Source organism: Zosterops lateralis (genome assembly GCF_965231275.1).
Source record: "Zosterops lateralis genome assembly, chromosome: 4".
Taxonomy (NCBI): domain Eukaryota; kingdom Metazoa; phylum Chordata; class Aves; order Passeriformes; family Zosteropidae; genus Zosterops; species Zosterops lateralis.
Genome location: NC_139765.1, coordinates 18426274 through 18564859, shown reverse-complemented (window position 1 = coordinate 18564859; position 138586 = coordinate 18426274). Strand labels below are relative to the sequence as shown.

General features: G+C 36.7%; 4 protein-coding genes across 9 annotated transcripts; 3 read left to right on the top strand and 1 right to left on the bottom strand.

Annotated features, from left to right (window-relative positions):
* Positions 1–55249: 55249 nt before the first annotated feature.
* On the top strand, positions 55250–56462 carry PMCH (pro-melanin concentrating hormone; the record flags this gene model as incomplete). Its single annotated transcript, XM_083860700.1, has 3 exons — positions 55250–55501; positions 55992–56193; positions 56413–56462. The coding sequence occupies 3 exons, from the start codon at positions 55250–55252 to the stop codon at positions 56460–56462; spliced, it is 504 nt and encodes a 167-aa protein (XP_083716826.1).
* Positions 56463–56817: 355 nt separating this feature from the next.
* PARPBP (PARP1 binding protein) lies at positions 56818–95946 on the bottom strand (the record flags this gene model as incomplete). The annotated part of the gene is given in 13 exon segments (XM_083860461.1): positions 56818–57146; positions 57781–57922; positions 66868–66949; positions 68182–68339; positions 68341–68361; positions 72090–72273; positions 83865–83904; positions 83907–84018; positions 85558–85728; positions 87158–87262; positions 88137–88289; positions 88293–88364; positions 95724–95946. Coding segments are annotated over 13 exon segments (1719 nt in total). The 5' UTR covers positions 95874–95946.
* A 1179-nt stretch (positions 95947–97125) lies between these two features.
* On the top strand, positions 97126–118366 carry NUP37 (nucleoporin 37). 2 transcript variants are annotated; one of them, XM_083860436.1, is made up of 10 exons: positions 97126–97193; positions 98713–98932; positions 100537–100661; positions 101649–101721; positions 105286–105380; positions 113244–113334; positions 115513–115694; positions 116581–116631; positions 117042–117135; positions 118030–118366. In XM_083860436.1, exons 2-10 carry the CDS (start codon positions 98777–98779, stop codon positions 118141–118143), a joined length of 981 nt encoding a protein of 326 aa, XP_083716562.1. In that variant the 5' UTR covers positions 97126–97193; positions 98713–98776; the 3' UTR covers positions 118144–118366. The 2 variants fall into 2 exon arrangements, with proteins under 2 accessions (XP_083716562.1, XP_083716563.1); XM_083860437.1 differs by lacking the exon at positions 116581–116631.
* Positions 118367–122415: 4049 nt separating this feature from the next.
* WASHC3 (WASH complex subunit 3) lies at positions 122416–137865 on the top strand. 5 transcript variants are annotated; one of them, XM_083859891.1, is made up of 7 exons: positions 122416–122536; positions 124039–124137; positions 126376–126441; positions 127670–127798; positions 129351–129458; positions 132745–132809; positions 137202–137865. In XM_083859891.1, exons 1-7 carry the CDS (start codon positions 122486–122488, stop codon positions 137284–137286), a joined length of 603 nt encoding a protein of 200 aa, XP_083716017.1. In that variant the 5' UTR covers positions 122416–122485; the 3' UTR covers positions 137287–137865. The 5 variants fall into 5 exon arrangements, with proteins under 5 accessions (XP_083716017.1, XP_083716016.1, XP_083716020.1 ...); XM_083859890.1 differs by having other exon boundaries at positions 129348–129458; XM_083859894.1 differs by lacking the exon at positions 127670–127798.
* The last annotated feature ends 721 nt before the right edge of the window (positions 137866–138586 follow it).

Genomic DNA, 138586 nt, shown 5'->3' with positions numbered 1-138586 from the left:
AAGAAATTAAACAGATGTGGAAACTAACCTAAATTATTTACCACCAATTTCAATAAACAGAGTTAGCAATTCTGATACCCGTCACAGCTCCTACAGGCCATTTTTTGGCAGGGGGGATGGAGAGGGAAGGACTTTTACTTTAATGGCTGTAAGAATTCTGCAACGCATCTAAGAACAAGCCATTATTTTGATGTCATGGACATAATACATATTTCCATTTCATGCCCCATGACCCTTTCTGTCTCCTGTCTCTTCTGAAGTTCTAAGGGGAAGAGGGAAGAAAGGTGTGAGTGTAAAAAGAAATTTGCAGATATCTGTGGCAGCAAGTTTCTTTGCAGGTAACTTTATTTACTGGTGCACTTTTAACTGAATAACTGTATATAATTTTGAATTAATTCCTGTAAATTAATTCAAATTTTTGGTCTTCTCTTGGTATTCACACACTCACATCCATACCACCATATTTCTCCTGTTGAAAAACCATAATTACAAAACGTCACTCAGAGATAGCAATATTTATCACAATTTGACAACTATCTAAGCAAATGAGAACCATTCTTGAAAGCAACTAAAATAAATACTGAATAGCTGCAAACTTCAAAGGCAACACTTTGCTTTACTAGAGAATAAATGATATCACAAAATGGAAGGTAGTTCCAGCCCCACCGAGGTGAGAAATGCATGGGTGGGGAATGCATTTTGTATAAGGAATCTCCAGTCATATAACAGGGAGCACATGATAAACCAGTTAGTGTGAAAGATAGAGGGCTGCATTAGCTTAATAGTCGCAATAAATCCACTACTTTAAGGAGTTGAAGTGTGAGCCAAAGCATCTCCCTCCCAAAAGGACAAAGCAGTCTGTCGCAAAAAATTTCTAATTAGAGAAATTGAAAGGCTCAGATGGATTTTTAAAAGCACTCCAGATATTTAGGAACAGGGCTCCCACTGGATGCTATTGATTCTCATAAATCACTGAAATGGTAAAGAAAAGCCCATTTCTCATCCTTCCCCATCATGTAAGTCACATGATAGAGATCAGAGATCTTTGCTTTCTAGAATAGACTTAAAACTCCAACTATTACACAGAATATCATTGAAATGCATAATTAAAAATTGAATTAAGCCTCATTATTTTCAGTAAGTCCAAAAAACACTGCAAATCTAAACCCACTGAATTAGTAACTCTCTTTCATCAATTTAACAAAATTTAAGTCTCGTTTCCATAGTAAATATAATTAGTCATTAAGTGTTTAAATGGAAAAATAATAAATTCTTTATCCTGCTCAAAATGTAGATATAAACCCACACTTCTGTTTCCATGAAGGACTTGTACAAGCTCATTTGCATCATTCAGCCAAGAGAGAAGAAAACCAAACCCTGTGATATTGCATCCAGTCCTGATAGGTACATGAAAATAGACTCCCTTTTTTCCCCAAGGCAGCTTACCATGATGATTCCTTCAATGAAACTGAAGGGTGAATTAGTGGTAAGCTTTATTTACAGAAGTGAATTCCATACACAACTAGGAGCCATGCTCAGTGGCCCCCTGAGCTCCTTGTTCTCTCAGTACCAATGGTTAAAGCTGATTAAGGAAGACTTTAGGCTAACCACTGTGTCTTGGCTCTTCATTCAACAAGCAAGTACATGATGTGACAAGATCAGGAAAGTGTATTTGCATATTTGCTTTACCTGTTACTGATTTGGCCAACAGTGCCAAAGTGGTGCTATTCTTTTGTTTAAGAAAGTACTTGACTAAAATATAAAAGAAAGCATAAATATTTTTTTAATGTGTGAAAAGGATGATTACATAGGTATGGTTATTAAAATAGAAATAAAACTAGCCATAACTTTTCAACTTTTTGTCGCTCAAAAAGCAGCAAAGAAAACTTGTATCAATACAGGTGGGGCAGGAATAAGAATCAAAATGTCACAAAAAATTCATAGACTTTAAATGAAATTCTGAATCTTTACTCCAAGTCAGCAATTCAGATGAAGAAAACTGTTAGAAGTCAGGGCACTAAAAGCTTTGATATGACTGAAAGCCTTTCAGATCATGCAAGTCCTATATCATATCAGAGATTTTTAAGCCACATTCTAGTATGAAATCAGTGTAGAATTTGGCTTGGTCAGTGGCATATTATGATCAAGATTTTCATACATTTTTAGTTTTGCCTGATTACTTTCTCACTCATGGCACATAATCCAAAACTTAATGTTCTTAAAACTCCCCAAAAGACACAAGCACAACTGAATTTAACACAGAATAAAAAAAATTAGTCCTAACAGGTTATTGTTGGGATTTTTTAATTCTCACCAGTTCCAAATTGTGAGAAAAAGTTGAAATATATGGCTAAGAGTCTGTGAATTATTTTTCTTTATTACTTTACAGGGTCACTATGAACATCCTTTTGTGCAAAATTTCACATTTCATTTTTTTGTTTTGAAATTATGCTAAATTAAGCCCAAAAATAGATTATTGGAACCTGTAGGCCAGATGGAATACTTATTTTGTTCTGATAATCAATATATTTAAAATGTTTTATTTTTAGTTTGAAAAGGAATAGTAATAATTTACTGGGGGGAATCTACTTATACTGGTCCCTCTTTTTAGGATACTGGTCATTGGAAATTAGTCTTCCAAACACCCAACTTCTAATCAAAACCAACATTTCATCCTCCCTCTTGTTCCTCCCAGCAAACTTAGTTAAAGCACTATTTCAAGATAATTTTATTGGTTGTCTGTTTTTTTGGGAGGGTTATTTTGCTTTGACTCACTTTGTTTTGTTTCTGGGGGCAAGGGTTAAGGAGGAGGAGATGAGGCTCTTGAGTGATATTTTTTCTCTTGGGTACAATCCACATAAAATAAAGAATTTTTCTTAATGAGATTCCTAATTACCCAATTCATGTGTGGAAGTAGCATTCAGTAAAGCAACTAGATTAAATGTGTCTTGAAAAAAGAAAGAATTCAACACAAAGTTGTTACCCATTCTACTCCTACACTAAACATTTTGCTACAGACAGTGTTGGAATATTCTACTGGATTATAAATGCCCAAACACACAGTATCTGATATACAGAAATCATCATCTTCTTCTTTTTTTTTTTTTTTTTTTTTTTTTTTTTTTTTTTTTTTTTTCACAGAGGGTGTTATGGGATTGTCTTAAATTTGATTACATGCCACCAGTATAGAGATACTATTCTGGCAGAGGCCAAAATAGGAAGGACCTCCCTGATGGTTACATTAGGAAATCTTACACTAGTCGCACAAAGGGTGTAGCTGTGAATATATATACACATATATAGACACATGTACATATATATGTGTATATATAGACAATGCTACAGTGTGCGCAAGCCTATGTGCATGTGTGTGTGCATGTGTATATTACGCTTTTCTTTTTCCTGTCAACTAAAATTTGAAATGCTTGCTTTTTTCTCTTCAGATCTTATGGATTATATTCAGTAATCCAAATGGAATCTAATTTTAGAAGAACATTGTGTAATATAGATGTCACAATTTAGAACCTGTCTTTGTTTTTCATACCTAAAGAAATTACCACATATTTAAACCACAAGACATCTCTTCATTGTCATCAGGCAAATATATTTATCTGTCTAGATACAGACATAAAATACTAACTCTGAGGGTCATGTTATAAAAATCTTTATTAAAATTGTATCTTTTATTTCATTTTTCTCCATAAAACTCCTATTAAGTGTAATTTTTTTAAGTGCAAGCATCTCTTCAAAGTAAGAACAATGGGTAATATAAACAGAGCAGAATGATAATTTCTGTCATCACCTCAACTATTAATTTGTCATTTATATATTTTTGTAAAAATAATTCATCCCTCTCTACAGCACCCTTAACAATATCAGAAGTGGAAAAGGCTTAGCAAATTTGTGTATCCCAAGTTATTTATAATAATTCTTGATTTCTCTGTGTTCTTCAGTAGCTTTTTATTTTGCCAGCTTGGCTCACAAAAGTCATAAAAAGCACCAATGTGATACTTCTGCTGCTAAACTTTCTTTCCCATGAGTATTTTACATACTAAAATACCTACATATTCACACTTCAACTTTATTGAAGTTCTTAAGAAATGAAACAAAGTTGAGAGATAATTTTTCCCACCATTTTTAACTCAATCAAAGGCACTTCATTTTATTGTATTTTCCATTCATTACGGAAATTTTATTCCTCAAAAGCAGGAACAAAATACCTGCAGATCAAAAAGGACTCTATCCTGACAAATAAGATCATGCCACACGTACTCGTGTTAAAGAAAAAGGTTTAGCCAGATAACTACATAAACGACTGATTAAATGAAACTCACATTTTGTAGTGAAATATTTAGCTTCATAAATTTAAAAATCAAATATATGTTCCACTCCTCCTGGTTTACTGGCATTAACCTTACTTATGGTGTGAGAAAACTTTCGCTTTATCAATGATCAAAGACAAATTATCCAAAACCAAAAGACTAAAATGTTATCAATAAAGAGGCAAAATGTCCTTATTTTGTGCACAGCAATGAATTCTATCCTAGTGTTGTTTTTTTTTTACATTAGAACTTCAAATGCAATTGATATAAATACTGCATAAGAATTATGGTTCTCTTCATTATTTCTACTTAGAGATAAGTTTGAATATAGTACAGCACATGCAAGTGACAGTACATGTTACAGTGTATAAATAATATATTTTCATTTATTACCATCTCTAAGGAATTAGTCCAACCAAATTCTATAGAAATCTTGAGCAAGGTGAAAAAATAATTCTCAAAAATATATAATGATAATAGTTGCCTGATGAAATTAAGCCTTATCAGACATGAATCATAAAACACTCAACTGAAAGCACACTGGTATTCATAATGTTCTGAACAGCTTCACCTGTAGTCTGACACCTTTCGCTGCTTTTAACAAAATACGATGGTTCTGTTTCACAGTTGCTTAATCCTTGGAGTCTTAGGGTTGAATATTAAACATGTTTATCAAGACTAAGGATTTCAGGAAAAAAATGAAAGTAGAAGAAGCAGCACCTGCTGCTCATAACCAAATCATGTATAAGCTTTCTTTTCTTCCAAATTACTGCAAAGCCACCCAGAATACTAAACAAAGAGATTAATAGCACTTGGTTTTCAGGACAGCCTTTTCATAAGGAGTAACTGTCCGCTCTTTCTTCAGTGTTGAACCTCAATTGATATCCTGACTAAAACTGGGGTTTCCATGATGCAAAGCATGAATGTGGATACATGAGTTTCTGATTTCACTACTGAATAGTCCTACTATTAACATTTCAATTCATTATAACCAAACAGTGAAAAGTGTTAAGTGTTCATTTACTAGAAACCATTTAAATATCTATTAAAGTTCGAACTGGATTCATTCTTTTTTATTTTCTTGTGCTTACTCATAATACAATGTCACTACTTGATGACAAATAATATTTCATACTGTGTATGTAACATCATTGTGTTGCAGAATCCCCCAAATACCTCAACAATGTCTTTGTTGCGCTATTTGCCCCATTTAGCACTTATAAGCTTTTATAGTAACAACCAATAAATCGAAAAATGGAGCTCTTGATATGTACAAATATTAAAAAAATTCAAGAAATTTTGCTAGTTTGCAGTTCATGTAATGACATCGTGACCATCCTCTTCCCTTTTCTCTATGAGCTGTCTAGAACAGTAAACTTTGCTCCATAAATAATAGTGTATTCATGCTTTTAAAAGCTTTTATTTGCATTTATGGTAGGTAAAGGTTGGAAGAAGTAGTTGACTGGTTTTCACTTTTATCTACTTTGATTTCAGTAAAGGGCTTTGTCACTCTGTATACATAAAGGCTAATGCACCCTTTGGTTTGTAGAATGTACTGAAATGTTTGCAACCCTCTTGGTATCAGGTCCAAAATGTGAAGCATTACTGTTAAGAGGGTATCTTTCTAATGTATTTGTATGTATAGTTTACACCTCTGTGAGGTCTAATAAAGGATTATGGTTAATAAAAAATGTGTTGAAAATTCATCATCCATGCAGATTTTGCTACAATTTGCATTATTCCTCTCTCTTCTCTGGCATATACATCTCAATTTTCTCGGAATACACCAAAATCAGGACATACCTTAGCAGGGTGATCAGGCTCCATTCATCCTAAAATAGAACTGGCATGGAAAGTGGCTCAAGAGCCTAGATGAAAGGAAGTGTCAGCAGATGAAATTATGGAACCTATAGATAAAATTGATAGCAGTGAATGACCAGGAACTGACTGTGTTAACGCACAGAGGAACATGACTAAACTCTGATATACAGAAGTCTCTCAAAAGCTCCTCACTACAACTGAACTAAGTGGTAGCCAGTCTCTGGCTTGTATCTCTATCACTTCTCTTCTTAGCAGAAACTGTGGGTAGGTGAATAAATACTATATGATAAATATGGTATCTTGCAGGAAAAGGAAGATGGTTGTTGTGAAGATAAGCTTCTGAAATCTATTGGGAGTTCTTCTTAGAAAAAAAGGCCAAGAGTCTAGTTAAGGAAAAAGTGAGTGGTCTGGTATTTCATAAATGTCTGTAAATTAGGTCCCTCATCCAAAGTTCTTTAAAAGACTTAAAGTGTAATGGAAAGAGAGGAAAGTTCTTCATACCTGCACACTGCTGATTAAAAAGCAGAAGAGAGGCATCAGCAAGAATGGCCAGTTGATAGTGGAGTGGCATTATATGTAAAACCTTGCTGCAATCTGTTCCAGCACCTCCAGCGTTCAACCTTTCCCTAAACAAGCAAGAGAAGGGGTAGACAGTAAGAACACAAAGTTTATAGGTAGTATTAAGGCAATCAGACTGATCAGGCATGATGATGGTAAATCTATGCAGACTGTTGTTAGTTGTCAACTTGTCCTTCATGTGCATCTCCACAGATTAAGGCCATCTCAGGTGGAAGCAGTATTTGCCTTTTTCAGTCACTAAACTCACATACTTTCCTTAATATCTCTAATGTGATAGAGAACAGCCTCACAACACAGCTCCCTCACCACCTTCCTATGTATCCCATGGGGTCCCAAACACTTATGTATCTCCATTTGGCTGAAATGCTTCATATTTCCATCTAATTTAGTTGTGGGAAATGCTCCTCTCTGCCAGTGAACTCTGGTGCTGGAAGGCCTGAGGACAGCCTTACCATGGCAAAAACTGACAAAAAAAATGCCTCTGGCCCAAGAAGTCCCAAAATTGTGAATCTGTGGAGAGTAGGTGTTTCACCTCATGTTGTTGTCTTGTTCTAATATTATTCACTAGATATTGATTTTTGCTAAAGGGCAAAATAGCTTCCTGGATTGGTTACCCCACTTTATTTTTTACTCTGGCTCCTTGTGTTTTTATCTTGCTGCCATAGCAGACATCATTGATTCTAAATGCACAATCTTAAAGTGCACAGTCCCTGAAGTAATATTACCTCCTCTGTATCTAAACATTTACAGGAAATAATGCTTAAACCTACACTGTCTTATCCTAATACTTGAGCAATTTAGAGAGATTTTGGGTTAAAAATAATCAATCAACAATATTCAACTTATTTTCATTCTTACATTCTCATGACAAGATGCAATCGACAGAAACCCCAGCTGGAAGGTTTGGCAATGCAGCCAAGGATAAGTTTAAAAATCCATTATTTGTAATCTTAATCACAGTTTTTTAAAGTTGTTAATCATATGTATTATATTGCCACAAGTTTTTAATCTTCCATAAACAGCTTGTTAATAAATATAACTGGATGGTAAGCTATGCTAACACAAGCAAAATAGGAACACAGAGATTGAAGAAATGCACAAGAAGTTACTAACAGTTCAGAAAAAATAAAAAACTTCTGTGTTCAGTGTCTTTCTTCAATAGCGTGCTTCCTCAGATACAGAGAATTTAGTTTCTAGGAATTTTGATCTAAGTGTTGCTGCATATTAACCAAATCTGGATATTGACTTACTTGGAAATCATCTTATTTATTGCCCTAACTTGAAACAGTTTTTGGATCACAACTAAAGAAAAAAAAAATCAGTCTATAAATCCATTGCTACATGAAGGCTAGCAGGCCTTGTGAAACCTTAGTGAAAATTAGGACTATTAACAACAGTAGTTAATAATGTCACAGAAGACATTCTTATTTTATTAGTGCAAAGTTTACACTGAATATGGAGAACTAAACTGATTTTTTTTTAATACATGGGTAAGTTCACTAAGCTACATGTGATTTTGTCCTGTATTTTCATATTGCTTTACACATGGTTAAAAATACCCTTTATTCTCACATTATTGCCCAAATTTTGGCTCTTTCAACTTTTATCTAAAAAGAGTGTACAAGGGGTATAACAAATAAAAATATGAAGTCGATTAGCAGTAGTTTTAAGCCAATGTTTCATCTCTGTGAAAAGGAGTTACCTCTGAGAAGTGTTTCCCCAAGCAAGAGGGTGACAGAGCTATTAACATTCCCCATGGTTTGCACGTTGCTCGATGCATCAGGCGTACACAGATTTTCTGCTGGCTTTCTGCAAATAAGAAATTTGTCATCTTTGTATTTTGACGACCATAACACTGAGAAGAAATCAAACAGATCAGGAAGAAAAGTGTTAGTCAAACTAAGATAAAACAAAGATTAAAGTGGGATTTTCAGATTACTACTGGGCTGGTTTTGTTTGTTTGGGGAGTGCTTGGACCCAATCTTTAATAAAACAACCATTTTGATTAAAATGCATTATCTTTGTATCAGACTCCAAGCTCTCCAGGACTTGTTTCTCAACATGTGCTCTCTCCACTAAGTAATGTTTTCACTCTTTTTGTTTGCTTTTTCCTTCTGTTCCATAAACCATCTATTCTTGCTACATGGTGATCCGATGCATTGAAAAAGTGGCAAATGTCTTCCCAGTTCTTGTAATAAAAATAAGCTGGTAAGTCTACTGATTTGGGCATGCTGAGAGATAAAGGCTTGAATGCCATCAGGCTGAACATGGAATGAAATCAGATCTTCCACTGATGCTGCACATATCCAAAATAGCTTAAAATTTGGTGGGGAGCAGGGAGGAAAAGCCACAATGCCAAAATTTTTGGGGTGCCCGGTGCTACATCTTTAAGCATGTCCCTCAGCCTCTCATGGCACTCAACACAACTATGATCACTTGAAGATATTTTGGGTTCAAAAGTACATAGAGCAGGGAAAACCAGTTACTTCCACCATTAACAGACCACAGAGAAACTGCCAATTTTTTTTTTTAAGTTTTTGTCTAGGCTTTAGTATTTCAGATATATTTTTCTGTAATTATTTAAGTTTCTGGCACACGTATTATTCTTATTCTAATTCAAATTACAGAGAATCAGTCTGTTACCTGTGTTTGTATTCATACAGTTTTTACTAAAACTACCTGCCTGCAGAATCCCTACCAGAATTAGTATTCATACTTGCAAGGGGAAGAGTTTTCTTCATTTTGCATTATTTAAACCCTTACTTTCCAAATTATGCTTTATATTGCCTTTCTTGCAGATCTTCATCTGGACATTGTTATCATTTTTGATACTTCCCAGCTTCAAATATTTTTTATATGCATAACTCCTACAGCCAAATCAGTCAATAAATTTCTCAGTAATTTACATTCTAAAAATGATCCTGTGCTGCTTTAAGCACATCCTGTTGTTGTTTCAGTAATCAATAAATAAGCAATTGACTTCAGACAAAACACTTCAAGTAGCCTTTTATGCAAATAAATCTTACTATTAAACACATTTCCCGCTGTTCTTGTTTTGTTTAAACAGCATTTCTCCTTTTTTTTTACCCATCTTTTAATCTTCATTCAAATATTACTTTTTCTCTGCTATGCCAACCAGAACCGCTCCACCAGTTAATATTAAAACATGCCTTCCAGTATTTAATCTCACTTTTTGCTCTACCTATGTCAGCATCCATACTGTTCTGAATCTAATAGTCAAGACCACTTAATGGCTGAACTTGCAGCATGCTTACCCTATTCAAGGCCTCCAATGAGTCAAGGAATTTCACCAGCATCTCACACACTTAGATATCACATTCAAATATAGATGCTTCTACTGCCCTCAGAGGTAACCACTGACATGTAGGGTTTTCTTTTATATCAAGTTTATACCTTGTGTTTTTGTGCCCTGTAGAATGCTGGTGGCCAGCAAGTCTGGATCTGAATACTTCTGTAATTTTGAGGATAAAGTCAACCTTCTTTCTAACCATTCTATTCTAAGACAGACTGTCCTGGGTTGCAGTGTAGGATGTACACAAAGTATTTATTCTATCACCATCTTCATGAACTGTTGAAACCAGGTGGGCTAGTGTTTTCCCAAGCCCCCTGCCTCTTCCGCTAATGGCCTTTGGAGTGTCTTCTGCTAATGGCCCATTAACGCCTTTGGGGTGTCTTCTGCTAATGGTCCATTAACGCCTGGCCCATGAGTCACAGGTAACTCCCTCCAGGGGTTATCTCTGTTTAATGGGCCATCAAGAACCCACTTCACACTCCTCATCCTATTGTGAGATGCTCCGCCCAGGGAGAAGAGCCAAGCATTCTCACCTGGATATAAGCTGGTATGTGGGACAGTGCAATGGGCACTTACCCACTGGATTCCCAGAGGACCAGAGCTCCCAGACCTTTCTACAGGATCACTGCTTCAAGAAAGAGCACTTCACCTGGACTGCTTCCACCATCCTGCTCAAGTTGTATTCTCTGTCAGTGATCTTTTGTGTTATTGCATTTATTTTATTTTTATCTTTTTACCTTTCTTCTTATTAAATTATTTCTCTGACTTGGAGCCTCTCATTCGTTTTGCTTTCAAACCACAACATTTTTTGAGCCCAATACGGGGCAGAGGCACTGAAAAAAGTCAGAACTACAGTTTTGTATTTGAGAAGACACCTGTTTGCTATGATGCTCAACATGCTTACATGTGTCTTATACCTATCTCTCTATATTTTTCCACACATGGGGCACTATCTGCCGGTCTTAATGCTCCTGCGTAGACCAGGGTATATTACTAAAATTGCCTTATTGGTCTATTATGTCCATTGCTTAATAAACTCTGAGGCAATGAACAGCATTCAAAATACATACCCAGTTTTGGATTCGTTTTCTGGTCTAAGATGCTACATCTGGGGCCTCAACAATCTTACCCAGCCCCTGTGGGGAGGAGTAAAGAATGATTTTTTCCAGCTTTTCAGGCATAACACAGCAGTTTTTGAAAATATTGAGTACCCTCTTGATACCAAAGACAGTATGATGTTGTTGTTAGTCCTGCTTTGTCTTCTCTGCACAGCCCGTACCATGCTTAGGATCAAAACACTACCTAGTGTGATACAGCGTGTTCTTAAAGAAGAGGAAGAGAGAAAGAGAAGCAAAACAACAGCATCAGCATCTACACGGACCATCACAAAGAAAAAGAGAACCAAAGGCAAGACAACAGTGTCCTCATCTACACAGACCACTGCAGAGGAGAAAGAAGCCAAAAGTGAATCAACAGTGTCCACATCTACGCAGACTGTCACAGAGGAGAAAGAAACCAAAGGTGCTGTCAGCATCTCCACACAAACCATCACTGAACTGGAATCACCTAAACCAGTAGCAGTTGCCACCACTCAGAAGAAAAAGTCAAGGAGCAAATCAGTCCGCGTAGTGACTGACGAGGATGCAGCAGGACCTTCACAGCCAGCAGAAGAGACAGAGATAGAAATCATCACTCGCTCTCTATCCCTGGGTGAGCTGCGTGACCTGCAAAGGAAATTCACCCGCCAGACCAACGAGCCCATCCTGACCTGGCTGCTCCGCATCTGAGACGCTGCAGCCAATGACACCATTCTGGATAGAATTGCCAAGCAACTAGGATCATTGTCCCAGGATGTGGTCATTGACCAGGAGATTGAGAAAACCCAAGAACCTTTCAGCCTCTGGCAGTGACTGCTAACAAGTGTGAAAGACAAATACCTTTGTAAAGAAGACCTCCAAGTGCACCAAGGCAAATGGAGCACAATAGAACAAAGTATCCAACGCCTGAGGAAATTGGCTGTGCTGGAGATCATTTTTTCAGAAAACGAGAGATTTCCTAAAAGCCCAGATGATGTCCAGTGCACATCACGGGTGTAGTTGAGAATTGCATGGTTTGGACCAGAGATGCACTCACGTTACCTGGCAACACTGCAATGGAAGGAAAGTGAGGACAAAGTGGGTGTCTTGGCTAATAAATTAAGAATTTATGAGGACACTGTCACCACCCCAGTTCGCACCCATATCTCATCTGTGAAAACAAGACTGGCTGAGCAAGTCCAGAGCTTGATTGAAGAAGGCCATCAGAAATTAAAAAAACTTTAAAAAGAAATTTACCATATCTCACCAGAGCCGACGAGAGTCTCTGCCATTAGGAGCAGGTGTCCCCCAGCCAGGGAGAGAGGATACACACCACGGGGTAACCTCCGGTCTTTTCTTCAAGAGCATGGAGAAGACATGAAGAAGTGGGATGGAAAACCCACTTCCTCCTTAGCAGCCCGGGTACGTGAACCGAAAAGAAGAACACCTACCACAAAAAACCCATCTAGAATCAAGGTTGCCCCAGTCTCTCAGAACTCCAGATGGTACAGGAATGATGATATGACTGATCCTCTGGAAGGGACCTCAGAAACATACGTACAGGAAGAGAACAATGTATGCCATGATGAGGAATAGGGGGGCCCTGCCTCTAGCCAAGAAGAGGAAAGGGACAATTGAATCTACTAGACTGTGTGGATCCGATGGCCTGGCACTTCTGACCCACAAAAATATACAGTGTTGGTTGACACTGAGGCCCAATGTACCATGATGCCATCAAGGTATGTAAGAACAGAATCCATTTCTATTTCTGAGGTGACAGGAGAGTCCCAAGAACTGACTGTATTAGAGGCTGAAGTGAGTTTAACTGGGAATGAGTGGCAAAAACACCCCATCGCAACTGGTCCAGAGACCCCATGCATTCTCGGCATAGACTATCTCAGGAATGGATATTTCAAAGACCCGAAAGGATATCGTTGGGCTTTTGGGATAGCCGCAGTTGAGAAAGAAAACATCAGACAGTTGAATACTTTGCCTGGTCTCTCAGATGACCCCTCTGCTGTGGGACTGCTGAGAATCGAAGAAAAACAGGTACCAACTGCCACAACAACAGTACACCGCCACCAATACCGCACTGACAGAGACTCTGTGATTCCCATACATGAAATAATTCGTAAACTGGAGAGCCAAGGGGTGGTCAGTAAGACTCATTCACCTTTCAACAGCCCAATATAGCCCGTGCGTAAGTCCGGTGGAGAATGGAGACTTACGGTGGATTACTGTGCTCTGAATGAAGTCACGCCACCACTGAGCACTGCCGTACCAGACATGTTAGAGATTCAATATGAGCTGGAGTCCAAGGCAGCAAAATGGTATGCGACCATTGATATTGCCAATGCCTTCTTCTCCATCCCTTTGGCAGCACAGTGCAGGCCCCAGTTTGCTTTCACCTGGAGGGGCGTGCAGTACACCTGGAACCGACTGCCCCAGGGGTGGAAACACAGCCCCACCATCTGCCATGGGCTGATTCAGGCTGCACTGGAGAAAGGTGAGGCTCCAGAACATCTGCAGTACATCGACGATATCATCGTATGGGGAAATGCCCCAGGAGAGGTCTTTGAGAAAGGAGAGAAGATTATCCAAATTCTGTTGAAAGCTGGTTTTGCCATTAAACAAAGTAAAGTTAAAAGACCAGCTCAAGAAATCCAGTTCCTGGGAGTCAAGTGGCAAGATAGACGTCACCAAATCCCCACAAAGATAATAAACAAGATCACTGCCATGTCCCCACCTACCAACAAGAAGGAAACACAAGCTTTCCTAGGTGCCATAGGCTTCTGGAGGATGCACATTCCTGAGTACAGTCAGACTGTGAGCCCTCTCTATCTAGTTACCCGCAAGAAGAACGATTTCCTCTGGGGCCCTGAACAGCAACAAGCCTTTGTTCAGATCAAACAAGAGATTGCTCATGCAGTAGCCCTTGGCCCAGTCAGGACGGGACCAGATGTGAAGAATGTGCTTTACTCTGCAGACAACAGTCTGTCCTGGAGCCTGTGGCAGAAGGTGCCTGGGGAGACTCGAGGGCGACCATTGGGATTCTGGAGCTGAAGTTACAGAAACTCCGAAGCCAACTACACTCCCACAGAAAAGGAGATCTTGGCTGCCTATGAAGAAGTTCAAACTGCCTCAGAAGTGATTGACACTGAAACACAGCTGCTTCTGGCACCCCGATTACCAGTACTGGAGTAGATGTTTAAGGGAAAGGTTCCCTCCACACATCACGCCACTGATACCACATGGAGCAAATGGATTGCTCTCATCACACAGCGCGCCCGTATTGGAAACCCAAATCGCCCTGGGATTCTGGAAGTTATAACAAACTGGCCAGAAGGTGAGAATTTTGGATTATCGTCTGATGAAAAAGAAAAACAAGTAACACGTGCTGAGGAAACCCCAACATATAATGAGCTACCGGAGACTGAAAGACAATACGCTCTCTTCACTGATGGCTCCTGTCAAATTGTAGGTGCTAACCAGAAATGGAAAGCTGCAGTTTGGAGCTCCACACAACAAGTTGCACAGGCTACCGAGGGACAAAGTGAGTCGAGTCAGGTTGCAGAGCTTAAAGTCGTCCAGCTGGCTTTAGATATTGCTGAACAAGAGAAATGGCCGAGGCTCTATCTCTACACTGACTCATGGATAGTAGCTAATGCTCTGCGGGGATGGCTGAATCGCTGGAAAAAGGCCAACTGGCAGTGCAGAGGAAAACCCATCTGGGCCGCTAACATTTGGCAGAACATCGCTGCCTGAGTAGAGAAACTGACCGTGAAAGTTCAACACATCGACGCACACATACCCAAGAGCCGGGCTAATGAGGAGCATCACAACAACGAGCAGGTGGACAAACCTGCCAAAGTGAAAGTATCACAGGTGGATCTGGACTGGCAGCACAAGGGAGAACTGTTCTTAGCTCATTGGGCCCATGATGCCTCTGGTCATCAAGGAAGAGATGCGACATACCGATGGGCCCATGACTGAGGGGTGGACCTTACTACAAACAGCATCTCACAGGTCATCCACAACTGTAAGACCTGTGCTGCAATCAAACAGGCCAAGCAAATGAAGCCTCTGTAGTATAGTGGACAATGGCTGAAGTACAAGTATGGGGAAGCCTGGCAAATCAACTACATCACCCTTCCCCAAACCCGCCAAGAAAAGTGCTACGTGCTGACCATGGTAGAAGCCACCACTGAATGGCTGGAAACCTATCCTGTGCCTCATGCCACTGCCCAGAACACCATCCTGGGCCTAGAAAAACAAGTCCTGTGGAGACACAGCACCCCTGAGAGAATTGAGTCAGACAATGGGACCCATTTCAAAAACAGCCTTATAAACACTTGAGCCAGAGAACATAGTATTGAATGGATATATCACATTCCTTATCACGCACCAGCTGCCAGAAATGTTGAACAGTGCAATAGACTACTAAAGACTACCCTGAAGGCACTTGGCGGGAGGACCTTCAAAAATTAAGAAATAAACTTAGCCAAAGCTACCTGGATGGTCAACACCCAAGGGTCTATTAATCAAGGTGGTCCTGCCCAATCTGAACCCTTGCACACAGTGGATAGAAATAAAGTCCTTGCAGTGCATTTGAAAGGCATTTTAGGGAAAACTGTTTGGATTAATCCTGCCTCAAGAAAAAGCAGACCCATCCGTGGGATTGTCTTTGCTCAAGGACCTAGTCACACTTGGTGAGTAAAGCAGAAAGATGGAAAAACCCATTGTGTACCACAGGGAGACTTAATTTTAAGTGAGAACAGTGTGTAACATTTTATTCTCTATGTGTATGCATATCTTTGTAAGAATGTATTGATTTGGATATGATGTAGATGGTAATAGAATAAGGGGTGGATTATGTCCTGGGTTGCAGTGTAGGATGTACACAAAGTATTTATTCTATCACCATCTTCATGAACTGTTGAAACCAGGTGGGCTAGTGTTTTCCCAAGCCCCCTGCCTCTTCCGCTAATGGCCTATTAACGCCTGGCCCATGAGTCACAGGTAACTCCCTCCAGGGGTTATCTCTGTTTAATGGGCCATCAAGAACCCACTTCACACTCCTCATCCTATTGTGAGATGCTCCGCCCAGGGAGAAGAGCCAAGCATTCTCACCTGGATATAAGCTGGTATGTGGGACAGTGCAATGGGCACTTACCCACTGGATTCCCAGAGGACCAGAGCTCCCAGACCTTTCTACAGGATCACTGCTTCAAGAAAGAGCACTTCACCTGGACTGCTTCCACCATCCTGCTCAGGTTGTATTCTGACTCTGTCAGTGATCCTTTGTGTTATTGCATTTATTGTATTTTATTTTTACCTTTTTACCTTTCTTCTTATTAAATTATTTCTCTGACTTGGAGCCTCTCATTCATTTTGCTTTCAAACCACAACACAGACTGGAACTTTCCTGGGCACTAAATAAAGAAAATCTCTGGTTTGAATGACTTCTCTTTTAGTCTTTCTGCATTTCTATTTCCTTTCTAAAGGGAAACAGATTGGTTCTTTAAATTTACTTATTCTAAGCTCCAGTGCAGTAACAGAATTACCAGGATGAAACACCATTCAAGTCTTTGCCTAAGACTCAGTAAGGTATTTTAATCAATACACAAATATATACCATAAGTAGGTCCATTTTCAAAAAGTCTCTCTAGATAATGAAAGTGATACTGATACAGTTATTAAAATTCTTACTCCAGAAATATTTTTCCCTGTAAGTTTATTAATATAGATATATTATACTTTTTCTTTATGAGCTCATGATATGCCTCTTGCTACTTCCACAGAAGGCTTTGCAATGAGTTTTTTTCTTTTAAAATTTCTCTCTTCTTTTTTCTTCCTTCACTGATGTTCTTCAAAAATATTTAATACATGGTACATGTAAACTGTATTTCATTTAAGGATTTTAAATTACTATATGTCTTTTAGATAAATTAGAAACTTCAGGCTTTCTATATTTCATTTAGCTCAAGTTTTTCCCTGCCAGAGTAAAAGTTCCTTGACTAGATTTTGTCTGGCTAGTTTCCATTTATGCTGTCTTACTTTTCTCCATTCCTTTACTTTCTTCTATCCTTTCCTTGTCAAAGGCAAAAAAGAACAAAAACCAACCAACCAACCAAAAAAAAAAAAAAACAACACACCCAAATCAGCATTTTTTTTTTATTATTTTTGAAAGACCCTTCTCAAAGACTAAGGTTATTCACTGACTCCTAGCAACACACAGATTTTTGATTTCCTTACACCCTCTGTTCTGTTTTCCTTATGCAAGTGGATCTTCACTTTTCAGGTAACATTGTTGACTGAGGAACTACCAGCACCATTTGTTGAAGTCAGCTTTCTAGAGAGTGTATATAATCACATTAAGCTAATACAATATAGAATCATACAACATTCTGAATTGAAAGGGTCAAAGTCTAGCTCCTGGCCCTGTACAGGACACCACCAAGAATCACATCATGTACCTGACAGCATTGCCCAAATGTTTTTGAACTCCAATGACCACTCCCCTGGGGAGGCTGTTTCAGTGCTCACCACCCTCTGGGTGATAAAACTTTTCCTGATATCCAGCCTAAACGTGCCGTAGTAGAACTTCATGGAGTTCCATAGGCCCTGTCACTGGAGAGATCAGTGCCTGCCCCTCCTCTTCTCCTCATGAGGAAGCTGTAGATTGTAAGAAAAAAAGCATTCTCTAAATGTGTGTTTGAATTTTTATCTGAAAGTCATTTTCTAGTACCTTGACAAACTATTGCTTCAGAATATTATAATTATTATATACCTTGTTCTAAAACTATCCTTGCTGGCATTATCTTTAGCATACATCAGTACTCAAAGCACGTTTTTTTTACTCTCTGCTTCTTTTTCAACTTTTGTGTTCTGTGTGAATAAGTTTCTTTGTACAAAAAATATCAGTGCTAAACATTCTTTCCCATCACTCATATTCTAATTATCATCCATCCAGAGAATCACTCAATTTTTCACACTATATACCTTCTTGTGTGAGAGTAAATCTAAAGCATGTGCAGGAAACTTTGTATTTCTCCTTGCAGTGCTTTCTATTTCTTCAAGCTTCCGAACAGCAAACACAATAATTTATTTACATAAAGCTGAAAATTTCCAAAGAATATTTTTAAAACCTCCTTCATATGTCTCTTACATCCCTAAATGTGAGAAATTAATCACACTGTTTTTATTTTATTATGGATTGGACAGAATAACTTCCCAATATCATTCAGCACAATGGTGTCAGATAGGTAAATTGTCCCTGGGACCTTGATTAAAAAAAAATAAAAACCAGAATTTAACCAATGACAAAACAGTGTTTCTCCAGTATCTTGTGATTTCTTTAAGAAACATTAGTTTCTTAAACTCTCTCAAGCACCAGAAAAAGCAAGAAATATTAGATGTATGCAACACATGCTTGTGTACATGAGAGATTCTTCAGCTGCACAAAAAGCTGACTTAATGTGCAATATACAAATTGAAAGGGGTTATCAATCTATCAGTGCAAACAGTGGAACAAACAAATGAAATTTTTATTTGGAATGTCTCTTCCATTCTAGAAAATTTTGTTCAATATTTGGCTAAAAGGAATCCATGATAATTTATAATATATAAATATATCAATTTATAATTTATAATATAATGAATTCTTTCCTATCCAGCTTGCCCCCTTACCCAGACATGTTTGTTATCAGCCCAATTTCAGAATATTCATACAATTACAGATACTGTTCAGGAAGAGAATAAATCTACAAAATTTTAACCTAAAAAGTTTCAGGAAACCGAAAGGCCACATGCAAGACTCTCAGTTTAGAAAAGTGTCGTGTGGTACCTCAGATTACTGAAGCCTGAACACATTATCACATTATGATATGCCATATAATTTGAACATAACAAAAAAGTTGACAGTAACTAGTACAGATAATTATGTTATGAGATCATGGAAGAATAATTCTTTCTACTTCTGGAACATATCACAGTGGTTTTCAGCAGAATTATCTTCTTTTTGCATAAAACAACAGAGAAAGAATGAATTCTAGCTAATTTGCTAAAAACCAGATAATTCACAACAAAACCAAGAACAGGAATCAAGAATTCCAACAGTGTTTTTATATTCACTGTTAAAACCAAATACTTTGCTGCAGCCATTCTATTATTCTAGAATTGGGAAATAGAGCAGCAAGTGTAGGATACATAAGAAAGGTACTGACATCAAGAGGAAGTGCTGTCAAGGTGTTTGACATTTATATGATGTCCTTACCCAGTTACAAAGAGATTTTCTATTTTTATAGGTCATGGGACAATGCCAATTCACTCAATTAAATTTGTTGTTTCTATCTTTAATTTTTCCTTTAGTCATTGATAATCGCTGTCCTAAATTCTTTATTTGCTGATGAAAATAATCTGTGTGCTCAAACACATAAAGTCAACCCAGACTTTTCAGAGTAACTTAAAAAAAATAAAATTAAGCTATTGCATTCATTTGAACATAGTGTTAGATAACCATGTCAGGGGTGTGTGTGTGTGTGTGTATATATATATATATATATATGGAATATATTTATCTCATTTGTAACATCCTACAAGTTAGAGTTTGGAATCTACCAGACTGCAAATTCAGAAGGTGAAGGTCAGTAAGCTGCTATCCTCACATCAGCCTAGAAATCATACTGAAAACACCACTTAGTACCATCTTCAGATATCACAAAGTCCTTCTGAATAAGCCTCTAAACTAAAACAGATAGTTTTCTACAATCATTGCAAACACTTACTATGCACTAGTTTCAATTGCAATCTGAACTAAATCCCTACCAATAACAGGCTTATTTTTATTATTCTTCTGTCAAAACAGAAGTCTCAAAACAGAGTCTCATTGGTCTCCTGAAAAAACATAGACAGAAATTCCACTACCAAGAGAAATGGTAAGGGGACTTTGTCTCTCTCTAATAATCACTTGAGAAATCTATGTCTAGATGGAATCAAAACAGGAACTTAATCCATGAAAGTAATCAAGTGATATTGAACTAGGAGAAATCAGAAATGGCTACATATTTCTCAACCCTTTTTTATCAGTAGGGTTGCACAAGAGAGATTATGTTGTCAAAATGGCAAAAACCTCAAGAGACAAAAATCCTGAGATAGATCAAGAAAATAAACAAATACTTTTTGAATTGCTAACAGAGACTCCTCTTCTGAGCACTATCTGGCCAGTAAGATTTAAGAATCTTGTATTATAAGGGAACCAAGATCTCCAGACAAGCAAGCCGTAACAAGTACACTCTAATTTACCAACTAATTAAAGTTTTCAGCTTCAATTGAGAAAGGCTTAAATAAAATTGTATTGTGCCTATAATTCCTTCAGTTTCCAGAGAATAAAACCTTACTCTTATAAGAGGAAAAACTAACATGTAATTTAAAAATGACTTATGAAAACCAAATGGAGACAACAAAAATGTGAATATTCATGAATATTCCTAATGGCATTCACAGAGGGTTTTTATATTTAATCAAATTAAATTTGGGCAGTTTTTGAAAACAGAAAAGTCAATACATTAAATTCACATAATTATTGGTCATGGTCTCTTGCTCAGAAGAGGACCAAGATTTTGCTCATTTTAAAGGCTTAGTAAAGACATCTGTTTACATACTGGGTCAAGACAAAGCAGTAAGAGTATGGAAGCATATAATTATTGATTGAAGAGAAATATTCACAGAATCACTAAATGCTTTGAGTTGGAAGGGATCTCATAAATCATCTAGTCCCAACCCCCCCTGCCATGAGCAGGGACACCTTCCATTAGATCAGGATGCTCAAAACATCTTCCACTCTGGCCTTGAACATTTTCAAGGACAGGGCATCCACAGTTTCTCTGGGCAACCTGTGCCAGTGCCTCACCACCCGCACAGGAAAGAATTTCTTCTTGAAATCTAATCTGAATCCACCCTCTTTCATTTTAGGGCCATTCATCCCACCTTAAATTCAAAATCCGAAGAAGATCAAATTTATAACTAAGAAATTATAGTCCCAGTTTTCAGATGACTGCCTCAAACTTATACTTGAAAAATATGCTACGGAATATTTCAAGAATTTAAACCTGTCATTGAAAAAAATATTTTGATATAGAAGACCAAGTGTGACATTTATGTATTAACAAAGCAGCATTTCAAGGAGGAAACATTGCTTTCAATCTCCTCATTTCATTATTCTAGAGGATGCAAAGGAGTTCACCCAGGGCGGAAACTTGAAAAAAGTTCAGCTAGCTGACCCAGTTACACATTTAGGGTGAAACAGCTAAATTAGGTTATCAGTATAAACAAATACACACACCTATCTCTCTAGAATTTTAGACATCATGAACCACTGAGCAAGTGATTTCTGTTAACTTTAGTTTTCAACTTTAGCTTAGCATCTGTTTGATCCACTATAGAAAAAAATTAAGAGAAATTTCTTTCTCCACTGTGCATTTGCACTCATTCACCACAACTACGTGTAACTCCTGAAAATTAAAATTTTCAGGCCTGGCTCTTAGGCAGTAGAGAAAAATGTCCTCTGTATCATAAATCTATCCTGCCATAGATATGATGAGCTATTTAAAATATCAATGCTTCACCTCCTTATTAGCACAAAATCTTGGGCTGAGAAATCATAACAAGTTTTCTCATATAGCAATTTAGGACACCTTATCACTCAAGTAACATCAACATCATGCTATAGATTCAAAATTGCAATCCCCCAGTGATAAATTTGTCACATCCTAATACAAAATCACCACAGTAAAGAAAAAAATGAAAAAGGCTGTTATATTTTGCACAAAAAAATCATTAAGCATGGAGAAATACTCTCCATCTTTAACTATTTATTTTGTTCCCAATGGAGCCAATTCATAGTAAAATGCATATTCAAAACTAGAGGAGGAGGAATAGAAAATGGAAAGAAAATATAGCAACTTCAGAAGCACTAAGGCTTCCACTGGAATGCTGTACTCAGTTTTTGCATCTAACTCCATATATGATCTTGAATAGAAAGTACCAAAGGGATGCAAAAACAACTAGTAGTCTAGGAAACATGGCATACAAGAAAACATGAAAAGTTTGGGTTCTTTCAGTCTTGAAAAGAGATGGCAGAGTAAATGAAACACATAAAAAGACTGTTGCCTTCCATTAACTGCATTGTCTGAAAGGCAAGAGATATCTTAATCTATACAGCATACATGAAATATTAAACATTTAGCAGAATATTACAGATATGCATAAACTTGAGTTCAAAATTCAGATTCCACACATTTCTTTTTAATTCTTCAAGGAAGATGTTGAAATCTGTTTTTAGTGTAAATTTTTTAATCCTTTCTACACACAGAATTAAGCAATGTACTTTAATAGAAATTAGAAATAATCTACCTATAAATTTTCATAAGTGTTCCTCTGAATTGTAAATGTATGTGACACAGAAAGCTTTATTTTACATCTGACCAAAAAGAAACTATTTCATTTGTGCAAAACCAATAGTTGAAATTTGAAGAAGGTTATAGATTTTGGATTCACGCAGTATCCTTTCTATGGCTATATTATTTTAGGTTATGTCACTTGAGCAAATTCTCAGCAGAGACTCAGGGCTATGCATGGTCTGCAAAATGTTTGGGTCTCTAAAATAATTTTTTTTAAATGCATATTTTTGACTTATCTTTCAATAACACAAAAATGAAGGCAAGTTTCCTACCTCCATAGCAATGGAAATCCTACAAATTTATACACATTTATTACAGTGGCAGTGTGAAGATATTTACAGCTATTAGGGCATTTCACTATTATATTGTTGTTTATTAGGAAAAAAAAAAAAAAAGAAATCTGAATTCTCTCCTTGGAATTCCACAGGAAGTAAAGCAGCCAAAAGCAAAAATTTTTGCATAATACAGAATTAAGGAAAACTAGACAGGAAAGGAAAATCAAATACACGTAGTGGAAACCTACAAATGAGAAAGCTTCAGCATGTTCTGAGCAAGAAAGAGGAGCAGTGACACCTAGGAAAAAACAACCTGAGAAACTGAGGCATAGGGAAAATTTTCCAGGGATGACTGACCAGGCTCTCTCTAAGGAAGCTTAGGGAGTTCACATTTGGTTTCTCTGCCCCTTGATTCTTACAAATTCTTTTTCCCTTGCTTGCTTTTCAGCCGTGCCTTTTTTATTCCCCTTCTAGCTAACACCACCCCTGTTTGCTCCTTAGCTTTACTTCTCCAACTTCTTGCAGCAATTTTAGCCTCAGTATATTCAGTGAGCTTCTTTGAATTTGGCACTCACTTGATGACTTAATGTGACAGACACAGAACCTTAAGATTTGGAGAGAAGCTGAAGTTCCCTGATTTGAGTGTAGCTGAGTGTATGACAGTTCAAATGTGATGTAATTCTGACTATTGTAATAATACCACTCATATGTTATATGCAGTAGATGACAGCAGCTTGGAATATTTCAATTATACATCCCTTATATTAAAAAACTAAAGGCTGTATGCCTGCCTAAAAGCCCCATCCAAAATAAAGTATGATCAGTTGAAATGTCTCACATTAGTGGAACCAAAGAATGATTTTAGGTTGACTGGTATTTGGTTTTGTTTGTTATACTAGAAAGACATAGAGCATGACTATTCTGTAAAGCAAATATTTTTACAGTCCATCAACCTTGTAACAGATAAGTAAAAACACAAGTTGGGGAAAAAACATCTACAGTCCTTGTGAATGTATTCATGGCATTCAATTCAGAGAGGAAATCAAGCTTTTCAGCTTTGATATCTTCTTTTGAGACTGTTTAATTGAATACATATTGAACACAGTGGCTCTCTGTACAATACCAGCTATAGGTTTAACTTCTACTTATAACAGCTGGTGAAGGCACTGTCACAAGAAAAACCTGAGTCTGTGCACAAGAATAAACTGGAAACTCATCCTTCCCAACATAATGAAAAACACACTCATGATATGGCACTGAGTTTTAGAGTGCTAACATTCCAAAGCTCATGCACCAGGCAACATTCCTGTCAGCCAATTTTACATGCCAGATGTCTTGGAGGAAATGAGATCCTGGAAGAGAGAAACCAATCAAAAAGAACACTAGATTTATTTCATGAAAATATTATCAAGTTCTTCTAGTACAGAGAAAACTACAGACTAAATTCTGAAGGTCTTAAACTGAGCAAAAACCCCACTACAGTCAAGAAATTTAAGATTATAAATCCTAGATTTTGGCTCTATATGACTGGTGCAAGACCTGTAGCATCATGCAGTTAATGAAAACATTATATGGATAACATACCATTTCCCGCAATCACTAAGCTCATAAACACATAGGGAATGGGAAAAGGGAAGGGGGGCAAAAAAGAATTTTAGGATTTTAACCATTATCTTAAGTGGGTGTCTAAGTGAAGCTATATTTGAGAAATGAAAATGTTACATAAAAGTAAATAAGAAGAGCACATGGGACCAGCCAATAAGACAGAAGCCACCCCCACCCCACCCCCCACCCCCTTTCCATATCTAATCCTAGAATGGTTTGGGTTGGAGGGCACCTTAAAGATGATCTCATTCCTGTCCAAGGGCAGAGACGTGTTCCACTAAATGAGGTAGATCAGGGCTCAATCCAGCCTAGCTTTGAACCCTTCCAGGGATGGATATCCAGAACTTCTATGGATAATCTGTTCCACCGCCTCACCACCCTCACAGTGAAGAATTTCTTCTTAACATCTAAATGACATTCATATTTCTTCATTTTCAAATCAATCCGAAAAAACAGCCAGGATGCTGTATCCCTCATCCTGAGTACTTGATCAATACCTTGATATATTTCAGAGTAAGGTGTTTTATTACTTATTTTTATATCCTGCTATTTGTACAGCAGGATATATATGTATAACATATATATATGAAACTGATTTTTGTAAGTCATACTTCAACGGGGAAAAAAGTGTTCTACTGTTGATTTTTTGCTGTTTTCATTTGTGCGTGTGAGATTTTTCAAGAAAGACTCAAAGCCTTCCACATAGTTCTGCAGAATGAGATTCTAAGATGCTTGTCTAGAGTGAGTGCCTCCAAATAAGAAAGAACCCAAAACATTTAGCACTTGTTACTCTATGTAAGCCCCATGAAAAATTTGCCTGAACTGTTTCATTTGAAGTCACACATATCTTGTCTCTCACTAACCTTTATCTATTGAAAGATAGTGCATAGAAAAGAATAGATACAAGTGCAAATCTGCAACTGGAAAACATTTATCCTTAGAGGTTACCAACTAATTCAGGGGAAAGAATTTTTGAAGAAGGAAGGCTAATTAGGAACCTGGTAAGTGTTACTGAAAAAAGAAGTTAGGAAAACCATAGGTTATCTACTGTCAGTGGTTTTGCAGTTCAGAAAGGTTAGATTGGAGATTTTTTGTTATTTATCTTCCAAGGAAATGCAGACATGCTGGAAAAGGCAGAGAGAAAATGCTTTCCGGCCATTTGGAGGGAGGGAATAACAGTCTATCAACCAAAAAGAAATTATGTATGAGCAGGGTGAGACAAGATAAGGGTTTTCTAGTGCTGGTTATGTGAAAGGCAACATACCTCCTAATGGCAGAAATCAAAATACCTTTGAAATAAATGCACTTTAGTATTCCACAGAATTAATTACAACCACTGCACCTTAAACATTACACAACTGCAGATACTTCTGTAATTTTTTCATTTTTTTAAACTGTAATGAGAGATATTTGATCATTATACATACTTTACACACTAAAATGACATGCAGAGGTCCTACGAGATATTTTACAAGGGAAGGGGAAAGAATGTGATGGTTTTAGGATCAGCATATCTATAGAAACATTATAAGGAATAAAAAAAATACATTAATAAGGAAGTTGGGATGAACTTTAGAATTGTATTTAAAATATGGTTTCCTCACCTAAATAAAAATAACTTCCAATTTCTGACATAAGAGGAAAGAGTGAGAGAGCTAGGATCATTTAGCCATGAGAAGAAAGATTCAGGGGAGAATGTGTATAAATCTCAGATGCAAGGTAATACAGAAGATCAAGCCAGGCAATTTTCAGTAGTAACCACTGAAAGTTAAAGAGACAACATAAAAGAAAGAAAATTGCTGTCATATGTAACAAAATCCCTTTTTTAATGTCAGAGAATTGAATATCAAAACAAGTTGCCCAGAGAAGTTGTAAAGTCTCAGCCTTGGAGATGTTCAAGCCGCCTGCAAATGGGCTTTACCCCCAAAACAACGTGCTGTAATTGCTTCTGCTTTCAAGCAAGGATGTTAATCCCTTCCCACCTCAATGAGTCTGTGTTTTTGTAACAACAGAATAAAATAAATTAAGTTCCTTTAAAAATTATAGTAGGTAATTAATGTCTTGAATTCATAATTATGAGATGAAGTGCAATAAAATTATAGATACTTTAAAAAGAAGTGGATAGGAGGACAAATCCCAACAGCAAAGTTTGCTGAGTCTCTTTCCAAAATGACCAGCCTCAGTCATTCTAAGGAACTATGAAAGCAAGAATTATTTTTAATTTCTAGGTCTAAACATATAGCACAGCTATGTCATCTTATAGTATGTTCAAAGTACTTTTACTATATTTGATGGTGCTGTTCAACACTATCTGCAATGGGTTTCCCTTAGCTAAACTAAAAATATGACAGAGCACTGAGATAGTCTAATATTCCTCTGTCCAATAAGGTCTCTATTACAGTTTCTCATCTATTTTAAAGAATTGGCTGTTTACCATTTTGTATCTGAATTTCCCCAAGTTTATGCTGGATTATTATTAAAAAGAGGTTGCTGATCAGCTAAGAAGGCAACTGCCTCTTCATGATAAATATCTTGATAGCCTTGCCATAAAAATGGAATCCCACTTTCATGTAAAAACAAATAAGCAAAGGAAATGCCAACAGCATGATGCCTTCTTAATGGAAACATCCACATCTTTTTGGTTTTACAGTCAAACTTCACAGAAGTGAAATGTAGATTGATAGGTATCAATTAAGCACAATTTGTAAATGTTCAACATTCCAGAAGAATTATAGGTAGCTAAAATGTGCCAAGATGTCTCTTTAAGGAATATTTACTTGTGTTAGAGCCATGTAACTCTCCAGAGTGAAGTGTATCAAATGTAGATATTTTATGTCAACACAAAGATTTAAAGGGACCAATATTATTTCTGATATCCTAGCAAAATAAAAGGTAATTATAAAGAAGAAAATTAAAACTATCAAAATAATGGAGAATCATCAAAATTACAAGAAGAATATTCCATTGCTTCCAAGAGGATGTTTCATATTTGGATTAACACACACATTCCCACTGTGGATGAGCATTCCCCAATATTTTTTAACATCTTACTTGACCTACATTTAAAACCAACATTGAAATATTTATATTCCTGTGTCTGCAAATTAATAAAATTCTCCTAGAAGTTTCTAGCCCAATGTCCTTGAAAGCACTTTGATGATGAAGAAAGCAGTAACCAGCTGCTGCTTCACAGATGCTGAAAAAGCATGGAACAAATGATACTGATTGTAATGATATGTTTCAAAAGCAATAGCAGTGGAGCACTTCTGTTGAAGACAGCCTTCCTGTTCAACAGAAGACCAAGCACAGACTCCTCTTCTTGTTCTGTATAATATGACTGCTACACATTGCAAATCTCTTAAAAAGCCAACAGGATTTCTGATTAAATTGAAAAGAAATTAGAAGAAATCCAGCTAAGGGCCAAACAATATGAGCTGAGACTCCAGTGTTAGTGGAAATTATATAAAGCTTTCAGTTAGCTAGCAGGAAATGGGAATTGCAATCAGATAACATCCACGTACAGTTTCTTAAATTTAAGTTGATTTACTGAGGTTATTTTATTTTCTTTAACTTTTGCTTGAGACTCATTTCTACTGACAGCTACAAATCTTTCTTACTTTCCTGTGTTCTAAAAGATATATTAACTTTTCTTAAAACATTAAAACATGCAAGGATATTTGATTGCAAACTGGAGGTTTTCTGCTGCCCAGAAATTGACAACTTAAAAAAGAAACCAACCCAAAAAACAAACCAATCAAAAAAAAAAAAAAAAAAACCAAAAAAAAAAAAAAAAAAAAAAAAAAACAAACCAAAAAAACCCCAAAAACCCCCCCAAAAAAAAAAAAAAAAAAAAAAAAAAAAAACAAACAAAAAAAAAACCATAACACCCACAACCAAAAAATTACCATACCTAAAACCCCAGGAAAATAAAAATCCAGGTAAGAACAATATAAATACCAATTAAGAATTAATCACACAGGATTTCTGTTTTCCAGTAGAGAAAAAAGTGTTTTTACAGAGTGTTAGTTGGCACAGACTAAAACCATAATTTGACATGGTCAGAATGAAGTCATACTAAGATCTTGGAGGAAATACAAGATGTTAGCCATTTTAAGAGAAATAAATAAATTAATCTCTTTGCCAAATTTTACACACTTAGAAATACTGACACTGACAATAACACTTAACATCTTTAAAAAAACATTATTTACACTGAAGTAAACTCCTTTGCGAAGCCTTTCAAAATTTATTCCATTTGTACAATGAAGGTACATTTGCAAAGAGTTACAACCATTGATGCTGTAAGTGACAGTTCTCTGAAGAAATATATAACTCATAAATTGGGAATGGTAAATTGTTCACAAACACAGATCTTACATTCTGTACAAAGGAAAATGAAGTTACAGAATTGAGTAGGTAGTTAAATAGTTTTATAGAAAAGAAATTCACATTCCTTGGTGAGAGATGATTACCAAGTTTGGACCATCTCTGAATAGTCAAGGCTAACCTACAAAAGCACATTTAATAACAAAAAGGGAGGGCAAAAAGTAGGAATACATGAACACTTGTTTCAGACTAACTCAAATACCAAGAATAAAATCATGTCACCAATGGCACGTAAAGAATTAATCTTCCTAACTCTTGGGCTTCAGAACCCTAATACAAACTACAATCGGAATTTTTCATTTCTGAACGTATATTTAATGCAGGTGATAACGCACAAACCTGATGGAATCAGCTGCATGACTGAGCAACATCCTCACTTGGTTTACCCTTTTTAAGGGGAATAAAACTGATAAGAGGGGAAGAGCAACATTTTTGAGATTAGTGACAAACCTGACAGGTAGTCTTTTTAAAGCTCATTGGAGCCCAAGATGCAGTTACTATAATAGTTGAATGTCAAATCAAGAAAAGAACTCTTAAAGCTTGGTGTGACTGAGTTATGTCACAGCTGGGGCAGTTTCAATGTCTTAACACTCAATTCACTGACTCTAATAACAGGTAAAGATCAGGGATCCTTTGGGGTGAAACTGTACTGTTTATCCCTGAGAGAAATATCACCTCTTTGCTGTCAGTGCTTGTTTTGGAAAGGTCCATATTATATGAACTTCCCAAAATTAGATCAGTTTTGGTAGGTGTGCAGGCAAACCATTACCACCACAGCCAAAGGTGCTATCAGACTTTATACAGATCTTGACAGCAGCAGGTAGAAACTGCAGCTTGATTTAAATTCTTTAAACTTTCTTTTGCCTCTTAGTTGTAAGGATTGTACTTGGCCATCATACCGAACTAGATACTCTTTGATAGGCTCACTTGACCTTATATTCCTCTGTTCCTGGCGATCTTTTTTTCCATTTGCTGATTGTATACGAGATGTAATAAAACTTCAGTGACATTAAATAATTCTGCTTCACTCAGGAAAAGTCCACCTTGGTAGCTACATATACTCACCATCTGAAGGGCTCCAAAGCAGGAGATCCTTCTTGGTTCTTGTGGTGTGCATTTTGGGGTTTTCTAAAGTTCTGTATATTTTTATAATTTGTTTATAATGGTTTGTTCTGACACCCCCATCCCTAAACCCCCCAGTGGTCTTTCCCTGGTGATAGACCTTGTCAATTACCTTGTAAGATCTGGAAGATTCTGGGGAAAAAGCCCTAGGACTCGGCAAAGTACTCTGGTACTACCTTTCTTCATTGTTCTGTTAAGTTTCCCTGTTCTGGGCCACACTCCCACACCTCTTCGATTGGTTCTTGGTTCTCCCCTACTTGGGGTACATCCCCGGGTACTTAAGGCAAGAACAGAGGGCCAGAGCTCACTCTTGCATGTGGGCAGCTCCCTGGATGGAATAAAGCCTGGTGAAACCCACATAAGATTCCACTCTTTTCTTCCACGCCGTCGACTACATGCCAGCCTGAGGTTCAGACCCACCAAACCTTCCTTATATGTTGGTCAGAGAGCTAGCCAGTAAAGCAGCTCAGAACACCAATATACTTGCTAACTTAGTTGTTCACAGGGGGCCTTCTTCCTAAATTCTAAAAAAAAAAAAACCAAAAAAACCAAACAAAAAAAACCTGGTTGAAAACATGAACTCTGTTTTTCAAACCTGTTACCTGCTTTCCATTATTGAATTGGTATTTCCACAGGATTCTCTTACATGTATTATAACTGCAGAGCCTGCCTCCTGCCTGGGGACCCAAATCCCTGTGCTGCCGTCCAAAATCAGATCATGCAGTAGAAGCAGGTGGCTCTCAGCAGAAACAAAGAATTACTCTTACAAAATTCTACAAAGTAACTCTAAAAGAGAAACTGTCAAAGGTAGTTTTTTGTCTTATTGATGGTTAATTTTAAAATGCTTTAAAATATTTCCCCAACTGCAAGTTTCTTACTGCATTTTCATAAAAGTCAAGATTTTAATTTAAAAAATTCATTCTTTTTATATATATATATATACACACACAATTAATTCTTACTGCATAATGAATTGTTTGCTGCTTTAATCAATTCTTTAAATTTTAAGACATTTGCTTAGCAAAGGTTATTGTGGGCAGACAAGACAAACTTCTAATGCCTGCATCCAAAATTTAAAAAAGGGAGGACATAATGAGTCAGAATTATGAAACAATGCAAGAAACTTAATCTAGTAGTTGGGTCTACATTCCAACTAGGGTTATTTGAATTATTTTTTACACAAAGTATGGTTAAATATATTATTTATTAATTGTCATAACTATGCATTCATCTGGAAAAGAGGTATTAATGTCTCTGGCACAAAAATTCAAAATCTAAGACAATCCTTCCCCCATAATCCTTTTCAGTGTTTTTCCATCACACAGAAATCCACATTACTGCAAGAAAACAAAATACATTATTCCAAGTACAAAATAGCTATAATCAGTGCAAATGTAAGCTCTTCTGACTAGTTCTTTGTTGTTAAATAGGAAAAAGTTTTGATTTCAACAAAAGGGAAAGAAAACAAACTTCTTACTTTCGATTGCCAAATTAAATAAATTTTTCATCATCATTAAATAAATAAAATGCCTAACTTTTTTGCTATCAAAATACTACCATGACAAACCTAAGTGATAGGAAGCAAAAAAACAGTCCATGAAGAAAATTAGTTTCGTTGCCCGGATCAAGTAGTCTCAGAGTCATAAATCATACATAGAATTTACAAAAATCTGGTGTGGATTTTCTGTTTAGGCAGCTATTAATCTGAAAAACTCAGTATTTTAGGAATACCTTTTTCTTTCTTAGACTTCTAGTAACTTTATAGATTTTTGACAGTCATCCAAATTCACCACTACATAGCAGCAAGTAGCTACAGAGACATTAATATCCCTTCTTGTAAAAGTAATATATTTAAAAGTCATAGTAACTTCAATAGGAGTAATTATTTATGCTTCCAAGTACTGTGAGTTTAATCAAGTTCCAAAGACATTTTTGGACTATATTTGAGCATTTTTATACAAGATTTAGAGCCCAGTTTTGATCCAGTCTAGATATAGTTTTAAGCAGCTCTGGCCTACCCAAGCTACACTGATCCAGGCTTACGCAGTAAAGGTTGGGTTTCTGGGGATTTGGTTACAATTTTTGTTTTCATGTTTCACAAATTCAAATTGTTTTTAAAATAAGCCAGCACATCAGCATATTGTAAGAGATGTTATGATAGTATAACTTCTTGCATTTTAAGTGTCTAGGCTAAACTAAAAAGGCTGATATATTTCTTATTTCATGCTCTATATGGCTGCAAGCACAAGAAGTGTCCAGGAAAAAAGAGAACTAACCATGATAGTGTTACGAACACTGAGCAGAATAAGAGTTTGTGAAGTTTGGAGTAGAATGGAGAGGTTAAAATTGGTGTGGGGAATATCGTCCTAGTTTTTCACAAGACGTGAATCTAAAACATATTCATATGCAACAGCTTTCAGTAAACAAAACTCTAGATGCAACTTGATCTTGATTCAAGATCCTGAACTATCAGCCACTAAATCAGGTTCACATCTATTTATACTGAATATTCCCTATTTAGAAAAAAATCATAATATATGGTGTTGTTGCATCAATCGTAGTGTAGGATAATCAAAACTTCTAACTTTGCCAAAAGAATTTGTTTTATCGGTATTTGGCTAAAGTATTGTAACTTACTCAATTTACAGAAATGATACTTCCATGGAATGGACCCTAATTTTTTTTTTTTTTGCTCCTTATAAATGAAATCACAGTCTCTTTCACTTCTTCACTTCCAAATTAATGCTTGCTTTCTTTTAAATAATCTTATTTGAAAAACTATATACATAGTGAATTCTAGGAAAACATCTGTGTGTATGAGAAAGCAATAGAGGTTACACTTCTCATATTCCCAGTTAAGGCTGCCTAAAAGAGAAAACAGTAAATCAGAGATAGAGGTATGCCCAGTTTCCTTAAAATGTTACCTTGTCACATAAATGAACTCAGGGTTAATTGAGCACTAACTTTATTTAACCACCTGTCGATACTGCCAGCATGATTATACCAGTCCATTTAGCACATTAAAGCAACATAAAATGGAAAAGTGAACCCCAACACAGCAGCAGTAGAGGTACCACTTTATCCTATTGACCATGGGAACACATGACAACTTCAACTTGCAATCCAACCCAGACATTGATGTGCATTTATCACCAACCTAAAGTCATGTTCAAGGTACAGGGCTGAACTGTGGGGGGAAGGTCACAGTTCTGCTGCTTGTGCTGTGTCTGTTCAAGGACAGAGGAAAAGTTTCGGAACTGAGTCAGTACCTTTTACCAGCACTAAACTCATGTTTGGAAAAACAAAACATAAAAAGGCAATGATTATAATATACTAAATGAGAGGCAGTACCCTAGGCCAACTATTATTATTTTTGCCTTCAGGCTAGGATTCTTTATGCCACTAATCTCTCGGTGACTCACACCACCATATTGTACCAACAATGCTCTCAAAATGCAAATTACTAATGACTTCTTTTAGCCCAATACAAACCTAGGAAAAAAAAGCAATTCAATGCAGTATTTCCAGAAGTGTCAAACATCTTTGCACATAAGTTTAAACTAATGGCACTCAAAGTCTTATCTTATGCCTAAAGCTATTGTCATACCAAATAGCTGTGATATAATATTTGGAAAAGAGTAACATTCTTGCATATGGCACACTGCTTCAGAGTGATCATACTTTTTTTATACTTGACTCAGTATCAGTAGAATATCCCCTTTTAAAATATATTTCTATTACAACTACCATTTTAAAGTACTTGCCTCATTGTGAGCAACAATTTCTGGGAAATCAGCCTGTACATTGATACATGTTGAATTGGGAATAAACACGAGGAGTTAAGAGATCTGTGTGCAGTTGCAGTTCCATGACATTGTTACGTTCATGGAGACATGGTATGATGGCTCATACATCCACAGTGTTGAAACAGATGGAAGCAGCCTCTCTGCAAAGGACAAGCCATGAAGACGAGGTAGTGGAGGCAACTGAGAGCATTAAGGAGAAGGCCAGTGTGGATGACCTATTGGATGTCCTCTAAGCTACCTGGCAAGGGAAAACAGGCACATGAGACCTTCTGCAAACAGCTAGAACAGGAGCTCTGATCAGGGGTACTATTTTCACTCAGTGAAAAGTAAAAGATGCTCCAACAAAACTAAACAGCTTGCAGGTTACCTGACTCTTAGGCCACAAGTAGAAGATTAGCATCACATTAATTTTGTGTCTTTTTCCCACTATTTTCAGATCAGACAACATCAGGTAACAAATTCAGTTTCTATTCAGATACAATGTTAGCCACAAGTACGTTTCTCAGTGAATAATCTACAGGTGAATAAATTACTTAGGCCTAGTGAGGCACATGTAAAATATGCAGCATAAAAGTGCTCACATCTCATCAGTTTTTGGAGCTACTCTACTCAAACAAGAAAAAAAAATACATAAGCATTCTTCTGCAAATAGGACATAGCATATGAACAGCTTGAAAGGGAAAAAGCTACATTTACTCCACAGTAGCAGGACCTACAAGCCTCTCTAAATCACGAACTAATTTTACAAGCTCCTGACTTGATGCTTTCACTCAGCACCAGCTGGGAGAAGTGATCTTCTAGGCCTTCCCTTTGGAAGCCTCCAAGCACATGTGTTCTTGTGCCCAGAGTACTGAACATAACCCTTTCCTACAAACCAGACTGCTCACATTTACCATCAACACTTACACACTTATCTGTTATCTTACTCATGGCTTTAAAAAGTAGCCAGCTGTCTCCAAGATCCAGTATTGCCAGACACCCAAAGGGGATACAAGATTACAATTTATTACTGACCTTTGACTGCATTATCTACCTTTTGATGCCCTTTGTCAACACTAATATGCTCAGCATTTGGGGATTCTAATAATTGCTGTTATTAATTTTATAAATTACATGGCAGTTCTCCATGTGAATTTCCCCACAAATACTCTGAGTCTAGCCTGAGTTCTATTCAGTCATATGCCAACAACATTTGCTTATTAAGCCTGTGACATTTTAACATGTAAGATGATATATTTAATTGTCTGGCTAAAAATCTCAATGAGACTAGTTTTTCAGTCCCAGAATACTCAAAGAAAAGTAATGCTACTATGCTTTTTAATATGTGCACTTGGACACAGATGGTTTTACTTTAATGAAAAGTTATTGCTGGTCAGTACGAGAAGTATTTTGGATTTATATTCATTTTCTACCTATGAGGTCTTTTGGACTACTACTAATTAAATATCCTGTCAGGTTTTTTGAGCAAGGAATGGAAGAAAGAGGCATTCAGACCTTTTAATTCTTAAAACAGTTGTTCTATAGCAGATGGTATATAGGAAATGCATTCAACGATCCCACTTATATACGTCACAGATTTGACATTTGTGAGACCCTGAGACCTCAGCCTCCAACATATGAAATTTCTATATGAAGGAGACCCTCTATGTTTGCAAATTATTGTAAATCTTGGCACATACACACAGATTACAAAAGACTGCATTTTCATTTGCAGACTTAATTCAGTATTTATCATACTTTTCAAAATAAACCATGAACTACATCATCCACATAAACTTCTTATATTAGTATTTTAAACTATAATTCACAATTACTTGAACATTGATAAGCCCTACTATTTCTCTACCTTTTCACTATTCTAGTTTAATATCTGATGGTCAAATTCTACTGTTTCCTAGAACAGGTATGTATCTAGGTCTAATTGTAAGTTTAACTTCAGTAATCTCTTCTGGTTGTTAAAATGCTTACTGATTTGACAAGTTCATCTCTAAATTATTATAAGAAGAAACAAGTTAGTGTTTAAAATTGGAAGGAAATGTTATTCTGCCTCTCTTGATAATTAAAACCAATTTTTCATTAAGCACTACAGCTCTCACAAAAATATGTAAAGTTAATGACAATACTTAGTAAAATGTAGAGCTTGATTATTTCTAATGAAAAATTATGCAAAGAACTGTAATTAAGTCATCGGAAGCATGATTTTGCATAATGATCATGTGGAAAATACTGCAGGGATGATCTTGCTCAATATAATCGATGTCATATGTAACTGTTTAGCTTTTGTACCCATGATAATGCTGATGATAAACAATTTCCTTACCATTCTAGAAATGTTTGCCTGTTTATGAAAGAAAATTCAACAGGAAAAAAATCTAGATGATTGCAATTGACATTTTCCTAATATAAAAACACTGTTGGTTTTTGGGATTATCTGTGACTTCATCTACAAAAATAGTCAAGAGATTATGTCATCAGAAATAATAGTGCAAGGAGAGTGCCAAAAGAGGATTAATTGTGCTTAAGCAGCAGCTTACTATCAAAGTATCATAATGTTTAGAAACCGTTTTTTCTCTTTCAACTTGCATATGCAAGGAGGAGGCAAATAAAACAGCTTGCCATTTAACCTGGACATTTTCATATCTTACCACAGTTCTTAACATACTACTCCACAACTCTAAGAAAAAAATTATTCACTTTATAGACCGTGTTATAGTATTATACATAAATTAGAAATAAAGTCAAATTCAGAAGTCAATTATGGCATATTCTTTGCTCAAAATTGCTCAGAAGCACAGAACTATACCACATGAATTAAATTCTCTTTATTTTCTTCAACTTCTGTTTCTATTCATGCTCAACAATTCCATGGAATGTAATAAATATGAACATGTTGCACATTCATTAAATACGAAAAAAAAAAAAAAAAGCTCTTCACCACTTTCTACCAATGACTATATGGCTAAATATGTGGCACTTCATAATTTCATCATCATATTACACTAGTCAAAAGTCTTATGTTTTCTGGAATGCTCTATGGCTTTATTAAATACAGGAATAAAATACGTTAAAATGAAATTACTTTTTAAAATAAACATCATGATAAATGTGTATTAATTAGAACCCACAAATATAAATACTGAGAAAAGTTCTTAATGGTTAAAACTGTTCATGCAGAAATTGGTGATATTGCAAGACAGATTTTTTTATTTGCAAGACAGTACAAGTTTATCACTTCAGGTTAAAAATACTTATGCTAAATGTTAAACTCAGACATTTATTCATTAAGTGAACTAGAATAATTTTCTCTACAAGATTAGAAATAAAACCAATTAATTCTGACCACTTACAGATAATGTTATTAAACTTGTTTCTACTCACTTTTACACCCCAAAGAAAGTGTTTTTGTTGAATATTACAAATTATTTGCTGGATGAACTAATAAATCAGATAGACATTGCAGGTTAAATATGTATCTGCTGAAACAGGAGATATAAATGAAAGTGAAACAAATGGCATACTAATATTTAGGAAAACTGAAATTTAGCAAACATATTGCCCTGTGGTATAAAAGCGAATTTAGCAATTCTGGACCCCTCTTCTCTCCAGGACTATCACATGGGTTTGTCCCAAGCAGAACTCTAACCAGAGCAAAGTTCATTTCTCTGAAATTCAAAGTTGTGATCTTATCTGCCCCATTCTTTTCTTCCTGAACACCATCATTTTATGGTCGCTGCAGACAAAGCTAAGACAATCTTCATACCCAGTTCCTAATTATTGGCACCAAATCCATTAGACTGCTTTGCCTCATCAGGCCTTAAATCAGCCTGTGTCAAGAAGACATCATCAGCGTACTCCAGATATCTCCTGGAATGCGTGTGACTTGCTTGACTCTTCTTGCAGTAGGAAGGAATTTATGGATTTTATCATAAAATCCAATTATAAAACTTGTTCCTTGCTAGAAATGTCCTAACATGTCTATTTAAAATTAATGTTTCCAATTGCAGATGGCGACTCTGAACAAACAGGTAGTGGTCACCAAACTTGATCATGACTGCATAGTAGTAACATCTTAGAAACTGTAAACTAATTCAACTGAATCCAATCTTAGCAATTCGGAAAAGTAGGTAAGAGCTGAAGACTCAATAAACACTAAGATTCATGAATTCACAAAATCTATTAAATTATTAGTAGCTCAAGTTTACAAATATTTTTACTTTGTCATGGGTAAGCAATGGGTAAATGTAACCTCTGCCTCACATTTTGGTTAAGAAAAACATTTGTCAAAAACACACATGAGATTTCAAGATTGTACCTACATAATATACTCCTACATAATTAAGACTGGTGGGATTTTTTTTCCCCTCAATAATCCCATTATTTTGAAGGACTAGCTGGTTTCCAGTGTGATATTGTAAACAAGGATTCAATATGTGGTAAGGAACATTCAGATCCTAAGTACAATGACACTGGCCAATCATAATACATCCAGAAAGAACTACTATCCATGCAACATCACAATACGTCTTCTGGCTGAAGCTGTAATCCTCGTTGGCTCTATTCTTTGCATACATGTAGCACTTCTACTTATAAACATCATGATCTTGCACAGAACTGTAAGTGCTCAGCTGCCTCATACCAATAAGTAAAGCATAAAGGGCAGGAGCCTTTGCTCACTTTGCTCACTTAAAAATCACCTACAACTCGATGTCCACAGCAGGCTGTGCCAGCAGAAATGAAAACAGAGTATGATATTGTTGCCCGATCCCGAGAGAAAACACAAACCAACAGAGTGTCAGTTTATGCGGTGCTTTATTCAAGGGCCCTGGGGACCTGAGGACTAGTGTCTCAAAGTCAGTGTCCCAAGTCGGTTACAAAGATGCTCATCTTTTATACCTTTGTTACAAGTCTTACTTCATCAGCCTACCTGCAGTTTCCTACATATTTCACTTCAAACATTCACATTCATCTTCTAGATAACCCTTCCAACGGTTATAAATTTTGCATGCTTGCTTTAGCTAAAATAAAGGTTAATTTTCTAGGCTTAACTCCCACCATAGAAAACATTTTATTGGTAACAATGTAATCATATTTCACAAGTAATCTGTATATCTGTATGTACTACATGCTCTACTAAGTCTTTTAAACATTGTTCCTTGCATCCGCAGATTCTCAGGCCTCATTTCTCAGGCTTGGTTCCCATGGGTCTGCATCAGGAACCAACTCCTTAGCCTAACTACTGCTAACGGAGGCCTTATGGCAACAACTCCCCCCTTTTGAGCATTCTTCAACCAGTTGCAAGGATGCTCAATTTTCTTCTTCATGCAACAGTCTCTATATAAGATGGTGGTGGAGTAATTCTTGTCATGACTTCATTTTGGGTTATGGTCTTCATGACTTTTCTTGTATGCATTCTTTCTCTAAAGATTATTCCTAAGAAACAACGATATGCTACAAAAATAATCACAACCAAGATTATAATCATTATTACATATTGAATAACAGAGGATATCCAACCAGAAACCTGGATCGCTAAGGAGCTAAATATTGCTCCAATCCAATTGTGTTCAGCATCTTCTTTGGTTTCCTATATCTTAGACTCTATATCGTCCAATTGACTTATGTCTTTTTCTACTTCCTTTGTAACGTTTGGGATATGGATAGAGCAATGATCTGTTTTATCATGTAAGTACCCGCAGACACCATGTTCCTTTAATAACAACATATCCAATGCCATTTGATTCTGTATAGTCATTCTACTAGTTGCTTGCAGCTGCAAATTCAAATCCTTAAACCTCTTTTTAGTGGCTGATGCTAATCTCTCAGTTTGTCTCAAAAGCCGGTAGGGCATTTCCCTATTTCTATAGGTCGATATGGGAACAAATAATGATTTTAACATCTAACTTAATTTGACCCCTCCTGATGGTTCATGCCACTCATCTTCTGGATTTATTTCTTCCATGACCTCTCTTTTATTTTTCCTTCCTCTGTCCAAATCTGTCAATCTTGATTGTTTCCAGAATGGGCATAATGTGGGCCCTCCCAACGTTTTTTGGGTCACCAATCCCTCTATAGGTATATGTGTGGTCTACATTCCATGTCCCATGACTCATACTAAATTCTTTGGACTCCTTATGGTAGTAGTTTTGCAATTCACCTGCTTTTGCCCTTTTAATTCTCCTTTTATAGAGTGGTTGTATCCTCTACATTCACATCTCCATTTCAGCAAAATTTTCACCGGTACCAGCCCTATCTGCTCTCCTGGTGTATCACACGTAATTACCCTTGTGCAATTCCATGACTCTACTTTCTCTGTCATTTTCCTATGACTTGTTTCTGCTGTCAGAACATGGGCGTGTGTCTGGTTCTTTTCACCAGTCCATTGTATACACCATCCAATTTTCCTTAGATAACTATGTTTCCAGCAAGCTTGGCCCCCAAATTGCTTGCCATGTAGTCCACTCTTCCTTGCCATCCTGGCAAATCACTTAATAGTAATATTTTGTAGCGGGCATTTTATGCGATTGTACCTCATCATATTCACACCATCCTACATTTTTGAATCGTCCAATCGTGATAAATTTGGAATTGGTTAAGGCTTCACAATCCCCTCTGCTTCCAGGTGATGACCACTGTTTACAGAGAATCGTTATTTTAACTGTTCACTCAGTACGATTATGCAACTCTTTCCTACATTCTTTTGTCCCATTTCTGGTGATCGGGGGCATTTCAGTGATAGGAATAATTCCCCAGGGTATAGGAACTCTTGCTGCATGGGGTAAAGGTAGACAAGCAGTTATGGATGATACATTCTGAGTTTTTCCAAAGTCTTGTATCAATCCTACTACCAGATTTTCTTGTTTAGAGTTTCTTGGTAAAACTACCTCATTATCTACCTGCCGAGTCACTCTCATCTCACCTAGGTACATCGTCATTCTTGTATGTGCCCACCAATCATCCTGTGCTATCCAACACCAGTAAATGCCTTCATCTTTTCCTGGCTGCACATTTCTTACTATCAGGATAATCGATTCTCCAAATCTTCTATCTGATACTTTCCTCCAGATGTTAAATTTTTCCCAAACCACCATCCATACTCGGAAAAATGCTGGCCTTCTTTAACTTCACAAGTAAGAATCACATCCTTCCCTTTGGTTACCCGGTATTCTCCATGTTGGGCCTTAATTTCAGAGCCTAAGTGGGCCCTTGCCTCCACCTTTCGTAACCCAAAATTCCCTTTCCCTCCACAAGACACTATGCACAAGTATATACTTTCTGTCTCTCCTATTTTTGGATCAGTATAATTCAGCCACCCTTTCCCATAAGTTCCCAGAGTCCACCAACTTATATTCTTCAATTGTCTTTCCCATTGCTGATGTATATTCTGTTTCTACCATTTGACTTGGATATCTTGATAACATTTCTTTTCCAATTTGAAGATACAATTTATTCTCAAAGGAGGTCCGTCCCACATATCTACCTGAGTTGAGACTGGAGTTACATTTACAATTACAGTTTCTTTACTTATTTTCTCAGAATCCCATGGTAAAACCTTCAATTTGAAATTCCTATAATCAAAACTTTTTCTTATCCAGACTACGCAACGATAAACGTTGCTGTCATTTATCATGACATTGGATAGTTGCAGGGTGGTATTTCCTTTTTGCTCATCCTTATCCCAAACCATAGTTGTACCTGTATGAATTTGTTCTGCCCCCTGTTTTCTCCACTTTACATGGACTTCCTTGGATCCAGCTTTCTGGTTGTCTGTAAACAGACAGGTCATAGACACATTCATTCCTTCCATCATCACTATCTTGGGTTCGAGTTCTGTAATAACTAAAAATTCATTGGTTAAAGGTGATAAGCAGATCAGCAAGAGCCCAACTGTCAGAATTTGACCTTGGGCTGGAACACCATTCGAGTGAGGGTTAATGGTTGAACTTCCCAACGGGTCGGCACCTTCTTGACTCGGGTGTAATGTATCCAATTGTCGATCCCCTCGACTTCGACTGCGGTGAAGGTGGTCATGATCACTCGTTGCAGGCCTTCCCATGTTTCTTTCAGGGGGTCTGTGTTCCAATTTTTCACATAGACCTGGTCTCCCGGCTGGATGTCATGGACAGGATTTTCCAGCGGCAGGGGTCTGTTCCATTGCAGAGCTCCTTTTAGGGCAGTGAGTACCTTATTCAGAGACAACACATAATTAAAGAGCACATCATTCCCTACTACATGAGGGTCTCCCTTTAATACTGTAGCATGATATGGTCTGCCATACAGTATCTCGTATGGACTTACTCCTATCCTCTCCCGGGGTTTAATCCTAATTCTTAACAAGGCTAATGACAGGGCCTGAGGCTACTGGATTTTGGCCTCCTGACAGATTTTCTTAATCTGTCCTTTCAGGGTTTGATTCATCCTCTCTACTTGCCCGCTGGATTGAGGCCTCCATGGGGTATTCAAATTCCAGGTAACATCTAACAGTCGTGCGACTGTCTGTACCACTCCTGCCACAAAATGAGGTCCCCTGTCAGAAGAGATTCCCAATGGAACCCCAATTCTCTGAATGATTTCTCTCATTAATGATTTCACTACTTCTTTGGCCTGATTAGTTCTGCAAGGGAAAGCCTCTGGCCATCCCAAGAATGTGCAGACATACACCAGCAGATACCTGTATCCTTGTGATCGGAGCAATTCGGAAAAATCTATTTGCCAATAATCTCCTGGCTCTGCTCCTACCTGTAATTTCCCTAGTTGTATCTGCTTCCTCACTACTGGATTATTTTTAAGGCACACTGGGCACATGGCATTCACTCATTTAGCCATTGTTAACATCTGGTTAGAGATAATTTCCCTCTTCAGAAATTTTACCAATACCTCTGCTCCCCAGTGGCACTTATTATGCTCAGTTTCTAAAATCACCTTCATCAATTTGGTAGGGACCACTACTTGGCCAGTCACATACCATCCCATTGCATTCTTCTGGGCCTGGACCAGCTGTGCCAATTTCTCATCCTCAGCGGAATAACTGGGTTTTTGTCCCATATAAGGTTGTACCGGTCCTACCTTCGTTGGAATCAGCGCCATTTCAGTCCAGACCTCTCTGGCAGGTTTTGGTGCTGTTAAGTCAGCCAGCTGATTCCCTCGAAAAATCTTTCCCTTATCTCTCTGGTGTCCTTTCACAATGCATCACAGCCACTTCCACTGGCTTATACACAGCTTCCAGTAGCAGCAGGATCTCATTCCGATGTTGAATGGATGTCCCCTGCGAACTTAACAGTCCTCTCTCTTTCCATAAAGCCCCATGGACGTGCAGAACTCCAAATGCATATTTTGAATCTGTCCATATATTTACCTTTTTCCCATTGCTCAGGACCAGCTCTGGTTAATGCTATAATTTCAGCCTTCTGTGCAGATGTTCCTGGGGTGAGGGCCTTAGCTTCCACCACCTGCGTGAGGGTCACCACCGCATACCCGGCATACCTGGTTCCATTCTCTACGAAGCTGGATCCATCGGTATACAGTTCCCAGTCTGGCACCTCCAGGGGCACATCTCTCAGATCCGGTCGGCTAACGTATACCTGTTCGATGGTTTCCACACAGTCATGTGTTAATTCGCCCTCATTCTGCTCACTGCAGAGGAACTGCTGGATTGATGCAATTAGTCACTTTGAGCTCAACATCATCCTGTTCTCTGAGCAATGCATGGTATTGTAACAATCTGCTAGAGGACAACCAATGCCCCCCTTTTTGTTCCAAAACTGCCAGTACCATATGGGGCACAAACACCTCCATCTTTCTCCCCAGAGTCAATTTTCGGGCCTCCTGGATCAGTATTACTGTGGCTGACACTGCCCGCAAGCATGCCGGCCATCCTGCGCTCACAGTGTCCAGTTGTTTAGAGAAATACCCAACAGGCCTCTTCCACGATCCGAGGGTTTGGGTTAGTACACCCAGGGCTAGTCGCTGCCTCTCATTGACGTATAGCTGAAAGTCTTTATTTAAGTCTGGTAAACCGAGTGCAGGTGCCTCTTTCAAGGCCCGTTTCAGATCTAGGAAGGCCTTCTCTTGTGGTTTGCTCCACTGCAGTTGAGACTCCTTTAAAGCCTCATAAAGGGGTTTGGCCATTAGTCCAAAGTTTGGTATCCAGAGTGTACACCAACCCACTATTCCTAAAAAGGATCTTAATTCTTGGTAGTTTCGGGGTGTGGGTATTGCACAGATAGCTTCAACTTTATTGATTCCCAATTTCCTTACCCCCTTTGAGATTTCACAGCCTAGGTATATCACACTCTCTTGGACTAATTGGGCCTTTTCCTTTGAAACCCGATATCCTCCTTGTCCCAGCATATTCAGTAGTTCTATGGTTAAGATTAAACAGACTTCCTGTTGTTCTGTAGCCAAAAAGATGTCGCCCACATACTGGAGGAGAACGTAAGAGAAGGGTGATTCTCTTACCTGAGTCATCTTCCATTCCTCTAGCTCTTTGGCTAATTGGTTTCCAAAAATTGTAGGAGAATTCTTAAATCCTTGGGGAAGTCGTGTCCAAGTGAGCTGCCTTTTTCATCCGGTATCCGGATTTTCCCATTCAAAGGCAAAATATTTCCTACTTTCTAATGCCAGTGGGATGCAGAAGAAGGCATCTTTTAAATCGATAACTGTAAACCATTGGAATTTCTCTGACACAGATGTTAACAAAATGTATGGATTGGCCACCACCGGGTGAATGTCTTTGACAATGTTATTTATTGCCCTTAAATCCTGCACTAGTCTATACTTACCATTTGTATATTTCTTTCACTGATGCTAGCAATGTATAAGGATTAGCAACTACTAGATGAATGTCTTTTTAGTTATCTCATTTATGCCCCTTAAATCTTGTACAAGTCTATACTCACCATTAGATTTCTTTACTGGGAATATTGCAGTATTGTATTTTAATTCACAGTCTTCTAGAATTTGGTACTTTAGGAATTTATCAATGGTCTTTATTATTCCCTGTCGTGCTTCTGCTTTGATAGGATATTATTTAATTTGCATGGCACTTGCCCCTTCCTTCAATTCTACCTGAACTGGCTGTGCCAATTTAGATTTCCTTAGTATATCCGTTTCCCACACAGAGGGAATCACTACTTCTTCTACTTTTTAGGAATATTGGGAGTTGGTTTCTCTTTTACCGTTAAAATCTTTCCTGGTTTAGACTCGGGTATCCTCATTACAAGCTCACCATTCTCAAAAGTAATCACTGCCTCTAGAGCTGCCAGAAAATCACATCCTAAGAGCAGAGCTGAACACCCAGGCATACATAAAAATTCATGTGTTAAAGTTTTATTTCCAAAGCTCAGATCTAGAGGTTGCAGGAATGGCCAGATCTCCTCCTTCCTTGTGGCTCCAATAATTACAGTCAATTTCTCCCTAATCTGCTCTTTTACATAATTTAATATGGAATATCTACAAGAAAAGTGACATCTTTCCCTTCTAAGCGCAGAGTGACCATCTGTTCCTTTGATCTTGGCTTCCCCTCACAGATCCATGACTCTGGCTATGCTATCCAACTGAGGCTGAACATACTGACTAAACCTGTTTGGGCACTCTCGCTTTCAATGTCCTTCTGATTTATTTATTCTTAATACTCCACAGCCTCTGCCAAAACCATTTCTATTACTGTCCCGACCGGTTCTGCCACTACGTCTTTGCCACCTCTAAAAGCTTGTCCAAACTTCTTAACTTTCCGCTTTCCAGTTTCTGTAACTTTTCTTAATGTCCTCCTGTGATTGGTCTAGAAAAATAAAGGCGAGCTGAATCCTTGCTTGCTCACTATCTATCTGAAGACCAGTATATTTCCTGGCTGCATCTGAGCTATCCTCTCCACTATCACTGCTTTCTGTTCTGTCCCTTCTGCATCTCCCTCCTCTTCATCCCCGCCCCACAGTCAAATCCTGATCGTTGTCAGGGATAGAAGCAGTGGGCAACTCTGGCAGAGGAGGACTGGGGATAGGGGACAGGAGCCGATGACATAGGCGTAGGTGGGAGAGGAGGGTCAGTAGAGGGATAAATCTTTGAGCAAGTGTCAGCAGAGAAGGGGGATAGCCAGGAGAAGCATTTTGGATAGGCGCATGCAGGGGAGACTAAACAGAATCAGGTGGGTGAGAGTAAGTGGAGTAAAACTTAATGCTGAGGGAACGTTGGTAGGGGCAGTGGGTCCTACAAATAAATCAGCTTCCAAATCATCTCCTCCCTTTTTTTTTCCAAAACCAGGTGTTTTACAACATTTATCTTGGACGCAAGCCAAACTGATTATTTTCTAAGATCAGTGCTTGTATTCCACATTCCACCAACCATGCCGGTTTCTCTTTTAAATAAAAGAAAAGATCTATGTATGGCAATTCATCAAGTTTTGATTCTCGTTTACAATGTGTCATCAGTTGTGATATAAGTTCCGACTGTAAAGACCCATTTTCCGGCCATCTCTGGTTTGTTTTTGAGAGCATAAAACAAATCAAGATAAGGTATCTCATCCCATTTCTCATTATTCTGTAAAAAGCACATCAAGGGGGTTATAACATCAGGGTTAACAGATTCATTCAAAGGCCATTCTGGGCCACCAGTTTCATATTGTGGCCACCAATGATTACAATAATCAACTATTTTACCTTTATGTAACTCTTGGTGGAATTCTTCCCTTTTCCACCTTCCCAGTAGAGATCCCAAAGGGGAATTCCCGGGGATTTTATCATTGGATTGTACCAAAGCTTTAAAGGTTTTAAACAGCATCATATTTCACTCCTTCTAGTTGCTTACACACACTAACACACACACACACACACTAAATATAGATAGACCCAAACACCAATATTAATATTAATACCAGTGCCAATATCAATACCAATACCAATCTTGCCACTTCTCGTCGCCGCGAGGGGCAAGTGCCGATCCTGCGAGACTTTCGCCTCGTCTGACGGTCGGCGTCTAGGCTTTCCAGACCATAGATGTCTTTTGCCCAACCCTGCGGGGATCGCCGCCCCGTCTTATTAGGCAGGCACCCAAACCTAAAGAATAAAGCACCTTTGGGCCTACCTTTCCACAGTTGTCCATCAGGCGCGGGGCCGGGCGCGGGTAGATGACTCCCCAGAAATCACCTGGTGCCGGCGTGGAGTTGATCAGCTCGCAAACCGCCCCAGCCACCTCCGGAGGTCCTGCTGCAGTCGCCAGAAAACTGTTGCCCGATCCCGAGAGAAAACACAAACCAACAGAGTGTCAGTTTATGCGGTGCTTTATTCAAGGGCCCTGGGGACCTGAGGACTAGTGTCTCAAAGTCAGTGTCCCAAGTCGGTTACAAAGATGCTCATCTTTTATACCTTTGTTACAAGTCTTACTTCATCAGCCTACCTGCAGTTTCCTACATATTTCACTTCAAACATTCACATTCATCTTCTAGATAACCCTTCCAACGGTTATAAATTTTGCATGCTTGCTTTAGCTAAAATAAAGGTTAATTTTCTAAGCTTAACTCCCACCATAGAAAACATTTTATTGGTAACAATGTAATCATATTTCACAAGTAATCTGTATATCTGTATGTACTACATGCTCTACTAAGTCTTTTAAACATTGTTCCTTGCATCCGCAGATTCTCAGGCCTCATTTCTCAGGCTTGGTTCCCATGGGTCTGCATCAGGAACCAATTCCTTAGCCTAACTACTGCTAACGGAGGCCTTATGGCAACAATATGGGAAGTGTGCTGATAGCATCTCAGAGGATCAGACACGCTGTTAGCAAATGATTATTCTTTGAACATGAGTCAATGTGGACACAACGATGAATGGCAGACAGCATCCTCCAAAATGGTGAGATAGAATAATTTCAGCTGCAAATAATATTTTCTAACCAAAACCTGGCTACTAAATCAATGACGAAGTTGAATTTATAACGTGTGGCAAAGGTTATTGCAGCAGTAGATTTATCAAAGAACCTTGTTGATTCCCTTTGGGAAAATGACACTTAATGTTCAAAATATAAGTTCTGAGCATATGGATATCCTAAGCTCACTATTTTAATTTTTTGTTTGGAAATAACTGAGTCTTATAAACTGAGTCTTACCTTACCTCTGGCTAAGGTAAACCTTTCACAATGCTATATCAACGCAAATGATGATTGATATTTCATTGACAGTAGTGCCATCTTCCATAAAAGACATCTCTGATTAAAACAGCACTATACCATAGCTAGAATAAGACAATTTAAAGCAGGTTGATTTTGTTTCTAAATAAAAAACATCTGGTGTAATTCTTAACCTTGTGGCATTGTTCTTTGTAGACCTTGATGCTCGTCTGTCCAGTGGACTTCTGCCATTGTTAAAAGTCTTGGCGTCAGTGTATATAGACTTGTTCAAAGCCTGCAGAAAGCACTGGATAAGAACAATCCACCCATCTGGATTGTCAACACTAAAGAAGCAGACATCTGCCAGAGTAATTTGGCTGACTCTGACAGGCCCTCATTTATGGCAATTACCAGGCATGCTGGCATAGAGGAATGTGGTTCGTCCAGAAACTTAGTTGATTTCTCCAGGATAGCTTCCATCAGAATCTCCAGTGTGACTGCCATTCTGTGCAGGAACTCTTGAGAGCTTTTATAAGTATCTGGCTGTACTTTTGAGTATCAATGGTAGTATAGTCTCTTCTAGAAACAAAGGTAACACACAGTAGAAACTGTGTGATTAACAGCCTGCAATTTCTCTTCCTCAGAGTCTGTGAGACAGATGTTTCAATCATACACAAAGTTCACATACTTGGGATGAAAAAGACCTGACTGGAATTGATATAACAGAAGCAGGTACAGTTTGGTTAGATTGCTGGCACAGATAATAAAGAAAATACGTTCAAGGATATAAGAGTCACTAAATCATAATGTCATTCCTAGTCCTTGGATAACAATCACAAGCATTGCAATAATTAAGAGAACACATATTGTAACATTCTGTACGCCATTGTGCTAATACCATAGAGTAGCAGGAGTAGCATCACAGAATGGTTCAGGATGGAAAAGACTTTAAAGACTATCTGGTTCCAACCCCTTGTTGCTAGAGCAACAGCAGAACACCCAAAATCACAAACTGGTATGGCAAACCAGAGAGAATACCTGGTGGGTGCTTTGTAGGTTTTAAATTTTACTTCATAATAATAGAATTAGAAGATAACTGATCCTTTTTCCAGAATGCGTGAGGAGAAACCCAGACCCACACCTTAGGTATGTGGCTCACTGAAGAGGTGTCTTGTCTCTGCCTCAGCTAGCCCTGACAGCTCGACAGTAAAGGGTACGGCTCGGTAGCAGGATGAACCTCACTGACCCCTGTGAGTTCCTGTTTGCCCGAAGGAGTGCAGCAACGACAGCAGGAAAAAAAGAGGAGCTGTTAACTGCTGGCTTTATTCATCAGGGTATCTGCCCCAGCAGACATCCTTCAACAGAAGCAGCGGAGAAGAAAGGCAAGGGAAAAAAAGTGGGAACCCCCCAATGCAACACCTTTTATTTGGGGGAGGAACTCAGGGATGCGTTTAACTGGGGACAAATCAGGGGCCAAGGGGGTATGGCTCTCTAGGTAAATGACATACATTGTAACAAATCAATAACTCGGGTGGGGAGACAGCTGAAGTCTTGTCCAATCACTTGGGGTTCTTACTGGAACTTTCCAGACTTTCGGGAGAGACCCCAAAGTGACAGACAAGACCCAGGGGCTGTATAACTTATGACTGACATATAACTGGGGTTGGGGTAAAACCAAAAACGGTGGAACATGGGTGGCATGGGGCAAACCATTACAACTTATAAAAAGTAATATAAAACAAGGAACAAATACATACATAAAACTGATAAAACCAAAAACACACCACTACAGCTCACCTTACCATGTGAAAACTATATTAGAGTATTTCTATGTGTAAACACCTCTGACTTCTGTGTTTATTTAAAGAGTAACTTAAAGATAGGGGATCTCAGAAAGGCACCTGACATCCAAAAGAGTGTAAAAATATTTAATGGACTCATAATGCAACATTATTGTTCCATAACTACCAAGACTGCCAAACACTGAGGCTTATACTCTGTCATAAGAAAAAAGCATCAGTAGAAACAATTCACTTGAAAATGCAATTGTGATTAAAAGAGACTAAAGTGTAAAAAATAAAGAAAAAACCCCCAAAACCAAACCAACCAAACAAAATAAAAATTGACATTCTTGGTAAAAAACCCAGGTGACAAACAGTAAATTATTCATATTTTGATGACAAGCCAATTAACTGAACACTTGCTCTGCTAAAAAGAAATCGGATAGAGTTGGGTTCATTCTTCTATCTCCACAAGAGCAGCATCTTATCATGCAAATTGACAGAATATCCAGCTCATTAAGAGAACCTGGACTGCTGTGTGGGACACAACTACATCATCAATAGGATCCATGGATAATATCAACAATATTGAGAACAACATTCCTTTACCTTATCCAGATCCCTTCCACATAATAGCAAAGAGGAAAACAGCTGCTCCTCTCAAATGCCAGCTCTGGTCAGTCTTACAATCATTGTGCACCATCAAGAGCATTCACTGCCCTTTAGGAGGGTAATCCACCAATGTTTCCAGCACCATTGGTAAAAAACTGTCAAAAATCAATATTCCTAAAAAAGTTCTCTTGCCCTCATGTTAGTTATGCAAAACAAGTTACTCACCACAGCACTATCAAAACCATTTGAACAGTAAATGGTGGAGAGTAGAAATCACAGGAATTTTAGCAGGCTCGCACTGGATAGTCAGGTTCAAAGCCTCTCCCAGACATTGTGCTCAAATGAAGCTGAAAATAGCAGTTGCACCTTCTGCTTTCTCCAGTATTTTTTCTTGGCCGAAATCCTATCATCTGCCTGCAAGGCAAAAGGGCCTAGTCTTTCTTATCCACTTTATTGTTCTCACAAGGAAGTTCCTGCTGTTGGCTGGTTATGAAATAATTGACTGTGCCTTGTCCACAACAGTTTTGTCATCTTCTCTCAGAAATGCAGATTTTTACATGAAAACAGAATATTTCACTATCACTGAATTATTTAAAAACTATGGATATTGATCTAATACCAATATCCAACTATGACGGACAAAGACTCTCTAACAGTTTAAAGTTAGAAAGTGTATGTTTATTACGACACCAGGCAGCGTGCGGGATCGCTCCCAAAAACACACACGCAATTTACAGATGATCACAGGGTCTTTTATGTACAGGACTATTGAATACCCAAAACACAAATGCATATTCATAACTCTGGTACATCCCATTCCCCACTTCGTATGGTAATTAGCCCAAAAAGCCATCAAGCATGCGTAGTTTGTTCTTTAAAATGGGTCGGTGGTCTTTTTTATAGGGTGGGGTCCCAAAATGATGAAGTAAGATGGGTCTTCCTCTCTTTGACCTTTTAATCTTTAGTGTTAGTGACAGCTGAATCCTGTTTTTTTTTCAGGACTGTTTGATTTATGATTGTATTGTATTCATGGGATCTATTGATTATTCAGGATTCAAAAGCCTAGTTTGACAGCTTCCATGATTTATCAGTTCCTTCCATGATTTATCAGTTCCTTCAGTCTGGCTTCTGTTAACAAAAAGGGAAGTCTAGCAACATTACCTCAGCACTATCTATTTTGACTAAAGTCTTTAATTCTTCTAAATCAATGCTTCATCACCACTGTTTGGTTTTTTTTTTTTTTTTTTGGTTTTTTTTTTTTTAATTAAGAAGCTACTATGGCTTGAGGAAACTTGCTTCCTCTTTTCCTCTTTCCACTTCATTGATTAAATTGAGCATCCTTAAAAGACTTAGACATGGACTGTTTTGCAAAGGGTCCTTCGGAAGAAGAAACTTAGTTGTTGGAGGGAGATATCTTTTAGGAAGGATTAATTTGTTTTTAAACAGTGAATCAGTTAATTTTAAATATAGTGTATTAGCAAATTATTCCTACAAGAACAGACCATTTTATATGATAGAAAAAATTCTGAAGAAGGACAGACACAGTGACCAATACACTTATCACTAACTTTGCTAGAAGAAACTATACATAAATTGTTCTTAGCTGCTGCTGCACAATTCCTTGAGAAATATTTGCATTTTTATGCACTTCCTCCAAATGAAATTCTGAAATGCCTTTCAAAACAAACAGCAGAAAATACTGCAAAGTCTTCCCGACAGCAAAATTAATTTGTAACACAAAAAAATGTAACATTTCCTTTCATAAATACACAAACTATAATTCAAAGGAGGACTGAAATGGATTGCTTGGATCCTGGGCAGAAATTTGGTAAGTCACCTAGCTTGTGGGGTTTCACCCCCCACTTTTCTTGCACATTCTCCTGATGCATTTATAGAGGATGACTTAAGCTCTCCAAACATTTAGAGCTGTGCTCCTGCACAAGTCCAGAGCTGTCCTGTTATGTGCAGCATTGTGCCTATTTCATGCTAAATCAATTTACTGATTTGAGGTGACTATCAATTCAGCAGGAGGAACAACAAAACAGTGCTAGGCAAGAGTCTTAACTTCCTCTAGTCAATAGCAAAGTGTGGTAATTACCTTTTATCTGCCGCGTGAATTGCTGACACATTCTTTGCATTACTAGCACAGAATCTCCACTTTAACACCTGCTTGTTGGGTTTGGTGGGAGGGGTTTGGAACTAAAACACTGAGGTATTTAGACAGACCAATACAGAAGAAGGCATCAATATTTCCACAACTCAGACTTAAACACAGCTGTTTGTATAAAATGTACAATATCCCAACTAAAAATAAACAAACAAGCCAAATACACCTTTTAAAACCAATAGTAAGCCACTGGGCAAATTAACACTGACCAAATATTTTTCTGCTATTTTAATATTCACTAAAGTGATTTATTAAGGTTGCTTAAACAGTTTCCCTTACATTGTGATTTTTTTTCAATTCTGATACTAGAAAATAGTTGATTTCATACAATACATACCTGCTTTATTTATTCTTCAGTCAGTACTAGGCATTAGGTTCAAGCCTCTGTACATGGCAGTTACAGTAGTTACAAGACCAAATGAAACTATTACAGTTGTTTTGTAACCCATTCCTAGAAAAATTCAAAATGACTACAGAGAAATTCCAGGCATGTTATCACCTAGATTTAATTTTCTTCCATATACCACATGAGATTTCAGATTTTAAGAGTTCATATTTTGTTGTAACTAGATGCAAAGTAGAAGCAAGAAGAATTTATCAAAATAATTATTATTGTTCTGAAAGCACCACTGGGTTAATATATGCTATTTAAGATACTTTTTTTTAAAATCCCAAATAATAGGAAAATATAGAAGCTGATGTTTTAAAACATTTTACATTTTTACTAATATTGAAAGTTGCTGGATAAAGAAATAAAAGTGTAGACATCAGAGTACTAGGATTCCCAAAGGCGTTAGGAAGAGCTGTACACAGAATACACATTGCAAATCTGCAGGTGTACAAATTTTTTCTGTCTATTCAGAGCAGTTGATAAGTCATTGAATTTTCAGACATGTGCCCTGGATTTCTAAACAGTCAAATTAGAAGCTTGTATTCCTTATCACTAGAATCACCTTGGATCTTCAACAAACCTTAAAAATTAACAACTACTTCAAGAAGCAGTAGAAGATTCTGGGGCAAGTACCATAAATTTGCCCTGACTTCATATTCTTTCACAGGCATCTGCTTGTGTCTCATGGTAGACTAGACAGACACTGTAGACAGACTTTCTGAATGATCCAGGTCAGTTGTACTCATTGTAGCTGTGCTTTGTATTAAAAGACAGAAGCATCTGAAAGCAAGCCTTGTGTGAGGTGCTGCACAGCTCTGGATGCCAGAGCTTCAGAGGAGCAGAAGCTCCTGCCACCTACCCAGTTACTGGGTTGATAGCTTGTTTTACAACTCTTAAATGATGGACCAACACAAAGAACAGCTTGCTGCCAACACAGCTCCAAAGCACTCCTGTTCTGCCTGCCAAGGCTGAGATAAATGAAAAGTACCTGCAACAGAGCACGCGTGGCTTTTGCTTTATTAATTGAACAGAACTGTAAAAACATTTAATGTGAGGGAAAAACACAAATTAGCAAAGAAAGATTGCATGAGAAGTATTAAACCTTCCACATACAATCAACTATCAAATTTGTCTCCTCTGTAGCCAGGCAATTAAAGTCAAAGGAAAGAAAACAATTCATAGCCCAAAGGCTATGAAGGCTCTACAGGCTCTACAGCAAGGAAATGAAAACAAAGGGAAGCTATAATTCTGTTTGTGAGAGATGCTTTGCCCAGAAAAGATTAGATGCACTTTTCGTCTTTTGGAGAAAAAGAGGGTGCACCAAAAATGTTTCTCAGTCTAAATCTGCTTAGTCTGGCATGACATTTTCCTAAGAAATATCTTACCAAGAAGTTACTCTGGCAAGTCAGGTGCTTTTCCAGGAAGTTTAGCAGGGAACAGTGGCCAATTTCCTAGTGCTTTGCCTTGAATAGCAGCATGTTTGGTTCTGTGCACTAAGCTAAAGGATAAACCACAAAGTACTAGCTAAGAGACACACAGCTACTAAATGTGTGGTTTGTATCATTGGCATTAAGAGATTAGCTAAATTTCAGCTGGCCCTATTTGCTTTCCAGATAAGGCAAAAAACCCCAAACAAAAAAAAAACCAACAACAAACCAGCCTCCACCAACAAAAAAACTCAATGGCCCCCACAACAAGAACAAAACAGTATGCACAAACTTCTACATTTCTTTCCACAGCATAATTGATACATTTCAAAGGCATTTTAAATGAAAAACCAAAGTTTAATTTGATTGTTATATTTGCAGCAGAGAAAGGTCCACTTCCAGTAAGAAAACACAAACAGTCAATAGGGTACTAATAAGTATTTCTAGCCATTAACTCTGTATAATGCAACCTGACATAACAGACATCAAAATACAAATTAATTATTTCAGCTTTAACATGGCAGCAGTCTAAGCTATCATCAAATTTCAAGAATTTCATCTGTTTAGTTTGATCACAAGCTATGATGCATTACACTTTTACAACAGTCCTGCTTACTTATGTAGATTATTTCCTCTTATTAAATTGCCTTAGCCAGAGGTAAGGCTTTATAAACAACACAAATGGACATCACTTTTTCTGTGAACTTTGTTATACTGATCCACCAAAAGGAACTAATCTGTTCTAAAAATATGAAGAAACAAATTAGGTATGACAAAGAAATGTGTTAGTTCTAAACAGGTGGGATTAGAAGGATTATAGAAAAGGTTCTCCTTAATATGAGTCATTTTAAAAGAATGAATTCATCAGCCATTAAAGTAGTTTCCATTGAACCTGTAAAATATATAAACTGTGCCATTCCAGAAATGGAGAACAATTAGTTACCACTGGAAAAGCTTTTTTAGAATTTGAGAAGTGCTGAACCTCTATTCAAGTGTTAAATAACTAAAAAATGTGCATCTCATCATATATCCTAATTCTCTCCCTTCTCTCTCTTTTTTCTCAAGGTTTTCTACTTTCAGTTTCAAAATCTCTGCAAGAGGTAGAAGATGAAAATATGTTGCTAGCCACATTAAATCTAGGAAAAACTCTACAAAATGGAGACAAAACTATGAACAGGGGAGCTATACCTTTGCTGAAGCACTACAAGACTGAAGACAGCAGTGTTTTCAATGATAAGAATGCTGGAAACATGAAGTTTTCGGTGAGTTCAATTTTAAATTTTGGCTTAATTGTAAAATTAAAATTCATTTATACTGCTTTAGAACACAAATACAACAATTTAAATCAATAAATATAGTAAATATACAAAAATATCAGTTTAACAAAACAGTCAAGAAAAAAAAAATCAACTCTTTATCTAATGCCAAGATTCTAAATGTGTAACTTGGAGAGTTGAATTAAATCTGATTTTTAGACAGTAGCCAAAACTTGGAGAATGGAGAGGGGTAGAAACCTATATTTATATTTGAGGCATGTCCCTATATGCAGCAACAGGTTCTTGACTTTGCCAAACAAGACTCATTATTTAATTATGACCATTAAACCATTTTGGCCAAAGATGTAATGCAGGTCATTATTTTTAAGATATGATGTTGAAAGATAAAATAACTGTACTGTTGAAGTATAAAGTACAAAATGTGAACACAACTGATTTTAAATAAAGATAAACCTCTTGTCTTCCCTCAAAACAGGACAGAGGTTACAGACATGATTTCTTCAATTATGTTATGCCAATCAATTTTGGTAGAAAGCAACTACTTTATCCTGCACTGAAGGGAGCCATGGCTTTTCCAGCTGACACTGAAATTCAAAATATTGACTCAATACAGGAGAGAGAGACCACAGATGAAGAAAACGCAGCTAAATTCCCTATAGGAAGAAGAGATTTTGACAGTAAATATATTTTATTTTTATACAAAAAATTATTTCATACTGGTAAAGTACACTGCAGTGTCAATACATCAATTTGCTAAAGGTTCATTTAGAGATTCTATGACTGTTATGATTTGGTGCACAGGGGAGGGAGCATTTGTTAAATTAGTATTTCCAGAAGCCATAACAATTCTGGTTGTTTAATTTAAACTTTCAGGCTCTTTCTTTTCCCTCCTGCAGTCCTCAGGTGTATGTTGGGAAGAGTCTATCGACCTTGTTGGCAAGTGTGAAAACTACTCATCTCCACCGCCTTCTTTGAAGATTAAACATTTTATTCTGAACTTAATGTGATTTGAAGTTACTGAGTGTTAGTGGAGCTGTACATACACATCTAAGAATGATTTCCCATTGCATCGTAGAGGAATACATAATTCATTACCAAAAATAACAGTGTAATTATTAAGAATGTATTGTTATTAAAAAATAAAATATTTCAGCATAATCCAGACTTGTAAGCAGTTGTCTAATATAATACACAACCAATTTTCAATTATTTATGTATGAAAGAAATTAACTCATGAATTTCACCTGTTTTCTTGCAAACTTTTACAACTGTCAACATACCATGTATGTGAAAACAAAAACTTAGAGTTGGAAAAAGCGAGTTAGTTTTGCCTGACCAGCAATCAATTTACTTGTGGTTTTGGTCTGTTTTCTTTTTCCACCAATTTTGCTGTCCAATTCCTTCTTAGAGCTGCTTGAAGTCTTAAGTCTTTTAGTATTTTTTTGCAAAGATGGTTCACTTTCCTTGTCACAGATTATTTTGTTGTTATTCAAATCCATCTGTTCATTCTCAAAGTTCTTGTTCCTTGGCTGACAACTCAGCTTTCCCATTTCTGTATAAATTCTAGTCTGGTGAACATTTTCAGAAACAGTGCCAAGCCCTGGTACATCAAGACATGAATTTGTACCTTCTGTCATGCAAAAATATCAAAAACATATGTGAGGAAATAAAAAGTTACCTGGGAAACTACATCCTTTTTCTATAAGGATTGCCATGTTATTTTTTTTTTTAATCAAAAGTAATGTATTATCAATAAAACAGAGCTATGCTGGTCACTGCTATTACATTTGCTATGTGTTCGTAAGTGCATTGCCAATTTAAAATTACATTGCTCAAAAACGTAATAATTAACTTAGGGGAGTAGATTTATAACTTTAAGATATTGAAAGGGAGGGTTAAAGGGCATAGAAATTTTATACACTATATAGTTTGCAGTAAAAAAAAATTCCCCCCTTTTGATGGCAAAAACATAAGTTTCATTTGGCTTACTTTTGTAGAATAAGAACAAATATGTCATACATGCAGCATATATCACTTTTTTTACCTTAAGATAGCATCAGCACATTTTTCAAACACTTATATTTTCAAAGCATTGGCATTACAGTTTTATTGCAAAAAGATTTAACTGACATATAAGACACTGAAAACCATGAGATATTTTTGTTCTTTTTCTTGAAAATATTTATTTTGAGTTCTACTGAAGATAATAGAATTTAAAGTATTACCCATCACATTTATTTATTCAATCCTACCACAGAGCTTACCTGTGAGCTCTCCAGGTTTCAAATGTTGCTTTGGTACAGGATGTTTGTAGGTTGGAATTGCATGGGAATGCTGACCACTGATTTCACTCAAATCATTTTCATATGTCCAGGCAAACTGAAATTTAATTGAAGATTGCTTCATCTGCAAATACCAATCTACAATTAGCTTTAATTATTTACAAAAGTGAAAGACAACACCTGCAAGACTTGTAAAATAATGAGCTTTCCCATTCTTTTCATATAAAATACCAGAAAAATGGATACGCTCACATTAAAAAAGAAAAATAGATATTTATTTACAAAGCATAAGGTCTTTCAAGAATAATCATTTATCATTCTAATAAAAGTACTAAAATAATTCAAAAATCTTTTTTTCAGCTCTTTCAGAAAGGTATACATTAATTTTTTGAGCTTCAAAATAAAGTTTTCTGTCTTTAGTTAGCCCCATCTTCTGATAGACACCACTGTTTTGAATAGATGTGGTACCTACTACAGTCAATTTTCATACTTCTGTGGCTCATCAGCTATACTTATATGTGAAAGGGGAATATCAAGTACTATGTACAGATTTCCCACTTATTCACAAAACAAAGCCATTTTACCAATGAATGCCAATGTCTAACTCCACATTTGACAAAACTTACTCATTTAGTTCAAGTACAGGTAAAATTTCCTCACCTTATTCTTAAGTTACAGCTTTGCATCAGCTGAGAATTTCAGGTCAAGCTTTATATTTTTGGTACAATTGGTCATAAATGCTATTGGTTTTGCAAGACAAATTCTGCCCTCACTCCCATTTCAAAGTGCACTTGATTATACAAATTATATTGAGAGACGTAGCACAGAGCAGGTAACTACAATACATCTGGATTTTTAGCTAATAATTCTATCACAACAGCATGGGCAAATTTAAACCAATTTGAGCTGAACAGATGCTACAGTAAAAACATCAGAGAAAAGAGCAAGTAATAAACACTGTTACAAAATAAATATTACTACATAAATAGATAGCAGGAGTGATTTGTTGAATAAGAGGTTTACAGATACTTTTCTGATTAAAAGGTTGGCATTATGCAAGTCTACTTTTCTTCTTAGCACAAGCAAGATTGAACCTTACAGTTCAGATTTGAGCCTTAGAGATATAAATTTTTTCTAACTCAAATTCTCAGATTTAGACAGAAGGAAAGAATAATGTTCCCAGAAACCGCCTTTCACAGAGGACTGCATGCACAAAATTCAGTCACAACTGATATCACTTTAATCAGATCTTGCTTTCATACATATAGGGTAACAGACTCAAGCCTATCACTGAGATGTAACCTAGATATCTCTTCATGGTACTGCTGTTGGCCAAGTGAATACATTGAGTATTTAGAAAAAAACATTCATTTACAGAAACACAGTTTTTCTTTCTGGTTTAATACACCTAGACGTATACAGGTTTACTTTAATCCTCAGTGTTCCCTTCAAGGGTCAAAAAGACCAAGTTTTCCCTATTGTCTATCACTCCCAAACTGCAATTCATTTGGGCCAGATAACAGACTGGGAAAGAAAAGGAGATTTTACAGGCAAACTAGTAAGCCTGACTCTCAACAACTCAAATCTCTTCCTAGTATTAATCTAATTTGTACTTTAAAATATTTACCACAAAATAAGACTACATACATAGACATTTACAAGGTTTGTTTGCTTCAAGATTATGCCTCAGCTCACTGACTAAGTAGAATTATAGGATATGCTGCATTGGAAGGGACCCAACAAGGACCATCAAGCCCAGCTCCTAGCTCTGCACAGGACACCCCAAGAATCACACCACAGGCCAAAGAGCATTGTTCAAACACTTCTTGAATTTTGTCAGGTTTGATAGTGTGACAGTTGTCCTGGGGAGTCTGTTCCAATGCCCAATCAACATTCAGGTGAACATCGTTTTCCTAATATCCAACCTATCCCACTCAAAATCTTCATGCCATTCCCTTGTGTCCTACTGTTTGGCCACTTGAGAGAAGAGATCGGAGTCTGCACCTCTTCTTCCCCTTGTGAGGAAGCTGTAGACTGCATATGTCATTATACACTTCACAAAATATTTTGAAGGGTAGAGCAGCTGTCTAGTTTAAATTTAATACACATCATATTGTACAAGTACAATATTAAGAAGATAAGGGGCTAGTATTTCCTTTAAGCTTCAGGTTACTGTAATATTAATGGAAAACATTTTCCAGTATTTGATAAGTTTCTGAAAAATTTCATCTTAATCCTTTGCAAATCCCTCAATGCTCAATTATTGTTCAGTAAATGACACACATCAAAAATTATGCAACGATAACTTGAACAGCTTTTTATCACATTCGCATTACAAGAGGCAAATAAGCTACAATTTTGCAAAGTTGATGAATCTATAATAAATATAGCATGAAGAACACAAAATTTGAGCAAGAAAGCCTGATAGTTACCATTCTATAACCAACAATATACGCAGTTATTTTTTATAAACATTATTTCTTTTTACCACTTCCATCTGACACTTCACTAATCCAGTTTGTAGGGATAGAATATGTGGAGTCGAAGGACAGAATTCAGGCTCAAATACTAAAAAACTCACAACAGACCCATTTGTGTTTCAACTTCACTGCAGCTGGATTGCATCACATACCACTCAGGCATTTGCAAACAGCACACAAAGCTCTACCAAATCAGACTCTGGATGCTAGAACTAATCTACAGGGTGTATATATAATGTAAGACAACTTGTTGAAGCAGTTGAACTTTTCAACTAGTCTAGGAATGTATATTCACTAGTACAAAGAATTGTATTACAGTTCCGTACAAAACTGTACTACATTGGATGAAGTAGCAATAAGCAAATTTTAACAGCCTGAAGGGAGCACAAAGGAGCACATGTCTAGTGCTGAATTAGAAAGTAGAGCTTCACTGGAATGTTTTTAAGAAAAAAGATCAACTAAAATTTACTTGAAGCACACAATGAAGCCTGTCAACAGCTTGAAAAAAACTCTCAGAAAGAAAGCCCTTAGAGTTTTTACATTAAATTCCATAAAATTCACTGCTTTAAGAGCAACACACCAATGACCCACAGCTCTGGGAGAGAAAAAATGTTGGGAGATGAGTGCAGCTAACTGAGTAGCTGCACACAAACGGCACACAATGAAGTTAGCCTTACTATTCCTTCTCTTCACAAGCAAGTCAGATGTTGCTCTTATCCCCATACAAAGAAAGGAATTCTGCTGCATTTCAGAAAAAAGAGGTTCACTGTTAGCACTCTTCAGCTGGGAGAAAGCAGGATAGAATTTACAACTGTTTCAGCGCAAGTAGGTCGATTAGAAGTCCTAATAAGCAGATAAAGCAGTACGTTCTCCCACCTTGACATCTGTATCTAGAGAAATGTTTCAGTTATTCAAGATGCCCATATTAAACAATCACTTTTATGTGAAATATTAATGGTGCATGCTCTATTTATTTCTAAAAGTTAGAATATAATCTGTTCCAGATCGCCTTCCAGCATCTGCATACAGACAGTACTGCCAATATTTAGTCACTAAAAATGTTGTGATTTGGTTTTTATACACTGGAATGGCAGAATAGAATTTGAAAACATACATCAGTAACAACAAACACATGTTTCTATTTTCTAGCCAAACAACTAGAGTACTATTTGGAAGAGAAAAGGAGATAAAATTTATTTCTCCATCCTTACCCTTGTCCTTTGAGAAAAAAATAATATTCAAGGTAAGTTGAAAGAGGAAGTTGAAAAAGGGAAAGGAGTACAAAGGGAAGAGTAACAAAACAATAAAATGATTATCTTTGCCAAACCAAGGCATGTTATTTAAAAAATATCCTGGATAGCTCAGATAGTAGCAAGGTTTTATTGAATTGAAACTACCAATTTTATTTTTTTTACCATGATATTGTACCAGCCTTTTGCTCTCCCAAAATAACCTGCTACTGTTTTGAGAACATAAACCTCAAATCACCTTGTTATTGGCTTCCAAACAAAACTCACAGCTATGGATACTAAATAAAATGTATGAGTCTTGTAGAAATAAAAATGGTATTTTATACACAAATGTGGTTTATCAACTGACACCAACTCTTTCCTCAGATTTTGTGCTGAACATATAACCTTTTCATTCCCTTCACTTCTCTCCTCTACTAAACTTTTGGTGTCCTCCATAATTATATTCCACTTCAGAAATAAATATTTCTTGCAACAATAGATGACACTACTACCTGAAGAAGATTTTTTTCTCTGTTACTATGACTTTTGTTCACAACTGACATACAGTGAGCATACGAGAAAATTCTTGATAAGTTCCTGTAGAGAATTTTCCAAGTCACAGTTTATTTGTACTGGAATCACAAATAGGCAGACCAATTCTCTCAAGTAACAGCATTTAGAGAACCAAGCAATGAAAAATAACAGCAGTGCATGAAGCTAGATATTAAGTCATTTTATAGAGACATGAAAAGGTCACATGAGAAAGGTAGACCAGGATTTTTACTTTGTGGAGCTTTTTCCTTGGAAGAATCTCTATATACAGTAGAATTACAATGAATTTCAAGCATGCCAAGTTTTGTTAGAGTTGTTAAGCCACAAATTCTTCTTAAAACTAGAACTGCAGCTATGTTCCCAACTGGAGGGAAATAGTGCCTCATAAAGGAAAGGTTTTCTTAGTGTAACTGGAGACGAAACCACACCAAACTACTGAAAGTCCTTGCAGCTGTTTCAGGGTAAGTCTGCTAACAATGCAGCAGGATTTCTAAAACAATATACCAAAAGGCCAAAACAATCTTAATTTTACAAAAAAAAATCTGTTAAATTTTGATATATTGCATGCTTACAGCCTAATAATTTTGGTTCTTCCCTTCTTAACTCCTAAAGATCTCCGTTTCACTCAATTACATTAGTTCAGGAAAAGTATTACACCTACGCCTTGAAAGTCTCATTAATATTTTGCAGTGCAGAACAAAGATGAAAATCTTACTATGCAACATTTTTTTGTCCTAAGTTGCTCCTCAGCCTAAACAAAGCAGGTTATTGTAACAACCTGTTCATTCCCTTCTCACAGCACCAAACAAGGCTTTAATAACCCATTGAAATCAACAAAATAACTACTCAACAACAGGGTATCTATCATATCTATTCATTTCACATAAATAGAAACACAATGCAAAAAAGAAGACATAAGGCTGGATGAGCCCTTTTCAGATAAAGTAACTCCCTCTTGTCCAATTAAGCTTCTTATGTATTCCTAGAAAGCAGAAAGGAGTGGTAAGGACCGCTGACAAGAGACATAACTCAATGCATATTCCACAGACCTTTCTGAATTAAAGACTCCTTCTACAAAATACCATTCACCAGAAGACACGTCACTTAAACAATAGATTAACTTGAAACTGAATTGTCTCCAAAAAGAAAACCAAGTTTCTTATTCTTACCTACTTCTGCTAGAGGAAATGAAACAATGCAATGCACTTGTTCCCTAGATTTCTTTCTTAACAAGCAATAAGAGCAACAGCTTTGCTTCCAAACAAATGCCAATATAGTTAGATGATCTTTCTGTGTTTCTTCGAGTATTTAATGAGGATTGAAGGACAAAAAATATTTCTTTGTCATTCATTGTTGCCAGGAATTTGTTTTGGCACAATGGAAATATCCACAAGGTTTATTTTATTTCTGAACACCAATTCCAGTTTAGAGCTACCTTTTTATTTTATCGACTGTCCTTATTTTTAGATACTAAAACACGTTCTGATGATGTGCCCTAGGTCTAAATATTATCAATCTGCATTCCTCCACATAATTCCCAAGAAGCTGAGAAATCAGTTCCTCTTAAGGAAAGAGAGGACAACAGGTTTTTATCTCTTTTTAATTTTTTTTTATTTAGGTGGTTTTCTTTTTTCTCTCTAAATTTTCCTAAATTTCGTTGTTTAGATATAGGGATTCAGCATACAACCAAACTTATCACCACTACTGTGCTTTTCTTCCCTTCTCAAATATCATGGAAAAGGTAACTTTTATGGGAAAAGTCCTAATACGACATCCTTAATTTATACTATATACTAACTACCTAACAGCTATCAGAGGCAGCATGGTAAAAAAGCCCTTAAGGCAATCTTTCGGAACTGAAGCTACCATCAAACACAGCAAAAGAAACTTCTCTGAAGGATCACAGATATTGACAAGAAACATATTGCTATTTCCTTATTCAAAACACAAATATCTGATATCTGTTGTGAATTAATTGCTAACATGAGTGCACTATGCGTAACAAAATTTGTAACTGAATTTTACATGGAACCTGTGGGGATTCATGAGAGTAAGAAAAACTTAATTAGCATATCTAGTCTGGTGACTAGGATGCCCTGGAAAGAACAAACAGAACTTTGAGCTCATGAGAAGATGGGATTAGAAATCTGCTCAAGAGAAGAAGATTCAATCAACCCCCTACATGGATATGTTGAAAAATGTATGAGTTGTTTGTATGATCTTTTAACCTAATTATTGTAGTAGAAATTATTAACCTTACTGAAATGGTATATAAGTTCTTGGAAAACCTGAGTAAAATCAGATTCTGATCATGGTCAGTCTCTATACACATTTCATGATGGTTGCATGGAATAATAATGGACACTTGACACTCAGTGTAAGAAGGTGGTAAACATTACTACAGCACTTGAGATCTATAGCCATGGACAAGGAATTCTTTGTGCTATGTGCTGCACATTAAGGACAGAACAAAATTTATTTCTGCCAAGAGACATTACAATCCTAGACAAGAAATATATGGATTCACAGAGAAAGGAACTGAAATAAGTCACTGTAGTGGGCATTTATCTCAACAAAAAAACACTACTAAGATTTAGGGATAAGTTGATTTAAAGGTACTGAAAAAGCTTCAAAAAAAGTATAATGACTTCTGCAGATACCTATAAGAAATCCCTTCCGGCATAAGAAAGAATATAAAAGGGTTCGCCTGAAAATTAACAAATGAACAACAAAGACTGATGTTGCAGGCTGAATATAAGGACAGAAAAAAGCAGAAATCAAATAATCAATGGATTCAGACAGGCTAAAACATGTAGTTTATATGAACCAGAACTTAAAGGAACAGACTGATATACAAAAACAGTAGGATGGCATCTAGCATCTAACCACTTTGATAACAATTTTTTGAACACCAATCTTAGTGAAGGAATGTAGGAGAAAGTCGCAACTATCAAGTCCAAGAAAAACACAAAGCAGGACATCACAAAGTAAAATGAACACCTGATAAATTACACTTGAGTAGACAGAGATAGAGAAAAATATTCCAGAAGTGTCATGTAGTGAAAATATAACATGTACTTCTTCTGTATTATATAAATATACCATGAAAGACAGACCTACCACCCCAAAATCAAGAGCTAGGTATCCACAGGATAGTGTAGAATTAACAGAAGATATCAATTTTGACAAAAGGGACATTTAGGTCACTCCAGATCTGTGAATTGTTGATAGCTGAAGTTCTGTTTGTTGATGTATGCAGTTACAAAGAAGGTATAGAAAGAGAAAATTAGAGAAAGATAGGTACTTAAACATCTTCATAAAAAAAAGAGAAAGAATATGGAGGAGTAGAAACATGCAAAAGAAGCTAGAAATTGTTAGAGAGGTAGAGGAAAAAACAGAAATAAAATGAAAGATTGACATTTTAAGAAAGAAGTAGGATTTTATGTGAGAGGGCAGAAATCAAATATGAATGGCAGAGAACTGAGTCAATTATAAAAGTCAGTTGTTCAGCAACAACCATTTTAGTTGACTCATTTTTGCTTGTTTCTGTCAAAAATGTGTCAAACCAGCAAATGTCTCAAACGTGACAGGTAATTACTTTTAGATAATTTTCGTACTTTGATACTGAACACAACTGTTTGTGCATCCAATTACAAAAAGTTCATTAAGAGAATGATGTATTTCAACATTTTATGGAAACATCATGACACATTTTTGCTATTTGATGAGTAAAGCTGCAATTTAAATTTGTTTACATAAAATAAAGAAGATCCTTTATCAGTTTTTCATAATTTGCCTACGAGTTTTAAACTAAATTTCACCCTAATTAGTGTATGGATCCAAAATGCTTGTCATTGACCCACTCCACAAAAAAGGACTCAGAATGAAGTTGGAGAATATTTTAAATACATGCTGGAAATACTGACCATGCTTTTCATTTTGATACCTTTCTACTTCTTAGACATGCACTATGTGTTCAAGTTTATCTAATGTCCAGTGAAGGTATTTTCCATTGTGCTGTTCTAGAACCAGTTCTGATGGCTTAGAACACCTCTTCCTTACATAACAATTAGATTTGTGTTTTGACATATTGCCAGGACTAAGTCTTTAAAAAATTATGCCACTACTTTTATTTAGCTTTCTGTTGAAATACTGCAGAAGACAAGCTCTGCCTCCATCCATACTCCCAACATTCAAGTTTTCCAATTTTAATGAAAAATACTATATAAAATGCAGTACACTGAAAAAGAGCAATTTTCAGAAATATTGTCCTTTTGAATAGAGCCCCTCACAATACCAACATGCTCTTGTGAAGTTAATTTCATCTACAAAAAGCAAACATTAGCAACTTTATTTTATTGTTCATAAAGCAACATTATAGAAATGTCCTCAGATTGGTACAAGTAAGAAGCATCAAAATAAAAAAAGCAATAAAACGGTCATTATTAAACCTTTTCAATATCTATTTTATCAGAAATAAAATCAGTTTTATCTCTGTTTTCAGATAGCTAGGTTTATTTCTATAGTCTTGAAATACAGATTGTTAAATGAACTGAGAGAGTAATGCAGTACACCTTCACTACAAACTCTTCATTAGGAAGTACTTTTAAGTTTTAAAGGCTCTCTCTTCTAGTGTTTTAGATTTTTCTACTGTCTGCTCTAGTTGGGCCAATTACCGCAAGTTAATCACAATTACAGTTGTGGGATGACAATCTCAAATACCTGACTGAAATGTAACACTGTTACTTTTATTTTATCACTATTATTACAATGCCTCTAGTTGCATAGCAATTCCTACAGAGTACCTTAATTACTTTTTCATCAATCGATTTCAGAATACATTGTCTAAGAGGTTTTGGAGAAGATCCATTGGATTGCGCTGGAGATCTGTATTAAAAAGAGAAGAATTTAGAATATGTAAAAGCAATTCATTAATAAAAATTGTTGCCATATCAAGTTCCTCAGAAACAGAAAGGCAAGTACCTTTACTCTCCAAACTTCATGTTATTTTCTACCTTCCTAAGGAACCACATGTACTGTGACAACTGAAGAGAGCATAAAGAAACCATACCTACAGTTCTAATTTCTGGTACTCATTTTGTATTTTCCAACACTGTAGCTCTGCAGACACAGTATTATTATTATTTGTAATGCTAGTGATCTTCTAAGCCACTGTTCTACTTGCACCCTCCTGAATAGCATCTGGTAGATATTCAGTATAATTTTCCACATATTTGCAGATTTCTCAATGGAAGTATCCATACAAAATGTTTCCACTCACACATCATTATGTAACCAGTTATGTACATCAATGAAAAAAATTGATGCCTATAATGAAAAAAAATAATGATGCATATAAAGGAGATTTATTTGTTCTTGAAATACGAACTAATCTATGCATTTGTAAGTAATTACTTCTGTTTAAGATCATGGCAGATCAATGTGCATATGAGGACAGGTTTTTCAACAAAAATCCATTATTTATTTAGCTCAGTTTATCCAATTTTGTAATAAATAAAATTTCATTTATTTAGCTTGTTCTTTATTTTATTTATTTTTAGCTGTCTGTGGTGCAAAATTTCTTCCAGCCTGGCAATGGTTCTCCTATTTTAATTGCCAAAATACATAGCTTCAAAAGAGCTTCACCATGTTACTGTCTACACTATCGTTCTGGTTCATGCATCCTCTTTGTAATCAACAATGTCAAAATTCTCAGCATCCTGTTTTTTTCAACAGCTGATGACTCCTCAGGAACAGTGACCAAATAAATCATCACTGCTTCTTCAGTGCATGGACAGGTGAGTCTCCTTGTGGGTGCCCACAGAAATGTATTTTTGAGTGTCCTTCATAGAGTTTGTGCAGCCCAGAAATGTGCTATCTCAAAAAATCCATGCTACAAAAGTGTCTTGAAAATACAGAAAATGCAAATGAAGACTTGGAAAACTTTTGAAAACTCAAAACTGTTCTAAAATTGCTTTTCCTTTACACCTAAATTCACAGCAGACTGCACACTGGTTATTTGATGCCATTTGTGTAAATAGTATCAATGCTTTGTTAGACTCTCAGATCCTTTAAAAAAATCCAAAGTAACACAACAAAAGCAACCTCCCAATACTCACCTGAAGAGTGTCAAAACAGAGGTGATGCCACACAAATTTAAGCTTTCATTGTCACACAACAGGTCTGCTTTGTTCTGGGTAGGAGGATTGACAGCTTCTTCATCCAGAAGAACTAGCAAGACCTTTACAGTATCTCTGCCACAATATGCAGTGCCATTGGTTTATGGAATGCAATTTTGGCTGAGAGTAAATAGAAAAGGAACATAAAACAGCAAAGTTCAACAAGCCAGACCAACAGCTCGCCTCCAAAATGAATCCACATCAGCACAAGGTGTGAGATCCCCCCTCCTTCCCTTTTGCAGTAAGCATTTATGAGGAATTTCTCCACTGGAAAGTTTAATGGAGTTCAGATCACTGACAGCTACATGTGTATACTGATGAGAAAGTCACACAGAAAAATATATAAATCTATGTTGAAACTGTGCAGAAAAATGAACATTCTATTTTCTGGTAAAGTTCAACCACTCTGACTAACAATCTGCTAAAGCAGTTAAAAGTGAGATTTCCATCAAGATTTGACAACAGAGGTACTTGGCACAATATCCTGTTGTTTAGGTGAATTCCTCACAATCTTCCACAAGAATAAAGAATTCCTTAAAAAAACCAAAACAATGCGTATCTGGAAGTGCTCAATGCAACAGTCAGAGTACAGAATGAGAAGTCTACAGCCACTGTGGGACTTAAATTGAAAGGTACCAGGACTTCCACAGAGAAATTTAGGATTTAATACACAGTGGTAGTTTTTTAAAAAGTATAGCATCTCTCATTTACTAATACACAGAAACACTGAATACTCTGACTTTATTCTGAAGGGCAAGACAAGCAATTTATCTAATTAGTTAACTGCTTTTAAACACAGTGTTGGAGAGATAAAATTCTATTTTTCTCTCTATTTGATTACATCAATTAGTATATGTAGCTTTCAAGAAACCATAGCAACACATGTCAGTCAGTCACTATAAGTTATAATCAATAGCTAGAAATAGCAATTACAGAAATAGTTGTTACTTAGCTTTACAGAATTGGCCTATTTCAGTGCCATTTAATTTCCTCAAATTTTATTCTGAACCTCTTCAGTCATTATATCACCATAACACAGATTTTCATTAAATGTCATGTGTGTTATTGTGAATTTGTCTTAATGCAAAGAGTACAAATTTGGCATCATCTTGACTGATGATACACAAAGAGAAAAAAATCTTTAGAAATAACTTCCAGAAATGTCAAGTACTACAACACCAGACAACCTGTGTACTAGCCATGAACAAAAGCCCAAGGCAAAATAAGAATTCTACGTAAGACAACAAAAAGATCTCAGTTTTAAAAAAATCTTGTTTATAAATAAGCTTAATGATGAATCAAATTATTTTTTAAAATAAAATAGTTGCCTACTTTTTCAAGGGTAGTGACCATTAGCTACTCCAGACTATCCTGGTTAGTTCCATCCAGAAACACCAGCCAGACTCCATTTACAGTAGTAATTTTCTTAGGAAGAAATAAATCATAATTCCTATTAGTCACTCGTGCAGGCTTCAACACCAACTAGTGCTTCCTGCTGCGTAAAGTAATAACTTTTCCTGGACCTCTAGATTCTTATAAACCAGGTATTTGCAGGAAAACTGAGCAATAACGGAAGAAACCTGCCACTGCAGGAGAAAAGCAAATATTTTTCTAATGAAGCTATGCTTTTCAGGTATATTTTATGAGGAAGCAGCTCTACCAGGAGGTAGTGGAGGTATAATTTTCACCTCTATACCTAAGATAATATTTTAAATTTGCATTTTAAAAAAATCATTCAATGTCTTGCATAGAAAAGAAACCTTAACATCCTATCACACCAGACCTTAATCTGAATATAGACTTTTTTCTGAAGAGTTATAACATCAGGAGGTTTCCTTATTAAGTAAAATCAAAACATAACCCCCAAGCTCTATGTAAGAATCAAAACAAAGCATTAATGCTGTCCTGAGATCTTAACAGAACAATACAGATGTTCTAATTTCTAACAGAGCTTGAATTAATTTGGAAAACTTACTCGTCTTTTTCAATCTTGCCTTCTTTTTCCATTATAAAAGGCAACCTATCCCTCCATATGTTTAGTAAAACACTTCTCCACACCAAGTTCCACTAAAATACGCCATTAGATATCACTATCTTAATATTTGTCTAAGCTCCCTATTCCACTCAGCTCTCTGAATCATATGCTTAAGGATAATTGTTAAAATAGACATTCATCATAATCTTCACTGACTTCACTTACATCAGCAAAAAGAATTCCCCACACCAAAATAACAAGCACAACACTGACAAAGGCAAACAATTTACACATTCTATCCCTCACCCCTCCACAATTACAAAAAAAAAAAAACATTTCCCCACACTTAGTCTGTTCTTTACCAATGTTCAGTCCACATCTTGCCCATTATGTCTCTCAACCACTGTCCTTATCTCTAAAGCCTCAGGCCCCACAAAGGACTGTGCTGGCTGACCCTGGTTAGCTGCCAGGTACTTGCCAAGCTGCTCCATCTTTCCTCCTCCTAAACAGAACAGGAAGTGAAAAAATCTTGAAAAAGCTCATGGGAGTAAGATGAAGACAGGTTGGTCACTTACAAATCATACACTATAGATTTGACTATGAAATTATTGACATGTATTGACATTTAATCATAATGGGACCCCTTCCTTCTTCCCAGACTCAACGTCACTCTTAACTTTTCTACCTCCTTCTGTCAAATGGCACAGGAGGATGAGGAATGAGAATTGCAGCCAGTTCCTAACACTTTGTCCCTTCTGCTTCTTCTTCATTACACTCCTCTAAGTGGAATATTACCCTTCATGAAATCTCCATTGCAGGTCCTCCCCACATCATCAGGATACAACCATCTTTGCTATCTTCTGCCACAAGAAGGATACTGATAAATGTTTCTACAGACTCAAACTACAAACTTCTGGCCCCAGTAGGGTCTGGCTGGTTTTAGCTGTCTTAAACAAAAAGGTTCTGGAAGGTTTGATTAAAGTTTGTTAATAATCTTTTGCTACCATGGCATAAATCCAATGATTTCACAAAACAAGAATCCTAACAATTCTTAACACATTTAAGGTGTCTAATTTTTTTTTTAAATTTGCTAGAAAAGCAAATGACACTAGATATCTTATACATCTACCATGTAAAATAAAGTAATTGAAATTGGTTGATTTTTTCATCACAAAAAGATTATAATTTAAACCTGAGTAGATTCATAGTACATGAATCACAAATAGAAATCTGCTATTATGCCCTCAGCACCTGACTTACAGAATTTTAAATATCCTTATTCCTTCCATGAAAACAGTCATTATTAGTTTCATTAGTGTCTTGAAACACTGAAAGAGAAATTCTTTCACGTGAATGTTTGGGGCTTTAATTCTCTTTCTACTTCACATTTTACCATGTTTTAGATTTCTTACACATTTAACCTTACTTTGAATGCCTTACTCTTTGAAATAGTTGATGCTGTACTAATTAAAACCTGTGTATTTGAATAAAATATTAAAAATACACGTTCTCAAATCTTAATTCTACTCTCATGAGGATCTTTTGTTTGGAAATTTGTTATAGATTTACTACATTGAAATTAATGGCAAATCTGACACTTCAAGTATCTACATTTATAATAACTACACAACCAAATTAAGCTTTGAAGAGTATTTCATTTGCAATTTTAAGGTAAGAAATTTAGTTTATGTAAATCAGCTGTTCAATATCCACAGTGTAATCCTCAAGTCTTTCAACATGTTTAAAATCACAGTGTAGAGGAAATGACTACTTTTATATAGTTAGGAAGAAGATTATAGTCTTACACAAAGCAGGCAAAAGATATTTGCTTTCTTATACAGCTAAAGAGTAAAAAGAACAAAAGTCCCATCACCCATGCTGGACTGACTCCAGTAGTGCTAGCAGTCAAGGTTTCCTGTTGTGAATCGATAATATTTTTAATCTTCAAATCCGAATCTTCTACAACTTCCCCTACTGCCTGACAGAAAGGATCCCCATTGCTTCGGCCTTTTATCAAATGCATCTTCACTGTTGACAGAATTCGCCCCCCTGCAATTCTGAAAATAGGCACAGGGTCATCTCCACATTAATCTTGGCCACATTTTAGTATACCTATTAATGCTGAACATAGTCAGCCTTCACTGTTCATCAGAAAGAACAGCTTTAATCTTTTAAATCAAACAGCAGCGTACATGTATTGTCCAACACAATAGTTTGCTAAAAAAAAAAAAAAGATAAGGAAAGGTAATGAATTTAGCACTTAGTAATACTCTAAGCTGCAATATAAAACTAACTTCTCCTTAGTACTTTTCTTTGAACTTTTCTTTAAATCTACATTTATGGTTTTGCTCATAAACTGTTAAGTGTGCACAAAATTTTTCACTCAAACATATATTCCTACTTAATACCTTTTTAGATTTGAGTCTTTTGTGGTTTGTGAAGGTGCTTCAAAATCCCAGTCTTCTTTCAATTTTATTTAAATAGATAGTAATTAGACCACACAAACATCACTATTAGCTATAAAGGCACGCTCCATTAATCTCCTTCAGCAAATATGTCTGACTATTTTAATTAAGATTTTTTGAAAGAGAGAATAAGTTCCTTGAGTTAAAAGTTTAACTCTTCCCAGTACCTAAATAAAACAGTAAATGGTTTTACCTTCGCTTGAGCTTGGACAAAGGAAATAAAGCATCACAAGAGCCACTCAGCCCTCCTATAAAATAATAATGCTCCTCTTACCAAAAACTTTTCCTAAATTAGGTTTACAGTCCACATCAAAGAAGACATGCAACATCCTGAGCTGCTATTGGCACCTACAATAGAATTTTTAGATACATTCATGATGCTGCAAATGACATAGCAAAGTTCTGTCAAAACCCCAAAGCAATGGCTTCATTACTCTTGGTCACATGGCCAAGAGTGACATAATGACTCAGTTTTCAACTTCCTGCTTTACTGCTTTCCTTCATGTTCCTGCACGCTTGCCCTAAATGGATATCTCACAAATACAAATAAAGATGTAATTTGTACACAGTAAATTCTGAATACAAATTTTAGAATTCCAGCTGGGAGAACCTTCACCAAATGAAACTCTGTATATCGACACTCAAAAAAAATATAAAATAGTTGGGCAGAACTAGGTAAGAATAGGAATGAGTCAGAGGAAAAACAGTTTGTTTATATTGTTTCCACTTAAAATATACAGAGGGAACTGGGCCAGAGACGTTCCTGTTTTGGCTTATTCTGGCTATAAAACACTTGAAAAACCTGACATTAACATGAAACTTTGAGAGGGGGTTGTTGTTTTGGTTTTTAGCAAGAAAAACGCAAATATTTCCACACAATTCTCAACTTCAACTTCTACAGACTAAAGATTATACAATTCCCATTAGATTTTCAGGGCTCGTTAAACAGAAAAACTTTTGCTTTGAAGAAATTTAAGCACAGCATATGCATTTGGCCAAAAGAAAAATTACCATGTCAAGTCCTTCTTTAGACAGGTCAAGACCCATCCAGATCTTGGAAAAGACAGTTTAAAAAAATTTTAAAACTATTGTACCACTTCTCCAAATCCCACAATTCAATCTAACCACAAAAGAATGAAAAGATCAAAGGGAGGAAAAAAAAAATCCACTCCAAGTTGTCAAGAGGTAAGGGGAGAGCACTGTTGAAGAAGAGTTCTGTTTCAGAGATGCATATAGAAATTGTAGCCAAGTCTCCTGATTATTCTTGCCAGACTGATCTGTTCTCCTCAACTCCAAATTTTCATTTTCCAAAATCATATCCTCAAAGGAGAAAAGTATTGTACTAAATGAGAACTGAACCTACAACTTCAAGATAAATAAGCAGGTGAAGGGATTGACTGAAATTCCCTGTGAAAACCAGGTTCAGTTATTCCTGCCTAAAGACACGTTGAACTTATTTATAAATAAGTAATAAAAGTATCATTTCTGCACATTTAACATATATACCCATATATATGCTGGAAGAAAAAAATATTATACAACTAGTACTGGGCACTAGCACAGTTAATTAACATGAGCATGCCCTTAATTTAAATGCATTGCTCTGCATGTAACTCAATTATAGATTCATAGATTTTCAATGGGGAAAAAATAAACCTTTCACAAAAACATTTTCTATGTTCATTTTTTGCTTCTATTGCCCAACGGCAAGTAAAGATATTTGCTAATAGAAATAAAGTTCATTTGCTCTCTTTTTCTCTCCTTATTCCTTCTCCTTTTCCAGGAGAAAGTCCCAGTCTCCTATCAGACATACAGAATACTAATTAGGGCAAGAAAAAGAAAAAGTTTATTTACACTTCAATTAAAATTTATGTCAACAGGTCAAGACATAAAATGCTGATTCAATGTGTGTGGATTAGCACAGAAATACCCTGCCACAACTTATACGATTTTATACCAGAACATAACATAAAATAAGTTCATCATTTACATATATATTTTTTCATATATATAAATAAAATGTTGAATATAGTTATTGGATCCATTCCTAGTGAGGTTCAAAAAGATTAACTAAAAGCATGATGATAAAAGGAAAATGTGGTAAAGTATCTGAGATGTTTGGGGGTTTGTTTTGTTTTTTACAAAGATGACACCCTATTACTGATTGCTCTGATGTTACTCCTCTATAGATTTATATTACTCAGAAGATCAGTTGAACTTGAACAAACTTCGAAATATCCGATACTGCACTAAAAAAATTACAGGAATAAAATAAAGTTGAAAACTGTTATCCACTTTGCAGCCCCTAACAGCCAGAAGGGCCAAAAAGGTTTGTTTCAAATATGAAATTACATGAAATTTCAAATATGAAATTACATTCTCTTATAATTTTTACAGCAGCAGAAGTTAAGAATTTTTGTTCTTTTTAATTCTGAAAGAGGAGCAAAAAACCTAGTTGAATTCAAGAATGAACTTGATACGTTAAACAGAGCAATGCCACTTGTCTAAGGCAATTGGAAAGACCTTATCCCTTCTAGACAGTGCTTCTGCTAAAAAGCTTTCTGTGATGTTCCATTCAGATCACAGGCTACTAATATAAGGTACTCTAGGATAAAGTGCTTCAGTATCACATCCATAGTCTTTTAAATTGTTTTGAAGGAGGACTCTTACCAAATCCAGTCAGCACATATAGTCATCACTTGCCACTATGGCAGAGGTGGTAAAATAGCATTTTTTTTAAAGCTAGTAATATGATTCTGTTCAGAGTCACATGCAACATTTCTCTCTCCAAAAGCTACAAACAGAAAGAACTTAAGTAGAAAACCAAATTCTATCTTTTTCTTTGACAGAAATAACCAAAGGAAATTCAGTGTAATTATAAATGCAAGAAAAACCCCAACACTTTAGGAACAACCACCTTCCACCATCCAACAGAATGTTTAAATACAGATGCCTGAAGTCAGTAGTTGTCCTGGGTTGCAGTGTAGGCTGTACACAAAGTATTTATTCTATCACCATCTTCATGAACTGTTGAAACCAGGTGGGCTAGTGTCTTCCCAAGCCCCCTGCCTTTTCTGCTAATGGCCCATTAACGCCTTTGGGGTGTTTTCTGCTAATGACTTTTGGGGTGTCTTCTGCTAAAGACCCATGAGTCACAGGTAACTCCCTCCAGGGGTTATCTCTGTTAATGGGCCATCAAGGACCCATTTCACACTTCTCATGCTATTGTGAGATGCTCTGCCCAGGGGGAGGAGCCAAGCATTCTCACCTGGATATAAGCTGGGATTTGGAACAGTGCAAGCAGCACTTACCCACTGGATTCCCAGAGGACCAGAGCTCCCAGACCTTTCTACAGGATCACTGCTTCAGGAAGAGCACTTCACCTGGACTGCTTCCACCATCCTGCTCAGGTTGTATTCTGACCCTGTCAGTGATTCTTTGTGTTATTGCATTTATTTTATTTTATTTTTACCTTTTTACCTTTCTTCTCATTAAATTATATCTCTGACTTGGAGCCTCTCACTCATTTTGCTTTCAAACCACAACAGTAGTACAGTGGCAATCCTCCAATGAATGGATCCAGTCAAATCCAAACATGACCATCAGCATGAAAAATCACAAATATTTTAGACCAACTGACAGAAGGAGTGGCTTACCTTCTTCAGCTTTAACCAGCACTAAAACAGTAGACAGTTCAAGCAGGAATTAGCCCACCTGCCTCATAGCTACAGAAAAACAAATCTCTACATATAGATAAAATAATTAATATGTTAAAAATGCATTGTTCTTCTAAAATGCTTCTAAAGAGAGTATAGAAAAAAATAGTGCAATGTAAAACTCCACCTGTTACCCAAGTACTGGACAAATCTGATCTTCTGTCACTGGTTCTGTTGCCATAAGGCCTCCGTTAGCAGTAGTTAGGCTAAGGAGTTGGTTCCTGTGCAGGCCCATGGGAACCAAACCTCAGAAATGAGGCCTGAGAATCTGCAGATACAAGGAACAATGTTTAAAAGACTTAGTAGAGCATGTAGTACATATAGGTATACAAATTACTTGTGAAATATGATTACATGGTTACCAATAAAATGTTTTCTATGATGGGAGTTAAGCTTAGAAAATTAACCTTAATTTTAGCTAAAGCAAGCGTGCAAAATTTATAGCCGTTAGAAAGGTTACCTGGAAGATGAATGTGAATGTTTGGAGTGAAGTATGTAGGAAATTGCACGTAGGCTGATGAAGTAAGACTTGTAACAAAGGTATAAAAGATGAGTATCTTTTGTAACCAACTTGGGACACTGACTTTGAGACACTAGTCCTCAGGTCCCCAGGGCCCTGAATAAAGCACCGCATAAACTGACACTCTGTTGGTTTGTGTTTTCTCTCGGGATCGGGCAGCAGTTCCTTCTACTAAAAATATTCACATATCTTGTGCCCACTTGAACCCTTTTTGCCTTACATCATCTGAGTCCCAGCCTTACCATTTTCTATCTCATTTTCCTTATCAAACCATCTTTTCTTATGTAGATGTAACTACTTTATAAGAAACTAATAGCACACTTTGTCTATTTTGTTCCTACTGAGACTGTCACATAAACAAGCTCCTATGCTTACTAAAAATCTAAATGACATCAGCCAGAGCTCTTCCTTCAGAACTCAGGCCTTAGTGTGAAGAGTGAATATGATGCAGGAGCACTTTTATTTATTTTCTGGAAATATGTCTTTTTTGGAAAAGACTAAAATAGCATAAACAAGAAAAAAACGTTGAGGATATGGACAATATTCAAAACCTGATAATAAGCAGAACAGAGTCCTGAAGTCTATTCCAAGAACAGAAAATAATATATCAAAATTCTATTACACTAAGGTCAACATTTTTCATTCATTCATTTTAACTTCAACAGAGGTAAAAAACGATGACAAATGTATAGCTATCTGACCTAGGCAGTGGGAACAGGTGTCTTAAAAGAAACCACATACACCCAGGGATCACAGGGTGGGAGGAAATCACAACCTTTTTTCCTTGTTATGGATTTCTAAGATGCTTTAGAACTTTACAGCAACTGATCAGTTATCCGATTTTTTTTTTAATTTAGAGCTATAGGAAGAGAGCAGCAGTAATCCCATTCTCAAACACAAAGCAGCAAGATGTCAACTAGAGCTCAATCTACCTGGGTAGAAGAGCAGGACAAAATTTATCTAGGAAGCAATACAATACAAATGCTTCTAACAGAGCAGGAACCATGCTTTTAAAGCAAATCTAAAGATCTATTACTTTTGTTATAGGCATTAATTTTTTAAAAAATTAGCAGCTCATGTTCATTTAGATTTCAAAATTTCAACAATAAAATCATATCAATGAACTTATCTAGATTTTAAATATGTCGTAAAAGAAAAAACTATATCAAAGCACTCATAGTACCCAAAAATTCTACCTCCAGCAATGAAAGTATGATTTTTAATCTAATTTTCTAACAGATATCAAAATTAAGTGAATATTCTTCCTTAGACCCTTTGGAGTTGCAGAGATTATTATATCCATAACAGAAACACAGCAAAAAAAGAAACCTGTGTATTTTTCCATCTTGTTTCTGCTGCTTTTGCTTTATTGGCTAAAATTTCTCTTTCAGCTTGGTGGAAGAAACTAGAGTGACTCTTCATATTCTCCATCCCAAGCTTTGCTACCCAAGTCTGATGACAAAGTTACTATAAAAGTAAGCAAGTATTCTTCCCAGAATGAGTCTTGATAAGCAGCCATTAAATTCCCTGTGAGAAAGTTCTAAAAGGCAAAGGCACTCAGACAAGCTGCTATTAATTATAATAACATAAATTACATTATACTACAATAATATTATGAGCACAGGACCATTCCATCACAATACTTAGGAAAATGTGCAGAAATATCAGCAGACTAGCTTGGCTAAACAGTGAACTGATGACAGAGCTTGAATGCAAAAGAGCTACACACAGAATGGAGAAGAAGGGACAGATTACAAACGATCTAGAAACATCACCCGAGCATTTAGGGATGTTATCAGGAAAACCAAAGCTCAGCTTTGGAGCTGAGAATTACAAGGAATGTAAAGGAGCCTTACCTGCTGAACAAAAAGAAAAAAGAGGGACCTTTGCTGAAAAGCAGATTTTGCAACAGTGGGGGCACATAAAACAGAAGTACTCTGTGCCCTCTTTGCCTCAGTCTGTATCAACATTCTGATTAGAGAAATCTTTCAGAAAAAAACTTTATCCATTGCCAGCAGTGGATAAAGATCAAATCAGGCTCCACTTGACAGTACTGAGGATGTTCAAGAACACTGAACCAAATGGATTGCATCCAAGAGCCTTAAAAGAACTGGCAAATGCCCTCATGAGATAACTTTATCATCTTTGAAAAGTCATGGTGACCAGGTGAGGTCCCCAACAAATGGAGAAAAGCAAATCATTGCCCAAAAAAAAAAAAAAAAAAAAAACCAAAAACCAAAAAAAAAAAAAAAAAAAAAAAACAAAAAAAAAACACCCCACCCTAAAAACCCCAAAAGGACCCCACAAGTTCATCAGCCTCACTTTGTTCCTTGAGAAAATAATGCAAAGTCTTCTAGGAACATATATTTGGGCATATGAAGGATTAGGTGGTAGCTGGTGACTATAAACATGTAGTTATCAAATATAAACTATGGCTGACCAATCTGTTTTTCATCTATAATAAAAAGACTCAATTTGCAGACCAGAGGAGAACAGTGGGTGCTATTTCACCTGATTGTAGCAAGGCTTATCAACACTGTCAGAGAATACTCTCAACATAGGAATATTGATGTTACAGTCTGGATGGATGGACAATTAGAAGAGTTAACAACCAGTTGGCCCATCATGCTCAGAAGGCAGCAAACATGTTGTAACAATGGAGTAACATAGGAGCCTATCCTGAAATCTGCTGAGTTTTTTTTCTCATTATTTTTGGCAGTGACTCTGTAAAGTTACATACTCATCAAGTTTGCAGATTACACCAAATTGGATGGAACAGTCAATACACTTGAGGGCAAAGCTGTCATGCAAAGACACCCAAACAGACAAGAGGAATGGGCTGACAGGAACCATATGAAATTCAACAAGACATGCAAAGTCTTGGAAAGGAATAACTCCTTACAATGATACAGGCTGAAGAGCAACTCTGTGTGAAAAACCTTGGTGCATGTTCAGCAAGCAAGCCGCCGGCCAGGAGCATGCCTTGGCAGCAAAGAAGTTCTACAGTATCCTTGGCTGCATCAACAGTAGCGTAGCCAGTAGTCTGAGGAATGTGATTTTCCCTCTCTAATCAGCACTTGTTGGACCAAATTTAGAATACTGTGTCCAGTTCTGGGCCCCTAGTCCAGGAAAGACACTGATAAACTGGAGCAAGTTCAGCAGAATGCTGCCAAGCTGGTCCGGGAGACATGCCCTGTGAAAAGCAGCTATGGGAACAGCTTGTTCAGGCTGCAGGAGAGGCAGCTTCAGGCTTACTAACAGCTTTCCAATACCTACAGGGTGGTAACCAAGAAGATGGAGCCAGACTCCTCATGTTGACAGACATTGTGAAAAAAGACAATAGGCATAAACTGAAACAAGAGAGGTCCAACTCAATACAAGAAAAAAAACCCCACAACTCTTCACTGTGAGGACAAAAGCAGTGGAAACAAGCTGCCAAGAGTGAGATTAAAAACCTCCAAGGATGGAGACTGTACAAACCTTGTCTGGATAAAGCCCTGATTAACCTGAGCTGACTCCGTAATTGACCCTGCCTTGAGCGGGATGTTGGACCAAAAACTTTCTGATGTTCCTTCCAAACTCAATTATTCTATAATCCTAAATTTAAGCAATCCTACATACAATGTTTTGCATGTGCTTGCACAACTTTCCAGCAGCTTTAGACCAAAAACCTCCAGGGTTGTATGAACACTGTTCAATTAATTCAAACAGCGAACACAAGCCTAGGTAGAGTCCAACGTGCTTTCTCTCCCCAAATACTACTGCGCTTCGAGATGCAGTCACGGCTTCCCAAAGGAAGCACATAAGAAACAGCATTTTCCCTGTCGAGAGGAAGCAGAGAGCACTAATCCACATGGTGAAGACAAGCTGTGTGATGCTCCAGCGGGCTGCGGAGTCTGTAGGGGCCCGCGATGCAGACAGAGCCGCTCCAGAGAGCGGCGCTCTCTCCGGCGGGGCTAGCGGGACACGGTGAGCGCGACCCAGCTTCGGCGTGAGCTGGGCGACGGTGACCCCCAGTGGCCGCTGCCTGAGCCGAAGCCAGCGCCCAACTGAGGGCAAAGCATGCTGCCAACCTCCCAGCTCTGCTACTCTACAAAATTAGTGGGGATTTTTAAAGTGTATGTATATGTACACACACTCCACACATCCCCCCATATTACACTCTAGCACAGTTAGCAACAGGACAAATTACCTTCTGTCCTTTAGTTTTAAGTCACACTTTCTTAAACTTGGGAAGAGTCATTTCAGGAGTTCTTCAGGCCAGAATGAGGGATTAGACCTGCAGCATTTCATTTATACCAACAGGAAAGGCTAGTAATTTACCAAGAGATAAATTACACCTAAGGTGTATAATAATCATCCATTTCACTGACAAATACAACATTGATATGCTCCTTGTCAAGAAACAGGTGTAAAAGAGTAAAACATCCAAGTTCTCACTTACTGTATCAATATTGTCAAAGTCTTATAAGTACAAATCTATAAATAGTTTTAGCATTACAAGTTTTACAGCACCTCCAAATGTTAACAAATATTCATGCTACTGATTATTGAAAGATTAATGATGTCTTCCAATATGAGACATCTAGAGAATGGGGGGAGGCAAATAATTCCAACATGCTAGAGATTTGTAGGAATGTTCAAGTCTTCAGTGAAAAACATCTCAAAACTACCAAATTCCACTTTGTTTTTCCATTTCTCCTGCTATAAGTACCAGATTTGAACCAAACCATCATAGTTTCATTAAACTTCCACTTGGTTTGACAGATTTCCCTTTGTTCATCTAATCTACTGTTCACTTTCCTAGCTGAATGATGGGGAGATGAGAAACACATTTTTGTTTTTCTCCATAGGTTAGTAGATATTTAGTTGTGCAATATCTCCTACTAAGTTCAAAATATTCTTAAGCACTTCCCACCACTGTCCAAGATCTTCAATCTGGTTTCTAGATTCCCAAAGCAAAGGAATCAGGCAGATGAAGAAAAACTCTTTTTAACATGTGTCCTACAGTAACCCATCATTTATTTGGCTACTTTGTATTTTGTGCAATTACAAGTTTAAGATCTCCATTGTAATAAAATTAAACCAAAATAGCAGATATACAATCATTAAGTAAAAAAAAAGATCATTTTCCTTGTGGCATAGCAAGTACAGAGACCTGGTTAATGCAGGTTGCTAATCTCCTTATCAGAGAAACAGCAATGCTGCAGACAGACATTCATTGACAGGTTGTCTAGTTTGCCCTTAGATTTCTCAGCAGGCTTCTACAGATGAACTAACTCAGGATTCTGCTGCATTGCTGCCTTTTCCTCCTCTGGTCTTTATTTTGCAGCAGTAACAGAACTAGAGAAAAAAAATTTGCATAGAACTGGATCCTCTGGAACTCCCAACAACTGCTACATGACAGGCAGGAGACAGTCCTCATCCATGTGACATACCAAACACTTGAAAACATCTACAGATACATAGATAAAAACACTTTACACTGCAAGGGTATAAAGCCCACATGGCGTATGAGAGGTACTACAAACGACACAGTACAGCCACCTTCCACTCCTGGTTAGCAAGATAAACAGCAGTACTTACATGTGCACAGCCAACTTAATGTGCATGCCAAAACCTGACATTAACAAGATTTATATCCCAAAATAAATGACACAGCAGGTGCAGCAGGGAAAACTACACAGTAAATAACTGAATGCTAAAAAGCATTTCCAGACTCTAGAGAATTCACCCAAGTGAGAATCTGATAACTCACAGCAATTATCCCACTCTGATTTTTCTCACATTTAAACATTTTCTTTTAAACAGAGGAGTAATTAACAAGATACAGCATTTTATATTGTGCTTTTCTGAACTGTATTTGCCCAAAAAAGTATTTTCATCCTAAGAAGTTCATGCCCATAAATAGTTTTTTCATTTCTTTTTTTTATGAATATACAGTGCCAGATATGATTTAAACAAAGAAAAATAGCATATACATATGTTGAACTAATAGTTCTCTTTAATCACCAGCACAGACAGTATGTCTCTGGCATCCAGGATGTTGAAATGGAAGATCAAAGAAGCAGAATAAAAAAGACAAAACTGCAAAACAACTTTAGAAATACTTCCCACATCCAGCTTCAATGGAAACTGAACATTAACTTAAATAAAGCTTACTTATAACATTTTGTTTTCCACTGTGAGGATTAGACTCAATTCAAACTTAAAAAGAGAGATTCTTTAGTATCAAGGACAGCACTATTATAGCTGATTGGTCAAAGTTTTGTATGGAAAAATTACTGATTATAAATGAAAAAATTACGAATTTCTATGAAACTTAAGAAAATAGCTCTTCTCTCTGTAATAATGCCAGCACTCACCAATTCAAACCCCTGTGTTACATTTACACTTCTCTAATTAATCACACGTTCATAAGCCTGCCCAAAAGACTAACTTCAATTCCTCAAACACATTCAAAATCAGCAACTCCACCAGAGCATCCCTAAGAAATAATTCTTATGCCTCAGTTATACAGTTAAAATGAAAGGAAGCAAAGGCTAAATAACCAACATTGTCATTTGTCAGCAGCAATAAGGACTCCTTTACATAAGGGTAAACAGAATTAAATAACCAACAGGAAGGAATTAACTAGCAAGAAATAGAGCACATATACACTTACCAGACTCACAAGATGGAAATCTTTGCAACTTCATTTATAGCTAGGGAAGTAACCAAACCACCATACATACATAGATTTGATTAAAATTTAATACAAAAACCCCTTCAAGAATTCATAAGCTTACCCCAATTGTTTTTCAATTATATTTTCAAATAAGGTTTAATTTTTAAACACTTACTCTGAATTCTCAAGTACATTATTTGATTATCTTTTGTTCTTTTTGTTCAAGCACAAGAAAAGGGGGTGCTCACCAAGACAAAAATCTAACAGAAAAATCTATTACCTTGTATTTAAGATTTCACCAACAATTTCTTGCAGCTTGTAATAAAACTAACAAAGCTGGAAAGCCCCTTTACATGGGCTCTTAAAGGATCATACAAAGAAGATGCAGAATCTCTTCCTCCAAGTTCCATGGTCCGGATAAAAGATGTTGCCATCTATTAGGAGAAATAGTTAGAAATATCAAGCTGTAGACAAACATGGGCTGTACATATGCTGAAGCAAGCCTTTCCTACAGGTCTGCAAATTGTGTAACAGCTGGCTGATAGCATAAATAACTTACCTGAAATCAAACAATGGCTCTTAATTGCGAGCTTTGTACATCTCACCATAAATATTTGCAAGATCAATACTTAAATAGTACAGTAGCATTCAAAAAAAGAAAACACAAGCCAAAATAAAAATAAACCAGCTAATTTGATATTTGCATCAACTTTTTGAAAGCTTAGGACAAAAAACTTATTAAAACTTGGCACAGAACTCTCTTGTTATTGTGGCTGTTTAAATGCTCCTGCTGGCCTCACAAAAACTACTCATATTTAGAGTGTTCTCTATGACCCAAGGACAATTTTAACATAAGCATGTAAAAGTTGACTTCAGCTTATATCAATTTTCAGAGATGCAAATAATGTATACTCAAATATTATCAAAAATAATGGCAGCTAAGGCTTCTGTCATTCTGAAGGTGCCCATATATTTTTATATGCTGTAAGACAATGAAAAGATGTGCCAAAAGCACACCTTAAAGTACAATCCCTAAAGTTTTAAGGCAATAGTAAGAACAAAAACCCTAGCAGTTGTCCAGGAAGGTGAAAGCAAGGATAACAATCCAATGCACTTGATACAGATGCAGTAATGTTAATTCTACACATAAATTTTTATTTCAGAGTACAGAGCTAAATAATAAAGCTCTTTGGATTGGAAAGAGAAAAACTGAAATTACTCTATCACAGGAAGTAAACTTGCCAGTATTCCTGTCTTTGTGCTAAAGATTTCCTATGGATCAAGTACACAGTTCATAGGACCTTGCCTTCCTAATGGAAAATTACTTTTCAAGATTTCTACAAGACACAGATGCCAGAAAAGGTGACTTCTTTACACAGTAGAGAAGTTTCCTCTCTGGCAACTGTGAAGATGCGGTAAATCCAGTCCAAAAACATACAGTTCTTTATACAATGTTAACTGAGCATTAGGAGCAAAAATAATAAAACCTGGAACTGAGATTTCACAAACTTTCCATATTTATTCAACCATAAAAGTTTAAGAATGCAGCTGCTTCAGTGACTACATACCCATACTGTTTATAACTCAGACTACTGTTGTTCATACTGAGGTTGCACTGCATGTAAAATTTAATTACTATTTTGAGTATGAGGGACTTCAGTGGTTCTTTGAATTCTTATTTACCTAATTTCAACTATTTTTGAGACAGCTCTGTGCCAATAACTACTGCAAGATCCTATTCTAGAACTCTTGAGATAAACACAAACTGTTTTTCTGTCCATTTTGAGATCCCATGACCAAATAAGTACCCATTTCTCCCCACAGAATCTATTATTTTAGCTTTAAAATCATGTTCATGGTGGTATTTGACTCAGCTTACAAACATCAATGTTGCATATTAGATTTAAGCCACATTCTCTATTTAGAGATTTACTTCACTGACCCTGACCTCCAGATTCATTTAACACACATACCAGGAAAATGGACATTTTTCTCTCCTGTGAGGCATGTTTCAGGTTAGTGAAGGCTTCTCTACCAAGCCCTCTGTCAGAAACATTTAGAACATGAGCCAATGACAGATCATCCTTAGAATTCACCAAAAGGCTTAAATATGAACAGACAGACTTCTTTGCCAGGATTGTCACCTGCATGAGAAAACATCACACAAATTGGTCATCCCACTGCTAAATTTTGTTCCCTTTTATTTTAAAGTTAATTAGATATGTAGTGATGTAATTTTTGGAAGAATAAGAATTCACCTGCATCATTTCAAAATAGTACTTTATGCATGAGGATTCTGGAAGCCTTGAGGAAAACAATCATGGTAAATAAGTTAGAATTGAATATTCACAAGATTTTTGAGGGTTATTAAAATTGGTTATAAATTTCTGTTTAGAAACATCCTCACAGACATCCCTTTCCTATTTCAAGGCAAACACTAGAACCATTAAACCATGTAAGAATTTGTCATTAACTTCAAAAAGACTAAGATTTTAAAACTACTTGCCAGCTCTGTCACAGATTCAGTAATTTTTTCTCTTGGCTTCCAGGGGATTTCAATCAAAGAAACTCCACTGACTCAGTTTGGATACAAATTGTGACCCAGTCCCTCCCACATCACAATATATAACATTGTGGTTGCTAATATTGCAGCTCTATTCTGGACTATGCAAAAACAACAGCCCCAGAACAGAAAAATTCGCAGTTTTGTCGCAAGCAAAGGAAAAAACAATAATCGAAACAAAGGTCATAAACAGAAGAACATATAACAAAAAATTATATCTGCTACAGAATATCTTCTCATACCTCAGTACGTATACAACAAAATACAGTTACAAAACCAAATGTGTCCATGTTAGAGTCTGCAAAGCCAGTCCTTAGAGGAGGCAAAAAGAGCAAAGAATATTTTTACTGCACAAGTCAGACCAGTAAGAAAGCCACTGTGGTAATGATAGGAGTGCTGTTTAGGGGAGAACCCCAGTTCAGAAAATATTTTCTTGTTCAGAAATATTTTGAGTTATAACTAAATATTGATTTGATATTGCCATTTATTATGAGAAAAGCAAGTTTGCAAACGACTAAAGCTCCAGCATTTCAAACACTGCTAGAAAGTACTCAGAGATTCTTATTTTGATAGTTGAAAGGGTAACGGGAGAGTCCTCAAGTCCTCTATTGGGACAGCCAAACCTTGTTTGCTTTGCTACAGCCATCACTACAGCGGATATTCAGATTTCTTCCATATGTAAGGGAGTACAAGCTAATAAAATGAAATCAAAGGAGATTACCTCATTTATTTAATGCCCAGTCAAGACAACATTTAAGTGACAGTGTATTTGCAGAAAAATTCATTCTACATCAAGTGCCTGCCATTCTGGACTGTATTCCGGAATATAAATTTCAGCATATAGCCCCATACATACCTACAATATACTCAAGTGATACAGAGTTTGGATACACAGATTTTATTTTTTTTAACCCAGCTACATTTGAATAACAATAACTGGAAAACAAAACTATGTTATGTTTCATCTTTTCAATAAATACAGGACATTACAAGAGAAAAATAATTTTTACCTTCATATGCTCCTGGCCCTGTCTGTTGATTTGTGTAGGAGAAGAAAGAACAGAATCATTTTCTTGTGCATTCATTACACCAGAAATAAATTCCAACAGTTGAACCTTTAATAAAAACATCAGAATACACTTAAATATGAAGATAACTAGAAAGCAAGAGTAGTTTTAAAACCTGGTGTAAACCTATCTGTCACTTTGCTAATGTTTAAGGTTAGCACTGCCCTTACAACCTATTTTTAGTTTTAGTCCTTAGAAGTGCAGCTGTTCTAGTAGAGAAATGAAGTGTAAGATTAAAATTAACTTAGAAAATATCTCAAACAGTTATGTTACACACTTGCCTGAAATCCATTGCTTGCATTTTAGATAAAATGTAATATGTTATGCCAGGTTTAGGACAAGCTCACTAAGCCATACAAATTCTCTACCTTCCTCACAAAAAGTGGGAGGAAAAGAAAAACACATTAAAACCCCCAAACAAACAAAAGACCTGCAATAAACTACAATGAAGCTGTGACTGAGTGGCTGAAGTGGAACTCCTGGAAAAAAAAAAAACTGAATAATACATGTATTTGCATGTTAGAAGTTTTATTTAAAGACCATAGTGTTTTCAAATTGGTAATCATTAAAAATACTTTAACTGCACATCAACACACAACAAAAACTCCATGACACGTTAATTACTAAGCTTTGCTTCAGTTTTATCAAATCTCTACAGTTTATTTCTCAGTCCAATTTATAGCAAGGAGGCAATTATTCATACAAGAGTTGTAGGACTTCACAATCCAACAGGACAAGAGAGAAATAATTTTTGAGTAAATTTAAAATCTCTTTACAAAATTTAGTAATTTAAACTTAAATTCTTACCCCAAGTTGTGAATAATCCAGAGCTCCTGTGCATAATTTTAAATGTCATAAATCCACAACCGGAACCAAAAATATGTCAAAACAACACAAGAGGTCAAACAAACATAATACTTACAGGGGATATGCTTTCATCTTCAGCTAAAAGTCCAAGACCATAGCACTTCCCATATATGTCTATTAAATCTAACATATTGCTTCTTGCTAAGAAGGCATGATAGGCTTTTTTCACATCAGCACAATTTTCAGGTTCTTTCATGTTTTTACATAATCACAGTTTGTCATGTAACAAGTAGTTCCATGTTTTCAACACATCACTAAGTGATACTGTGAAGTCTCCACAGTGCTAACAGAACCAAAAAGAGCAAAAAGGTATGTTTCATATTCAGCATAGTTTGAAAATAAATTTAAAACAAGCTGCAAATATATAATTAACAAATATATATTTGAAAGCCTATTAAAATTTAAATTGATTGGAAACAAAGTCTTACTTATAGTTGAGGTTCTCCCATCACCTGGCATTTACAGTTGAATTTTGTTATATTCTGTCAGTATTTGTTCCTGATCTTTAAAATACCAGGCATGTATATCAAATGTTATTAATGAGAAAATACGGTGAATGTTGCAGGACTAGTTCTTGCATAAAAGTTCTTTATTTGCAAAAATAGTTTTCAGCATGGCAAGCATTTACTTCCCAAAGGAAGTAAATACAGCTCCCCTGGTTTGTTTCAAGCAGTAAACTGGGAAAATATATGTCAATCTAAAAAAGGAGCTTTTCTTTCTTGTGTTAATACAGTTATGCTCTATCATAACATTGACAGTATTGCTATACAGTTCTAATAAATACATTAAAGCCATGCACACTCCTCTGTTACTACTACTACTATAATTAAGATTAACTCTACAGTATAGACTACATTCCTCCTGTCATAATTTTTGGATGATGTCCCACATGCCCTTCTACCTTCTCCATCAACTACTTGCTCTTACCATCTTCTCTTTCACAACTTGTCCTCATTTTTATCCACACCTTGCTCTTTAAACTGAGTACCAGTCCCCAACTCCTGCTGGTGAACTGTTATCACACTACTGGTATCTAAAGCATTCTTCAATATATGGCATCAAGAAAAAAGGTGTTTTTTACTATGTAACATGAGATAAAATGCCCTGTGACCAAGTAACAAACCTTGCTTTCCACTGTCAATAATAGCAAATGGCTCTTGTCTAGAGCAAATGTTTAAATCTATTTCATGACATTTCTATATAAGGCAAATTAATTATTTATAAACACTATTAGCAATAGAACACATGAAATAAGAAAACAAGAGAAATTCTAATAATTTAAGTTGTTCCGGCCCAAATGATGCCTCCTTTAGGTTCTAACATATTTGGCAATACTTTCTCAATAGACCTCATTAAATACACAATTCGAAAATCCTTAAAGTCAACTACTTTGATATTGTCTAGGTGAAGAACTAGAAGTGAAAATTAAAGAACATTCATACATATTAGCTTCAGAGCACTTTTCTGCCTTCTAATTCGTGCATGGGTTATGACAAATCAGCACTATGAACTTACATATTATTCCACACATCACCAGAATATTAAAACAGCATATTTGTTTTCTGAAAAGCACATGATTTTCATTTCAGCCCCTCCCAAAAATTAAACATGTTTACATATTATAACACAACTTAAACAGATCAAAGCAGCAGTGGATGAGGAAAAAAAAAAGTTATTTTCTCACTTTATTTTAAATCAAAATCTTTCAGGAGTACCAAGTTAAATTATAACTTCATAAGGCATCTAATAAATCAAAAACTTTCCTCACCAGATCAAGGGCCTGCAGAGATTAGAAGAGTTTATGTTAGTGCTGCAAAAATATTTTAAATCCAAATATTGCATTCCAGATATTAACCTTAGTGATCCAGCATTCACTGTGGTGGCATTCTCCATTACTTACACAGTTTTTCAAGTCTCTGGTTTTAAAATTCATTTTAAAAATACTGTGGTGTTTTGCAGTAAGCATTTATCAACTGGCTAGTAGCTTGAGGAAGTTCAAAAAGTCCCATGTTTTCATTCTATTATAGACAAAGCAAGTATTTCATTTCATAGGAATAGAACCAACAAGGTATTATAAAGCATCTTCACTTCCTGGTAGTGCAGCATATTAAGTTACCTTGGCACTCTTGTTTTAGAATGCCTGAAATTCAGTAGAGACATTTCATGCTTTAAGACACCATTTTTTACTGTTTTGTAGACATTGTAAGTTTTCTACTGCTAACTACATATCAAATCAATTTCTATTTTGACAGCAAATTGTTTTAAAACCCAGAAAGTTATGCATTTCAACATCAAAATGTTGGCTTCCACATTCCCTAAACAAAGGCTCACCAACCCTTTCAGGAATACATATGTAAAAGACTACTGTGTGAACCACCACCTCTGTGTAGGGTTTATTCTTTCCAGACATACTCCTAGACTGCAGCACTGTTTTCCAGCTTTGTCCTTGAGTCATCCAATTCTGCACTCTTGTCACCTCTAGTCCTGCTCAGCTTTCCTTGCTTCCTCATACTCTTATGCAGCAGAGGAGTTCCCAAAGTGTGGTCCATAAAGCACATTAAGTAGGATAAAGCAACATTTTTAATAAGCTTCTCATCATGCTGATAGTATTGTGCACAGACTGAAAAACTGGTTCATGTGAATATAAGCACATGGACATCTGACAATTGATAGGTTGCAAAGTGCAGAAGCAGTGAAGTTACAGGTCGACAGACCAAGCTTAGAGAAATGACAATATTATAAAACAATAAATAAAATTACAATGGCATGGATACTCAACACCTTTTTCTTTGTGTGGGTGAAGAGGCAGTGTTGAGGGAAAAAGTACCAGGGCACAAGAGAATAGAGGTAAGCTCTGTTAAAGGAAGACTACAGAGATATTGGATGTATGGGTTGGTAGAATAGCAGAATCACGGAATAGGAAAAGCAAAAATTGTACTCACCCAAACAACAAACTAGCACTTTCTAAAGCCACCACTATCAATTATAGTGGTAATAAAAACACAAGATTGAAAATTTAGAACCCTGCTCATTAAAAAAAAATACCCCCACACATCCTTGCTTCCTCTTCTACCCCTCAAAACAGACACATATAGTATACATATAGAGAGAGGGGTAGGAGGCAGAAGAAAAGGTCCTATTGGTAAGCTAGGGAAGTTGCATCAAGACTTAAGCAGCAAGAGTTTTAACACAGTTAAACCCAGTTGTTAAGCAAAACAAAAATATATGAAACTAACTTAGAGTTACAATTTGATTACACAGGGTATGGGAAATACAGTAGAACAGCCTCAATATATAACTTCCTTTAAAATAAAATCCAGGGAAATATTTATTACTCCAAATTCTTTTCCAAAGAAGAGCCTGTCCCTTGTAGAGAAGGTGAGACCACATTTAAGTACTATGTCTAGTTCTGGGCTCTTCAGTATGAGGGAGACAGAGACACACTGGAGAGAAGTCCAACAAAGTTCACATATCATCTACAGACATCATTAAGGGACAGGAGCACCTCACATGAGGACAGACTGAGAAAGCTGGGGCTGTTTAGTCTGGAGTAAAGAATACTCAGGGAAGATCTCGTCAATGAATACAAATAACTGAAAGGAGGGTGGAAAAAGGATGGAGCCAGGCTCTTTCCTAAAGTGCCCAGTGGTAGGAGCAGAGGCAATGGGCACAAACTGAAACATGCACAGAAGGTTCCCTCTGAACATCAGGAAACACTTTTTTTACTTCAAGGATGCCTGAGTACAGGTTGTTCAGGGAGGTTATGGAGGCTTCATCCTCAGAGACAATTTGAAAGACACCTGGACATAGTCCTGGACAATTGGCACTGCCAGGCTGCCCCGTTTGAGGGAGGCTGGATAAGATGACCTCCAGAGCTCCCTTCCAAGTTCAACCCTTCTGTGAAAAATTAATCATGCTGAAGAATAGCCAAGACAACCTCTCTTAGTAGCATCATTACAACATAATACAATCAACATATCCTATAACATTGCTACAAAGTTAAATGTAAGTTTGTAGCAATGCACTCCAATCTACAAAGTTAGTTAGGAGTATCTCATTACCAAAAGGGAGACAGAAAGGTTTAAGGGAGTAACACTCCCCGCATTTTTCTTCATTTGTCAACATGGAAACAGGACAATTTGGGAAATCATTTCAAGAAATACAAGACACTAAAAAGAACATAATATTCTTCAGTCAGCATAGAAAATGCACTCATGGAAGCACAGAATAGAACTAAACCACACACCAAAATTGCTTTTATACGAAAACAGAAATATACAAACAAATCTCTAGTGGGAAGATATATTTGTAAAATCAACAATGAAGCAGTTTTTCCTCCAGTATCAAAGCTCTCATTCTAGAGGAGATTTACAACACATTTATGTCTGACAACTTAAACTCACAGATTCTGGAAAAATAATTGTTTCATACACTTCAGTTTCCCATCCCACCAGCTAAAACAACCATAGCCTGAAAATGACAGGTGATTATTTGACCTAATAACTCACCTTCTACAACTTCTGATCCACAGGTTGAAACAGTCAACTTAAAGCCATTGTTCGCAGCTGAGCTTCATCTTGAAAACTGTTATTACTATTTCAAATCTTGAGGAAGGTTCTTCTCCTTGAAAATGTTCATAGATTTTAGAGCTGTACTAATCAATCTAGGGGAAAGGTATTTGTTCCCACCACAGACCTCATGCCACTTGTCTTTATGCCACATGGCTGCAACTGTGCTACAAACCAAAGTATTTTCAGAGGGATAAAGAGCATAGATTTTTTTTTTTCTCTTTCATCCCTGCTATTTGATCAGGGTTCACCAAACTTTTTCTTACCTTTATTCTGGTGAAATTTAAAAAGCTTCATAATCTATTAATCTTAAACTTTTTTAGAGTTCTCCAAAAAGCTTTTTTATTTTTCATTTCCACTGCAGATACAGGTACCAGTTAAAATACCAAACCCATTAAAATTGTTCAGGCTCGTAAAGGAAGAGAAATCTATTTTGGTTGTCTGCGATAGCTTGAACGTGTTGTATTTTTCCTCAATACAACCACTCAACAGCCTGTTAACATTATTTTCATTGCAGTAATTGACTTTTTCAAAATATATTTCCATTCTACAGGTGCTAAAATTCAAAACTATTGTATTTAAATCAGAAACCTAACAAGGGACATGCCTACAACTGTAACGCTCTGCATCTTGTTTTGAAGTTTCAGTGCTGAGCAAAATAAACCAGATATCTTTTGCTTTAAGAGAGTGAATTTCAAAATGGATACCATCTAAAGAAATTGTGGTTCAGAGGCGGCACACGCAAATGCTAAAATAGTTTTAATCCATATATGCAAGCCAAGGTTTGTCTTATTAGACCAACTAGTATAACCAGAAAAAACAAATCAGGTTTTTGAAAACTGGTTCTTCCTTCAGATCTGAAGAAGCTAAGCATTTCAAAATTTAATCAGTTGAAAATAACTGCTACAATTTTTGTTAGATCATCTCTCAAAGAAAAGATATTTTTGGAAGAGAGGAATATTATCTGGAAAAGGGGAAAAAAGGAGAAAGTAGAATAAAATAATTACCTCTAGTGGAAGGAAAAAAGTTATTGTAAGGAAAACAGGGAGCAATAAGCCATAACTTTTTCATGTCTAAGTTTTGGCATAAAACAGAACAACACATTTTAGTTCCCAGAGCTGGCTTTGGAAAATTTTGCAGTTTTCCCTTGATAATCACAACAAATATGACAAACAGTGATCACCTCCATATGTAGTCTTGTATTAATTTTATCAGTTTTCCAAAGTTAATTTTGATGCACACTAATTTTCTCATTTTAACCTTCACAGGTATTGTGAGGACACCAGGCTCCTAGCTAGAATATATTACATTCCAAGGAGTATAAATGTAGTATCTTGGCATTCTAGTATCCTTACTGTAATGTTTCTAACAGTGGGAGATGACTAAACCAGTTTTATACTTAATATACAAGAAATATCCTCAGTCTGCACACTATAGACTACAAATTTTTTTCTGATGCACATACTGAAGCAGGTTTTCTGTTTGTTTGGGTTTTTTACTGGCTTAGGGATTTCACTTTGATGTAGTTCTGTTGTTTCTGGTATCTTTGTTGATTTGGTATGTTTTTGGTTTTTTTAAACTAAAGCTTTGTACTACACTTTTGACTTACTATGCAACACTTTAGTAAGTCTTCTAACAATAGTCAGTATTGTTTTCATTAATAATTAGGTTAATTGACCTTAAAAGGTATCTCTAGGTTATTAAAACAAGTATTACAATAGTTCTCCTTAGATGAGACACAGGCAAAGGCCTGATTGTATATTGCAACTGCTTCTGGTATGTTTCAGACATCCTCCAGCTCTGACAAGCCTTAGCACTTCTACCAGAGACACTTTAGGGTTATACCTCCTCTTCACCATTTGACAGACGCTTCATATACACATACAAAAAAAGCCATATAACTCATAATTCTTACTGGTACTGGGTACACATTCACAACTTACAGCTAGATACAGCTAGCTAGCTACAGCTAGCTAGCTAGCTGCAGATCTTCACCTGATGAGTGTCAGGAAAAGCAGCAGCCAAGAATGGACTGTGGCAAGTACAACTCATGCAAACTATACTGTGGCAGTGGGTTGATGAGCACTGATGGTTATCCTTTGCCAATATGTTATGTGTTTAAGTTGAATAGTTCATGCCTTGTTACCCCTTATTCTTCCTATTCTTAAGACCAAATGGCAGTTACCTGTCAATCTTATTGTTTACATGGCACCTGCTCCTGCCAGTCAACCAGAGACCTCTCCCAGTGTCTGGAAGATTCTAAGAAAAGTCCTGAGTGATTGGCTGGAGCCAGGGTTTCCCCCTCCTACAAGTTAAATTATGTACCCTGAATTCCTGTCATTGGTCCCCATGCTCTGCTGTCCCACGTGTTCTTTTTCCCCCTTTAAAAACCAAATCCTTCAAGTGCTCGAGGTCTCTCCGTGTCTCCATCTCTCCTACTTTCCATCTTGGAGCCTCGGCCCTGGAGTTGGAATAAAACTTCAGTTGCTGTTTCATCGGAAAGTCCCGTCTCTCATTTCATCTGCGCCTTAGCAGTGGCTCTGTTTCACTGACTCAAAGACCCCCAAGTTGCGGTGGTGCCAGGGCTGGCCGGAGCCAGCGACACCGGGTTACCACAGCACTATACCAAATAAATTTTATACTCATGTTCTTCACATGTCATTCAAAAATGCTTTTGGAGCACTCAGGAAAAAAATGCACCCCAAATGCCATAGTTCTCCCAGCTTGATCTATATATAGCACAAAATAAATATTGGATGGAGATAAACAGAAGTTACATGGTCAGCAGAAATACATTAATGTTTAAAGTTTGGAGCTCAAATATACATATAAAGCACTTCCATCCTCCCATCTCTCTTGCAGTTCCTTTTTCTAAACCCTGCTTCAATAGTGCATTTAGTCATATTAATTTTCTTGCCTTGCAGTATGTGGCCCTCAGACACACATTGTTTCTACAAACAGCAACAAAGTGACCAAAAAAGTCATTTCAAGTTGGTGCCTAAGCACTAAATGCAGCAAGGGAACCAAGTCTGAGGTGTACCACGTACCAAGAACATACCGAAAAGAATGCTAACCTGTTTATTGACTTCAGCCATGGACAGTTGTAACGCCATCAACATGCAGTCTGCTCCACATACAGTAGTCCTTTCAGAGTTAGAAAATAAAGGCCATTGCTTTCTGAAACATTTGACTAAGTGTAAAATTTTTTGCTGGAAAGTAACCATTGTCCAGAGTAGAAGATATAAATAATCAAGAGAAAAATGAACACCACTATGCCAGAGGCATATGCAGGTCTTCACCTCCCAACAAGCTGCAACAAACTCTGTCGTATCTTCTTAAAGACCAAGTTCCTAGAATAAACTCTTCGACTAAACCTAACTTGCCTTACTGTGACAGAGCAACTGTGAAGATAAGGGGTTAAAAGTGTATGTCACGCCTTCATGAAGCCTTTACTTTCCTTGTACATTATGCCAACATAAAGGAATGTTATTACAAATACGACAGCCTTTGTCTCCAAAAGCAGCCTCAGAGTGTCTTCAGTACTTTCTGCATTCGCTGTACATTCAGATGAGTGTCTACGAGGATGTTCTAAACCTGTAAAAAAGGATTTAATATTTCTAAGACTTATTAACACAGACAACTCTAAACAATTTTGTTACCAATATAATCTCTTTTTTTTATTTTTAATTTGGGGTTTTTTAATTCTATAAGCCACTATCTTTTCTAGCAATAATTGGACTAGTTCAAGATTTGCTCTCACCTCCTGGCATTTGGAGGTGAGAGACAAGGTACATGGCAACGTAGTGCAAATTTGCCTTTAAACTTGTTCTTTTCTGAAACAAAGTTTCCTAATACCTCAGTGACAGCGAAGTTTCAATATACATTCCATTTATTTCCAGAAGACAACACTCAATCTTTAACCTTTTTCCATACAGCTGAAGCAGAGCCCACAGCGCGTTTGTTTTTCGGTTATTGGCACGACTGTAAAATGTGAGGAGGTGTGGGCAAGGAGAACAGAAGACACCGGGAAACAAACACTACTGCAACAACAACTTCACACTCTCCAAAACGATTGAGGGGGACAACCCAATTTCTAATGTGAACGTCACATCGGAATCAAAGAGGATGAAACAGGTAGGCTGCAAGTCAGCGTGGGGCAGAGTAAAACCTCTCCGGAGGCTCATTTTTCTCCTCACCCGGCGAGCTTTCCGAGGGACCGTACCTGTCGCGCCCAGGGAAAGAGCCCGAACAAGCCAAAACCCCTGCGAAGCCACCTCTAACTCCCAGTAGGCAGAATCGGCATTACCATTGCCGCCAAGCGCTCCCGGCTGCGGCCACCCAGTGGCCCCGCCGCCGTGCCCTCAGCACGGTCCCGGAGCGCCGCCGCTGTGGCTAGGCCAGGGCGCGGCGGCCGCGTTCAAATCCGCCGCGCGGCCCAATGGGCGCGGGGCCGCTGCCCCGGAAGCAGCCGCGCCGCTCCCGCCGCCCGAGGGCGGGCGCTACCAGGGAACGCCGGGGCCGGTGCGGGAGCTGGGGCTGCGGAGGTGCGTGTGAAGCGGGTCTGGGCCGGGCTGCTCCCGGCCCAGGGGAATTGGGGCAGCCTGACTGGGGAGCAGCAGCTAGGCCCTGAACGGAAAAAGAGGGAGTAGGAGGGCAAAGGATGCGCATGGATGAAGGGAGGTAACGCGCACGCACTGGGCTTAGTTGCCCTAATCGCGTTTCCTATAGAAATAAAGATAATAATACTCTTGGTATTTTTAGTCTGGTCCGGTGACCGATAATGCAGGCTGGGAAAGTTGGCGTTGTTCAGCCTGGAGGTGAGAAGCCCGCGTGAGGAGCTCATAGCGCCTTCCAGCATCTTAAGTGGCACTACAAGGAAGCCGGAGAGGGACTTTGTCAGGAACTGTAGTGAGAGGACGAGATACGATGGATACAAACTGAAAGAGGGGAAACTTTAGTTACATATGAGGAAGAAATTCTTTACGATGAGGATGGTTAGCCACAGTAACAGGTTGCCCGAGGAGGATGTGGCTGCCCCAACCCTGGCAGTGTTAAAAGCCAGGTTGAATGAGGCATTGGCAACCTGGTCTAGTGGGAGATGTTCCTGCCTATGGCAGTGGGGTTTGGAACTAGAGGATCTTTAAGGTTCGTTCCAACCCTTTAACATTCTGTGATTCTATAATGGCTTGTGTTCATGGGAAGCCTAAGAGGAAGAAAACTATGGATAGGGTTAAAACTTGCAATTGGTTTTAGGAGCAAAGCTATGCAAGTTGTATGGCTAAAGTATTTATGGTAATGTCTGTATGAATTAAAAATAAACACACAGCTATGAGAGCCTCTCTGTGTTCGAGTGATGCCTCTGTCAGACCTGGCTGGCTCCCAAGGAAAACGTTTAGTCTTGGATGCTGACACCTTCAGATCGTTTACACACCAAAATCTGTCAAAGGTCTGAGATTTCAAGCTAGTTTTCCACATGGTCTGTAGTTAAAGATCTGATTTCCCAAAAAGACATAAACTAATGTCAAATCTGTACTGGGACTAGAAGGAATTGATTCTAAATCAATGGTATATCTTGGCCTCTTGTGTTCTAGCACAGAAACCTTACTTTCATGAAAACTAGTTGGATGCACAACAGTGTTTTCATTTACAGTTTTGCAGTTAACTTGGTTCTTAGTTAGACACACTATCTGTAAAGAGGTAGACAAGTAAAGAGAATTTGAAGGTAGCAATGTATTGTTCCTTGTCGTTTGGTTGAAAACGTTAAAATGCTGTCTGACTCTTCTGGTGTGTGCAGTTACTTGGTTTTTTGTGTTGACATTAGGTTGCCAAGGGTAGCATAAAATCTGCAGTTATTGCTGAAGTCTGTAAGAGACAGTTTTGAATGTATGTTAGTTTAGTAAATATTTTGATTGATGAAACAGGCTACATCTAATAAGCTTAAGTGCAGCTTTTGTGTTCTTGAATGTGTTGTAGGATTTCTTTATTTGCTTTGCCACAAATAAATTTGTGCCACATTTATTTGTGCAAATGAGTCATGTATGCTTTTTTTAAATTTTTGTGTAGGAATGTAGATTTTCATCCTGGAGAAGACATCACTTCTGTGATACTTTGACTTAGTTCACTGAAAATGAAGCAAGATTCTACTAGAAACACTTCTTACACTGTGGATTGCGAAGATTATGTGCACGTGGTAAAATTCAATCCATTTGACAGTGGAGATTCATGTTCCCTCATTGCTTATGGTGGCAACAATTATGTAGTTGTTGGGACTTGCAGATTTCAGGTTAGTCTGTGTTATTGTTGTTTTTGTTAGATGCTCCTGAAACTGATCTTGCCAGCACCACTACTTGGGGAAGACTCTGGTCACTTTCCTGTTTCCTCCTCTCCTTGTGGTAAACAAGGGAGAATTTTACTTGTTTATTACACTAACAAGTTTAGAATACTTGTTCTTCAGGAAGATATAAATATATATATATGTAAAATACACACTGATACATCTATGCGAATTTATAGGTATTTCTTTTTAGAGATGAACTGTAGAAATACTTACCTAAATTTTTTTATCCCAAGATTTTTTACTAGATCTCCCTTACAGACTGTTGGAAACAGTAACATTTCTTACCATGAAATTATTTAGAGTTTTATGTGAAAATTTTAAAAATGTAAAACACTGAGTATTGTATTTTTTTATACTGGAAAAGTGTTTTTCATTAGATGGGATTTTTTGCCTGGATGTTTGACAATCAAATGGAGACAATTGCTTGGAATTTTTAAGTTTTTTTCCTTCATCTTGCTTCTTTATTATACAATATTATTTTTGTAACTTGTCTGTTATGAATAATAGCATAGCTGATATTATTATTATTACTATTATAATTGTTATGTTATTGTTATTATTGTTATTCCCCATGGTCTTACTGTTGGAAATTTTCTGAGGAGTACCTAGTGCTAACCACAAAAACATACTGACATTTGTGTTGCTCTCTACCTTGTTTCTGGGGTATGCCTTGAAAAGGAAGTAATTAAAATTTTGACAACCACTGGCACAAGGTTTTTTTTCTATGATTTTCATATCCTCCCTTGACTTCTACATGTGGAGTCTATGAGTATTTCAGAGTAGGAGAGGTAAATGTTATTCTTTCTTCTTGCTGAGAAGCATTGAAAAACTGTGGGTGATTTCATGCATTCTCTGCTTGGCCTCTACATTATATAGAGGGCATACAGAGAGGCTCCTTGTCTTAAAGCAGAGTTGTGACATAGAGAAAATTGTGTAGGAATATCCTTTGAGCTGCTCCATTGTATGTTCTGAAAACCTTTAAAAGCTTTTTAGAGGTCAGCTTATTGATGGGAGTCCACAATCCCACCTCTTGTTTTATTTTCCTGTTAGTTTGTAATTAGGATTAGATGACACAGGGCACCTTTTTATCTCCTGCTCTTTGAGAAGCAATGCTCTGGAAATGACAGCATTTTTCCATGGTGTAAAAACAACTCAGAGAGCAGACACCTTAAATTACATGCTTGCTTTTGTTCCCATTGCTTCTTCTCACTGCAGTGTGTGCTAAATAGCCATGCTGTTTTAAGTGGCTTTAGTTGTATCTGTGAAGATACTACTTGTACAGAGAACGATCTCAGCATCTTCGTAGCTCAGTTCTGATTTTTCTGCTCTTCATTGGCCTCTGACTTGAGACTGCAATCATTTAATGTATTTCTAAGTATTTAAATATTTCAATGTTTTCTGTATGTTCCAGGTTTTCACTTTAAAGGTGTTATGATCTGAAAAGTTCTCAGTATGTGTAATTTTGAAAGCCTTTTCATTAAATAGCCATTTGATCTGTCAAAAGTCACCAAGACATTATTCTGAATCAGCTAACTGCAATATTTCTGTAGGAGGAGGATGCAGAAGTGGAAGGCATGCAATATAAGACACTAAGAACATTTCACCATGGAATCAGAGTTGATGCCATAGCATGGAGTCCTGAAACTAGACTTGATGCTATACCTCCCCAAATAAGGTACTTAACAATAAACAACTATAGTGAATCCTTGTCTCTTACCTGTTTTCCCTAAGTCCTTAATATTGGACTGTTCAAAGCTTATGAGTGAAGCTCCTTAGAATTCACTGATGAAGTTTCTGAATTCTTCAGTAGAACATTTTTATTCTTATAGTCTTTTTTCTGTTGTTCATTTGCTTGTTCTTTGTTCTACTCCTTGTGCCCCTTGACTCTCTCCCCAGTGAACAAGCAGTAAGTAACTTTTTTTTTTCATTATTTTTATGGACCTCTGACATAGTTTCTTTCTTTGTACATCTGTGAAGAAGCATTTCTTTTAAGAGCTTTAGTAAATGTGGAATCACTTGAATGGACTCCTTTATAAAGCTATTTGTAGTAATTTGCATAGTAAGTGCTGTGTTTCAGAGTAGATTAGATACTATTTGTGAGATCCTTTGAGGTGTATATCTAGAAAATCTAGGAAGATAGTTAGCTGTTAAATATGGACTTCTGAATTAAAATGTACTCAGTAGTTTGTATGATTCTTCAAAATTACCGTAGTTGCTTACTGCTCCATTTTTGTATAGTCTTTTGGATTAAAATATGTTGAATAGAAATTGGTTTATGAATTTTATATTTCAGTATTTTAAAACACTGATAATGAGGGTTGTTTTTTGGGTCCTACCACTAAACTTCTTCCAAGGAAAGTTTCAGCAGCATTTATGAGATATTTCAGATAATTGGTAATTGATCCAGATTTAGCTTTGTAAAATGTCTTGCATTTCTTTCTATGAATAAGTATTCTTGGCACTTGATGCACACTGTTTTACAGATAAGCTCCAGTTACAACTCTTCTTGTTGCCAAAGCAGAAAAGATAGATGCTTTTGGTTATTTTTTCAAAATCTGTTTTTTTCTTTGCATTTTTAAAATGAAAGAAAACTGATAAAAAATCAACTATTGCAAGGTTGTTTGACTGAAGGGCCTGGGTTTTTTTTGTCTGTTGGGTGTAGGTTTTGTACTGCGGCTTCTGATAGGAAGTTAAGGCTCTTTACTTCCGACTTAGAGGACAAGAATGAATTTAAGGTAAGGGCAGCTAATGTGGTTTTTAAAAGATTATTTAGTTTTTAGTGAAGTCTAATCTTCAACTATCCTTCTGCACCATTTGTGACAGAGCCTAGATCCATCATCTCTAGGGATAATCATTGTATTGTAAATACTTTTCTGTCTTTCAAGTGGGAATAACTGTAATTATCACCTATATGATTTTCTTATTTTCCTTCAAAATTCTTCCTTTGAAGCAATGTCCCAGTCCAAGTACTACTGTTAATGAGATATTTGTGCTATCCAGTTTGAAGTTTTTTTGGTGAGGTCTTAGCTAACAATAAGCAAAGATAATTAACAAAAAAAACCCCAAAAACTGGGGGAGAGTCCTCCTTGGCTTTTACTGCTTTAGAATATGATAATGCCTGTTTTGATGATAGTGGCTTATTGGGTATCAAGGAGAAAAAAATAGGCTTTTATTTTTGGCATGTAATTTGTTTTAGTAAGACAATGAGATTTGTCATACAGAAATTAGGTGAATTGTGGCTGTCATCTATGTGGCCATACTGATAACAGGATGAATAAAGGCAGGGCATAAGAAGTAGAGAAAGATGCTACTAAATGTCTTTAAAAAAATGCTTTTTGTGTTGCTTCATACATGCACATACTTTTAATTTCCTCCTTTCAGTGTTGGTCATCTTATGTGATTTTGCCACTAAGTAGTAGGATAACTGACATAGTTAGTCAGCTTGGTGGGATTTATGACAAAATAGTTATGAAAGTTCTTTATGGTCTTTGCTTGTGAGTTGATGTCTGTCATTGCATATTAAAGTTATCTACTTATGTAATATGTGCCAGTTCTGTGAATTTCAGACAACAGCTTTTAATGTTGAGCTGTGAATTAAATCTTTTAACTCAGTAGAATGTAAAGTTTCTTTAACATTAGCTAATAGATTGATAATTATTTGAAACAATGAAACAATGGGATAAATTTGGTGCTACAGACTCTAGTGAGCTAATTTAACATCTAAGTTCTAACTTTCTAATTTATTTTGGATTAATAAGGCCACAAGAAAAAGTGTGGTCAGCAGGAGTAAGGAAGTGTTTGCCCCTCTGTCCCTGGAACCTTGAATCCTCTGTTCAGTTTTGTGCCACTCAGGGCAAGGAAGACATTGAGGCACTGGAGCATGTCTAGAGAAGGCAGTGGAGCTGGTGAGGGGTCTGGAGCAAAAGTTCCATGAGGAGCAGCTGAAGGAACTGGGTTTGTTCAGCCTGGGAAAAAGGAGGCTCGGGAGGGACCTTATCGCTCTCTACAACCGTCTGAAAGGAGGTTGTAGCCAGGTGGGGGTCAGTCTCCCAGCCAACAAGTGATAGGACAAGAGGAAATGGCCTCAAGTTGTGCCAGAGAAGGTTCAGATTGGATATTAGGAAAAAATTATTTTGTAAAAGGGTGGTCTAGTATTGGAACAGACTGCCCAGGGAAGCATTGTGTTCAAAAACCTTATAGATGTGGTACTTAGGGATGGACCTGGCAATGCTAAATTAGTGTTTGGACTCAGTCATCTCAGAGGTCTTTTCCAACCATAACGATTCTATGATTGTTTGGTACGTATGCAATACAAATAAGAAGTATTGGCCTGAATTTAACAGTAAAACTATTAGCTTTGTTTATGCCAGCTCCACCACTGAAATTAGCTGTCCAAGAACTTTATTAAGGATGTACTCTGGCTGAGGAAAAGTAAAATACATATTGTTACTGAGTCGGGCTTGGTCTAATGTTAAAAATAATCAGAAAACAGCTACAAATAGATCTTATTACCTATTAGTGAGGAACTCATTAACAAAAAGAAACAATGTGGACTAGTGTGTTTTATGTCAGTAAAAGCTGTCTTTGAGACTGTCTTCTGGGGTTTTCTGATAGAAAGTGTGGAAAACCCTTTCTGGCAATCAGTTTAATTTCTTATATCTGAACAATCATTGTACTCTAGATTTCTTGTCAAGAAAATCAACACCTAACTCTGATTTAAAGCATGTGCAAAGTCCCAGATGTTCACAAATTCTCGGTGAGCTATGCTGGTCTGGCTTTCAACAAATTGTGATACAGTGGCTTCTTATTAACAGTTAACTGAAACCTCAGAAAACCCATTTCATAAACCTGAGGTTGAACTCACATTGAATACATGGAAAATTTTGAATCCATTATACTGTGCACACTTGACATGCGGGCTCTTCAGGAGAGGTCCAGAACATGGAAACAAAGCTGAAGGAAGTATGTGATTACGTTCAGAATGTAATCTCCGAACATTTTGTCTTCTATAGTAAACAATTAGTACATGTTGCTTCTGGAGGGATAGATGGAGTAATCTTACTCTGTTTTCCACGTGGGAAAACTATCTTGATGTAAGTATCAAAAAGGAACTTGAAGCAAACATAAGTTTTCCATTACTTTGTCGACACAACTAATCCAAAATTTATGGGTTGGATCAAGCCGAGAACAAAAAAACAAAAGGTAAAGTATGACTGATGGATCTTCATGAAACCTTTTTCTTCTTTTGAGGTTTTCATTTGGAAATGAATTATGGCTTCCTTGTCCTGCTTCACATTTTGCTTAATAAAAAGCATATTTCATCAGAATTGTAGAAGTAAAATGGGGCAGGATATTTGAATTCAGAATACTGAAAATTGTCAAAAGACTTGGCATTCTGTCCAAATAGTTTAGCATCATCTTAGAGCCTATTAGTTCTAGTATAATCCATTATGTTTTAATAAAATAATGACTTACTGGAAAAAAAGAAGCTAGATGCTGAAAATGTTTCTGTACTGAATTGATGAGGCATTCTTAAAACTTTTAGAGAGGGGGATTTAGTTCTTGTGTGTGGTTGAGATTTTTTTTTTTTCAGCAGTTCCTCAGAATAGCTGCACTTAAAGGTGATGTGGTTTTTTTTTCAGAAAACTGTGGAACTTGTTTTCATTTCATGCAATCTCTCGGTCTCATGCTGTTATCAAAAGGATATTTTTGTCTCATTTTTATGATACCTTGCTGGGCAAAACAAAAGCAATTGTGCCTTGACACTTGATCAGTGTGACTGAATAGAAGAGGGTAGAACAGTAACAGATATGTCTACACATGGACATTTGCTAAAAATTCTGTGAGATTTCTGTCAAAAACACCATAGATGTATTTAATGAGAGATTCAGAGATCAGAGTTACATACCAGTAATCAGAATTCTTTAATGTAGGTAGATGATTCATTTCCTGGTCATTCTTCTTTTCCTGAGATTTACTATCTTCTACCTTCAAAATTCAGTGGTTGAAAAAATGATAAAAAACTCTGGTGTGATTCATTAATCTCTGTCAAGCAAAAGCATCAAACTGACCTCTATGCTAACTACAAGGAGTAGTAGGGAGGTCTTTTCACCTCCAGTATGAATCTACACATGAATTAGATACTTTAAAGAAATCGGATTATCAATTAAAACCTTTTTTACCTTCTATTAAAGTGATAGTTTTATCTTAATAAACATCTTTCCATTAGCAGGTCTGTTAAATATATTGGTGGAACAGTCAGCTCTAAGGTAAAAGTATGTCTCTTTTCTGCTCGGCAGACATTTGATGGCCATTCAGATTACATTAATGATCTGGTCTTTGCTCCCAACGAAGGTCAAGAAATTGCAAGTGTAAGTGATGATCACACCTGCAGGTATGCATTTTGTTCAAAACACTACTGAAAAACTAGTATTGGACTTCTTATATCTGAGAATGTTTTCTATATCCACTTAAATAGATAAGAATTTATATTTTCATTTTTAGTGTTCCTTCATGGCTCTCTAACAAGACTAGTCCACTAACAAGACAAGAAATGGACTATTCTTGTTAACTTAGGTTGTGGACTGGCTTTTTGTTGTGGGTCATCTTTCTTCAAGGCAGTATTTTGAACCAGCTAGATTCAAAATGAAGAAAACTGTTGTCTTGGGTTTGTATACACTATTTTTCCCCCTTCTGGGATAGGAATAAAATGAGAATAGGAGAGAGCAGACATGCATAGCTCAGCACTGAATTATACAGATCCTCTCTATCCTGTCATCAGGTGGGTCAAATTTAAAACCAGTATACATATGTGAACTTTTCCATTTACCCAAACGTATTACCCTTACCAGGGGGTGGGGTGACATAGCCTGAAGACAGCACCATCCTAATACAGTGGTACTGGCAGCTGAAATACCATGATTACAGCTGCTTCAAACCCAGGTATTTGGATATTTGTAACTGGAAGTAGAAGGGAAACATGGTTGAATGCTTTGAAGCATGCTGGGTAAAGGTTTTTGATGCAGGAATTTGTCCTTGTCAAAAGGTCACCCATCTTCCACTTCTGGTAGTGTGTCTGAATCTATTAAGCTGCTCTTTTTACCTCTCCAGTGCAGTTGGAGAGATCAGAAGGGCAGCTATTGCAGGCTTTTCAGGTCATTGCAGTAGAGCAGCAAGACAGCTGGGAAAGCATCATCTTTGACTTTCTTTACTCTGATGAGTAGGCAGTTTTTCCATAGATGTGTAGTCAGTATTTCCAACAAAGTCATTAGGAATGAAAAATAGAAATGTATGACTTACCTGTATCTTGTTCTGATTTATTTTCTATCCTTGATTTCTTTGTTAAATCTAAATTCAAATTTGGCTTATTCAGCAAAAATCTGTTTCACTGTGGCCTTTCCATCTTTGTTTTATGAAATGCTTAGCAATCCTGAATGAGAGAAAACTGTTTTAAAACCAGTTGTCTAATTGATACTAATTTAAAAGGAAATAAAATATATGTAATTAGTATATACTAACAAGATTTCAGTTTAGTAACTATGAAAGACATTTTATGCCATAAAGTCTTTGGTTAAAAGCCATGGGAAATAAGTAGGATTTTTTTGGCTCCTTGAATTCTTATTTTTTCCATTCCCGTATATGGGGCATGAAGACTTTTTCTATTGAATTTAAAAGTTACACTTTCAAAACTAATGGAAAATGCATTCCTTGGGACTGACTTACCAAAATCATTCTTTACTTACTCTGTAATTTGCTTCAGTAGTAATGTAAGAAGAGGAATAATTCTTCTGTCTGTACTGAATTTCTATCCTGAAATTGTTCTTAGGATACAAAATCTGCTAATGCCTGTGGAATAAAGTTCTAGAACAATTAGTACAGTTTTGAGTTCCACTTTTAAGTCTTAATAAGGTTTTAAAACAACTCTTAAGTATGTACTGACTATATAATAATATGGTTAGGTCCTCCCTGGTTTTCACTCAAGAGAAAGTTTAAGTTCATCAGAGACCTCTAAGGAAGTAAGATTTTCAGTTTTCATCCACTAAATAGTCTTGCCACAAGCTGCTGCAACTGTGATATCTCAGAGTGGAGTTCAGTCATTTTGGTTGGAGGACAGACAGTGTAAGTTGGATACTGGTTATATCCAATGTTCTTACCTTTAAATTGCTGCTGTGTCATTCAGGAAATCTTGTTATTTCTTGCACGTGGTCTTCATTGGCCTTGATCTCACAACTCAAAACTTTTTTCAGCTGTGAAGTAGAACTGCACTAAAAATGCTCTTGCATAAAAATAATTGTAGTGGTCATCTGTGTTACAATAGCTTTAAGGAATATTTCATTTGCTTCCTTGAAATAATAAAGAACACTTCTTTGAACATTTGTATTAAGCATAGGAATCTGTGCATCCCACTGTGTTAATGAAATCTGTGTGTACAACTCCTTGTCCACCACTCTTCCAAAAAAATTACTACTATCTTTATCATAATAACTTGGAAACACAGTCTAGGAGTCTGCACAGATTCAGATGTACAAATCATTTTGTTCTGATACTTAACAAAGCCAAAAGATTGTGGGAAATACTTGGAAAACACCGTGAGTTCAACTGACACTCTCTGCTGTTGGTGGTTATAGACATTATCTGACATTTCTGGAATTACTTAATGCAAAATACCATCCTGTCAAAACTCACTAATGTCATATCCATGCTAAAAATGAACCTCTTGACTGTCAAAAGATTAATTCAATCTGATTGATAATCACCTCAGACTCCCTCCTCATGTTGAACTGAAAGGTTATTGGCAGTGTCAGGCCCTTAAAAATACCAGCACGGCAATTTCTTCTGGTCATCGAGTGCTGGAATGGCTTGTATTTTAAAAAGCTGAAAAAGCTGAAAGAGACTTTCTCTCCCTCACCCTCTCTTTTTCTTTTAACTATTTCTTAAACTACATTCTCTTCCTCTCTTTTAGAGTGCAGAAGAATGTATAGTTCAATTATCTTCCACATTGTCTGTGAATATACTTGCCCCTTGATTCCTTTTGAGTTCTGTTCATTTCCTTAGGCCATGGCTCATGTCACTTCGTAGAGGACTTTGTGAATTTATCAGTCGCTCTGAAGTTCAGCCTTCACTTTTGCACATAGAATAAATGCCAGTCCAAGAGAAGATTAGTTTTGCTCCCTAAGCAGGGATTAAGGGTAAAGGATTGATGTCACTGAATTAACTATAGTTAACTATATAGTTAACTAAATTAACTATAGTTTTAGAATATTTTGTGTGTTTCATCTGGCTTTTGGGGGGTTCATCTGTAGCATATTTTTTACATGGCACTCTCATGCCCTAGGTAATTTGTGTAGATTTTTCTCTAGACAATATGAAGGAAAGCCAATGGTAACTCCTGGAGGGTGCTTTTTTTGGTTCTCGTTTTCTTTAATGTATTGCCAGCACACATTGCACTTCAATCTTACCTTGATTATTCAATAAATATTTCAGAGTTTGGCTGTATTGAAAAGTGGTCATTATCACTTATTTCTGCCACCAAAACCATATTCTATTTGCATCTTCCCATTCCTACTGCAGTCAGGTATGGGTTTCTGTCAAATTTTTTATACAAGTTGTCTTATTTCATGTTGGTCTTTCTTCATCTGTTTGTATGATTGGATTTTCCAGTGTCTCTTCATATAAGAAAATTCATACCAAAATACTTCCTCTTTCTGAGGTATGCTGGTTACATTTTATCAAGCTAGTTGTGCATTAAAATTTACGAAAATAAAGAAGTCTTGAACTTTTTTCAGAGTCCAGTCTTTGAATTTGCACACTTGTATGCATCCCTGTATGTCCCCCAGATGTAGTCTTACAAAATTCTGTTTTATTATACAGCCACCATGCAAGTATTAACCAATTGCACTGTATTGGACAGCAAGAATTAACTGGTCTCCTGTCAGCTTAAAAAAAAAAAAAAAAAAAAAAAGCTTTCTGGATCAAATGTTTGGAACATTATTTCAGTCTGGTCTTAATAAACTTTTAGTTAGGAAGTCTTCAAAATATGAGGATGATCTAAAAATTTCCTTTGTGACACATTATGGCTTATGTTAAGAGTCACACAGCCCTAGAATGTAGTCTAGGCTATGAATTGTTTTTAAACAGAAATCATTGCCTTAGATTTGTTTAGAAGCTTTCTGTTTTAGAAAGCCATCAGCAGAATTGATAGTTCTTAGTAGCAGTCATACCACAGACGCATTTAGTTTTATATCTACATTGGGAACAATAAGCTGATAGCTCTTAACAGCCATTTTTTATTCTAGTTGAAAGGACAGAACTGAAGCTTCACATTTTTTTCCAAAGTGCTGCGTGGTCTCTGGTTTTGCATTAGATAACTTTAAAGGTATTTCAGTAGTAGTAGTAGAAATGCGTACTTATTGGACTTAGTTCTGAGTGTGCATGGCCTGAAATGTGTATTAGTGAAGTGGAGATACTGCACTGCATATCCTGCCTCTACCAACACCGCAGAGTATAATTGCAGCCCACAGTTAGCAGTGAGAAATAGATCAGAGCTGGTGTATCCAAGTGGGTATTACAAGAAGCTTGAGATAGCATGTTTTTTAATGCCAAGATCTGAACTCCAATTGCTAGTTCTTCAGAAACAGTGACATTTCCTTTGATCACCAAGAGAAAATAGTGAACATGGGTCAGCTTTCTGAAGGAATATTTGTACATTCCTTCTGTGAAAAGACTTCATAAAAACTTAAATTCTTTGTCAGTAAAATAAAATTAATTACCAGAAATTATCTTGAATATTACACCTTTCTATTCTTCTGACCAGACAGGAATTTCTACAGTTCCACTTCAGCTTTTATGTCGTACCTAGTATCCTCCAGACCTGTGATAGCCAAATCCATATGGAGTTGGCAGAAGACGTTAGAGAAAGCCAGTGTTGGTTGTATTCTCTGCAGTATTTCTCAAATTTCTCAATCTCTGCACTTTCACGTTCCTTTTCTGAGATCTTCTCCTCACTCCTTGTGCTCAGTGAGGAACAACTTCACTCTACTTTTGTGTGATCTCAGGAACAAGAATCTTGCCCTTCTTCGTAGTCCTCTAGGCTTTTCAAAAGTGATAGAATTTTTCTTGCACATCCTCAACAGAATATGTCTGATGGAGAGAGAAAGAAATGTATTAAAGTTAGATATTAAAAAAAAAAAAAACCAACAAAACCATGTTGGACATAAGTAATCTTTGAGTAATGGCTCAAGTATAGTTGATCATGCTTCATGGTTGGGAATCAGATGTCAAGGTTTGTTCTAGCCCCCACCCACTCACTAAAATTGTTTGAAATCTTTTGTTGGAAGAATTCCCATTTTTACATCCACATTCTGGGGATTCAAAAGGTGCCTGAAGATTGCAATCTGGTTTAGTTTTTTACTATTGAAAATTATTATTTTTATCCAGTTAGCAGTTGCTTCTGCTAGTTAGAATTATTCATAATCCAGAAAATTAGAAGATAAAATAAGGATCATCTCCATTGCCACAAGTTTTCGGAGTTCTAATGTGGTACTTTGCCAGGTGTAATAAAAGTCCCCTATATGATGAAATTACTGCACATATGCATCCACATCCATGCATACAAGATATAGTTGATACAATGGAATTTGAATATCTTCAAGCTATGAGATAACTGCAGTTTTCATTTGTTTATTAGTTACAGGATTTGAGTGACAAGAGAAATGTCTAGTATCTCAAGAATTTTCTTTAACAGCAGTTGTAACTATCTGTATTTAAGTTGGTTTACATTTTCTGAGTGCTGCAGTAAATAATTTCTCAGTCCTTAGTTACTTAAAAAATAATTATTTTACTGAGAAGATTACATGTTGTTCTTGAGACTATATATCAATCTGACTTGGGCACTTATTTCATCTGTGTTTATTCAAACTCTCCAATAATTTTTTTGTGGAGATTTTTTTTAAATATGAGAAAATATACCACAAGCTCAGTGACAAGTCTATGCCACAATGGTTGGTGGGAAGAGAAGGAGTAAGAGAGTGACACATTGCAAGGTTACAAAAAATAAGGATGTTTGAAGAAAAATAGACAGTATTTTACTTTGGTATGAAATCTTGGGAGTATTAGTAAGGTTTCAAGAGCTTTGAATGGGAGACAAAATCCTCAGTCTTTTTGGATTTATTTACATGATAGGAATGTGGACAAAATGGGTGGGGGCAACATTTGTAGGTGATCAGGTTATGATTACTGAGTAGTTTACTTGTTGAAAATCAGTTTGGCTAAATTTTGGAGGTTTGCACATTTTTTACTTGGGTTTTTCACAAAGAAATATTGAAAAGAGTTAATTGAACACGTGTAATTGTATAGATATGATGCCTTCAGACAAGGATCTATTTTGGTATGTATTGCCTGGTTTGTATTTTGAGGGTTTTGATTTGGGTTTTTTCCCCCCAAAACTAAATTATTTCAACTTTGGTATCAATAAAGAAAAAATAAAAGAGGCTTTTATCCCTTTTCCTCCCTATACTGTTTGTTACTAACAGTCCTGTCATTCTAACAAAGTAAAAATACAAATTTGGTAACTTTATAAATAACAAAGTTATTGAGGTAAAAAACATAAATTTCTGTCTCAACACCTAATAATATCACTCACTTCAGGGAAGGAAACATAATGGCATATTCCTTTTGCCAAAATGATTCACCATCTTCTGTTATATCATAATTTTCTCCCTGCACAGTAAATACACATGGGAAGTGTTGATTTGGCTTGGACAAACCTACAAGGCAAAATTTTTGGCAGTAGAAGAAAGTATTGTATGTTTCTAAATTACCTAATCAAGTAGATATTTCATTTTTTAATCACTTGTCAGGTTTTTGTTTTGACTTTTTTTAGTAAGGACACTGATTCTTCAAGATTAGAGAGCCTGTGTTTTCTACGGAGAGAACAAATATTTGATCTACTGTGGTTTGGCAGGAGAAAACAACATTGTTTGTTAAATATATTTACTTTATTGCCATATATTTTGTCTAGAGTTATGATGTATTAGTTATGAGGTTTTTTAAATCTCTTAAATGTAAGGCTCTGTGCACCCTGGTGAGATATAAACTGAAAAAGTCTGGAGGAAGTCAGCAAAAATCCTCTAGAATAAACAATAATAGTACATAGCCACTCATCTAGCTCAAAAGACTGGGCAAAATGCTACTATAAAAATTGGCAGTTCCTCAAGTTTTGCATGTCAGAGAGGAAGGATATATATGTATGTTTTGGTGTCCAAATGCATATAAATAGTTTGTGGTTCAGACTGATGTTCACAACTGTGATGTCTTTGTCCTACAACTGAGCTATTGATTTTGTAGGAAGAGAGAGAGTTGAGCAGTGGCTGTGAGGTAAAATAGACTTAGTTTTGGTTTTGTTGCATTTTAGAAACAAAGTAGTGTCATGGCTCATTACCACTTGTATTGAGCATATCCAAAGAAAATTCACCCATCACCTAACCTAGTTTGATGTTTCAGCATACACTTTCTTGTCAATCCACATTGACCAAATACTGTTGATTTTTAAAATTTTTAATAGCTGCCAGATAAGCACTGTTGGGTGTTTCTAGAGGAAAAGGTTAAACTTGCACATATGATTTATCAGTTGAAAGTTCTCCAAGACCCTTTGTTGGCTAGTGTTACCTCTGCCACAGATCCTTCTGTTTGCCTTAGCTTCATTTCAGGTTTCTTATATTTCTATTACTTAATCTTGTCCTATCAGGAAATACTGGAAACTCCTACATTAGGCAGCCAAAATACTTTAATAAAAGGTCTTGCCATTTCCATGGCAACATGGATGATTTAAGTTGTTTGGTACCTCACTTTGGTTCCTTGTTTTAACTAGACCAACACTGACTTTCGTGCTTTTTACTGCCTTACTGCTATTTATGGTATGGTACAAATGCTGTAGTGTTGATTTACAAAAAAATGGGAACATCTCACTGAGATTTCATGTCTAGATAACTAAAATGTCAAATTATTTGAATAGTTAAATAAAGGCTCTGCCTAGCTCATCAGTGTTAAAATACATCATCTGTAGCACTGGCCACTTTCACACTGACTTCTTCAAATGATACAGCATGAAGGCTATTTCATTCGGTCACTTCCTCTGTGAACATATTGAGGCACATATTGAACATATTGAAAGTTAATGTATTTACAGTCAAATGGCAATAGTTTAGTACTTTTTTTTTTTTTTTTTTTTTTTTTTTTTTTTTTTTTTCTCTCTCTCTAGGGTCTGGGATTTGGAAGGAAATGAGAAGGCCCATTTTGTTTTACGTTCTCCTGGAATGAGTGTTTGCTGGCATCCTGAAGAGGCTTTTAAGGTTGTGGTTTTCAGCTTTTCTCCCTCGCCACCTTTAAAATAACAGGAGGGGGGACACACCTAAAGTGTGAATCTTTGATGCTGCAGTAACATTAAAGTTTGAGGACCTAGTTTACACTGTAACTGGATATTAGTTGGATCTGCTAATGTGAAGTGACTGTAAATTAATTTTCATTACCATTCTTGTCATTTTACCCTCAGTCCCTTACTCCTCTCGTCAGAAATAGTCCTTCTTGATTATGTACATCAGTTGCTGATAACTATTCTGCTGATTGCATATTAACTTACAGATACTAGAGAAGATCTTGAGTTTTTTCTCAGTCGTGGTAACACGGTTCCACCAACAGAGACCCTTTATAGAACATGCCAAACTTTGAAAAGTATCTGTTTGAAGTTAACAAGGGACTTCTTTGTTCTTGTTCTTGCTTGAAGTGTATGAAAAATGTTCTGAAAAATCAAATCAAATAGACTGTGATTTTATACTTATCTTGTTATTGTACTGGGGAGGATTAATCAGCTGGTATGTACCCAAACATCCAGCTTCATTAATGGTCTAGTCCCTGCAGTCTTGGATTTATTATTCCTATTGTGCCTATCAATAACTGCCTTAAGCAGATACAAATGGTTGTTCAGGTTACCACAAAAACACATATTTAAAACAGAGAAAAGCACTCAAATAAGATATCAAAATATTTACACAGCAGTAGGGAAGGAGGATCTCTAATCTCATCACACTTTCCACCAATATCAATATCTGTCCTTCCTAAGAAAGGAAACTGTTAATTAAGAGAACTGTTGCTTCAGAATTTAATGGGTTAGCTGCTGTTTGCTACTGGGTAACTTTGGTAGCACAACAAAATTAATAGGTTTTCCCAAAAATATTGCAATAGTATGCCAGTCTTAGATATTATTAGTATGTCTTTTCTTTGACCATTATCAAAGACAGGCACAGAATTGGTTTTTTTTAATAAGAAAAGCCCATTCCAAAAGCTCATAAAACTTGATAGACTTAGTTCTTGCTGAAAAGCTTTTTGCAGGTCGAAGCACTTACTGCACCATGACCTTTAGATTGCAGGAAAGCAATCTAACTTTGGTGACAGTTCTGCTTTTCCAAACAAACTGGTATTACTGGAGTATTTTTTTATGCTTTTTTGCCTTTTTAAATTATTTTTCATGACTATCTGAAAACCATTTCTTCTGATGAAGAAAAATTTCATTTCATCATCTGGGCATTGGAAGAGGTTGCCCAAAGAAGTTGTGAAGGCTCACTCCTTAAAGTGTTCAAGACCAGGCTGGATGGAGCCCTGAGCAGTCTGGCCTAGTGGAGGGTATCTGCCCATGGCAGAGGATTGGAACTAGAGGATTTTTAAGTTCCTTTCCAACCGAATCCTTCTGTGATTCTATAATTTAATCAGGAAGCTTTTTCTACAATACTTTAAAAAAAAACTGCTTGAGTGTATTACTGTTACAGAAAAGATTTAGATAAAATCTCTTGTTGCAAACTGTTACAGAATGAAGTAAGAGATGTTACATAAAATCAGTAAGAGTGATTCTACAGATTCTATAGCCACATTAATTAATACTTTGCTTAGAATGATATAATCATTTAGGTTGGAAAAGACCTCTAAGATCCTCGAGTTGAACCTTTGATTGAACACCATCATATCAACTAAACCATAGCACTAAGTGCCATGTACAGTCATTTCTTGAACACATACAGGGATGGTGACTCCACCACTTCCCTGGGCAGCCCATTCCAGTGCTTGACAACCCATTCTTTTTTACAGCACTGTGTGTGAGTCAGTTCTTTGTACTCAGAACAGAAGCTGTTGAATGTTATTTTAATAACTTTTTGCTGCATAAAAGCACAATGCTTTGGTGGTTGTGAATTGGTGTTTCTAACCACCAAAATTATACACATAGATATCTATAGATACATAGAAATAAAATAATGTAATCATTATGTAGTATAGCAGTGTAACAGTAGTAGAGGTTAAAATTATTTTATTTATTGGTTAATGAGTGTTCAGGAGAAAGTTTTCTGGCATGAAGTAAAAACTGTAATTCATTTAGCATTATTAATATTTACTTGAATGTATTCTAGGTTCTTATAGAGTAGAAAAAAATTAATTTCCATTACATGCTAAGTTTACAACATTGTATGAATTTCTTTTAACAGCTGATGGTGGCAGAGAAGAATGGGACAATACGATTCTACGACCTGATTACACAGCAGGCCATTCTCTCCCTGGAGTGTGAACAAACACCACTGATGTCAGCAGACTGGTGTTTAAAAAATACTCTTAAAATTGGAGCAGTTGCTGGAAGTGATTGGCTGATCTGGGATATCACTCGCTCCAGGTATTTTTATACCCATGGCATAGGTTTCTTTATTCTCTCCCTAATCAGTGCATGAGGAAATGCAGGTACTTGGCTAATGGAGTATGGCAGTCAAAGAATCACAAATGGATCAGGTTGGAAGGGACTACAGTGTGTCATCTGGTTCAACATCCCTGCTCAAGCAGGGTCATCCCAGAGCACAAGGCACAGGATTGTGAATATCTTCAGTGCAGGAGACTCTATACCCTTTCTGGGCAACTTGTTCCAGTGCCTGGTCACTTGCAGGGTAAAGACGTTCTTCCTCATGTTCAGGTGGAACTTCCTGTGCATCAGTTTGTGCCCATTGCCTCTCATCCTATTGCTTGCGGCACGGAGCAGAGCCTCGCTCCATCCCCTTGACACCCTCCCTCCAGATACTGATGGACATCGATGAGGTCCCCTCTCAATCATCTCTTCTTGAGGCTGAACAGGCCCAACTTCCCCAGGCTTTCCATGTAAGAGATGCTCCAGTCCCTTACTCATCTTTGTAGACGCAATGCATAAGCTAAATAAATGAACAGTTCTCAGGAATTACAGTAGTGATACAGACTATTTCATGGTGTTCTTCATTTCATCTTTATCAATATTTTCTGTTAAAAAAATATTGTCTGTCTTTTTGTCCATTTGAGATAGCATCTCACAGTGTTTGTGTATGTGTTTGTTAAAATTTCATTCCAAGTCTTAAATAGATAACTATTTTGGAGTTTTCCTACTCCAAATTGAGATTAAAGCTGCAAGAATGCTCTGGTTTTCCCCCAGCTGCCTCACAGAGAGTAGGCAATGTGTCCCCTTCACTGTACTTTTGGTACTTATAGTATGAGCTGTAATTGTTTGCAGAACAGTTTTTTACCCTGAATGTCTGTTTTAGTTATCCACAGGATAAGAGACCTGTCCACATTGATCGAGCCAGATTATTCAGGTATAAATGTTGTCTCAATTTTGTGGGGTTTATCTATTTAAATCTATGTCTATGCAAACAGGTGTGAGTTTAGTAACCTGGTTGTGTCTCACTTAATTAAGTCTTTTTTAGGGCGACTGGGTCTATAAACTTTGTGAAATTTGTGAATGACTCACATTTAGTATATATGTGTTGCATTCATGTGATACTTTTTTTGTTTTACAGCCTTGTGCATATGGGGCTGTGGCTGGGGAATAATTTCCAAACTAAATCACTAAATCTATTTCTCTGCTATTAGTTGAGCATGTGACATCTTCACACAGTTAGTCCCAAGGGAGAGAACTCAACTTTGTGTGCACTTCTGCTGGTATGACAGGGATATTTGGAAAGTACCTTCATTTTATTCATAGGTGGATTCATTTTATTCGTAGGTGGTCCCGAGTGAATGAAAATCTGTTTGCAACCACTGGATATCCAGGAAAGACAACTACTCAATTGCTGGTTCATCATTTAGGACATCCCCAGGTAAATTTTTGACTGGAGTTGCATCTGTTCTCTTCAGATCAGACTCATATTACTCAAAAGCTACAATTAAAAACTAGCCCAAACCATCTAGAGCTGCTGTTTGGTGTACTTTTTTTTTTTTTTTTTTTGGTTGGTTGGGGGATTTTTTTTGGTGGTGTTCTTTTGTTTGTTTGTTTGGTTGGTTGGTTGGTTTGTGGCATTTATGCTAAGGAAAACAAATTTGCTGCACACCTAAACTACTATTCTAAAAGCTGCTTGAGAAGGGAGAAACCATTCTAGAGAATTATAACAGCTTGATCTATATATTTTTGTTTGCTTTGCTGTATCAGTTTTAAGGGGAAGAAAAACAGCTTTAACCTGGTATTTAATAAATCTGGTAATATTTCTAGTTTTAAGAAGGCTAAAAACACTTATTGGTGTATTTTTCTGGTTTTAACTAATTATATTTTAAATCATTAATGAAAATGCAAAGCATAAGAATAATTTTGGTTTTGCTAGAGTCAGTATATATTTGTAATTCTTGCAGTAAAAATATTGCCTCCAAACTTACTAGTTATAAATACATTGAAGTAACAGAAGTAATTTAATTTAAAAAGATTTCTAAGTTTGAGATCATGCCCTTATAATAATAATGTTTATACTACTGTAAAGAGTTGAAACTATTTGTTATTATGGAATATTTTGCTGTATGTTGCTTAAATGTAGTAAGTAGCTACTGGAACTATGTAGCAGATAATCACATTTTTCAGTAGAATTTCTGTTGTATTTTAACTGTATTTAATAAGGAGTATTTTATCTTATTTTTCTATGCAACTTGGTATTCACAGTATAGAAATCATTTATAAAGGAAGTTGTACTGATATTTTTTTCTCTCTCTCTCTTTGTTTTTTAAAGCCCATTCTTACTGGAACTGCAGCTGTAGGATCTGGTTTGACATGGCACAGAACTCTTCCATTATGTGCAGTCGGAGGAGACCATAAAATTTTCTTTTGGGTTACTGAAACATAAAATAAGCATTTGCCTTCAATATGAAACTTGACATCATAATGCCTTTTTTCTAGTAAAATTAAGAAATATACTCTTTGTAATGGTTTTCACTTGGACAACAGAAGAAAGAAGCAAGCAAGATATAAATAATTTGTGTTTGATTTTTATCTCGCAAGTACAGGAGCTTTTGTAAAATTGGTTATCATACATCTGGTTCCTGGTTATTTCTATTAAAATAAAATGTACTTTATAAACATGGTATTTGGTGTGAAATGAATTTTTAAGGGTTTTTTAAGAGACTTTGTGTCCCAGCATCTCAGTCTGACAATCTCACTCAGTTAACAAAGCTCAAATATCTGAAAGTGAGCAGAGTACCTACAGAAAGAACACCTCTCTATATTAACTTTCCCAACCATGACTATCTTATAAGAAAAAAAAAAATGCAGTAGTGTACTGTCATAAAATGTTGTTCCTGGATGTTTTTTAATAAACTAGTTACCACTACTAGAGAAGAAGCTAATGGTAAAATCAGAATGATAATTTGAAGCATTTTTATTTCTCTAAAGATGACAGAGGGGTTTACTTCAAGCCTGTCAAACAGCATAGTGAGGGTTTTTTTCTGCTCACAGCCTTTAACTTCCAGTCTCTTTACAGGAAAATCAAAGGCATTCTGCTTTCTAGGAGTATATTTTTCCTGTTCTTTCCCATACAAGACCCAGAACTGAAGTAAAAGAAGACAGAGATACCTCCTATCTTAAGTATCTTTTTTGCATGCTTTTGCAAGTGAAGGGATGTCAGCATGTTTTAGCTAGTGTAACAGCTCCTTTTTAGCATTGTAGCCATCCTTTTTAGCTGTAGTTAGATTTTAAAATATTTGTTTGTTTGTTCCTATTTATGTGGGACACACAAAACCAGTTCAGAAGGAGGACATCAGTGAGTCACTTTTTGAAACCTAAGACCATATTATATTTCTCATAATTCTTTATCCTTGAGAACTTTTGCTTTCCAGCTGCCACCAAAATTTACCTAAAATGAATATAAAGTTCCTTTTAAGTTCCAGTAGACTGGTGTGTGCCTAAACTGTAAAATAAGCAGATGTTTCAAGATAAAGGTGCTCTAACTTGTATCCATTGTCTGACCAGAGATAGCAGCCTTAAGGGGAGGTTTAATTCATTTACAGCTAAAAGCCTTGGTGGGTCTGGGAGGAAGGATTGGCCTGAAGCACTGTTATCCTTTGGGTGTGTAGTGAAACTGAAACAGATGTGGGTTTTTCTGTCCTCAGAGCAAACTTCACAAAGCTCCTGCCTATGCAGAATATATCCACTATACTCAGGATCCTTTCAGACAAGGGCATTTTGCAATAGGTATGTGCAGGTGATCTCACCCTTGAGTGAGACTTTTTTGGTTCAGAATTGCTTAAGACCCAAGAGGGCAAAGAGCAGAAATTCTTGTGTTCTATAGCTAATTTAGAAACCAGGATGTTTGTTTTTCATACTCCGTTTTTAAAGACTACTTAAAACTATTTACCTGGGAATAATCTTGCCAAGTTCAAGGCTCTTAATTTTATACTGGAAAGAAGTAATATGGACATTTTAAATAAATAAATAAGAAAGACCAGCTAATGTTTGTAGCATGTTCTCTATGCTCTTGTACAGAACAAAATAATTATTAATCATGTCATGTTGCCTTAGCACACTACTTGGAAAACTGACACTCAACAAACCATTTTCAGAGAACTGCAATGCATTTATCATTTAGTTTCCATTTTCTTTTGGTTTTTTTTAAGAAACCTACATAATACCTAACATTTGCATTTCTCAGTCTATTTAACTATGAAGGGTTCATAATTCTCTGAACTGTTTGCAAGATTTGTACACTTGCAATTATTGAGATTGGCAAATTCTGGCACACTGAGATTACTGAGATTGGGGGGGTTGTTGCTTAAATTCAGTGTAGAGAAAAATCATTGGGGCAATATCAGTTTCATAGACAAAATTTTACTAAATAACCCTTTGCAAGCGTGGATTTAGAAGACTCCATGGGAAATCAAGCAAATGTTAATCCACACTGATCTTTTCAGCTGTTCATTGGACCACCTTACTAAAAATAACTATTGCCCCTTGTGGAGGCTCAGGTGACACCATGTCTGGAAGTTTTTTGGATCAGCTTTTTGTTTCTGTTTAACGTGTCTCTCAGTTATATAGTTATTTGAGTTCTGGGCTGATCCTAACCTGAATGTGGTGTCCTGGGATCTGTAACAGTATATAAGCACACATATGAACATTGTAAGCTACAGTAGCACTTGCCAGTTTTTCTCAGCTTGTGCAGTTTTGTTTTGCAGATGACCCGAGGCTCTAATTCTGTGCAATATATGGAGCGGATCAGTTTCAATGCTTTGTTCTTGCCTTTACTTTTCTGTGTACCGTAATCACAAGTCAGGTATTTTTTACTAATGATGAAGCTAGACCTCTGATCAGTTTTCTGTACACATGGCTCTTCCACTCCAAGTTAGCCTCAGCATCTGGAAAGTTGACATCTTCAAAATACTAATGTTCAACCAAAGTTCATTGGTAACTCTTAATCACTCTTTAACCTCTTTTCCTTCACTGGAAGGTGGAGCTACATGACAGGGCTTCCTCAGACTGACATTTATCATCTAGCATAGGTGCTGGTAAAAAATATATTTCCAAATTGTACGCACGATAAATCTGGATGTTATCACTCAATTATTTTTCATAAATCCTCTCCTTGGGAGTTCAGTGATTTATATTTACAGCTGAACAAACTAGTTCAATTAAAACTTTTTAAAGAGGATTTGGAAATTTTGGATAATTTTCTTCTGTTCTCTGTTTTTCACTTTTCATACCCTGCATTTCCTAACTCCAGCTGAAAAAGGGCTGTGTTGCACTTTTCTAGGCAGTATTTTTGGGCAAATTAAAAGCAGGAAGTACCAGAAAGTTCACAGAAGAGCATATTCTTGGGAGATTTCTTATCCAGCTTTACAGACCAAGACATTCAGATAAGATCTGACTATATATTACTATACATTAACCTTCAGTAATTTCAGTGCCATTGCCTGGAAAAATTCTATTACAGACACTTCATGATAAACTAGATTAATTTTTCTTGAATATAGTTGGAATTTGAAGGTAATTAAGGTGGCAAAATAACTTATTTAGGTTAAACAAACAGCTTCGTTGCCCAACACAAATTTGCACAACTCCTGTAAGCTAGGAATTGAAAGCTAAACCCACTAAATTTTGTAGGTTAGCCTGCTGCTTTTCCTTTGGGAGAGGTGAGAAATTGAGTCAACATGTCAGTGCTCCAAAGCAGATTATGAATCACAAGTTGTTCAATATTCAATTAGTATGGACAAAAAGCTTTGCTATGCTGTCTTAGAGAGTAATAATGATGTGTATATGACAGCAGATTAGTAATAAATACATTGTCAAAGTAATAAAGTCAAAAAAAAGAAATTACAGTAAATAAATGAGAATTTAATGGCAACTTGAAGAACAGAACTAAGTGCTCTGTATATAGCCACCACTGATTCTGTATATGGATTTGTAGAATGCTCTAGCGAACTGTAATGATTTGGAAGTAAACTGAGAATTTTGGTAAATTTTAAGCCAAAATTAGCATAGTACATTTAGGGTCTAACCGTCAAAGTATTACAGTAGTTAGTGTGTCTTTATTGATCTCACAGCAAGAGAAGTTTCCACCTGACAGCCTCAGACTATGACGGTCTCTTAACTGCGCTGAATTTAGGAGGGTTTATTAAATGCAGCAGTATTTAGATGTAACCGTGGAGAATTTCCACTAAATATGGAAATCCACCACAATCTATTTGGATTTACTGCTGTAAACAGGGACTCCCGATCACCCCAAATTTGTCTCGTTTGGAAGAACCCGGGGCTATTCAGTGCTTATTTTTACTCCACACATCCAAAGTGTGGCACTCTCCCACTCAAATTATGCGAAAGAGCACAGAAACAGTTCCTTCATTGGCTTTTCTCATTATTTCCTTGACATTTGACCGCTTCCCAAACACCACTATGCAAGGCCAGTTCCTGAGGCCTGTGGAGCGCTGGGTGTCAGTGTGAGCCCCACTGGCATGGCGGGGCCCCTCAGCGGCCTGTCATCAGTTGCACCGCAAAATAGACGCCAAAGAAGGCCCCCGAGAGGCTCGGGGTTTATCGCCGGGACACGGCCGGCCATGAGGGCTGCGACCCGGGACTGCATTTCCCAGGAGGAAGCGCGGGGCAGCAGGGCGCCCCGCCCCGCGGAGCTCGGGGTTAGTTTCCGGGCCGAGGCTGAGGAGCGGGGCCGAGCTGCAGAGTGGCGTCGCGCCCGCCCCGGGAGCATGGACGAGGACGGGCTGCCCATCGTGGGCTCCGGCATTGACCTCACCAAGGTACGGGCTGCGCTCGCCCGGCGCTCCGGAGCTGCCGCTTCTCCTCCCCGGCGGCGGCTGCGCTGGCCCTGGTGCTGGGTGAACCCTGCGTCCCTCCGGCTCCCGGCCCGGCCCGGCGGCAGTGGGCGAGGGGAGCTCCCCGTGCGGTGACAGTACCGCCCTCGCATCCGGCAACAAGCGGGATCTAGCCCTTACCTGTGTCCAGCTTTTTTCCAGAGGCGTTTTGCTTCAAGTTCAGTGATAACGTTGTATTTAAAGTAAGCCGTTTCGAGCATCGATCTGGGAGGCAAATCCCGTGCAAAGCTGTTTATTCATTTCTTCTAATGTTGCAGAAATTTTCTTTTTGAACTTAGTTTCCTCAATACAGAGCATAAAGACAGGACAGTTCCAATTGACCCAGTAATTCTTCCATGCTCTGTGCCACCCCACAGATTTCTGCTAAGGGCGTACGCACTGCTTGGCAAATTTTGAACCACAGAATTGAACTTCAGCAGATGCTATTGTACAGATGCAAAGGCTGAAGGCTTGAGGTAGTAGCGACAAAAATCTCACAAAAACTCAGGAGGTTTTAAGATGGCCATAGTGAATTGTATATGGAATGCACTGATAAATCAGCGACTAAAGAAGAGGTGGAGACCAGAGAATCACTGTAGTCACAACGAAAGTGCAGCAGAATCTTGGCTAGTAATAATATTCCTTGTAAATCTACTTAAATCAATGCCAGTTTCATAGGCTAATTTTCTCTGTGAAGGTTAAGACTTAAAGCAGTTGTCCAAGGTTATTAACCCTGAGTCACTAAAATTTTATCCATAAACTTTTGTGTGAAAGTTCCTGATTCCAGTCTTCTGTAATGGTTTAAAATAAAATTGCCAACTCTGGATTACAGTATGGCCACCATTCTTTTTGGCAAACATAAGAGTCTATATTTTAGTTTGAAAAATATATGAGCATCGAAACTGATTTGGCAGATAATTTTTGGTAGGTAGTCTGAACTTGCAAATGAGAACCAGTAGGGTAGCCACTAAATACTTAGACAGCAACATCACTGCGCTTCACTTTTCGCCATGGTGGTAGTTGTAACTGAGTATTAGTATGGCTGGCCAAGTTTGCTGTTCCTTCTTAAACTCCAGAAGGAAAGATTGTAATTTCTTCACTGTTTTTAAAAAACATTAACACTGATTTTCAGGAATATTCACAATTTCATCTAAAAGTGTTTTCTTTAAGATAACAATCCTTTATTTCTTGGGTTTTGTTGCCTTTTCTATGTGTCCTGTAAATTCTCAGCTGTCATGTTAGTAGATTTTTAGTGGCAAGAGATTTGTATGAATGCATATGTGTATTAGAAAATGGTTTGTGTATGTATGCATTCATAGCAGGCACACTTAAGACAGATTTCCAAATAACTTTTTCTAAAAAAATGTGCCTTTTTAACAGCTATTTCAATCCAAATGTGAAAATTGATATTGATGTATAACTCAATTTTTTTATATTTTTTAATGCAGGTTCCAGCTATTCAGCAGAAAAGAACTGTAGCATTTCTAAACCAGTTCGTGGTTCACACAGTGCAGTTTCTCAACCGCTTTTCTACTGTTTGTGAAGAGGTATGTTTAATATTTTCCCAGTTGTCCCTTTATACAATTTTAAAAATTCAAGAAATGAAAACTATTCATTTAAATATTTTTGATGCAATAATACTAATAGCTTAAACCAAAAAATGTAGTCTGCTTTCTGTTCAAAGTTTCTCTTGAGTAAGTGCTTAAGACAGATTTTTCCCCAAAGAATCCACATGAACTCCTGATTGTGCCACACTCAGTCCTGTTTCCTTAAACTTTCATATTTGGAACTGTCTTTGAACTTTTTGATAGAGGGAATTTATTCTGAGCAGCTTCATATCTGGCTCTTATCTTGTTATGAAAGAAGGATGCCATGTTCTTGTGGTGCATCAAAACTTACTTTCAGATTTATCACCTTTAATTTAAAAGAGTGATATGCTAAGCACTGATGTAAATAGTTTTTAAGTTGAAAAAAGAACATTTTGGCAAGTGATTAATATGGAACATGAAGCCTTTAACTTCAGTTTCCTGTAAAAAGAGAGAAAAATAAAAATACATAGGATTAGTAAGTTTATTTGATGACTTTAGAGTCAATGGAAATACACCAGACCAACAAGATCAGAATTGTCTGCTGAACAGGACAAGTGCCCTCCTTGTAAAAAGGGTGTTTTCTAATGTGGCTTTGAATGTAACCTTCTTGTCTTTAGAGGTTTTTTGTATTTTTTCATTAGTTTATTCAACAAGGAATGCTATACAGCTCTAGCCAGCTGAGCTAGGGCAGCAATCAAATCCAATTAGACTAAGCCATGTAATCTGAGAAATTCTGTTATTTGTTGGTGAAGTTTAGAGCGAGACCCGTGACAAGTATAAAATTTGGCTACTACTTGAATATATGGAGCTTCAGAGGAAAAAAAATCCATTTTTCCTAGGTTTTTAAACTTCTTCTAACTTGATAGGTGGGACAGTGTAACTGCCTGATGATGCTGTTGTCAGTTGTCCAAAAATGCAGTTGTCACCTGATCTCAGTATTCCCTCTTCCACAGACCCTCTGGGAATCAGAACATGTATATTTAAAGCCCCCTTGAGCATGCAGGAGTGCTGTGAAGTCTGCCTAATAAAACAGTTATTAGTTAACCAAAATGTGTTGTTACCCAAGAGACTAAATAGTTGCTTTATATACTCCTTCAGAAGTTTTTTGTATTCATGAAGTACAGAAGTGTTTTTAATGTGAAAGGTCACATTAAAAACATCACCACATCTGCAGTGTAAGTCAACAGAAGCCAAGAAACTCAAAATCAGGGTTGACACCATCCTTAAGTCTAAATTTATTGGCTCTCGTCTAGTCAGATAGACACATAAAATTGCATAATTGTCTTTTGTACGTTTCCTCCCCCTTATCCAGTTAAACGTAGGACACATAGTTCCTTCCAATAGGAACTGACTCCTCTTCATGAACAAAGGACTATCTGTAAACAAGTCAGTGCACTATCCAAAAAGACTAACTCCTGTCAGTCTTCTACTTTTTCTAGCGTATTGGCAGAACTGCCATTTTCTTAGGGTGTTAAAGTTCTGCTTCAGAGCCAGGCAGAATCTTGCCAAGGTGCCAGAAGGCTGTCAGAATGGTGCATATCTGCCAGCCAGCACTCTAGCCAACTTCACTTGGACAGGTCTGGTGGAGTATGGTAGTGATTAGTTAAAAGACTAGCAGTTCTAATGGAGTAATTTAGAAAAACTTAAGTTGTTTTTTAAAAAAAGTCAAAATTTGATTGAGGTGCACTTGGAGTATATAAAGTATCTGTTTAGTTTTGATTCATTGTGGATTTTGACTTTGAATCACCTACCGTATTAATTATCAGATTTTCTCTTTGTATTTGCTCAGTTACGTACACACACACCAACACTTTTCATCTTCCACATTTGAAAAAAGCTATGAAGAGAGATCTTCTGTTAACAGAGAGTACAATGTCTACCATTATTCTCCAGCTGTCCACAGTAATGCCCTATTTACTCTGGCTTTCTTTTGCACATAGTCTCTCTTCAGTTCTCTCATTATATGGGAAAACCAACTGCAGAGTAAAATTATTTAAAATTTGTACACTGTAGCTACTGTACTAAAAAGAGTTTTCATTGCTTCATTTATTTCATAATGCGATAATCTTATTTACTGTACTGTGCCTTCAGCAGGGAGAAGACAAAAGTGATTTTTTTTTTAACTAGATGAAAACTGTTTTATATATCCAAGTGCATAGCGGAGTGTTTTCACATCCTAATTGTTTTCTGTTATAGAAATTGTCAGCACTCTCTCTCCGTATCCAACAAATTGAAACCACACTTAATATTCTGGATGCAAAGGTTTGTATGGATATAGACTTCATCTTCTAACAGTGACAGCCTCTTAGATTATGTGAAGTACTTTCCTTTTTACACTCTGAATTGAGCAAGTAAGTTTTCATAATAATTTGAAGGAGCTAATATAAAATCCTGATGTCAAAAATTTTCTCTTTGCATGCCTTGCTGCTTACACTGTGTAACATTTGAATATGTAGTTGATACAGAAGAAAGGAACCAACAGTACCTAGTGGAAAAATCGAGTTTGTTAAGCATGTGGAACAGGAAAGGAGAACTTTTTGCCATATAGACTCTAATAACGAAATTCTTACCCTCTTTTTAAAACAAAAGTATCTTTGTATGTTACTGGACTGTAAGAACTTCAGCTGAAATAAGCAACTAGATAGAAGCCTTGTAAATCTTTGATACTGAAATGTGGCCTGAACTGGATCAAAGCTAATGTAAATGTGTTTATCTTCTTTAGCAGAAATGACAAAAGGATATAATCTGTGGTCTTATATAGGAATATAGTATATCATTTACTAGAAGAAAAAAACAACAAATTCCCAAAGTCAATATAAAAAATGACTACTATAAAACTTTGACCACTATAAAATTTTAAGAAGTTCTCCTTTCAGTAATGATGAACACAATATCAGGGAAATTTTTGTGGGGAAAAGGTAGTACAATAATACAAACAGAGCTTACTAACTCTTATTTATTTCAAAACATTGAGGAATTATCCTAATTGATGATTTTTGCAGAATTCTTCATAATCACATTATATAGAATTTCCTTCAAATAGATTTGTGGTGTGTTTAATATCCACTCACAGCATTTCCTTAAAAAAAGTGAAAGATGTAAAAAATTGAAAAATTTGTAACCAGTCTCCCATCTGTTAGGTGATAGAGCTGTTCTTGCCATGATTTCTTTCACTGTAGGGGAGGTAGCAGAGATTGCATGGCTCTCATGTAGCTGATAAGTGCAGTAGCAAAATGCTAGGAAGGTGTGGAAGCCTTTCCTGCTCTGCAACCCTGTGTTAACAGTGAAAGTTTTTATTGTAGCAGGCAGCTGAATGGAAAGATTTTTTTTTCCCCCAATCAAAATGCCAAAACTAGGGGCAAAGAGTTACAGTTTTACTAATGAAAAATGTACCTGGACAATAAGTGGTAAGCAGTGTGCTGCAGATTTTCTTGTACATGTAGTCTTAGGAAGTTCTTATTGCTTATTTGATGATGTTTTTTGCATTCAGTTATCCTCAATTCCTGGCTTAGAAGATGTCAAATTTGAAGTATCCAGTGCAAATGTAAACAGTGTTACAAACGGTCCTGTGGCACAGGCTGCAGCAGACCAACATACAGCTGGATCACCTCAGTCTGGAGTAAGTAATGAAGCATAATTCATACCTTGAAGGAATAGAGCTCTCCAGGTCAAGTTTTTAATGAAATTTGAAGTAGAAGAAGGAAGTCCATTGGAAGTGAGCAATCAAATGTAAAAGTCTTAAGACTAGCCTTTTCTCTCTTGGCACTGTTTGAACAAGTGACTTAAAACAAAAAAAAGCTATACCCTTTCCTAACCATGTGACTTAAATAATTAGAGCTAACTCAAATCTAATGCTAAATTTCTCCTTCCTCTTCTTCAATCACACTAAAAATATGAACATGAATTACATCAGGGGGCTGGGAAGGTCATGAATAAAAATAATAGTTCAAATCACATCATTGCAATGCTTTTCTTCTTTCTTCAGAATGTGAGCTTTTAGCTCAAATTGGAATTTCTAGCATGCTTTATTCTAGAGTTTATTACATTGAAGGTTTTCTGTATATTATCCTCCATGTACAGAAAATGCCAGCTTCTTACAAGCCATCAGGATTAAGATACTATCCCTGCAACTAACTTTTTGTCATTTGGGGGAGTGTAATGTGTGTGGTTAATTAATTTTTTAACCCAGACATTTAAATCCCGTGATCACCATTTAACTAAGTGAGGCTTTCTGGCCCATTTGTAGATGGAGTTCTTTTCCCAGTTTCCTCTTACATTTTCTTCTCATTGAATCCTCAGTTCTGATCTCTGCTCATTCTGTTATTTGTTGGAAGGTGCTGTAGAGAAGCAGCAGCTGGAGCACTCTGCCTGTCAAAGATTGTAACTCTGATTTGTAGGCAGCAGGAGGAGAGACACTGGACAGCATTTAGTGTTCCAGCCATGTTAGAGAATGACTCACCATGAGTTCATTTTCTTTAAAATGTTCCTCCTCTCAGATACTAAAGTGTATAAAGCATATTTAAGTATATAAAGTTCATATATTTAAGAAAGGATGTTCCCAATGCTGCTTTCAAGTGATTAATTTTGTAGAAAAAATACAATTTTCTGAGTTCTTTTAATAGTACTAGAACTTCTTGTCAATTTTGATTTTATTTAAATTAAATACTTTCAAGGAATCTTTGATTTCATTACATTATCCTTTATGTAATTATTTATACTCAAAAGTATAGTTTAGAAGTTACATGATCTGTATGAAGGGGTGAAACCTTTGTCAGGGAATCAAATAGTTTGAGGAAAAAAGGCTTTGGAGGATATTCATTGATATACTCCTTATAAATATTTTTTATAAAAAGACCATTTACATTTAGTACTGTGTTATTCATTAAATACAACTTAACAAGGTTATTAGGGGCTTTTTTTTTTTATGTATTGTTTAATAACTTAAAATTGTATCTAAAAGTAGAAAGTGAAAATAGAAAGTGAACAACAAAATAGCTGGATTTTGTGATTTCATACATCTAGGAAACCTCTAAATTTGTGAGTGTAGATCAGAATAATCTTGATGAAGAAGAGTTGCACTTTACCCTAAAATACCTGGGTTTATGGATTGGAATCCATGGCTGTAGTGTGTACACCTAACCATTAAAGGGCTTGTTCTTCACATACAGCAGAACAATACACAAGAAGAAAGGTTACAGAAAACAGAGGCAGTGACAGAAAATGTCACAACTGTGGCCAAGGATCCAAGATATGCCAGATACCTCAAAATGGTACAAGTGGTAAGTCAGTTCTCGTGTCATTTTTTGACTAGGATGTTACTTTTTGGTGGAATGAACCACACAGCTGTAAGTGAACCTTAAATGTCTGAAAACATGCATTACAACAGTAATCTTTAAGGTAGGATAACATCACAATATTCTAGCTTATCTTCTCTAATAATTAATTACAAATTAATGTAATATATTTCCTCAGACAGCTTCTGGCAAGATTTTTCTACAAAATTATGCTGGTAGACTTGTAAACTGAAGGTGTGAAATGTGTAAATGCAAAGTGGTATTAGCCAGAGGCACAGAAGATACCACTGCAGGTGGAGTTGTCCTGGCAAACTGGAGTCATTCCCTGCATCCACACTGATTACTGTCTGATTCTACTATAGGGTACAAAATACAGCTTTGCAAGTATAGTCCAGAACGAGAATATTTGATGTTTCTGTAAGGACCAAAATAGAGATACAAGGATTGCTTCACTATCTGGTTCCACTCCAGTTTCCCATTATTCATGATGCAGGTTTTGTTTACATCTTTATCTGTGGTCTATGCTAGAGATAAATAGGAAATAAATTACTGTAATCGCAACATTAAGAAGCGTGAAATCTAATGAAGGAATGAGAAGGTCAGTGGGAGACTATTTGTGATATTTTTAAGAGGTCGCGTCACATCCACAAACGTAAAAATGAGATTGAAAACAAAGAGTTAATTTCAATTTATTTTCAATTTTTCAGTGGAAATTTTCCTCTAAAATATGTATTATAATTCTGGAAAGTATGACTGTCATGGTATTAATAAAATGTTGCTTATGTTAAAACTAACTTCATGATTTTACTCAGTCTTCAGAGAAATTATTACAGTTGGTATGCTTCATCCCTTGAATGACGTTCCAAACTTTATTTTTCACTTGAATCACAAGTTGGCACTTTATGGGTAGCTTATTACAAACCATTTGGAAAACCTAGCAGTGAGATAGTAGCAGAGAGTGGAATACTGTACTGGAATGTTGCTGTATTGATTTAATGCCAGACTTCAAAGTGGATTTGAAAGTGCTGGATGGTCTGATTACTCTGATTGGGTTTTTTTGGGTTTGTTTTTTTTGTGACTGCTAGAGGAATGAGATTTCACTTTCCACATTTCTCCTGTGTACTGGCAGTTCCTGGTGACTCCTCTGCCAGTTGTAAACAGTGTGGTAGGAAAGTCAAACTAACATACTACAAATGAATGTGTGTTTTTGTATTTCCCAAATTTGTCTCCTTGTCCGGTCAAGTATTTCAGTTAGTGTCATTTATTTGCCCAAATTAAGTTGCTAGCTGAAGATTTGTTTGAACTGATAATTTATTTATTCCTCACAATGTTTGTAGTATAAAAGATCACCATTCTACAGTAAAAGTAGCTCTTCCATGAAATTGTGACAAACTCATTTTGGTGGAGTGCAGTTGATGATACTAAATTCTTACTTTTTAAAATTTACAACAATATTCCAAGAAATCATACAAAAGCAGTACCATATTTGCAGATTAAAATTTAGGAAAGTATGAAAGGTAAAGTAATTGTAATGCCCTGATTGTATTATAAACAGATACAGGTACAATCTTAATTGTTTCCCTTCAGATAAGAAGCCTAAAAAGGTATTTTGATTAAACTTCAGATTAGTTTTGTGAATCTATGATATATGAGGGTACTGAGAGGATTTTTTCTCATGAATTTTAATGCACACAATGTTGGAATAAAACATACTCCAAGTGTGAACATAGAAACAACCCATTCTTAGAAGTCCTATACCAAGTTCCCTATGATTAAATCAAATATGAATTCTGCTTTGCCTGATCCGACTCAATTCTGTTTTCACCTGGTTTGAGTTGACATATAAACAACTCATCAGTGACTTCTGAGGTAGGGAAAAGTACCCTAAGAGCTGTCAAGCAGGGAAAAAGCATTAGTACAAGATGGTGTGTAGACAACAATCCCTGGTGTCCAAATCTATACTAGAATAACTGAATTTTTAAACCATCAAATAAATATTGAAAATACCTTTGTAATGAGCATTAGTTGTGAAATACTGAGATGTTCTGAGATGTTCTTTTATTTCAAGCTATTACGTTGCAACTATCTGAGTGACCTCTTTTGATATTATGCCTGATAGATGGCTAGAACTATGTACTTCTGTGTGTGCTGTTCCACAGTGCTCATGCACAAGCCTTGATTGTGATTCTTACTATGGAACTGTCACTAGAATGAGATCTTTCTCTTGAACATTAGTCATAGCTGCCCTTTATTTTAGCACTATTTTACTTGCTTTTGGACAAAAGATACTAGTAATACACCACTTTTCATTTAGAATTTCTTGGACTACCAGTAGCTTTGTCCTTTTTGAATCAGAAATTGTATCCTTGTTTGGTTTGGGGTGGTTTTTTTTCACATATTCTATATTGGCATGGAGTGATCCAGATGGTATTTCTGATGGTTCCCAAAAGGAGATGGCAAAGCAGCAAGTTGCCTTTGAGCAAGTCTAGTGGAAACATAGGAGCAATTTGTTGGAATATATTTCATGACAGGACCTGGGTCTTGGTTATGTGATCCAAGATAAGAGGATGTTTAGGTGTTGATGAATAAAATGCAGAAACTGTGGAAGGACTTGCAGTGAAGGGGAGGATTTTTTTTAATATGTACATAGTAGGCTGAAATCTGTGCACAGGTCGCAGAAGATTCAAGCCTGACTACACAAGCAGTTGTATTCAGAGAAGTCACTTTTAAATTGTGCTTCTGTTCTCATGTCCTGTGTGCCTTCTTCTCCATGACTTCTAGGCTTCTCTAGTTTTTAGCACTGCCTAAAGAGATCTTTCTGGAGTGGTAGCAGATGTACTTCCCTGGTTTTCCTGTCTCTCTTGGGTATACCTTCAGCATGCCCAGGTCTTTCCTAGCACAACTTCTCTTCTGTCTTTGTGCTACTTTGTGCTTTCTCCACATTCTTACCCATACAGATAATTTCAGTTTCATGATTTTGTCTGCATGAATTGCAAATATATCTATCCAGTCTTGATTCTCTCCCTGCAAATTTTTCTAGATGTTTTGACATAAATATAAAATGGATTAAAAGGCCCTTTAATCTCAGTAATTTCTTGCTTCTATATTCATACTGATGGCAACTGAGATTATTGTTCCATGCTGTTGTTTGAGAAGTGACATGCATAAATTTATATGAAAATGTAGTTTAAAAGTACCTGTGTTATTGAACTCACCTGTTTGTGTCAAGTAGTTATATATTATTCATAATTTTCTTCCTCCTGCTACACAGGGTGTTCCTGTAATGGCAATACGAAACAAAATGATTTCTGAGGGGCTAAATCCAGATCTTCTCGAGTGAGTAATTTGTGACTCCCAGTAGAGCTGCAATACAACTGTGTGTTTAAAAAACTTGGAAAAACGTGCTTAGAAAAGGTTATTCAAGGTGGTGTGAACTATAGCAGTGACAAACTAGCATTTGACAATGTGCATTTGGCAATGAGGACTCAAATAAAAGGTCACTAGCCATTTTTACTGCCCTGTTTTAGACTGTGAGGTTTTTCCGAGATACTTGCATTCAACACTCCCATAAAAAAATGTCATTATTTTAGAGTAGTAAGAGCAAACTCAATCTTAATCTCCTGGATGCATGAGGAACAACACAGTTGTTTCCAGATTCTCTCAGTAAATGGAGTGTACAACTTTACTTCAAAATTTATAGTATAAATTGAAGTCAGCAGTTGAAAATTTTGGCTGTTGATTGAGTTAACCTGATGTGAAGACTACTAAGAATAGATAGTAATTTTCAAAGCTTCTTATCTGACCATTAATTTTATTCTTATTTTATTCTTATTTTACAGTTGACATTTAATTTAGTTCTACTGTATTATTTCAGAGAATTTGTTAAACTGATGAAAATATTAACTTTCATTCTTACATTATAGAGACCAAAATGTTTGAAGTATTTTTCCATTCTTTTCAGAAGCTGTCAGGGGTTAAAAAGTCTATTTTTCCTTTCCAGTGAAGCCTTTTTACATTCTGTAAAGGCTTATTCTGAAACTAGCTACTTGTTAAATAAAATAAACCTGAAGTATCATCATATGATTAGTCACTTTAGCTATTTCCTTGTCTAGCTAAGCCTAAAGTAGTTATTCCTCAGGTATCTTTTTTAACTCATTGAATGAGAAATAAAGAAAAGACCCTATGCAAGTTGGAGATAGGTTTAGCAAATATGGGTTTTCTATATGTGTGTTAAATGTATTGTATTTTTTGCTGTGCTTTCAAATACATATCTTTCTATAAATGCTGTTACTTCTTCATATTTTTGCAGATTTTTATAGTAAATTCTCGGGTTTAATTGGTTCTTTCTCACCCGAGATTTCAAAGGCTGGTGGTTCGTGTGGGCTCAAGGGGGTGTTTTTCCCTCCTGACCTCTGAAGGATTTAGGGTCTGACTTTGTGCTGAATCTGGTACGGCACAAGAATGATGAGGAGTCTCAAGGTCTTGGTTTTTGTGGTTTCTCGTGTTGTTTATTAGTTCTTATCTTACAATTCTCTGTGTCCGGCCAAGATGTTCACAGCAGCTCGGACACGATGTGATTCTCCCTGTGTCTGGCCAAGATGTTCACAGCAGCTCAGACACGAGGTGACTGCCCCCCGTGATGGGAGGTTGCTACCTCTTATACACATAACTACGTACCCGTTATTACAATTCTATGCCAGTGTCTATCACCTATACTAACAGGGTCATTTCTACTTTGACCCAATCCACTGAAACTACTTTGTGCCCACGTCACTGCAGAAGATGGATGCCAAGGGAGAAGAAGAAGAACCCAGGGCACCGCCCTAAAATCTCCATCTTGTCCCTTTGCATCTACATTCTAAAAATCCAAAACTACAAAATCTTCTACACAGTGATAAACTACACTACTCTCAGTAACACCTTTGTGACTTGCAATTCTTCTCTCTGTTGGATGTTTTTCTCATTGACCAAAATCAAAGACTGTGTCTTTCTGGGCTCTGTGCCAGGCAAACCCCCCTGCACAGACCCTAGACCCTCTTTCTTGGGTCCCAGGCCTCTCTACCGAGGTCTGTGACTTTCCAGGGTGCCCAGAGGGATGCCCTGGACTCCAACAGTAAATAAACCAAAAAATAATAGGTTAAAATTTCAAAAGCTATTTTTAAAAAACTGCCTGCTTTTGGATTGTCTATTTTGCATTTAGACAGAAACATTATTACTGTGGATTGAGGCTCACAGGCTATGTTTGGGATTAGATCTCAAAATCCATCCTCAAAGATCTGTGCAACAGTAATGCTTAGTCAGATTTTCTTTGAAATGTTACTGGTTTGAAAACTGATTAAAGAAAGCTAATTATTTGGCAAGGTGCATAATGTGGAACATATTAAGGTACCAGAGGTGACCTTTCAATATTCCTGCATTCTTGTCTTGATATTATAGGCTTCTTCTTCTATATGTATCTTGCCATTCACGCTGCATTTCTTGGATCTTCAGTTTCCTTAGGTCTGCTCACTCAGTCCCAGAGAAAATTAGGAAAGTGTACACATAACTGGGCTGTGTGCCCAGTCACTTACTGCAGACTCCCCCATCTCCTTGCCATTGGCTGAGCATGGGTTATTTGTGGCTGTAGGTGTGCTAATTCTAATGATACAATATTGTTTCTACACTCTCCTCTTGGCTTTTGCACCTCGGTTTTTGCTCCTTTCTCAGCTTTTCACAGCATTTGCTAACTGCCTGTTCTATCAAGCTCCCAATTTACCTATCTTTAAGTTTTGTTTGTTTCCTCTCTTGCTTGTCTTCAGTTCCAGAAGAATTTGTCCTGCTCTCATGAACTAAAGGAATTCAGCACCATCTTCCTCTTCTTAATAAATGAGAGGTTTTGCACTGGTCTCTCCAGATCACATGTCTTTGCACAGCTCTTCTGTTTTGTCGTTACCACGGAAACAATGAATAATATTGTGAAGTGGTATTTGCATGAGAAAGCAAATGCTTTCTTCATTTGTTTTAGAGGTGTGGAGGGGGGAGGGAGAAGGCTCTCCTGCAGTTCTTTAACACACTTCTCATCTTTGCACCAAAAATGTTTAGAAACACTTTAAAGTTACCTTAGGGATTCCCAACAGAGAAATTACACTAAACAGAACTAATGTTGGAAAAGAAATTCAAGATAAATAAGAACAGGATGATTAATACAACTGTTATAAATGCAATGGCAAATATCAGATTAATAAAAAGACAATTTATTAATAACACAATATCGAACATCAGCAAAATGAGAAAACCACAAAATAGGAAAATAGCAGCCCCGCGCCGGGTGGATAGGGGTCCGCACACCAGGGTACAAGACGCCCAAATCCACGCCGTGCAGTTCTCAGTCCACCGTTTTATAGGATTTTTCTGCCCTTAGGCAGTCCAGGTGTACAGGGTGGGCTGAATAGTCCAAATTTCTTTTCGATGGCCTTCCCAGATCTTGTCAAGTCCCGTTAATCCATTCCGGGAAGGTTCTTTCTTATGCCAATTATACAGGTCAGTCTTATGTTGATTTCAGTTTGCATATCGTGCCAGGGCGTTGATGAAATCTGCGTCGTCGTCAAGAAGGAATTCTCCTTGCATTGGCGAGGAAGTGATTCTTATCGGGGCTGGCTAGCGTCTTTGTTCAGTCTGATGATCCTTGTCCTGTTTCGCAACTGAAGCCGTGCAGGCAGGGAGGAAAGATTTGCTTCCTACTGGATTTTACATTTTATTAACATTGTTCTTATTATACATCCGATTATTATTATTTCATACACGAATTTTTACCCCAAATTTATCACACAACTGTCAACTTAGTTTAAAATGCAGTATTTTATCCAAGAGATGTTAACTGTCATATAGGAAGTGAGTTTCTCTGAATATCATTTTCCCCCAAGTATAATTATGTGTGTATTTTATACCTTGTTTTCAGCCTTTATCAGGCTCTGTGTTGCTTGTTATGTCAAATTCATTACATACTTAGGAGGGAGAGTGCGTGGAGAGCCAGTATCTTCAGGCAGTAATGTTAGTTAGGTTTTAGATAGCTTGCTTCTCTCACCTTCATTTCCAATAGATTCCCCAAGCAAACATTTTGCCACAATGTTAAGAACCATCCTAAATACTCTCTTTGAAACTAAATACAAGAGGTCTAATCATTTGTAGTCAATAAAAATCCCATGGCTGCTCTTGCATGTCAAATTTAACCCAATGTTCTAGCCAAATTCCACTCTGACTAATTCTCTTTTGCTTCACTAAATTATCCCTGTAGTTTTAGTTGGATACAATATTGTTCATTTCCTGTCTTATTTTTTTCATGTGCTATTTACACTGCTCAGTGGTGTACAGAATGTTCCTTTCAGCCCTAGAACCTCTGAAGATTGAAAAAAAATTGAATTAATCATCATTGCCTGCTTTCAACTCTTTCTACAAGTGTTTACCACTTCTTAATGATCTGTCATCATTTCTGATGGCATCAAAGGCATGCATTCACACTGGTGTCTACAGAGTTTTGATGTCGAGTGAGTTAAAGTTTTTAGTATTTGCTTTTCAGTTGTAGGTGAAGCAACCACTTAGGTGTGAGTTTGTGAACCATAAACAGCTAATGTGTTAAATGTTGTGGCAATAAAGTGCTTGTAGTTGTCATGCAAGGACAGTGGTGTTACGTGCTGAGCTGCTTGTGTTCTCAGCTCGATATACAACACAGAATGTTTTTGTTGCCTGCAGGACCCCAGATGCCCCTGTGCCTGCCTGGGGAGACGATGGCAAAGCAGAAGACATTTCTGATAGTGAATCTTCATTCAGTGACTGAAGAGCCTTTGGAAACCTTTGTTAATTGCTCATGTTTGGAGCTTTAGCAGACAGTGGTTTTGCATGCATCACATGAGTGACATGGTTTATCTGATGGCATTTTTAAGAACTAAGATCCTCCAAGTTCTCTTCTGGAAAGTTTAACAGGCAGCACGTTTCAATCTTAACCCTTCCCCGATGAAAATGAATCATGAGATCATTGCAGTGTTCATGCTGCATCATGTCAGATTTGTTTCTGATTCTGCTGAAATTACTTTGGAGAGATCTAAGAATTCCACATCTCTAAACCTCCATGTCTCTAAAACTGCATTCTGGTCATTGTTAGATTTTCTGTGTAACACATTTAACCTATGTTGCTTTCTTTCTGCCCCATAACTTCAAGGTAAGTTAACTTTGGAAAATTAAAGTGTTTCATTGATGAACTGTACTTTCTAATCAATATCCTATATCTGTATTGCAACAAGATGAAACAAGAATTACATATGTCAGCTCTCTTATGGTGATTGCAAATCAGTGATACTCAGATTTGAGAAAAACAAAAATACAAGTGAAAAATAAATTAAAACCCATTTTGAATCTATTTTCAAAGCATATACTGTTTTTCAATGCCACATTAGAGTCTGTATGAAGCGGAAAAAGGAACTCCTACTTGTGAAGGGTTGATTTATCCAGTTCAGGTTGCAGTGTTGTAGAAAGGTACAAACATGGCAAGGTTGGTTTGAAAATGACACTGGGAAAAAGGCAAGGGACTGGGATATTATTAGTGGAATCTCACTACTTGTTCACTGTTATGTGGGTCAGTTGAAACCATTTTCTGAATTAATAGGCCTTACTTGAAAGAAGCTGTGGCTGAGAGTTTGCTTAGGATAAGAAATCATCTCCAAGTAGGTGCCTTTTCTGATGATTTCAGCAAAGAAACTAAAATTCAATTTGTATAAGGATAAAACTACCTTGGCACCTCTTGAGGCATGCAGTGAGGAACAATATAAAGAAATGCCTGATGTGCCCTGAAGATTCCCCTCAAAATTACTTGATGTACTCCATGACTCAAAAATTATATTTCATTAAAGAATCTTCTTTAATATAATTTGTTTCACATGAAATCCTTCACAATCTGTTTGAATTCCCCAGATTGTTGTCATAATACCATAATGCTGTGTGCCAGGCAGTCATTAACTTTCTGGTATTCCGCATTCTTGCAGTGAAAGAGAAGACTAAAACTGAAGCTCCAAGTATGTAAGTTTTCTAGCCTTTATGACTGACTCAATACCTTCTCTCTCAGTTACTTGTGCCATTTCAGT

What these genes read in the sequence shown, in the direction of transcription:
- NUP37 (XM_083860436.1), top strand. Translation starts at nt 98,777, where the DNA reads ATGAAGCAAGATTCTACTAGAAACACTTCTTACACTGTGGATTGCGAA. An exon ending in TTGGGACTTGCAGATTTCAG is followed by an intron (nt 98,933 to 100,536) that starts GTTAGTCTGTGT and finishes ATATTTCTGTAG; the next exon opens with GAGGAGGATGCAGAAGTGGA. An exon ending in ATCCTGAAGAGGCTTTTAAG is followed by an intron (nt 113,335 to 115,512) that starts GTTGTGGTTTTC and finishes TTCTTTTAACAG; the next exon opens with CTGATGGTGGCAGAGAAGAA.
- WASHC3 (XM_083859890.1), top strand. Translation starts at nt 122,486, where the DNA reads ATGGACGAGGACGGGCTGCCCATCGTGGGCTCCGGCATTGACCTCACC. An exon ending in CTGGATCACCTCAGTCTGGA is followed by an intron (nt 127,799 to 129,347) that starts GTAAGTAATGAA and finishes CTTCACATACAG; the next exon opens with CAGAACAATACACAAGAAGA. An exon ending in CTAAATCCAGATCTTCTCGA is followed by an intron (nt 132,810 to 137,201) that starts GTGAGTAATTTG and finishes TGTTGCCTGCAG; the next exon opens with GACCCCAGATGCCCCTGTGC.